At 38.6% G+C, this 144,179-nt stretch overlaps 3 protein-coding genes and 2 long non-coding RNA genes across 5 annotated transcripts; 3 read left to right on the forward strand and 2 right to left on the reverse strand.

The window, feature by feature from the left end:
* Positions 1-38,818: 38,818 nt before the first annotated feature.
* Positions 38,819-42,178, forward strand: LOC104099299 (uncharacterized). Its single transcript, XR_011414010.1, has 3 exons — positions 38,819-39,070; positions 41,380-41,625; positions 41,746-42,178. It is a non-coding gene; the product is annotated as an uncharacterized lncRNA (long non-coding RNA).
* A 14,417-nt stretch (positions 42,179-56,595) lies between these two features.
* LOC138905225 (uncharacterized) lies at positions 56,596-57,357 on the reverse strand. The gene has a single exon (XM_070193732.1). It carries the CDS (start codon positions 57,355-57,357, stop codon positions 56,596-56,598), a length of 762 nt encoding a protein of 253 aa, XP_070049833.1.
* An 18,388-nt stretch (positions 57,358-75,745) lies between these two features.
* LOC104116788 (REF/SRPP-like protein At3g05500) lies at positions 75,746-78,114 on the forward strand. Its single transcript, XM_009627725.4, has 3 exons — positions 75,746-76,011; positions 76,147-76,371; positions 77,541-78,114. The coding sequence occupies exons 1-3, from the start codon at positions 75,973-75,975 to the stop codon at positions 77,955-77,957; spliced, it is 681 nt and encodes a 226-aa protein (XP_009626020.1). The 5' UTR covers positions 75,746-75,972; the 3' UTR covers positions 77,958-78,114.
* Positions 78,115-98,083: 19,969 nt separating this feature from the next.
* LOC108948612 (uncharacterized) lies at positions 98,084-99,288 on the reverse strand. The gene is made up of 3 exons (XR_011414015.1): positions 98,851-99,288; positions 98,549-98,752; positions 98,084-98,267 (listed from the first exon to the last, which is right to left on the reverse strand). It is a non-coding gene; the product is annotated as an uncharacterized lncRNA (long non-coding RNA).
* Positions 99,289-129,171: 29,883 nt separating this feature from the next.
* LOC138905230 (uncharacterized) lies at positions 129,172-129,720 on the forward strand. The gene has a single exon (XM_070193737.1). The coding sequence runs from the start codon at positions 129,172-129,174 to the stop codon at positions 129,718-129,720; it is 549 nt and encodes a 182-aa protein (XP_070049838.1).
* The last annotated feature ends 14,459 nt before the right edge of the window (positions 129,721-144,179 follow it).

A 144,179-nucleotide genomic window follows, 5' to 3' on the forward strand; every position in this document is an offset into this window, starting at 1 on the left:
TCCACCCCAAAGTCTCTGTCTCTTTCACCTTAGCCTCCTCGCGAAGCTGCTCAATCTTTTCGACCTTCTGTTGAACTTGCAGGATCTAAGTGTTAATCACCAATATCAAATTAATGTGTCACGCTCCCTGAAAATTTACGTTACTTGCTTGATGAGATCGGTCTGCTCTTTATGAGCTCTTGCCAATTCGGCTCGGAGGTCCCTGATCTCATCTTCTTTTTGCACATAGAGGAGTTTGAGGGCATCTCTCTCCTCCGTAAACCTTTTGAGATCAGCCTCACACCGGTTCAGCTCAGCTCGAGATTTGGAAAATGATTCCCGGTGGAGCATCACAGCCTAGAGAGAAAGGAAGTAAATCAGACAAAAGGAAATAAAAGCAAACGCAAACATAATAACGGGGATTGAAATTTACCTGTCTCAGGAGTCGTTGAGCCTCATCAAAAATGATCGTTGCATCCAGGTCGGAAACATCATCGACCCCCTGAAGCAACCACGAAATATGTTATCCCCTTTGTGGGCCATTCCCATATCGGGGGTCTCAATAGACTGAGCCTCCCGAAATTTCCCTTCAGAAAATGTGGAGCCGGTCGGTGAATCATCAATATTGATTGCCCCAAGCAAGTCACTTGGGGCACTCTCTCCTTTTCGAAGGGCCTCGGAACCGGACCCTTCAAGCACGCCCGCCGATTGTTCTTCACAATGAGAGATGTCATCAGCCCCCAATGATTCGGGGACTTTGCTAGGACCATCTTCCAATACCTTCTCGACCTTCACCGACTCAGCTGGTTTCGAAGCTTCGACGCTTCCCCTCTTTTGATACACCAGCACACTGTCGGCATCTTCTCCCTCATCTTCTTCACCTCATAGTTTTTGGGCTGCAGAGTCATTATTCGACTTACGAGCCTTGCTCTTCTTAGGCTTTGAAATATCAGAACGCGAGGCCCTTATCCTCTTCTTATGCTCAGTCGCTTTCGGGACCTCCCCTTCCCCAGATGAAGGTGGCCTCATGACGGCTTTGTCCCCAAGATCTGTATGGGGGGAAATCAAGTGAAAACAAAGCATTTCACAGGAAGGCATCGAACACAGATAGATAAGCTTACCGTGATTTTTTGCCTCCCATCGATCCTCGGCCAAATCGCACCACGAGCGCTCAGCGTACGAGGAAGTCGAGGCCAATTTTTGAACCCAACCTGCAAGGTTCGGGATCGCACCGGGCACCCAAAAGACCGCTGCACCATAAGGAAGGATATAGATGAGAAAAGATAAAGGAAGCAAAACAATCAACAGAAGCTATTGGTGGGTTTGTACTTACGCTTCATGTTCCATTCCTCGGGGAATGGCATCTTCTCGATCGGGATTATGTCTGAAGTCCGGACTCAGACAAACCAGCCCATCCATCCTCGATATTTGTCCTCGTCTATGATCGAGAACAACACCTTTGTGGCTCGGCGCTGAAGCCTTACTAATCCACCTCGATAGAGACGGGGACTATATAGTCTAATGAGATGATCGAGGGTGAAAGGCATCCCTTCGACCTTGCTCACGAAGAATCAGAGCAAAATAACGATGCGCCAAAGAGGGATGGATTTGGCCTAGGGTTATGTGGTATTGTCGGCAGAAGTTGATTATAATGGGATCGATGGGACCAAGCATGAAAGGGTAAGTGTAAACACTTAAAAACCCTTTCACATGAGTGGTGATATCCTCATCGGGGGGTAGGAACTACCACCTCTTTATTTTCCCAATGGCAATCTTTTTTTACCTGCTCGAGATCGCCTTCAGTTATCGAGCATATATATCTCGACATGGGCTCAAATAGGCCAGGAACCGAAGAGGGTTTTTCAACTTTAAAATCGGATGTAAGGTCGCATGACCCGGGAATGCACTCTTCGATGCGTGGCTCCACCGGCATTTTATCACCGGCTGACCGCGATGAGGAAGCTTTTTCCTTCTGAGGAACGGCTTTTGATATTTTCGCCATTTTTATATGAGGAAAAAGAAAGAAGAAGGCGAAACTTATTGTTTTAAAAGATTGGCCAACGGGGTTTGAAGAACCGGCAGAATTGATAAGCTTGAAGGGAGTAAAAGAGTTTTTGAAGATTAGGGAAAATTTTGAAAGTAAAGTTTGTGAAAGTTATGAAGATGGTCTATTTATAATATCTGCTATGACGGTTTGAAAACACTGATGGCCGACCGCCAACTGGTACTAATTAATGATCTTGAGAACTGTGTAGACGCTACGCTTCAGTCGCCTTCGTCGCTTACGTCACGAGTGTGATGTCATACTTTGTCGAGGTACTAAATCGAAGGCTCAGTTCGTTCTTCTCGTTACACTCCAAGAAACGAGGAGACTATATGTATACGGTCAAAATCGGGCCCACCTCATTTTGTTGTTTGATCAAGACAAGGGAGTTGCATCGGGGGTAGCCTCATAATAAATCAGACCCGAGCTCGAAGATGAGACATCAAGCCTAAAGAACGAAGTGTACGTTGAGACCGAGCCCAGCAAAAATCGAGACCAAGTATGACCGACTTCGAGGGGAGCATAATAACATAATGGCGAGATATCCGTAACCGGTCGAAGATCACGGCGGAAATCCCGGAACAGATCAAATCAAGAGCGGTTATTGGTACCAATTATGAGATTTATTTTTTGTAATTAGAATTATACCATAATTAGGAATCCTCTAGTATATAAAGGGGAGTCCCCATCATTTGTAAGCATCTGACATTCACAAATATCAAGGCAATATAATATTTCTTGCTTCGGTTCATCAACTTACTCTTCTTTAAAATGTTCTTACTTCATTATTCTCGAGGGTTCATCATCTTGAGAGCATTTTTCAAGCATTGGTTTGTTTTACATTCTTGTCAATTCGCATCGTTTATCTCTAAGTTAATCAACTAGTATTAAGCAAAATCGCGTATCCTTAAAATCACGTTACAAGTTTAATTGTTACTCGAATTTTAGGAAAAAATACACATATATCCTAATTACAATAATATTTGTTTATTCATTCATGATATAGTTACACAAAACTTGAGGTGTTCATTGTTCAATTTGATTCAATTTTAACCTAAAAAGCAATTAAATCAACTACGTCAATTTTTTGTTAATTTTTTATTTGGTCTTTTAATTTCCTCTATTTCACATGATATTCTAATTTAATCAATTCAAGTTATTATAGTAAAGAAATAAATTTATTTGTGAGCAGATATTTTTCGTAGAAAATAAACTATCTACAATTTTTTTACAACTAAAAATAATGCAATAGTGTTAAAGTTAATATGAGAAAAAGTTAACCATACTTAATTTTCAGATAAATAAAAAATAATAATTTCTTAAAAATTATTATCAAACTACACATTTTACCTCTCTAAACATAAAATAATTAATAAGCTTCGTCAATACTGAAATTTAAATTAGTATTCCTTCAAGATTAAATACATAATTACTTTCAAATTTGACATAGAACTTAAGACATGAAGACTAGGGGCTAGCATCCGGGCAGTTCGGATTGGATATGAAAATTTTGGTTTGGTTTTCGGATTGTAGAAATAATATTCCAAATTCATTCCAAATAAACTCGGATTGGATCAGATTTTTTAAGTTCAACTTCGGATTAATAGATTTGGATATTTTAGATTTTCGGTTTTAAACTTATAAGTTAAGATGTTTCTTCTTCTTAAAAAAATTCATATCCAAATGAAATACTCATGTTAAATTGTGAGAAAAGTTCCTCATCTTCACCGTAATAATCCAAATAAATTATTCAATTAATGAAATCATTATCAACGAAATAAACAGAGATGTGTATCGGTCAGTTCAGTTCGGCTGTGAATGTTATCGGTTCGATATATCGGTTATCGATTTATAAATATGCTAAATTGATAATCGAACCGAGAAGTTATTGGTTGTCGGGTATCGATTAATCGGTTATCGATCATTATCGGTTTGGTTATTTGTTTACCCGATAAGATAACTTAATGTAAAGGAAAAAGTATAGTATACAACGTTAATTAATCTTATAACCTTGATTCCTTCACTTATGTTCTAAAGAGTGAACAAAAGTTTTATGGACACATGTCTACCCTTGTTGTATGCAATTTTGTTCAATTGCATACAACAACAAAATTAGCTCAAATGCATTTCATATACTCACCACAATGAACATCAAAGAGATTATGAAATGAAAGAGGATAAATTCACCATAATAACTTGCATCCTACCAAGGCAATAACTGAAGAATTTATTAATTTTTCATCAAATGCAACAATGTTCTATTGTTTAAGAGAGGAATATTAAATATACAAATATCATGAAATGCACTTATCCAACAGTTGTAGCAAGAGCAACAACATATTCTCGAAAAGTGGCACGCATACTCTATTGTCACGGCCCAAAATTTCCCACCGACGGGACCGTGATGGCGCCTAACATTTCACTTGCTAGGCAAGCCAACGTTAGAGAATCATTAAATTAATTTCTTAGTCCCATTCAGTAATTAATAATAATTAACTAAGATAAAATATAATAAGTACGGAATATCATAAAACTGTATTAATTACTACCACCCAGATCTGGAGTCACAATTCACGAGCATTCAAGAATTTACTACAAGTAATAGTCTGAAAGAAATATAACTGTCTGAATGATTGAAACAGTAGAACAGAAAAGATAGACGGGGACTTCAAGGTCTGTGAACACCGATAGATCTACCTCGAGTCTCCGGACAGCGGACCAATAGCAAAATCTCAATCAACCCGAGCCGGTATCAAAATCTGCACAAAAAGTGCAGAGTGCAGTATCAGTACAACCGACCCCATGTACTTGTAAGTATCGAGCCTAACCTCGACGAAGTAGTGACGAGGCTAAGGCAAGGCACCTACGAATCAATATGTATAATTTAACAGTGTATATACAAATAACAGAAATGAGGGGAACATACTGAGGGGAATACGAGATAAAGTACTACAACAGAATGATAACCGGAGCAGTCAATATACAATGAATCAACAGGAATAGTGAATACAGCAAAGGAAAAATGTACGACATCACCCTTCGTACTTTTACTCTCAATCTCACCATAAAATCAACAAAAATGGCACGGCATAACCCTTCGTGCATTAACTCTCATATCATAACACGACATCACCCTTCGTGCTTTTACACTCACAATATAGCACGGCATCACGCTTCGTGCATTAACACTCACAATATGGCACGACATCACCCTTCGTGCATTAACACTCACAATATGGCACGACATCACCCTTCATGTATTAACACTCATAATATGGCACGACATCACCCTTCATGCATTAAACTCACAATATGGCACGGCATCACCCTTCGTACATTAACACTCACAATATGACACGGCATCACCCTTCGTGCATTAACACTCTCCCTCACCATAATGCAATGTATAAATAACAACAGGGAGATAGAATAACAAGTACAAACCTTACTTCAACATTTAGTTCCATAATATCAATCTCAACTTTGAAATAAAAACTCAATTATTACCAGAAAATCCGTAAACATGATAAGAACGATAAATTGAATAACACTAGTATAACACGTAGCAATTAGGCATAGGAATGAGACAAAATAAAAAAAAATAGAGGAACATGGAAAATAGGTAAATTGGCGGCGCATAAGTACTCGTCACCTCACATATACGCCGCTCACATGAATTTCACTTAGCAAGTAATCTGAGGTTCCGATTTCCCACAAGTCAGGGTTAGACACAACACATACCTCGCTCTGAAGGCCACTTAATTCTCAATCACAGCTTTTCCTTTGGAATTCACCTCCAAACTACTCGTATCTATTCAAAAATGACTCAATAATATCAAATATTGCTAAAGGAATCAATTATATTGCGTAAATTAAATTTCCTAAATTTTCCTCCAAAAAGTCGAAAAATCGACACCGGGCCCGCTTGGTCAAAACCCGAGGTTCGGACCAAAATTCATTTACCCATTCACCCCCGAGCCCGAATATATAATTGGTTTTGGAATCCGACCTCAAATTGAGGTCTAAATCCCTAAATTTCCGAAATTTCTAGTTTCCACCCTAACCCCTAATTCTACCATGAAAACTCTAGATATTAGGTTGATAATTCAAGAAATGTAATGGGTAATTGAAAGAAAATGGTTTAGAATCACTTACCAACACTTTGGGAAAGAAAATGACTCTTGAAAATCGCATCTACCCATTTGGTTCTTGAAAAATGTTGAAGAAATGACTTAAATCCGTGTTTGATTCTGTTTTATGCACTGGGCGACAATGTGCATCGTGTTCGCGAGGCCACTGTCGCGTTCGCGAAGGGTACTTGCTGCCAAGCCTTCGCGTTCGCGAGACCCTGCTCGCGTTCGCGATAGTTACTCCCAACAAACCTTCACATTCTCGAGGCATTGCTCGCGTTCGCGATGAAGGAACGACCAACCCTCCCCCAGGTGTGCCTAACACTACGCGTTCGCGAGGAGCTAGTCGCGTTCGCGAAGGGTTACGCCCCCATCGCTTTGCGTTCGCTACTAAGCCTTCGCGTTCACGAAGAAGAAAACTTCAGCTGCCTAGTTTACTCTTTGTGTTCGCGAGAGTACCTTCGCGAACGCGAAGAAGGACATGCCAGAACACATGTTGCAGCAAAATACCAGATTTTCAAAGTCCAAAATATCCCATGGCCTATCCGAAACTCACCCGAAGCCCTCGGGGCTCCAAACCAAACATGAACACAAGTCTAAAACATCATACGGACCTGCTCACGCGATCAAATCGCCAAAATAATACCTAGAACTCCGAATTTAGCACCAAATCAAATGCAATTCTCAAGAACACTTTAAAATTTCTATTTTCTCAACTAGACGTCCGAATCACGTCAAATCAACTCCGTTTCTCACCAAATTTCACAGACAAGTCTTAAATATCATAATGAACATGTACTGGGTTCCGAAACCAAAATACAGACCCGGTAATCACAATGCCAAATATCAATCAATTCTTAAAAATAATTAATTTTCAGACTTTTAATTATTTTTTCAAAAATTCATAACTCAAGTTAGGGACCTCCGAATTCGATTCCGGACATACGCCCAAGTCCCATAATTCAATACGGACCCACCGGGACCGTCAAAATACAGATCCGGGCTAATTTACCAAAAATATTAACCGAAGTCAACTAAAATTAACTTTTAAGGCATACATTCTTATTTTTATCAATTTTCAACATAAAAGCTTTCCGAAAACATGCTCGGACTGCGCATACAAATTGAGGAGGGTAAAAATAAGATTTGTAAGGCTTAAGAGCACAGATTCAAGTTCTAAAACATAAAATGACCTTTTGGGTCATCACATCTATGTTATTCGGAGGATCCATTGGAGGATTAATCAGCAAAATATACTGAACACTAGGAATATTAGAGGACCATAATTACAAAAGTTGCTTTCCTACCAAGAACTAAGAGGTTTTCTCAAGTCCTATAACCCGATACCGATAATTCAATAAGCTTTATTTGGTTCGGGCTATCGGTTTTACCCGATATATGCCCATCCCTAATTCTAATAGTAACTTAGTAATTAATATTGAGTATATTAAAATCTAATGGGTGGGGTATTGGACATAGTACTATTGGCATATGGATAATGGACTAAATATAATATATAAAAAAATTAATTTTCGAATATCCAAAAATTCGAAGTACCAAATTCAATATCTACTCCGAAATCCAAAAAAAATAAAAAATAAAATTCAAAATCTAATTTGTAATCCGAAAATCAAAACCAAAATATTAGGATTTCGGTTTGGATGTCGGGTTTTCCCAAACTATGCCCACCCCTAATGAAGACCAATGGCAAATGAAGATACAAATTCGGGCTATCTATTTTCTAAAATAATGTTCAAATAAAATTCATTGTTACGATGCCCAATTAAATAATATGCAATACTATGGCTCGTTATTTGAGTTACTCTCAATTTTACGAATGAATAGAGCATTTATCATTCATTTGTTATAGAATTATGAGCGTCAACAAAGCTTATTAGGGAACTCAACACATTATTTGCGTAAGAGCTGTTGGGCGAGCCTTGAGCGTTAAACGTTAGGCATGTTCAACATGCGCAGTCGGACGCTTGGGACATAAGCCTCGTGAAACTATGTCACGTATGTAAGTGCCAGGGTGTTTTGATGGTGCCCCGCCCAAGGGCGAGCCCTGGACGAATTCCACAAAAAGCCTTTTAAAATAGAGATGTGACGGTATTTTATTGGATACGAAATTTAAATGGAAGAAGGACTTACTAAATTGTGGTTTAAAAAGGTCATAGAAATTTATGTGCCTATTCATTTCATTAGGGTATAATAAGAAGTTTAAAATTAAATTATTTTCTCACTACGTAAGTATGACATTCACATACTAAAAAGAAAAATATGACACATTAATTGGGATAGAGGAAGAACTAACAAGGAAAGTATGTCACATAAAACAAGACAAAGATATTATGTAATAGTTGTAATGGCTAAAAATAACGTTGTGTCAAGGCGGTCAACTTTTATCGTCGGAACCCAATTGATCAAGCCCAAGTCGCCCTTTTAACCTAATTGGTGGATTTTCAGATCTACAATAGTTATATTAGAATCAAACCAAATCGGTTTATTATTGGTTCGATTTTATCGATTGTTTTGATTTTTCTATCAGTTTCTTAAAAAAGGACGTGACAAATTATATTAAACACATATTACAGCAATTATCACTACTAGAAAAATACAAATTTCCCAGGAAAATTTCCCACAGATATATTATCAGTGGCAATTCCCACTAAAATATAAAACAATTCAGTGGGAAATGAAAAAGTTTTCTTTTACCTTTTTTTAAAAACGTTCCCACAGACTATAGGTGGGAACTAGTTGGCGCAAAAAAGCGCGTAATTTGTTTCCCGCCGAATTAGTAGGAATGTCATTAAAAATAAAATTATTAAAATCTACCCAGTGAAACGGTGAAAATCTAAGATAAAAAATTATTTTAATATTCCCACTGATGCAGTGGGAAGATCAAAATTTCGAATTCTTATATTTGGTCCAAAAACCCGCGAGCTTAAAAATTGTTTCACCAAAAAAATTGAATTTATATAAGACAATTCCCACAAATTTAACCAGTGAATCAATGGGAAAGATTTCCTATTACATTAGGTATACCCCTTATTTTTCTTCTCTTTTTTACTCTCATTTTTCTCTTTCTCTCTCATTCTCTTCGCAGACCGGACCTTTCCGCCATTTTCAGGAATCAGTGAGCTTTCGGTAACTCTCTCTCTCACTCGCTCCCTCCCCCTTTCTTTCTCCCTTTTCTGATTTTATCCTAAATGCCTAAAAACCTAGGGATCCAGTTTAAATTGGTCCTTCTGCTAGTGCTAGCGGTGCAGGTCCCAAGATTGATGAAGTTGATTAAAGTAGAGAATACTCGGTTTAAGTTGAAATCTAGTTGTAGTAGTCAATACGAGATGTAGTTTTAGATGTCTTTAATTGTCTGTCTATATTTTGTTGTTGTATCTGTGAAGGTTCAGTCTTTTGTCCTGTCGTTTGGGGTTGTGGTTACATGATAGTATCCTGTGCATTTGCCCCAACCGATAATGCGTTTTGCTTGAGTGATTCTTTAATTTTGTCAAATTTAGCGGATTTGTACTGTCTTTATTTTTCCTACTAGTAAGGAGGCAATGAAGACGAACTATATGATCTCAACTTGTGAAACACAGAATATACTGAGATAATAATTGTGATCCAAAGTTTAAAGTCTTAAAACATCTAGGCATTACCAATAGACTATATAATTGTAATCAATAGTTCTTAGTCAAAACTGATGTTTTATAAGTCAATACCACACAAGAGGGGGTGATTTGTGTGGTGTTCAATTTTTCGCATGCACAGATTATAGAAGGACCTGGTTTTTCTATGTGTTCTAACTACTACTGTTGCGGAATAATAAGTACAGAAAATAAAGAACACGGAGATTTTTACGTGGAAAACACCTGGCTCAAAAGGTGAAAAAACCATGACCTACTTCCCAGTAGGTCGCATCCTTATCCTCTCTTGTGAGTTCCTTCCACTTGTTTGGAAGCGAAAGAAAGCTGCGAGCAATAATTCCGAACTCATTTGATAGCTTTGCTGATGGAATTGCCTCAACTGGCCTTCATTTACCAACTGGGATGTCTATAACCATCTTTCTTCCTATAAACTTCTTCATTTTCTCAAGACCTTTTCCCATTGTCCTTCCACGACCTTTCCTGATTTAGTTGAATCATCTGATTTTAAAAAGTAAAAGTCAGTTCAAAATACTTGCTAAAATTCAGAAATGGTAACCATGTATGTATATTAGTAATTAATTGCTATGCTACAAATGAAAACTCTATTGTTACAAGTTTAACACAAATGAATGTTTCAAATGTTAATATATTTGGTTCCAACTTGAACACAAAAGAATCCTACATGCTGGAATATAAATGTAATGACCCGGCCGGTCGTTTTGCGTATTACAACCCCACTTCTCCCTTTACTGCTCAAATTGCACTTTATAATTGTTGTGTGAATTTCTGGGGTAATTGGTTCGGGTCCGGTGAGGTTTTGGAATGAATTGGAACACTTAGTTCCAAGGTTTAAAGCTTAAGTTAAAATAGTGACCGAATGTCGACGTTTATACTTATGTGTAAACGACCTTGGAATTTAATTTTGTTGATTCCAATAGCTCCGTATGATGATTTTGGACTTAGGAGCGTGTCTGGAAAATTATTTGGAGGTCCGTAGTGGAATTAGACTTGAAATACCGAAAGTTAAATTTTTGGAAAGTTTGACCGGGGAGTTGACTTTTTGATATCGAGGTCGGAATCCAATTCTGGAAATTGAAATAGCTCCGTTATGTCGTTTATGACTTGTGTGCAAAATTTGAGGTCAATCAGACGTGATTTGATGTATTTTCGGTGCAAGTTATAGAAACTAGAAATTTCAAAGTTCATTAGGCTTGAATTGGGGTGTAATTCATGGTTTTAGCATTGTTTGAGGTGATTTGAGGGTTTGACTAAGTCCGTATGATATTTTAGTACTTGTTGGTATATTTGGTTGAGGTCTAGAGGGGCTCGGGTGAGTTTTGGATGGTTAACGGATCATTTTTGGCCTTGGTGAGATTGCTGATATTTGTTGCTGCATTTTTCGAATTTTCTCTTTTGCGTTCGCGAGTGGGCCCTCACGTTCGCGAAGATAAATTTGTGGCAGGCAGGATTTACTCTCCGCGTTCGCGAAGAGAAGCTGGGTTGTGCATCGCGTTTGTGTATGGGGTATCACGTTCGCGAAGGAAAACATAGTGGGCATGGACTTTTGCCTTCGCGTTCGCGAAGGGGGAGCTCACGTTCGCGAAGAAGGGCTTCGTAAAGCATCGCATTCGCGAAGAGAAAATGTTGGGAAGCACATTTTTGCTTCGCGAACACGAGGGACCTGCCGCATTCGCGAAGAAGAGAGGTTTGGACATAAAGTTTAAGTTCAGAAAATGGGACTTCGTCCCATTTTTCATTTTTAACGATTTGGAACTCGGATTGAGGCGATGTTTGGGAGATTTTTAGAGGAAACAACGGGGTAAGTATTCTTAACTCAATATTGATTAAATTACCTGAATCCATAGTTGTTCTTAGCATTTAATTGGTGAATTAAGTTGGAAATATTTGTGAAAACCCTCTTGGTTTTATTTGGAGATTTGAGGGTCGAGTTGATGTCGGAGTTGAGTAAAATTTATATGGTTTGACTCGTGGTTGAATGGGTGTTAATATTTTATAACTTTCGTCGGATTCCGAGACGTAGGCCCCACGGGTGATTTTTGGGGCATAATTTCGGATTTATTGAAAATATTAGTATTTTGATATGGAATTAATTCCTATAAAATTTGTGGGCTGAATCAAATTAATTGTGACTAGATTCGAGCCGTTTGGAAGTTGATACACGCAGAGTGGAATTGCTAGAGCATTGCTTAACTTGCTTGACATTGAATTTGGCTTGTTTGAGGTAAGTAACTCTTCTAATCTTGGAGCTGAGGGTATGAACCCTCAATATATGTATTTTGTGAATTGTTGGTAGGTGACGCACATGCTAGGGGACGGGCGTGTGGGCGTGCACTATAAAAATTATGACGTAATTGTTTATGTGAAATTTTATAGTTAAATAATCTTGACATTTTCCATGCAGTTTTATGTGTTAAAGAAATTGAGCTGAAAGGCATATTAGAAATCATGTTGAGGCCATATGCCAGTATTATTGGGACCCTCCGAGGTCATATTGCTGTGAATTATTGTGTTAAATTGAAAATTCATACTCAGTCATATTCATTTCATTGCATATCATAATTTTTCCAAAACTCTTCACTAAATCACTGAGCCAAAAACTGCATTTACAAAACACTTTTGTAAACCTAGGATTAACTCTAATCCCTTTGTAGCAAACTAACTTCTAGCTATTTGCGACAAACTTCAAGTTAACTCTAACTTGAAAACATAAAGTACCTATTACAGACGCTTCTAGATAAAGCAAAAAGGTACAAGTTAAAACCACCTACTACAAATAACTAGACTAAAAGACAACAGTTGGGACTGGTTCTTCTAGCCCGGTTCAAGTAGCGTCAGATTCACGCACTCAAATATCACTCGAACTGCTTGCAAAATTGCCTCTCTATTTTGCTCTCAATTCTTTCTTAACTTCTGCTTTTGTGCGTCTAATGTAGAATAAGAACTTCCTGCGATTTATAGAGTCAGTAGAGTAGAAAACAACTAGAGTTCTAATGCTACTCTTCCTTGGTGGAAGAGTTTTAGTTGATCTCAACCCTAACTCCTTCCTTATCTTGGATAATGTTCTCGTTGAGTAAGAAGTCCTTCTCCTTATTAATTATGCAATCTTTTCGATCAGGAGATATCTATTATTATGTCAGATTTTGTTTATCTCCTGCATGTTCATCTCACGTGCTTTGAATCTGCCCGTGTCTATGCCTACCAGTCATGGACCTGGTTCATCCCCGAGTTCCTTTGTCAATCTTCAAAACTATTCTTTACTTAGGCCAACAAATTTTCCCTTTTTGATGATGACAAACTCTGTGCTTCCATAAGCTTAGGCCATGTTTCAACTTAGCTCAACATCAACACAATGTTAGAAACATCACTGTTCAAAATGTAAAGCACAACCTTTTCCCCCTTTTGGCATCCTCGAAAAGTTGCATAAAAAATGTGAGGTAACCGGATTTTAAAACTTACTCATGGCCACTGGGGATACTTCAAATGCAATCATGGATTAATCATCATAGATCAAGCTAAGAATTTTAACTATCAAAGAAATATAAACAAACAGTTAGAGTAAAAACAGTGAATTTCATTGATGATTGATACGATTCTTCCACAAAGCATAAAAAAAAAAAAAATACCGAAAACATGAGCAAACAAAAACATCCTGAACTGTGTCACTGGTTGATCTACACTAGGCTAGGATTCTTAAGGCTGGGAAGAACTGGGTGCTTGGTTTTTTGGTTTGGAGGAGTTTCAGCATATCCTGAAGAATGCCATTATTCTTCTCCTTTTCTCTTGCCAGCTCAATTCTGAGAGCATCTCTCTCAGTCTCCACCTCAGCCAACCTTTTCTTCATCCTCTCAATGTCAGCACCCCTTGCCCCACTTTCTTGCACCAAGGCTCTCACCTTGCTATTTACTGGTACCTTCTTAGATGAACCAAGTTCTTTAGGAGTGATATGGACTTCATAATCACAAGCAAGCAACGTATTTGCCCCAAAATAATCCTAGCTTGTACCAACCTCCCTTTTTTTTGGATTATAACTTTCAGTCACTCTCTTCAGTAGGTCTGCGAGGGTTTCCTGTTCAGATGAAATAGGTTCATCTATATTTTTCCCAAGTTGAACCAGCCCTTCAGCGGCCTCGCCAGACCCACTTCCCCCTGTTTTCTTTACACTCTCCTCTACTTCAGCAGATGTTTCTCCCCAAACAACCATTGCACATGTGTCTTTGGTTAAACTCACAGGAGTGAGTGAAGAATCAACCACCCTTTTACCCTTTCCCTCACAGCACTTCGAACACCTTTGCTCTTTTTTTTTACCACCAATTCTTCTAGACTCTGTAGTTTCAACACCTGCTTTAGACCCTACTAGTACAAACCTATTCTCCAAATGTGTTCTCTCCCCGCAACAACCTTGTGAGCAAGCATCTTTACTCTTTTCATAGAGGTTGGGGTGGTGGAAGGGATGATAGTGGGTGTGGAAGTCTAATCAAACTGAATTTCAGTTTTAAAAAGACTTTGGAGTGTATCCCTAGAATCTAGGTACTTCAATTCGGTTGGGACTCTTTTGAACAGAACTGATTCACTTATAATGGATAAGTCCAGAAGGAATTTGGAATTAAGTAGGACTCTGCTCATGATCCAAATATTATTATTTTAAATTATGCAGAGTGTAAAAAATATACCGTGTTATCTTGATGAACCAGGTTCTTCACTGAGAATACTCTTGTATAAGTCTAAATTTGCCAAAATAGAGAAAATATCATTAGAGATTAATGAGTCATTTTAACACATGGCACAAGAGTATACTATTGAAAGTATGAGACTGAGCAAAAAATAATCTAATTATGTACACAATTTTCAGATTTTCTAACCAAAAATAATTTTTTTTTCAATTTTTTTTCGGTTGTGAATTCTGAACTGGTCTTGTTAGGTGATCTTAATCATCCCTAATTCTAACATGTTCCTTTCAAAGTGATCTATACTTAGGGATTTTGTGAAGATGTCGGCTATTTGCTTGTCAGTAGTACAAAATTTCACAGTGATCAACCCCTTTTCATAGTTATCCCTCAAAAAGTGATGCCTAACATCTATGTGCTTAGTTCTCTTGTGGTGAACCGGGTTCTTGGTCATACTGATAGCACTAGTGTTATCACAAAAAATGGGAATACAACCAACATCAATTCCAAAGTCCTTTAATTGCTGTTTGATCCACAACAATTGAGCACAACATGAAGCAGCGACAACATACTCAGCTTCAGCAGTAGATAAGGCCACTGAATTTTACTTTTTTGTGGCCCAAGACACAAGACATGAGCCAAGAAAGTGTGCCATACCTGAGGTGCTCTTTCTATCCACAAGAAAACCTACATAATCTGTATTAGCATATCCCACAAGATTGAAATTACTACCTTTTGGATACCAAAGACAAAGATCAGTGGTGCCTTTTAGATATCTCAAAATTCTTTTGACAGAAGTCAAGTGAGACTCCTTCGGATTTGCCTGAAATCTTGCACAAAAGCCTACACTGAAAACAATGTCAGGTATACTAGCAGTGAGATATAACAATGAGCCAATCATTCCCCAATACAACTTCTAATCGACAGATGAACCAGGTTCATCCATATCCAACTTTGTAGTTATTGCAATAAGATTGTCAATTTCTTTGGAATCTTCCATTTTAAACTTTTTAAGAAACTCTTTTACATACTTCTGCTGATGGATCATAGTTCCATTAAAATTTTGTTTAATTTGTAATCCTAAAAAGAAATTAAGCTCACCCATCATACTCATTTCAAATTCTCTCCCCATTAGTTTAGAAAAATCTTTACTTAACTTATCAGTAGTTGCTCCAAAGATTATATCATCAACATATATCTGAACTACCTAGAGATATTTACCTTTTTCTTTCAAGAACAAAGTATTGTCAATTTTACCTCTCTTGTAGTCATGCTCAAGCAAAAACTTTGATAATCTTTCATACTATGCTCTTGGCGCCTGCTTGAGCCCATAAAGTGCTTTGTCAAGTTTGTACACATGATCAGGACTCTCCTTGCTTTCAAACCCTGGAGGTTGCTTGACAAACACTTCTTCCTTTAGATAGCCATTGAGGTAGGCACTCTTGACATCCATCTGGTGGAGGGTGAATTCCATGTAAGCAGCAAAGGCTAAAAGGAGTTTTATTGCTTCCAACCTTGCACTTGTAGCAAAGGTTTTATCATAGTCTATGCCCTCCTCTTGGCTATATCCTTGAACCACCAATCTTGCCTTGTTCCTTGTAATAGTTCCATCTTCATCAAGTTTGTTTCTGAAGACCCATTTTGTGCTAATTACTGATCTGTCCAAGGGTCTTGGCACCAGATGCCAAACTTGACTCCTTTCAAATTGGTTGAGTTCATCTTGCATTGCATTTACCCAGTCTGCATCCTGCAAATCCTCAGCAATATTTTTAGGTTTAATAAGAGATAAGAAGGCATCAAAAGCACAAAGATTCTTTAATGAAGATCGGGTTTTGATTCCAGAGGTTGGATCAGTAATTATGTTCTCAATGGGATGAGAACTTTGATACTTATAAGGTTTCACAACCAACTGGTTTCCCCTTGATGTTCCTTCAATGCTTTGTTGTTGTGGAACAGGTTCATGGACAGGTTCCCTTGAGGTTTAAGAATCATTTCCTCTTTGTTTTATTTCCCCTGTCAGGTTGCCCTGGGTAGAAGGACCTGTTCCATCACCTGTTCCTTCTTCCAGTGCAGCTTAAGTCTGGGCAGTGGTTTCATTTAAGTTTCTTACCAGTCCAATTGCTTCATTATCATGTTTCTATCTCTCAGAAAGAATGTTAGTTTCATTAAAAATCACATGAACACTTTCTTCAACACACATAGTTCTTTTGTTATAAACTTTATAAGCTTTACTATGTGAAGAATATCCCAAGAATACTCCCTCATTACTTTTGGGATCAAACTTACCTAGGGAGTCCTTACCATTGTTGTGCACAAAGCACTTGTATCCAAATTCCCTAAGATGGGAAATATTTGATTTTCTCCCTTTAAGTAACTCATAGGGAGTATTCTCTACTAGAGGTCTTGTCATGCACCTATTTATGATATAGCATGAAGTATTTACAGCTTCTGCCCAGAACCTATGGGGAAGCTTACTAGAAAGAAGCATAGTCCTAGCCATATCTTCAAGGGTCCTATTCTTTCTTTCAACTACTCCATTTTGTTGTGGAGTTCTAGGGGCAGAAAAATTATGATCTATGCCATGCACATTACAAAATTCAGCAAATTTAGCATTTTCAAATTTAGTACCATGATCAGACCTAATTGATGCAAGTTTATTTCCTAATTGTTTCTGAGTTTTTCTAACAAAGGAAGTGAACATGTCAAATGCTTCATCTTTAGATGTTAAAAACAGTGTCCAGGTAAACCTAGAATAATCATCAACAAGCACCATCACATATCTCTTACCACTTTTACTTAATGTTCTCATTGGACCACAGAGATCCATATGAACCAGTTCCATCGTTCTGGTGGTACTTACCACTTTCTTGCATTTAAAAGAGGATCTTACCTGCTTCCCCTTGCACAAGCCTCACAAACTTTGTCTTCCTTGAACTTAATGTTAGGCAGTCCTATCACCAAGTCCTTGGAGACTAATTTGTTGAGTTGACTTAGACTTGCATGTCTAAGCCTCTTATGCCAAAGGAGGGGATCACTATCCAGCACACTTAAGCAAGTTAGTTCATTCTCTGAGAGTGTGGACAGATCTATAATATATATATTATTCACTTTTTTACCCTGCAAAATAATCTTGTCAGTGATAAGATTTATCACAAAACATTTAGTAGAGGTGAATGCTACCAAGTTACCTTTATCACATAATTGTGACACACTGATTAGGCTATACTTCAAGCCATCTATCAAGTAGACATTCTCAATGGAATAAGAGTCATCCTTACCTACCTTACCAACCCTAATGATTTCACCTTTCTTTCCATTTCCAAAGGAGACATTTCCTCCTTTGAGGTCCTCAAGTGAAAGGAACTGGTCTTTGCTTCCTGTCATATGCTTTGAGCAGCCACTGTCCATGTGCCATATTTGGCTGCTCCCCTTCACTTGAACCTACAAAAGAAAATTAGGGGTTAGTTTTAGGAATACAAACTAGTTTGGGTCCCTTTCTATAAGCAAAAGGATGAATTAAATTCCTTTTAGCCCAACTTGGTAACCAATTCTTCCCTTGAACAAAATGTTTGTTCTTTTGACTGGCCTTTTCTTTTGTGTTACATTCACTTTTATAGTGACCAGTCTTGCCACAGTGAGTTCAAATCTTGTTCTCAGGAAGAATGAGGTATTGTTTTTTGGATCCTACTTAGGTAGCTGATTCCCAAAGCCAAGTCCTCTTCTATTGCTATTGTGATGTTCCTGTAGCCATGACAAAGCATCAGAGGACCTGTTCCATTTCTAGTTCTATCTAGTTCATGCTTGACCTTGCCTAGATCCTCTTTTAGCACTCTTACCTGCTCATCCTTTCTATACAACTCATCTTTCAGTTTGCCTACATTTTCTTCTAAAGTGAGTTGTGTGCAATCAGCTGTCTTCTTACTGGTTCCTAGTTTCAGTTTTAGATTTTCAGATTTTAACTCAAGAACATTTGCTTCAAATGTATGAACCCGGTTCTTCAGAGCAGTATTTTTACTCACAGTCTCACTAACTCTGAGTTCTAGGTTCTTACACTTTGCTTTTAAAATCACACAATCCTTAGACAACTGTTCTTTTTTCTTTATTTATTACCTCAGATTCATCAATTAACTCTAGCAATAATTCAGAGAGTTTTTCTTTAGACAAAAACTTAATCTTGTCTTTGAGATGAATTATACTTACCTCAGATTCCTCATCTGATTCTCTAATTGACATAAATGCTTGTTCATCTCCATCTTCATCATCTGATTCCTCATCTGAACTTTCTCCCCAAGCAGCAACTATGGCCTTTGTTGATCCTTTGTTTTTCTTGGGATGAACTTGTTCCTTCTTCCTATTCCTTCGTTCAAATCTTTCCTTCATCCATTCAATTTCCCATTGAGGGCAGTTCTTGATGTGATGATTAGTCTTCACACACTTGTAGCAGCCCTCATTGGTCATTTTTTCAGGAACCCTTGCTTTGTTGTAATTTCCACCTCTTGAAGAACCTTTTTCTCTCATAAGGTATTTCTTGAAATCCTTGGTGATCATAGCCATTTCATCTTCCTCCAGATCAGCACCTTCAGTAATTCTGAGTGCCAGGCTCCTTTGTTTCTTGGGTACATCTATCTTCATGATTTGCCTTCTAAGTTCATAAGCAGTGAGATTTTCAATTAACTCATCCAACCTAAGAGTGGCAATTTTTTTGATTCCTGAATAGCAGTGATTTTGCTCTCCCATGAGACTGGCAGAATCCTTGTCAAAATCTTCTCAACTTTGTCTTCTTCAAGAATAACCCTTCCAAGAGACTTAAGTTTATTTGTTAGTGTAGTGAACCTTGTATATATCTCTTGGATGGTGTCTCCTTCCTTCATAGCAAAATTCTCATATTGAGAATATAGTAACATTCCTCTGGACCTCTTTACCTGAGGTGTTCCTTCATGAGCCACTTGCAAAGTGTCCCAAATTTCCTTAGCAGTAGTACAACTTTGAATTCTGTTGTACTCGTCTGGACCGAGTCCACAAACAAGCCATTTATTGGCCTTAGCATTCTTCTCCCATTTCCTCAAGTCGTCAGCAGTGCAGTCAGCTCTTGTTTTTGGTACCTCTTCTCCTTTATCATTTATTTTCATGGTATCCAATGGACCATCTGTGACAATGTCCCATAGTTCATAGTCTTCTCCTATGATGTGGTCTCTCATTCTGTTTTTCCACCAGGAGTAGTACTGGCCATTGAAGAGTGGTGGCCTAGCATTGGATTGCCCTTCCCAGTTTCCAGGTGGTGCACTCATCTTGATCTTCTCCTAAGGTGTTTGTCTTTTCAAGGATAACCTGCTCTGATACCAATTGATGTTTTATACGTCAATATCACACGGGGGAGGGGGGTGATTTGTGTGGTGTCTAATTTTTCGCGTGCACAAATTATAAAAGGACCTGGTTCTTCTATGTGTTCCAACTACTACTGTTGCGGAATAATAAGTACAGAAAATAAAGAACACATAGATTTTTACGTGAAAAACACCTGGCCCAAAGGTGAAAAAACTACGACCTACTTCCCAGTGAGATTTTTTCAAAACTCTTCACTAAATCACTGAGCCAAAAACTGCATTTACAAAATACTTTTGTAAACCTTGGAATAACTCTAATCCCTTTGTAGCAAACTAGCCTCTAGCTATTTGCAACAAACTTCAAGTTAACTCTAACTTGAAAACACAAAGTACCTATTACAGACACTTCTAAATAAAGCAAAAAGGTACAAGTTAAAACCACCTACTACAAATAACTAGACTAAAAGACAACAGTTGGGACTGGTTCTTCTAGCTAGTTCAAGTAGCGTCAGATTCGCACACTCAAATATCACTCGAACTGCTTGCAAAATTGCCTCGCTATTTTGCTCTCAATTCTTGCTTAACTTCTGCTTTTGTACGTCTAATGTAGAATAAGAACTTCCTGCGATTTATAGAGTTAGTAGAGTAGAAAACAACTAGAGTTCTAATGCTACTCTTCCTTGGTGGAAGAGTTCTAGTAAATCTCAACCCTAACTCCTTCCTTATCTTCGATAATGTTCTCGTTGAGTAAGGAGTCCTTCTATTTATTAATTATGATATCTTTTTGATCAGGAGATATCTATTATTATGTCAGATTTCGTTTATCTCCTGCATGTGCATCTCACGTGCTTTGAATCTGCCCGTGTCTATGCCTACCAGTGATGGACCTGGTTCATCCCTGAGTTTCTTTGTCAATCTTCAAAACTATTCTTTACTTGGGCCAACAAAAACTGCAAAACCAAAAATGCCAAATACATTATCACAATGCGAAGAATTTTTCACCGGTATCTAAACTGATACAGGAGAGTTCAACAGAAGTTGGTATGGCTTGAATGCATACTAAAGCAGATTGAAGATAACATTCCAAATCTCCTAAATCTACCTTTTGTGTGTGTGTTCATGTGTGTAGTTGGGGTGTGACAATATTTATGTGCTGATTATGGTGTTAGTTCCGTCCAATTTTAAGGTTTTTTGTCTAGCAAATTTAAGCTTTTAGGTTTCAAGACGTTTGCAGATTCTTGAATTTAGTTCTCTTTGTTTTCCCGTCATTTAATTCGAACTATGGGGTTTGGTTAAACAGGATATTAAGGACCAATGTAGTGAACTTTAATTTACATAAGTGTCATGCGGTATTTGATATTTTAGCAGATTTCTATTGATTTTAGATTAAAACTCCATAGTTTTTGTTAATCTTGATGTATTGAAAATTTTGCATTATGTGTAATAGTTTTAAACACTAGCTTTATTTCATTATTCTCTTACGTTCAAGTAAATCAATAAAAATTTCTGATGTTACCTCTCAATCTTGACTGTGTTTGACCTATTTACTTTTGATGACACAAAATACTCTGTTATTTAAGCATCATCAATCAGAAAAGGCACAACGGAAGGGAAAACCTAGAATGGCAATACCCTCTATTCAAGCTAGATAGCAAGAGAAGAGCACACTCTTTCTCAAAGCTATAATCTCTTTATCCTTCATCTTCTAGTTTTCGATACTCTTCCATTATTTCCTATGATAGTGGAAAAGTTGCTTTTCTATCCTTGTGCATTAATAGCCATTTCTCCAAACAGTTTTTATGGAATATATGCTTATAAGTTTCCAACTTTTTTAAGTGACCAAGAAGTGAAGATACAAAAGTATGAAAGAAGACAAAATTATGTGTCACTGGTGATGTTGAAAGCCTCAAGGCCCAGCTAAACTCCCTCTTAGCATCTGGTGCATTTCCTCTACCACGCTCCCCATCGCGCTCTAACAAGACTAAGGAGTAGTTTCTTTTATTAATCTGATTTTGGGTGGGACTATGATGTTGGATATTATGTATCAATTAGATAAGATTGAATGCTGAATTTCTTATTTGAATGTTTAGTTGCATTATTGGTTTCTAGTATTTTCAGTTTTGGTTGGTTGTTAATTAATGAAATGGATCGGAATATACTGAATTTTGTGTGTGAATGTTTAATTGTATTTAGGTTGTTGGTGGTTGTATATTTTGTTTGGCAGGTGGTGCAGTATAAAAAGCAGCATTGTGCACAAAAATAATTTCCAGATTTCCCACGACATTCCCACTAAATCCGTGGGAAGGTTCGTCACTTTAGTTACAGAACTTGCATATTTTCTACTGATATCGGTGGAAAAGTTCATAATTATTTTTCAGAATTTGCATTTATAGCACTGATATCGAAGGGAAAGTTCATACTTTTATTTTCATAATTTACATGTTTCACACGGATATCGGTGGAAAAGTTCATACTTTATTTTTCAGAATTTGTATATTTCCCACGGTTGTCAGTGGGCAAGTTCATACTTTATTTTCATATCCCCATGCATTTTTCCTATCACTTCCCTGGCTAATGTATTAAAATTAATAAAAATTATTAATAATATTTTCCACTGATTGTTGGTGGGAAACTTCATTATTTTTCCTATAAAATATTCGCTGGAAAAACCGTGGGAAATTTTTCACCTCTTATCTGGGAAGATATTTCTGACCAAGCGTTTTCCTGGTGATCCGTTTCAGTGGTAGTGCGGTGTGAAAACTCGATTTTTCCACCAATTTTTCACTGATTTCGCCGTGGGAAAACCATGTGTTAATTGGGAAAACCATGTGTTTCCTCGTAATTTAATATATATATATATATATATATATATATATATATATATATATATATATATATATATATATATATATATATATATATATATATATTGAATTACTTATTAAGAAAAGTTGTTAATTCTCAAGATATTTTGATGATGATTGAATAATGATAAATAATGTAAGCACCCAATTAAATTTAAAAAATTATTTTTAACGTGGAATAAATTCTACAAACCAAAATAGAATATAAACTATACTATAAGTGCAAAAATTAGGCTACGAACCAAGAGCGCAAAAATCAATGTGTAATATAAAATTTTATGTAGTTATAATTTTTAAATAGGTATTTATAAAATTAATCTGGTTCGCCTTTTTCGATTAAGTTTTGCTTAAAATCAAATAATTAAATTTTATATGTTCTTAAAACTAAAAAATCAAAATCAAATCAAATAAAGAATGTCGATTTTTTTCTCCGATTTGATCCGTTTTCCGTTTAGTTCAATTTCTCGTGAACACCCTTTGTTTAACTTTTTATTTTATGCCAAGATAGTTAAATCAAATTTTGAAATAATTCTATTGTATTATTATAGTATATATTTCATATAATTTATTTATAACATAAAATCATCCAAAATTGGGATAAGTTCTAAAATAAAGTTTCATTTTAGTATTATTTTCACAGGTTAAAATTTCTTTTTACTATTTTTTCCCATAAGTTGGTTGTAGATTTGTAGTATCATATCGGCTGATATTTTAGAGTTAGTGGGAGAGAGAGATAAAGATTAGGGTTAGAAGAAAATTTGGATAAAGCTACTTCTCCAGGCGGATCCACGTGTAACGGTGAGGGGTCACCGGACCCCGTAAACTTCGGCCGCAATTCTGTATATATATACGTATATACCTTGAAAATGGTTAATTTAAAGCAGTTGGAACCCTTAAGCAGAATAATGTACTCCGTCGCTGTCACGACCCAAAATCCAACTAGTCGTGATGGCACTTAACCCAACGCGCTAGGTAAGCCAACTTTCAACTATCCAATTCTAATAATAATTACTTAAAGTAATTTAAGTGAATAAACATCTTAATCTTATACATCCCCCAAGAACTGGTAGTATAAATCATGAGCTTCTAAGAATAGAGTATACAAAACGGATATGAAAGAAATACATAGTCTGTTTGAATAATACATAAACAGAGCTTTTATAAATCTAAGGCTACCCTGAACAAAAGGCAGCTACAACAGGAACGCAGGTACATCTTCAAGTCCCGCAACCATCGAGCACAGCAACAACAACAGCCAACATCTGCACGCAATGTGCAGAAGTGTAGTATCAGTACAACCGACCCCATGTACTGAGTAAGTAACAAACCTAGCCGTAGGTTGAAAGTAGTGACGAGCTTCAACCAAGTCGGGTCCAAAACCAATAGTCCAAAATAATCCATAACAACATAAAGTAAATAATACCAGAAATAACTCAGGGATAAAATACTCAGCCAAATAATGATTTAAAAAATTATAGTTCTTCCTTTCAAATATCTCAGTGAAAACCCAAATCATTTGCCGAAGTTTCCAATAATATAAATAGTTTGAAAATAATAAATTTCTCCCAAAATCATGTTAATAATAAATAAGATGTTTTATTTTCCTTCCGGATACCCCGTGTAAAAACAAATGCATCACTATGCCCATCTGTCAAAAATATGTGAGAAATCATGAATGATGTGATGTTGTACAGCATGAGGAAAAATACATCTCTATGCGTGTATGACATGTGTGCATGCCAATGCGATGCAATTCAGTGATAAAATCATAAATAGCCCCTCGGACAGAACATCACTCATATACAGCCCCTCGGGTAACCTCACAGTCACTCGTGCCACTCGGGTATACCTCACAATCACTCTTGCCACTCGGGCATACCTCACAATCACTCTTGCCACTCGGGCATACCTCACAATCACTCATGCCTCCTAGTCAATCAGCACTCGGCACTCGCACTCAGTAGGTACCTGCGCTCACTGGGGGTGCGTACAGACTCCGGAAGGGCTCCTTCAGCCCAAGTGCTATAATCTGCACGGACAACTCACGCGCGATAATAATAAAGAATGTTGCAGGCGGGCAGCCCCGATCCACACTCATCCTTACAAATTAGGCCCTCGGCCTCACTCAGTCATAAAGTATGCTGCAGGCGGGTAGCCCCGATCCATACTCATCCTCACAAATCAAGCCACTCGGGCATTTTAGTAAAACAGGGCATTCGGCCCAAAATATTTATATGCATCAAAATAGAGTTATAAAACTAAGTTATGATATGCAATGAAATGAATATGACTGAGTATGAATTTTCAATTTAACACAATAATTCACAGCAAAATGACCTCTGTGGGTCCCAATAATACTGGCACATAGCCTCAATATGATTATTAATATACTTTTCAGCTCAATTTCTTTAACACATAAAACCGCATGGAAAATGCCAAGATTATTTAACTATAAAATTTCACTAAAATAATTATGTGACAATTTCTATAGTGCACGCCCACACGCCCATCACCTAGCATGTGCGTCACCTCCCAACAATTCACAAAAATACATATATTCAGGGTTCATACCCTCAACTCCAAGATTAGAAGAGTTACTTACCTCGAAAAAGTTGAATCCAATATCGAGCAAGCTAAACAATGTTTCAGAAATCCCATTATGTGCGTATCAACTTCCAAACGGCTCGAATCTAGTCACAATTAATTTGATTCAGCCCACAAAATTTATAGGAATATATTCTATATCAAAATACTAATATTTTCACAAAAATTCGAAATTACACCCCAAAAATTACCCGTAGGGATTATGTCTCGAAATCCGACGAAACTCACAAAATACAACCCATCCAATTACAAGTTCAACCATACTAATTTCACTCAAATCCGACTCCAAATCGGTATTCAAACTTGAAAAGTTCGTTTTGTGACATTATAGAAATTTTCTTCCATTTCTCTTGAAGATTCAAAAATCTTGTACCAAAAATGAAGATGAATTCATGGAATATAATCACAAGGGAGTTAAGAACACTTACCCCAAGTTGTGTGGAAACTTTTCTCTCCAAAATCGCCTAAACCGAGCTCCAAAATGTCCAAAATGAAAAATCTTTTCGGAACCCTCGTTTTTAATCACTGCCAAGGCATCAGGCACCTGCGCATTCGCATTTGCGGAGAAGAATGCGCGCCTGCAGAAAACAACCGGCCCTCTAAAAACTCGCATCTGCGGCGATATTCTCGCATCTGCGGGCTTCGCAGATGCGCATTCCCCTTCGCACATGCGGCCTCGCAGATGCGGCAAATTCCTCGCACCTGCGAGCACTGCCCAGTCCCACTCTTGGCCGCTTCTGCGGCTTATGTCACGCACATGCGGCTTTGCACCTACGATCAAAATCTTCGTAGGTGTGATCACACCAGTAGGCAGCAGTTCCAGCATTTCCTTAAGTCCAAATTTGATCCGTTAACCGTCCGAAACTCACTCGAGGCCCCCGGGACCTCAACCAATTGTATCAACAAGTCCCATAACATAACACGGACCTACTCGAGGCCTCAAATCACACCTAACGACATCGAAACGATGAATTACTCCTCAATCCGAAATCATTGAACCTTGAAACTTTAAATTCTATAACTTACGTCGAAACACATCAAATCACGTCCGATTGACCTCAAATTTTGTACACAAGTCACATTTCACATTATAGACCTATTCAAATTTTCAGAATTGGATTCCGACCCCGATATCAAAAAGTCAACTCCCCGGTCAAACTTTCCAAAAATTTAACTTTCGGCAATTCACGCCAAATTCCACTACGGACCTCCAAAAATATTTTTCGGACACGCTCTTAAGTCCAAAATCACCATATGGAGCTATTGGAATCATCAGAATTAAATTCCGAGGTCGTTTACACATAAGTCGACATCCGATCACTATTTTAACTTAAGCTTTAACCCTTGAAACTAAGTGTTCCAATTTATTCCAAAACCTTACCGGACCCGAACCAATTACCTCGGCAATTCACACAACAGCTGTAAAGTATAATTTGAGCAGTAAATGGGGAAGCAAGGTTGTAATACTCAAAACGACCGGTCGGGTCGTTACATTCTCCCCCACTTAAACATACGTTCGTCCTCGAACGTGCCAAGAGTTATTTCCAAGCCATCAAATCACTGTTCCATCTTACCACACACGTACCCGGGGGTGAACCCACGTCACCTTATCCCACATAGGCTTGACTACATAATGCAACTGAAAATCATTAATTTAACCTTAGTCCATAAACCTTGGAGTTTAATTTCCAACCTTTAAAATTTCTTTCAAGACATGAATCTTACATTTACATACTGTATAAGTCCGAATAAGCTGCATCGAGCTATACCTATAATCACGGATATAATCACCCAACATACTACACAACTCGCATGCTCGTAGCACTATTCCCGATTGCAGTGACTACTCCAAAATCAACTGCATACTAGTATTAAACCCATATCGAACCAAACCTCATCCCAAAACCTTCGTACACTGTTGATAATAAAAGAAACACGCAGAATCTCGTAACCCTTTATCAGACCAACAAGTCATGGAGGTCTCTCGCCCCAACCGGAACCATAATCACTTTCTGAGCCGACTTTCAATATTATACTCCTGAATATATCGAAATTAAACCTGATAGTACCCATTCCAGGTCCAATAACCTTATATTACTAAACATAACTGCTCCACAGACATACCGCACCAATATAACTTGGAGCCACAACTCGTGCCATCCGTGTACTAATACGCAACAATTCAAATGTACCCAGTCATGGAAAATGACTCAAATGAGAGAATTGCCCCTCTAGATTAACAAGTACTTCCACAACGAAACGCTGAAAATTCATCATACACCGTAGAACCATCACCCGATTCTAACACAAGGTTCATATTATATACTCCGAGCCACCCTGCTCCAACTTAATAACGACGGAGAGGTAAATGACAAAAATACCACACAAAAACCTTAAAGGACATAACCATTACACTATTGATCATGCAATACCCAATTACTCATTACACTCAAATTCTGCTATAAAGCTCAAATAGAATTGCACCATCTGTGCACATAACCAATGAATCACAACTCCTCGTAGCATAAAGGAATAACTCACAGATCACTTGAGAACACGAATAAGTTCAACATCAACCAAATGACACATCCCTCAATAATAGCAGTATGGAGCCAACCATTCCGGCTCGGTGTAGAATACACATCTTAATTGGGCCTACCTATGGACCCCCAAATCAACTCGGGTTACCCACAAATAGATAAAATTTCTTCCGAAAATCCATAATGACTGAATCATAACACATTCCATCATATGGCTAGCTCCGGCCATAACTTCATAGTCCACAACCATGAAACAATCTGCTCCTGGGAACTCCCAATCTCTGAATCCATAGAATATGCGAATCACCATATTTGATTCTATCTCCACCGCCCGAATTCCTAACACCTCTCTTATACATGATCATCCCACGAGAAATACTTTAAAAGTTCTTTCGTGCCACTTGACAAAAGTTTGAATATCAACAGTCTATCAACCATGTGAGTACCGCAATACTATTTATACATCCGTAAGTAAAAACACAATGCGCCTTCTGAAGTCCGCCCCTTTCTCATACAACACCAAGTAGTAATAGTATTCATCTAGTTATTTGAAATCGTCCATGTTGTTCAACATTCGTTACCTTCTCTTCAAGATTGTACTGCCACCTTGTACATAAAAATCTAGCTTTCGTACAACACATAACATCTATATTTCCATCATGTGAAGAGCACAAGAATCTTATTATCAACTTTGAGTCACCAATAATTTACATACCATTTTAGTTAGAAACCTTTCTCTTGTTTCTTTCCAGGAGAAAATCACAATACACAAACGTTCTCCACACCGGTAGAAACCATCAAGAATACTTTGGAATCCATTTGCACATAATCTAGTCCTTAAAACTAAATTCCTCTAACTCGACCAAGCCACACAGGTTGCCAAGTTCAGGTGTATTGCCACAAAGCACCTGTAGAAAACCTTCACCTCATAAGCACCCAAAGAACTGATCTTATCCATTACCATACTGATCCAACCTACTACCCAGTTGTCCCATTTCTCCAAGTCCCTTCCGAATTTGTCTTCAGATTGATACTTCTTCTTGCAAAAATACCATGATCTTTAACCACAACTTACCCTACAAACCTTAGCATAGAACCACAATGCCCTACGGCCCATAAGCAATTGTATTCTTCTTAAGAACCTTCAAAAATACCACAACTGTAACACTCACTCTGATAATACATTATGTGAATTTGAAATTTCTCTTCTTACCTTCCTTACACAAAAAAAAAATGTAGAATCCATAGTCATATAGAATTTCCGCAAGTTCAGGCACCATCAAACGCAAATCTCGGATTTACATAAGTCCGGAAACATTCTCAATTGCTATATATAATTCTCAAACCTACTAAAATTTTCTCTGGAGTCACCTACTTTGCTCAAATCTAATTGCACCGCCCAAATGGGTCAAAAGACACGTGCCCCATTAGCACCACAATACTCAAAGAAGTAACTCTACTTTAACACCACATATCAAATTCATACTCCGTGCGCACTACATCATTCACCAATAACAACTCACTCATCCCGCGAATTTCATTTACTCATACGTGAAATATAATCCTTAACCAGGAATTTTCTTATTCGAGTCATCCTCGATCTCAACTTCTGCAAGTCATAGCTAACCCACAAATATGCCTCCGACCAAAATTAAAATTTAACACCTAACCATGAAATCAAATGGTCAATAGCAGACGCCCCCACTTGGCTCAAAGCCATAGATTAAAACATTCCATAACTCACAATACCAATACTCTCTTATTGCCATAATGCCACAGTCAGTCCAACGAAACTTCTTCCCAAGTTCGTACAATGCCAACCATAAAAATACCTCAATCATCCGCTTAGCTCGTATTCATCCTCTTAACACATAAGTCAACTTTCTCAACCAGATTCAGATTCAAATCTCCACCCATACACCCCGTCGGCAGAAAAGAAACTCTCCACTCACATCATAAGAAATACTCCTACATAGATTATTCCGCAGGGGATAATCCACCTGCTTAGCCTCAATCTGGTATCTTGTTATATCTTTTCGCAGTCACAATTACTATGCAATCACTTAGTCAATCTTAATACACCTCTTGAACCTCGTTCAAAAAATCACAAGCCGGCGATGCACAGCTGATACCGAGCGCTCATATGCGTATACGAATACGTGAAAGGAATTCAAAGAGTTATGTCTTAAGCTGAATCAATGTCGCATGAAAAGGAAAGAAAGATGGGAAATATATATCCTAGATTCCATGTAGCCTCTCGAAGATAAGTATGGACGTCATCATACCGATCCGTAAGACTCTACTAGACACTTGCTCATGATTTGTAGAACCTATGAACCTAGTACTCTGATACCACCTTATCGCGATCCAAAATCCAACTAGTCGTGATGGCACCTAACCCAACCCACTAGGTAAGCCAACTTTCAACTATCCAATTCCAAAAACAATTATTTAAAATAATTTAAGTGAATAAACATCTTAATCTTATACATCTCCCAAGAACTGGTAGTACAAATCATGAGCTTCTAAGAATAGAGTATACAAAGCGGAAATGAAATAAATACATAGTCTATTTGAATAATACATAAACAGAGCTTTTATAAATCTAAGGCTACCCTGAACAAAAGGCAGCTACAACAGGAACGCATGTACATCTTCAAGTCCCGCAACCATCGAGCACATCAACAACAACAGCCAACATCTGCACGCAATGTGCAGAAGTGTAGTATCAGTACAACAGACCCCATGTGCTGAGTAAGTAACAAACCTAACCATAGGTTGAAAGTAGTGACGAGCTTCCACCAAGTCAGGTCCAAAACTAATAGTCCACAACAATCCATAACAACATAAAGCAAATAATACCAGAAATAACTCAGGGATAAAATACTCAGCCAAATTATGATTTCAAAAATTATAGTTCTTCCTTTCAAATATCTCAGTGAAAACCCAAATCGTTTGCCGAAGTTTTCAATAATATAAATAGTTTGAAAACAATAAATTTCTCCCAAAATCTTGTCAATGATAAATAAGATGTTTCATTTTTCTTCAGGATAACCCGTGTAAAAATAAATGCATCACTATGCCCATCTGTCAAAAATATGTGAGAAATCATGAATGATGTGATGTTGTACAGCATGAGAAAAAATACATCTCTATGCCTGTATGTCATGTGTTCATGCCAATGCGATGCAATTCAGTGATAAAATCATAAATAGCCCCTCGGGTAGAACATCACTCATATACAGCCCATCGGGAAACCTCACAGTCACTCGTGCCACTCGGGCATACCTCACAATCACTCTTGCCTCTCGGTCATACCTCACAATCACTCTTCCCACTCGGGCATACCTCACAATCACTCATGCCTCCCAGTCACTCAGCACTCGGCACTCGGCACTCGCACTCAGTAGGTACCTGCGCTCACTGGGGGTGTGTACAGACTCCGGAGGGGCTCCTTCAGCCCAAGCGCTATAATCTGCACTGACAACTCACGTGCGATAATAATAAAGTATGTTGCAGGCGGGCAGCCCCGATCCACACTCATCCTCACAAATCAGGCCCTCGGCCTCACTCAGTCATAAAGTATGCTGCAGGCAGACAGCCCCAATCCACACTCATCCTCACAAATCAAGCCACTCCGGCATTTCAGTAAAACAGGGCATTCAGCCCAAAATATTTATATGCATCAAAATAGAGTCATAAAACTGAGTTATGATATGCAATGAAATGAATATGACTGAGTATGAATTTTTAATTTAACACAATAATTCACAGCAATATGACCTCTGTGGGTCCCAATAATACTGACACATAGCCTCAATATGATTATTAATATGCTTTTCAGCTCAATTTCTTTAACACATAAAACCGCATAGAAGATGCCAAGATTATTTAACTATAAAATTCTACAGAAATAATTATGTCACAATTTCTATAGTGCACGCCCATCACCTAGCATGTGTGTCACCTCCCAACAATTCACAAAAATACATATATTCAGGGTTCATACCCTCAACTCCAAGATTAGAAGAGTTACTTGCCTTGAACAAGCTGAATCCAATATCGAGCAAGCTAAACAATGCTCCAGAAATCCCATTATGTGCGTATCAACTTCCAAACAGCTCGAATCTAGTTACAATTAATTTGATTCAGCCCACAAAATTTATAGGAATAAATTCCATATCAAAATACTAATATTTTTATAAAAATCTGAAATTATGCCCCAAAAATCACTCGTGGGGCCCACATCTCGAAATCCAACAAAACTTATAAAATACGACAACCCATCAAATTACAAGTTCAACCATACTAAATTTACTCAAATCCGACTCCAAATCGGTATTCAAACTTGAAAAGTTTGTTTTGTGACATTATAGAAATTTCCTTCTATTTCTCTTGAAGATTCAAAAATCTTGCACCAAAAATAAAGATGAATTCATGGAATATAATCACAAGGGAGTTAAGAACACTTACACCAAGTTGTGTAGAAAATTTCCTCTCCAAAATCGCCCAAACCGAGCTCCAAAATGTCCAAAATGAGAAAACTTCTCGGAACCATCATTTTTAAACACTGCCCAGGCATTTTCGCACTTGCGGTGCCTGGGCTCGCACCTGCGCATCATCATTTGCAGACTAGAATGCGCGCCTGCGGAAAATAGCCGGCCCTCTAAAAACTCGCATCTGTGGCGATATTCTCGCATCTGCGGGCTTCGCAGATGCGCATTCCCCTTCGCACCTGCGGCCTCGCAGATGCGGCAAATTCCTCGCACCTGCGAGCACTGCCCAGTCCCACTCTTGGCCACTTCTGCGGCTTATGTCACGCACATGTAGCTTCGCACCTGCGATCAAAATCTTCGCAGGTGCGATCACACCAGTAAGCAGCAGTTCCAGCATTTCCTTAAGTCCAAATTCAGATGAACTGAACCAAAGTGTTTTAAGGTGAACATTATGTAGGGTAATTTATATTTTTGTTGAAACCAGTAAACATTTCTTCACTAGGCTCAATCTTTGTTAGACACACAACTTCTTTTAACTTTGCTGCATGTATAAGTTTTTGAAAACATAGTTTACGTGCCTTCAAATTTGAAAATTTCCTGCATAAATAGATCTTTGGTATGTTATACTAATTACTTAAGTCGGCTAGTGATGCTTCAATAGTTCAATAAATATTAGGAGAAGAAATAATGGGAATCAGGCTTTCCAGATTGATGATTTATGTTCTTTTTGAATTTTTCTTTAGTTATTTCTAACTTTTTGTTTGTTAAACTAACAGATTTTACATCTAATGAATATACTAAAATTATATAGTATGTTTGGTAGAATTCTACAAATCAATGGCACCAGGCGGACGTGTCTCTAGACAAACCACAATTACAGGTGCTTCTACTCAAGCAAGCTGATCATCTGATCCATCAAATAGTAATAATCCTATTACTAATACAGATAATACGTAACTTTTATTATATTGACTAGGAGTGTATCTATTAGTTATTGTTTGTTCTCCTTTTTTCTGATGCTTATTGGTCATTGTTGTCAGAATACTCCTATTTTTTGTTGTTTACTCTTATGGATCCTGTTTTTTGGCTTGTTCAGTGCATTCCATATTGTTTTTCTATATGCATCAAGTATATCCTGCACTTTCTTATTTAGACTTTTGGTAGTATTATTTTTACTGAAACCTTTGCTGTAAAATTGAAGTAATTTCTTATGGTTGGGTCAATTCCATTGCAATTCGAAGGTATATTGGGGATTTTTATTTCTGTGGAAGTCATTATCTGATAAATTACATTGCACCCATTCTTTCTTATTGGTTTTAGTAGATACTAAGGGTGGCCAAGAACTTCACACCTACTGCAATATTATTCTTGAGTTTATCTTTATAAAACAAACGGATTGTCTTTAAAAGAGGGGATATAAACAAAGTTTCTGATTGTCGCCCAATAAGAAGTTGCAACAAATTCTTACTTTCCTCGATTGGAAAGAAGTAGTTATCTTTATATTCCAGCATCTAGGATTCTTTTGTGTTCAAGTTAGAACTAAATATATTAACATTTGAAACATTCATTTGTGTTAAACTTGTAACAATAGAGTTTTCATTTGTAGCATAGCAATTAATTACTAATATATATATATATGGTTACCATTTTTGAATTTTAGCAAGTATTTTTAACTGACTTTTACTTTTTAAAATCAGATGATTCAACTAGAATCAGGAAAGGTCGTGGAAGGACAATGGGAAAAGGTCTTGAGAAAATGAAGAAGTCTATAGGAAGAAAGTTGGTTATAGACATCCCGGTTGGTAAAGGAAGGCCAGTTGAGGCAATTCCATCAGCAAAGCTATCAAATGAGTTAGGAATTATTGCTCCCAACTTTCTTTCGCTTCCAAACAAGTGGAAGGAACTCACAAGAGAGGATAAGGATGCAACATTAATTAGATGCCATGTAAGGATTCTATATTTTGGTACATTTTATTACATTGCAAATATGTTAGTTTTCAATCTTTTACAAGCAAAGGGAATTTTGATTGTTTTGTGAGTGTCTTCAAAACTTCTCATTTTGCCGGAGAAGTTTGAAATTAACTTGGACGAGCATTACACCAAAGATAGCTGTGAGGATATTCTGAAAAATAGAAGCCGACAATGGCGCTACAAATTAAAAAAGCTATTTGAATGTGCAAGCTCCGAGGAAGAGGCTCGTAAAATTGAAGTGCCAGAATTGACCCCGAAAAATTAAAATAGTGTAATCACCCGGCCGGTCGTTTTGAGAATTTAAGTCATGTCCGGTGGCATAAGCCCCTGAACAGTTTCGTGTTATGTGTATTGACTTGCGTGCGTGGTTGAATTCAATTACCGGAGAATTTGGAGTGATTTGGGATACTTGATCCCTAAAACGAAAGCTTAAGTCTTAGGATTTTGATCGTAGTCAAAACTGTGTGGAGACGACTCCGGAATGGAGTTCCGTTAGCTCTGTTGGGTGATTTTGGACTTAGGAGCATGTCCGAATTGTGAATTTGAAGTCTGTAGCTGATTTAGGTTTGAAATGTAAAAGTCAAATTTTTGGAAATTTGGACCGGAAATGGACTTCTTGATATCAGGGTCAGAATATGATTCTAGGAGTTGGAACAGCTCAGTTATGTTATTTGGTACTTGCCTGCAAAATTTGACGTTATTCTGGGTTGGTTTGATAGGTTTCGGCGCGAGTTCTAGAAGTTGCAAGTTTTGAAAGTTCATAAGTTTGATTCGTGGTGCGATTTATATTTTCAGCATTGTTTGATGTGATTTCAGACCTCGAGCGAGTCCGTGTTAGGTTATGGAACTTGTTGGTATGTTTAGACGGGGTCCCGGAGGCCTCGGGTGAGTTTCGAATGGGCTACGGGTCATTTTTCCCTATTTTTGAACTGTTGGTTCTGGTGTCTGATGTCCTTCTTCGCGATCGCGAAGCTCCTTTCGCGTTCGCGAAGTGTCTCTTCTGACCGCCTCAATTTCCTTCTTCGTGTTCACGTAGTACTCCTCGTGATCGTGTAGCCCTGCACATTTCCTTCATCGCGTTCGCGTCCTCCATTCCGCGTTCGCGTAGTAGAAACCAGGCTCTAAGCACTGGAGGTCGTTACTCTTCGCATTCGCGTGTTTCCCTACGCGTTTGCATAGGTTTCTGTCTCTTCTTCTCCGTGTCCGCGAGCATGTCTTCGCATTCGCGAAGCACTTCCTGGCAGCCTTAATTTTTTTTCTTCACGAACGCGTCCCTTTCTCCACGTTCGCGATGCTTTCAGATCTGGGCAGAGTATAAGATTTCCAAATCGAGGGTTAGGCTATTTTTATCACATTTTGACTTGTAGATCTCGGTTTTGAGCTATTCTTTGTGGCGTTTTCAAGCAAATCGATTGGATAAGTGTTCCTTACCTAGAATTTTATATATTTCATGATTTTATCTTTATTTTTATCATTTAATTTGTGTTTTGAGTTGAGGAAAATGGTGATTTTTGAAGTAAATTTTCAAAATGAAAAATTATGATTTGAGGGACGAAATGGTATCGAAATTTGATAATTTTAGTATGCTTGAACTCATATTGGAATGAGTATTCGGGTTTTATAAAATTTGTCGGGTTTCAAGGTGCGGGCCCGAGGATCGACTTTTGGGCCGACTTTTAGATTTTGTTAAAGATTGAGGCTTTATGATCCTGAATAGTTTCTTATGAGTTTTATTTGTGCTTTGAAGTTATTTTGATTAGATTTTAGCCGTCTGAAGATCATTTTACCCGAGAAGTTTATTTTTGAGTATCAGTATGTCTTTTTTGAGGTAAATATCCTGCCTAACTTCGTGTGGGGGAACTACCCCTTAGGATTTGAGTCTTCTATGCTAATTGTAGTCCGTGTACGCGAGGTGACGAGTACGTGCCCAGACTTAATTATGGAAAATTGGCCTTTTAGGGATTCTTAGGTCCTTATATTCATTGAATATGCAGTTGTTCTCATTACGATTACATTTCTTAATTTCCAGTTTCACTTCTACCTGTTTTGATTAGAATTAATTACTTTGATTGCAGAATTGTCATGTAGTATTGATATTTTAGTAGATTTCTATTGATTTTAGGTTACAACTCCATAGTTTTTATTAATCTTGATGTATTGAAAATTCTACACTACGTGTAATAGTTTTAAACACTAGCTTTATTTCATTATTCTCTTCTATTCAAGTAAATCAACAAAAATTCCTGGTGTTACCTCTCAATCTTGACTGTGTTTGACCTATTTAGTTTTGATGACACAAAATACTCTGTTATTTAAGCATCATCAATTGGAAAATCTACAACGGAAGGGAAAACCTAGAATGATAATACCCTCTATTCAAGCTAGATAGCAAGAGAAAAACACACTCTTTCTCAAAGCTATAATCTCTTTTTCCTTCATCTTCTAGTTTTCGTTACTCTTCCATTATTTTCTATGATAGTGGAAAAGTTGCTTTTCTATCCTTGTGCATTAATAGCCATTTCTCCAAACAGTTTTCATGGAATATATGCTTACAAGTTTCCAGCTTTTTTAAGTGACCAGGAAGTGAAGATACAAAAGTGTGAAAGAAAATAAAATCAGGTGTCACTGGTGATGTTGAAAGCCTCAAGGCCCAGCTAAACTCCCTCTTAGCATCTGGTGCATTTCCTCTACCATGTTCTCCATCGCGCTCTAACAAGACTAAGTAGTAGTTTCTTTTATTAATCTGATTTTGGCTGGGACTATGATGTTGGATATTATGTATCAATTGGATAAGATTGAATGCTAAATTTCTTATTTGAATATTTAGTTGCATTATTGATTTCTAGTATTTTCAATTTTGGTTGGTTGTTAATTAATGAAATGGATCGGAATATGCTAAATTTTGTGTGTGAATGTTTAATTGTATTTAGGTTGTTGGTGGTTGTATTTTTTGTTTGGCATGTGGTGCAGTATAAAAAGCAGCATTGTGCACAAAAATAATTTCCAGATTTCCCACGGCATTCCCACTGAATCCGTGGGAAGGTTCGTCACTTTAGTTACAGAAGTTGCATATTTTCCACTGATATCGGTGGGAAAGTTCATATTTGTTTTTCAAAATTTGTATTTACACCACTGATATCGAAGAGAAAGTTCATACTTTTATTTTCAGAATTTACATGTTTCACACGGATATCGGTGGGAAAGTTCATACTTTATTTTTCAGAATTTGCATATTTCCCACGGTTGTCAGTGGGCAAGTTCATACTTTATTTTCAGATCCCCATGCATTTTTCCCATCACTTCCCTGGCTAATGTATTAAAATTAATAAAAATTACTAAAAATATTTCCCACTGATTGTTGGTAGGAAACTTCATTATTTTTCCTATTAAATATTCGCTGAAAAAATCGTGGAAAATTTTTTACCTCCTCTCTGGGAAGATATTTCCGACCAAGCGTTTTCCTGGTGATCCGTTTCAGTGGTAGTGCAATGTGAAAACTCGATTTTCCCACCAGTTTTTTACTGATTTCGCCGTGAGAAAACCATGTGTTAATTGGGAAAACCATGTGTTTCCTGGTAATTTAATATATATATATATATATATATATATATATATATATATATATATATATATATTGAATTACTTATTAAGAAAAGTAGTTAATTCTCAAGATATTTTGATGATGATTGAATAATGATGAATAATGTAAGCACTCAATTAAATTTCAAAAGTTATTTTTAACGTGGAATTAATTCTACAAACCAAAATAGAATATAAACTATACTATAAGTGCAAAACTTAGGCTACGAACCAAGAGCGCAAAAATCAATGTGTAATGTAAAATTTTATGTAATTATAATTTTTAAATAGGTATTTATATAATTAATCTGGTTCGCATTTTTCGATTAAGTTTTGCTTAAAATCAAATAATTAAATTTTATATGTTCTTAAAACTAAAAAATCAAAATCAAATCAAAAAAAGAATGTCGATTGTTTTCTCCGATTTGATCCGTTTTCCGTTTAGTTCAATTTCTCTTGAATACCCTTTGTTTAACTTTTTATTTTATGCCAAGATAGTTAAATCAATTTTTGAAATAATTCTTTTGAATATTGTATTATTGTAGTATATATTTCATATAATTTATTTATAACATAAAATCATCCAAAATTGGGATAAGTTCTAAAATAAAGTTTCATTTTAGTATTATTTTCACAAGTTAAAATTTCTTTTTACTATTTTTCCCATAAGTTGGTTGTAGATTTGTAGTATTATATCGGCTGATATTTTAGAATTAGTGGGAGAGAGAGAGAGAGATAAAGGTTAGGGTTAGAAGAAAATTTGGATAAAGTCACTTCTCCAGGCGGATCCATGTGTAACGGTGAGGGGTAACCGGACCCCGTAAACTTCGGCTGAAATTCTGTATATATATATATACACGTATATACCTTGAAAATAGTTAATTTAAAACAGTTGGCACCCTTAAGCAGAATAATGTACCCCGTCGCATAAAAATTTTGGGTCCGCCTCCAATTCCTAATTTTTTGGGATAATCTTCTTCCTTGGCATGATAACTCTCAAACCTCGTCCATACCCACCAAACTCGTCGATACCCACCAAATAGAATTCCACAAGACAGTAAAATGGAGAAAGAAACCATCTTTTGGCGCTAGATTTTGGGATTTTTGGCTCCAAACGAATTTCAGGATAACTACTATATATATATATATATATGAGAAAAATGACTGGAAAAAATACATTGCAAAGTGAAGCAAAATTTCTGAACAGGTATGTATCATTCCACCTACTCTATGTTTGAATAAGATTCAATAGATTGTAATTTACCACAATCATATATCGAATTATTAATTCATTAATTATTTGTGGCATAGACATTGATATGCCTTTATTTTATCTCATATGATCAATCTAGACGAGAATAAATCAATTGGAAGATTTTGAAACAGAAACTCTCTAATTTACTGTATATATTTATAGTTTTTAATTTACTGTGTATATTTATATTTTGCATGGTGTGTATTTTTATAGTTTGTGTGTGGCATACAACTAGTGAAGCATGTCTCTACTGAAGGAAAAATATTAGGAATTATCAGAGTAGGCATCTATTTTGTATATATATATATATATATATATATATATATATATATATATATATATATATATATATATATATATTGACTTTTTCTGGCTGATTTTGAGGGAAGAGTGGATGGATTGTGGAAATATAGTATTAAAGCTTCTGTTTGAGTCAAATCATGCTTCTTGGTGTCCCTTAGGAATTTGTTTGATCGGATAATGGCACTTTAAATTCAGTTGAACTGAACCAAAGTGTTTTAAGGTGAACATTATGTAGGGTAATATATATATATATATATATATATATATATATATATAGAGAGAGAGAGAGAGAGAGACTTTTCTGGCTGGTTTTGAGGGAAGAGTGGATGGATTGTGGAAATATAGTATTAAAGCTTCTGTTTGAGTTAAATCATGCTTCTTGGTGTCCCTTAGGAATTTGTTTGATCGGATAATGGCACTTTAAATTCAGTTGAACTGAACCAAAGTGTTTTAAGGTGAACATTATGTAGGGTATATATATATATATATATATATATATATATATATATATATATATATATATATATATATATATATATATATAGACTTTTCTGGCTGGTTTTGAGGGAAGAGTGGATGGATTGTGGAAATATAGTATTAAAGCTTCTGTTTGAGTTAAATCATGCTTCTTGGTGTCCCTTAGGAATTTGTTTGATCGGATAATGGCACTTTAAATTCAGATAAACTGAACCAAAGTGTTTTAAGGTGAACATTATATAGGGTAATTTATATTTTTGTTGAAATCAGTAAACATTTCTTCACTAGGCTCAATCTTTGTTAGACACACAACTTCTTTTAACTTTGCTGCATGTATAAGTTTTTGAAAACATAGTTTATGTGCCTTCAAATTTGAAAATTTCCTGCATAAATAGATCTTTGGTATGTTATACTAATTACTTAAGTCGGCTAGTGATGCTTCAATAGTTCAATAAATATTAGGAGAAGAAATAATGGGCATCAGGCTTTCCAGATTGATGATTTATGTTCTTTTTGAATTTTTCTTTAGTTATTTCTAACTTTTGGTTTGTTAAACTAATAGATTTTACATCTAATGAATATACTAAAATTATATAGTATGTTTGGTAGAATTCTACTAATCAATGGCACCAGGCGGACATGTCTCTAGACAAATCACAATTACAGGTGCTTCTACTCGAGCAAGCTGATCTTCTGATCCATCAAATAGTAATAATCCTATTACTAATACAGATAATACGTACCTTTTATTATATTGACTAGGAGTGTATCTATTTGTTATTGTTTGTTCTCCTTTTTTGTGATGCTTATTGCTCATTGTTGTCAGAATACTCCTATTTTTTGTTGTTTACTCTTATGGATCCTGTTTTTTGGCTTGTTCAGTGCATTCCATATTATTTTTCTATATGCATCAAGTATATCCTGCACTTTCTTATTTAGACTTTTGGTAGTATTATTTTTACTGAAACCTTTGCTGTAAAATTGAAGTAATTTCTTATGGTTGGGTCAATTCCATTGCAATTCGAAGGTATATTGGGGATTTTTATTTCTGTGGAAGTCATTATCTGATAAATTACATTGCATCCATTCTTTCTTATTGGTTTTAGTAGATACTAAGGGTGGCCAAGAACTTCACACCTACTGCAATATTATTCTTGAGTTTATCTTTATAAAACAAACGGATTGTCTTTAAAAGAGGGGATATAAATAAAGTTTCTGATTGTCGCCCAATAAGAAGTTGCAAAAAATTCTTACTTTCCTCGATTGGAAAGAAGTAATTATCTTTATATTCCAGCATCTAGGATTCTTTTGTGTTCAAGTTAGAACCAAATATATTAACATTTGAAACATTCATTTGTGTTAAACTTGTAACAATAGAGTTTTCATTTGTAGCATAGCAATTAATTACTAATATATATACATGGTTACCATTTTTGAATTTTAGCAAGTATTTTTAACTGACTTTTACTTTTTAAAATCAGATGATTCAACTAGAATCAGGAAAGGTTGGAAGGACAATGGGAAAAGGTCTTGAGAAAATGAAGAAGTCTATAGGAAGAAAGATGGTTATAGACATCCCAGTTGGTAAAGGAAGGCCAGTTGAGGCAATTCCATCAGCAAAGCTATCAAATGAGTTAGGAATTATTGCTCCCAACTTTCTTTCGCTTCCAAACAAGTGGAAGGAACTCACAAGAGAGGATAAGGATGCAACATTAATTAGATGCCATGTAAGGATTCTATATTTTGGTACATTTTATTACATTGTAAATATGTTAGTTTTCAATCTTTTACAAGCAAAGGGAATTTTGATTGTTTTGTGAGTGTCTTCAAAACTTCTCATTTTGCAGGAGAAGTTTGAAATTAACTTGGACGAGCATTACACCAAAGATAGCTGTGAGGATATTCTGAAAAATAGAAGCCGACAATGGCGCTACAAATTAAAAAACTATTTGAATGTGCAAGCTCCGAGGAAGAGGCTCGTAAAATTGAAGTGCCAGAGTTGACCCCGAAAAATTAGAATAGTGTAACCACCCGGCCGGTCATTTTAAGAATTTAAGTCATGTCCGACGGCATAAGCCCCTGATAAGCTTCATGTTATGTGTATTGACTTGCGTGCGTGGTTGAATTCAATTACCGGATGATTTGGAGTGATTTGGGACACTTGGTCCCTAAAACGAAAGCTTAAGTCTTAGGATTTTGATCGTAGTTAAAACTGTGTGGAGACGACTCCGGAATGGAGTTCCCTTAGCTCCGTTGGGAGATTTTGGACTTAGGAGCATGTCTGAATTGTGAATTTGAAGTCTGTAGCTGATTTAGGCTTGAAATGTAAAAGTCAAATTTTTTGAAATTTGGACCAGACGTGGACTTCTTGATATCAGGGTCAGAATGCGATTCTGAGAGTTGAAATAGCTCAGTTATATTATTTGGGACTTGCCTGCAAAATTTGACGTTATTCTGGGTTGGTTTGATAGGTTTCGGCGCGAGTTCTAGAAGTTGCAAGTTTTGAAAGTTCATAAGTTTGATTCGTGGTGCGATTTATATTTTCAGCATTGTTTGATGTGATTTCAGACCTCGAGCGAGTCCGTGTTAGGTTATGGAACTTGTTGGTATATTTAGACGGGGTCCCGGAGGCCTCGGGTGAGTTTCGAATGGGCTACGGGTCATTTTTTCCTATTTTTGAACTGTTGGTTCTGGTGTCTGATGTCCTTCTTCGTGATCGCGAAGCTCCTTTCGCGTTCGCGAAGTGTCTCTTCTGACCGCCTCAATTTCCTTCTTCGTGTTCACGTAGTACTCCTCGTGATCGTGTAGCCCTGCACATTTCCTTCATCGCGTTCGCGTCCTCTATTCCGCGTTCGCGTAGTAGAAACCAGGCTCTGAGCACTGGAGGTCATTACTCTTCGCATTCGCGTGTTTCCCTACGCGTTTGCATAGGTTTCTGTCTCTTCTTCTTCGTGTTCGCGAGCGTGTCTTCGCATTCGCGAAGCACTTCCTGGCAGCCTTAATTTTTCTTCTTCGCGAACGCGCCCCTTTCTCCGCGTTCGCGATGCTTTCAGATCTGGGCAGAGTATAAGATTTCCAAATCGAGGGTTAGGCCATTTTTATCACATTTTGACTTGTAGATCTCGGTTTTGAGCGATTCTTTGTGGCGTTTTCAAGCAAATCGATTGGATAAGTATTACTCACCTAGAATTTTATATATTTCATGATTTTATCTTTATTTTTATCATTTAATTTATGTTTTGAGTTGAGAAAAATGGTAATTTTTGAAGAAAATTTTCAAAATGAAAAATCATGATTTGAGGGACGAAATGGTATCGAAATTTGATAATTTTAGTATGGTTGAACTCATATTGGAATGAGTATTCGGGTTTTATAAAATTTATCGGGTTCCGAGGTGCGGGCCCTAGGATCGACTTTTGGACCGATTTTTAGATTTTGTTAAAGATTGAGGCTTTATGATCCTGAATAGTTTCTTATGAGTTTTATTTGTGCTTTGAAGTTATTTTGATTAGATTTTAGCCGTCCGAAGGTCATTTCACCCGAGAAGTTTATTTTTGAGTATCAGTATATCTTCTTTGAGGTAAGTATCCTGCCTAACTTCGTGTGGGGGAACTACCCCTTAGGATTTGAGTCTTCTATGCTAATTGTAGTCCGTGTACGCGAGGTGACGAGTACGTGCCCAGACTTAATTATGGAAAATTGGCCTTTTAGGGATTCTTAGGTCCTTATATTCATTGAATATGCAGTTGTTCTCATTACGATTACATTTCTTAATTTCCAGTTTCACTTCTACCTGCTTTGATTAGAATTAATTGCTTTGATTGCAGAATTGTCACGTAGTATTGATATTTTAGTAGATTTCTATTGATTTTAGGTTACAACTCCATAGTTTTTATTAATCTTGATGTATTGAAAATTCTGCATTACGTGTAATAGTTTTAAACACTAGCTTTATTTCATTATTCTCTTCTGTTCAAGTAAATCAACAAAAATTCCTGGTGTTACCTCTCAATCTTGACTGTGTTTGACCTATTTAGTTTTGATGACACAAAATACTCTATTATTTAAGCATCATCAATTGGAAAATCTACAACGGAAGGAAAAACCTAGAATGACAATACCCTCTATTCAAGCTAGATAGCAAGAGAAGAACACACTCTTTCTCAAAGCTATAATCTCTTTTTCCTTCATCTTCTAGTTTTCGATACTCTTCCATTATTTTCTATGATAGTGGAAAAGTTGCTTTTCTATCCTTGTGCATTAATAGCCATTTCTCCAAACAGTTTTCATGGAATATATGCTTACAAGTTTCCAGCTTTTTTAAGTGATCAGGAAGTAAAGATACAAAAGTGTGAAAGAAGATAAAATCATGTGTCACTGGTGATGTTGAAAGCCTCAAGGCCCAGCTAAACTCCCTCTTAGCATCTGGTGTATTTCCTCTACCACGTTCTCCATCGCGCTCTAACAAGACTAAGTAGTAGTTTCTTTTATTAATCTGATTTTGGCTGGAACTATGATGTTGGATATTATGTATCAATTGGATAAGATTGAATGCTGAATTTCTTATTTGAATGTTTAGTTGCATTATTGATTTCTAGTATTTTCAATTTTGGTTGGTTGTTAATTAATGAAATTGATCGGAATATGCTAAATTTTGTGTGTGAATGTTTAATTGTATTTAGGTTGTTGGTGGTTGTATTTTTTGTTTGGCATGTGGTGCAGTATAAAAAGCAGCATTGTGCACAAAAATAATTTCCAGATTTCCCACGGCATTCCCACTGAATCCGTGGGAAGGTTCGTCACTTTAGTTACAGAACTTGCATATTTCCCACTGATATCAGTGGGAAAGTTTATATTTGTTTTTCAAAATTTGCATTTACGCCACTGATATCGAAGGAAAAGTTCATACTTTTATTTTCAGAATTTACATGTTTCACACGGATATCGGTGGGAAAGTTCATACTTTATTTTTCAGAATTTGCATATTTCCCACGGTTGTCAGTGGGCAAGTTTATACTTTATTTTCAGATCCCCATGCATTTTTTCCATCACTTCCCTGGCTAATGTATTAAAATTAATAAAAATTACTAATAATATTTCTCACTAATTGTTGGTAGAAAACTTCATTATTTTTCTTATTAAATATTCGCTGAAAAAATCGTGGGAAATTTTTTACCTCCTCTCTGGGAAGATATTTCCGACCAAGCGTTTTCCTGGTGATCCGTTTCAGTGGTAGTGCGGTGTGAAAACTCGATTTTTCCACCAGTTTTTTACTGATTTCGCTGTGAGAAAACCTTGTGTTAATTGGGAAAACCATGTGTTTCCTGGTAATTTAATATATATATATATATATATATATATATATATATATATATATATATATATATATATATATATATATATATATATATATATATATATATATATTGAATAACTTATTAAGAAAAGTTGTTAATTCTCAAGATATTTTGATGATGATTGAATAATGATGAATAATGTAAGCACTCAATTAAATTTAAAAAGTTATTTTTAACGTGGAATTAATTCTACAAACCAAAATAGAATATAAACTATACCATAAGTGCAAAACTTAGGCTACGAACCAAGAGCGCAAAAATCAATGTGTAATGTAAAATTTTATGTAATTATAATTTTTAAATAGGTATTTATATAATTAATCTGGTTCGCATTTTTCGATTAAGTTATGCTTAAAATCAAATAATTAAATTTTATATGTTCTTAAAACTAAAAAATCAAAATCAAATCAAAAAAAGAATGTCGATTTTTTTCTCCGATTTGATCCGTTTAGTTCAATTTCTCGTGAACACCCTTTGTTTAACTTTTTATTTTATGCCAAGATAGTTAAATCAATTTTTGAAATAATTCTTCTGAATATTGTATTATTGTAGTATATATTTCATATAATTTATTTATAACATAAAATCATCCAAAATTGGGATAAGTTCTAAAATAAAGTTTCATTTTAGTATTATTTTCACAAGTTAAAATTTCTTTTTACTATTTTTCCCATAAGTTGGTTGTAGATTTGTAGTATTATATCGGCTGATATTTTAGAATTAGTGGGAGAGAGAGAGAGAGATAAAGGTTAGGGTTAGAAGAAAATTTGGATAAAGTCACTTCTCCAGGCGGATCCATGTGTAACGGTGAGGGGTAACCGGACCCCGTAAACTTCGGCTGAAATTCTGTATATATATATATACACGTATATACCTTGAAAATAGTTAATTTAAAACAGTTGGCACCCTTAAGCAGAATAATGTACCCCGTCGCATAAAAATTTTGGGTCCGCCTCCAATTCCTAATTTTTTGGGATAATCTTCTTCCTTGGCATGATAACTCTCAAACCTCGTCCATACCCACCAAACTCGTCGATACCCACCAAATAGAATTCCACAAGACAGTAAAATGGAGAAAGAAACCATCTTTTGGCGCTAGATTTTGGGATTTTTGGCTCCAAACGAATTTCAGGATAACTACTATATATATATATATATGAGAAAAATGACTGGAAAAAATACATTGCAAAGTGAAGCAAAATTTCTGAACAGGTATGTATCATTCCACCTACTCTATGTTTGAATAAGATTCAATAGATTGTAATTTACCACAATCATATATCGAATTATTAATTCATTAATTATTTGTGGCATAGACATTGATATGCCTTTATTTTATCTCATATGATCAATCTAGACGAGAATAAATCAATTGGAAGATTTTGAAACAGAAACTCTCTAATTTACTGTATATATTTATAGTTTTTAATTTACTGTGTATATTTATATTTTGCATGGTGTGTATTTTTACAGTTTGTGTGTGGCATACAACTAGTGAAGCATGTCTCTACTGAAGGGAAAATATTAGGGATTATCAGAGTAGGCATCTATTTTGTGTGTGTGTATATATATATATAGCATGATTTGACTCAAACAGAAGCTTTAATACTATATTTCTACAATCCATCCACTCTTCCCTCAAAACCAGCCAGAAAAAGTCTATATATATATATATATATATATATATATATATATATATATATATATATATATATATATAGACTTTTTCTGGCTGGTTTTGAGGGAAGAGTGGATGGATTGTAGAAATATAGTATTAAAGCTTCTGTTTGAGTCAAATCATGCTTCTTGGTGTCCCTTAGGAATTTGTTTGATCGGATAATGGCACTTTAAATTCAGATAAACTGAACCAAAGTGTTTTAAGGTGAACATTATATAGGGTAATTTATATTTTTGTTGAAATCAGTAAACATTTCTTCACTAGGCTCAATCTTTGTTAGACACACAACTTCTTTTAACTTTGCTGCATGTATAAGTTTTTGAAAACATAGTTTATGTGCCTTCAAATTTGATCTTTGGTATGTTATACTAATTATTTAAGTCGGCTAGAGATGCTTCAATAGTTCAATAAATATTAGGAGAAGAAATAATGGGCATCAGGCTTTCCAGATTGATGATTTATGTTCTTTTTGAATTTTTCTTTAGTTATTTCTAACTTTTGGTTTGTTAAACTAATAGATTTTACATCTAATGAATATATTAAAATTATATAGTATGTTTGGTAGAATTCTACTAATCAATGGCACCAGGCGGACATGTCTCTAGACAAATCACAATTACAGGTGCTTCTACTCGAGCAAGCTGATCTTCTGATCCATCAAATAGTAATAATCCTATTCCTAATACAGATAGTACGTACCTTTTATTATACTGACTAGGAGTGTATCTATTAGTCATTGTTTGTTCTCCTTTTTTCTGATGCTTATTTCTCATTGTTGTCAGAAATACTCCTATTTTTTGTTGTCTACTCTTACGGATTCTGTTTTTTGGCTTGTTCAGTGCATTCCATATTGTTTTTCTATATGCATCAAGTATATCCTGCACTTTCTTATTCAGACTTTTGGTAGTATTATTTTTACTGAAACCTTTGCTGTAAAATTGAAGTAATTTCTTATGGTTGGGTCAATTCCATTGCAATTCGAAGGTATATTGGGGATTTTTATTTCTGTGGAAGTCATTATCTGATAAATTACATTGCACCCATTCTTTCTTATTGCTTTTAGTAGATACTAAGGGTGGCCAAGAACTTCACACCTACGACAATATTATTCTTGAGTTTATCTTTATAAAACAAACGGATTGTCTTTAAAAGAGGGGATATAAACAAAGTTTCTGATTGTCGCCCAATAAGAAGTTGCAACAAATTCTTACTTTCCTCGACTGGAAAGAAGTAGCTATATTTATTGTCACGACCCAAAATCCAACTAGTCGTGATGACACCTAACCCAACCCGCTAGGTAAGTCAACTTTCAACTATCCAATTCCAATAACAATTATTAAAGAAATTTAAGTAAATAATTATCTTAACCTTATACATTCCCCAAGAACTGGTAGTACAAATCATGAGCTTCTAAGAATAGAATATACAAAGCGGAAATGAAATAATACATAGTCGGTTTGAATAATACATAAACAGAGCTTTTATAAATCTAAGGCTACCCTGAACAAAAAGCAACTATAACAGGAATGCAGGTACATCTTCAAGTCCCGCAACCATTGAGCACAGCAACAACATCAGCCAACATCTGCACGCAATGTGCAGAAGTGTAGTATCAGTACAACTGACCCCATGTACTGAGTAAGTAACAAACCTAGCCGTAGGTTGAAAGTAATGACGAGCTTCCACCAAGGTCGGGTCCAAAACTAATAGTCCACAATAATCCATTACAACATAAAGCAAATAATGCCAGAAGTAACTCAGGGATAAAATACCCAGCCAAATCATGATTTCAAAATAGTAGTTCTTTCTTTCAAATACATCAGTGAAAAAAAAAAACAAATCGTTTGCTAGAGTTGCCAAAAATATGAATAGTTTGAAAACAATAAATTTCTTCCAAAATCTTGTCAATAATAAATAAGATGTTTCATTTTCATTCCGGATAACCCGTGTAAAAATAAATGCATCACTATGCCCATCTGTCAACAATGTGTGAAAAATCATGAATGATGGGATGCAGTACAGCACGAGAAAATACATATCTATGCATGTATGTCATGTGTGCATGCCAATACAATGCAACTCAATGATAAGATTATAAACAGCCCCTCGGGCAGAACATCACTCATATACAGCCCCTCGGGCAAAACCTCACAGTCACTCGTGCCACTCGAGCATACCTCCCAATCACTCTTGCCAGTCGGACATACCTCAGAATCACTCATGCCTCCCAGTCACTCAGCACTCGGCACTCGCACTCAGTAGGTACCTATGCTCACTGGGGATGTGTACAGACTCCGGAGGGGCTCCTTCAGCCCAAGCACTATAATCTGCACGGACAACTCCCGTGCTATAATAATAAAGTATGCTGCAGGCGGGCAACCCCGATCCACACTCATCCTCACAAATCAGGCCCTTGGCCTCACTCAGTCATAAATATGCTGCAGGCGGGTAGCCCCGATCCACACTCATCCTCACAAATCAGGCCCTCGGCCTCACTCAGTTATAAATATGCTGCAGGCGGGCAGCCCCGATCACAACTCATCCTCACAAATCAGGCGCTCGGCCTCACTCAGTCATAAACCTCTCAAGCCACTCGGGTATCTCAGTAAAACAGGGCATTCAGCCCAAAACATTTATATGCATCAAAATAGAGTCATAAAACTGAGTTATGATATGCAATGAAATAAATATGACTGAGTATGAATTTTCAATTTAACACAATAATTCACAGCAATATAACCTCTGAGGGTCCCAATAATACTGGCACATGGCCTCAACATGATTTCTAATATGCCTTTCAGCTCAATTTCTTTAACACATAAAACTGCAGGGAAAATGTCAAGATTATTTAACTATAAAATTTCACATTAACAATTACGTCACAATTTCTTTACTGCATGCCCACATGCCTGTCACCTAGCATGTGCGTCACCTACCAATAATTCACAAAATACATATATTGAGGGTTCATACCCTTAACTCCAAGATTAGAAGAGTTACTTACCTCGAACAAACCAAATCCAATGTCGAGCAAGTTATGCAATGCTCCAGCAATTCCACTCTGCGTGTATCAACTTCCAAACGGCTCGAATCTAGTCACAATTAATTTGATTCAGCCCACAAATTTTATAGGAATTAATTCCATATCAAAATACTAATATTTCCAATAAATCCAAAATTACGCCCCATCACCCGTGGGGCCCACATCTCGGAATCTGACGAAAGTTACAAAATATTAACACCCATTCAACCACGAGTCCAACCATATAAATTTTACTCAAATCCGACATCAACTCGACCCTCAAATCTCCAAATTAAACCAAGAGGGTTTTCACAAATGGTATACTCCGTTATTTCCTCTGAAAATCTCTCAAACATCGCCTCAATCCGAGCTCCAAATAAAAATGGGACGAAGTCCCATTTTCTGAACTTAAACTTTCTGTCCAGACCTCTCTTCTTCGCGAACGCGACAGGTCCCTCGCGTTCGCGAAGCACAAAATGTGCTACCCAACATTTGCTCTTCGCGAACGCGAGACACTGTTCGCGAACGCAATGCTTTACGGAGCCCTTCTTTGCGAACGCGAGCTCTCCCTTCGCGAATGCAAAGGCAAAAGTCCATGCCCACTATGTTTCCCTTCGCGAACGCGATACCCTATATGCGAACGCGATGCGTAACCCAGCTTCTCTTCGCGAACGCAAAACCTCCTCGCGAATGCGGAGAGTAAATCCTGCCTGCCACAAATTCCTCTTCGCGAACGCGAGGGCTCACTCGCGAACGCGTAAGAGAAAATCCGAAAAATGCATCAACAGATATCATCAATCTCACCAAGGCCAAAAATGATCCGTTAACCATCCAAAACTCACCCGAGCCCCTCGGGACCTCAACCAAATATACCAACAAGTCCTAAAACATCATACGGACTTAGTCGAACCCTCAAATCACCTCAAACAATGCTAAAACCATGAATTACACCCCAATTCAAGCCTAATGAACTTTGAAATTTCTAGTTTCTACAACTTGCGTCGAAACACATCAAATCACGTCTGATTGACCTCAAATTTTGCACAAAAGTCATAAAAGACATAACAGAGCTATTACAATTTCCAGAATCGGATTCCGACCTCGATATCAAAAAGTCAACTCCCCGGTCAAACTTTCCAAAAATTCAACTTTTGGCATTTCAAGCCTTATTCTACTACGGACCTCCAAATAATTTTTCGGACACGCTCCTCAGTCCAAAATCACCATACAGAGCTATTGGAATCATCATAATTAAATTCCGAGGTCGTTTATACATAAGTCGACATCCGGTTACTATTTTAACTTAAGCTTTAAACCTTGGAACTAAGTGTTCCAATTCATTCCAAAACCTCACCAGACCCGAACCAATTACCCCATCAATTCACACAACAACTATAAAGTACAATTTGAGAAGTAAAGGGGGAAGCGGGGTTGTAATACTCAAAACGACCAGCCGGGTCGTTACATTCTCCCCCACTTAAACATACGTTCGTCCTCGAACGTGCCAAGATTTGTTTCCAAGCCATCAAATCACTGTTCCATCTTACCACACACGTACCCGGGGGTGAACCCACGTCACCCTATCCCACATAGGCTTGACTATACAATGCAACTGAAAATCATTAATTTAACCTCAGCCCATAAACCTTGGAGTTTAATTTCCAACCTTTAAAATTTCTTTCAAGACACGAATCTTACATTTATACACTGTATAAGTCCGAATAAGCTGCATCGAGCTATAACTATAACCACGGATATAATCACCCAGCATATTACACAACTCGCATGCTCGTAGCACCATTCCTGATCACAGTGACTACTCCAAAACCAACCGCATACTGGTATTAAATCCATATCGAACCAAACCTCATCCCAAATCCTTCGTACACTGTTGATAATAAAAGAAACACGCAGAATCATATAACCCTTTATCAGACCAACAAGTCATGGAGGTCTCTTACCCCAACCGGAACCATAATCACTTTCTAAGCCGACTTTTAATATTATACTCGTGAATATACCGAAATTAAACCTGATAGTACCCATTCCAGGTCCAATGACCTTATATTACTAAACATAACTACTCCACAGACATACCGCACCAATATAACTCGGAGCCACAACTCGTGCCATCCGTACACTAATAACAACAATTCAAATGTACCCAGTCATGAAAAATGACTCAAATAAGAGAACTGTCCCGCCAGATTAACAAGTACTTCCACAACGAAACGCTGAAAATACATCATACACCGTAGAACCATCACCCAATTCTAACACGAGGTTCATATTATATACTCTGAGCCACCCTGCTCCAATTTAATAATGACGGAGAGGCAAATGACAAAAATACCACACAAAAACCTTAAAGGACATAACCATTATGCTATCGATCATGCAATACCCAATTACTCATCACACTCAAATTTTGCTATAAAGCTCAAATAGAACCGCACCATCTGTGCGCATAACCAATGAATCACAAATCCTCGTAGCATAAAGGAATAACTCACAGATCACTTGAGAACACGAATAAGTTCATAATCAACCAAATGATACATCCCTCAATAATAGCAGTATGGAGCCAACTATTCCGGCTCGGTGTAGAATACACATCTTAATTGGGCCTACCTATGGACCCCCAAATCAACTCGGGTTACCCACAAATAGATAAAAATTCTTCCGAAAATCCATAATGACTGAATCATAACACATTCTATCATATGGCTAGCTCCGGCCACAACTTCATAGTCCACAACCATGAAACAATCCGCTCCTGAGAACTCCCAATCTCCAAATCCATAGAACACGCGAATCACCATATTTGATTCCATCTCCACCGCCCGAATGCCTAATAACTCTCTCATACACGATCATCCCACGAGAAATACTTTAAAAGTTCTTCCGTGCCAATTGATAAAATTTGAATATCAGCAGTCTATCAACCATGTGAGTACCGCAATACTAATTTATACCTCCGTAAGTAAAAAATACAATGCGCCTTCTGAAATCCGCACTTTTCTCATACAACACCAAGTAGTAATAGTATTTATCTAGTTATTTGAAACCGTCCATGTTGTCCAACATTCGTTACCTTCTCTTCAAGACTGTACTTCCACCTTGTACATGAAAATCTAGCTTTTGTACAACACGTAACATCTATATTGCCATTATGTGAAAAGCACAAGAATCTTATTATCAACTTTGAGTCACCAATAATTTACATACCATTTTAGTTAGAAACCTTTCTCTTGCTTCTTTTCAGGAGGAAATCACAATACATAACACGTTCTTTACGCTGGTAGAAACCATCAAGAATACTTTGGAATCCATTTGCACATAATCAAGCCATTAAAACTAAATTCCTCTAACTCGACCAAGCCACGTAGGTCGCCAAGTCCAGGTGTATTGCCACAAAGCACCTGTAGAAAACCTCAACATCATAAGCACTCAAAGAACCGATCATATCCATTACCATACTGATCCAACCTACTACCAAGCTGTCCTATTTCTCCAAGTTCCTTCCGAATTTGTCTTCAGATTGATACTTCTTTTTGCTAAAATACCATGATCTTTAACCACAACTTAACCCACAAATATTAGCATAGAACCACAACGCTCTACGGCCCATAAGCAACTGTATTCTTCTTAAGCACCTTCAAAAATACCACAACTACAACACTCACTCTGAGAATATATTATGTGAATTTGAAATTGTTCTTCTTACCTTCCTTACACAAAAATGTAGAATCCTTACACAAGTACGGAAACATTCTCAATTTCTATATATAATTCTCAAACCCACTGAAATCTCCTCGGGAGTCACCCACTTTGCTCAAATCTAATTGCACCGCCAAAATAGGCCAAAAGACGCGTGCCCCATTAGCACCACAACACTCAAAGAAGTAACTCTACTTTAACACCACATATCAAATTCATACTCTGTGCGCACTACATCATTCACCAATAACAACTCACTCATCCCGCGAATTTTATTTACTCATACGTGAAATTTAATCCTTAACCAAAAATTTCCTTATTCGAGTCATCCTCGATCTCAACTTCTGCAAGTCATAGCTAACCCACAAGTATGCCTCAGACCAAAATTAAAATTTAACACCTAACCTTGAAATCGAATTGTCAATAGCAGACTCCCCCACTTGGCTCAAAGCCATAAATTTAAACACTAGATAACTCGCAATGTCCATACTCTATTACTGTCATAATACCGCAGTCGGTTCAACGAAAAATCATTCTCAAGCTCATACAACGCCAACCATAAAATACCTCAATCATCCACTAAGCTCGCATTTATTCTCTTAACACTCGAGTCAACTTTATCAGCCAAATTCAAATTCAAATCTCCACCCATACACCCCGTCGGCAAAAAAAAAAACTCCTCACTCACATCATAAGAAATACTCCTACATAGATTACTCCGCAGGGGATAATCCACCTGCTTAGCCTCAATCTAGTATCTTGTTATATCTTTTCGCAGTCACAATTACTATGCAATCACTTAGTCAATCTGCATCCAAACTCATTACCCAGACATAAGAATTTAATTTACCCCAAAATTTAACAATATAAAAGATCCTTCAAAACATTCATACTCGAGACTGTGCGTCACATTAAAACGAAAATCAAGCATCCCATGGCCATTTCTTTACATTTCAAGGAAACACTTCTCGTTACATTCAAATCGTCTTAACACATCCCGCGGTCACATCATACCCATCATACTGCCATTCCACTGCTCATCGAGCCACAAATTCTACTGTAGGGTCATTATCGGACATATGAATCCAAATGTACCGATTATAACTGAAGCTACCAAGCCTAAGCTGTGGTCTAAACCTGGCCTCAAGTCCTCCAGACTAGCCCATCACCAAAACAGAGAATACTCACCTCGAACCTCGTTCATAGAATCACAATCCGGCAATTCACAGCTGATACTGAGCACTCATATGTGCATACGAATACGTGGAAGGGATTCAAGAGTTTATATCTCAAGCTGAATCAATCTCGCACGATAAGGAAAGAAAAATGGGAAGTATATATCCTAAATGCCCTGTATCCTCTCGAAGATAAGTATGGACGTCATTGTACCGATCCGTAAGACTCTACTAGACACTTGCTCATAACTTGTAGAACCTATGAACCTAGAGCTCTGATACCACCTTGTCACGACCCAAAATCCAACTAGTCGTGATGGCACCTAATCCAACCCGCTAGGTAAGCCAACTTTCAACTATCCAATTACAATAACAATTATTAAAGAAATTTAAGTAAATAATTATCTTAACCTTATACATTTTTCAAGAACTGGTAGTACAAATTATGAGCCTCTAAGAATAGAATATACAAACCGGAAATGAAATAATACATAGTCTGTTTGAATAATATATAAACAGAGCTTTTATAAATCTAAGGCTACCCTGAACAAATGGCAGCTACAACAGGAACGCAGGTACAACTTCAAGTCCTGCAACCATTGAGCACAGCAACAACATCAGCCAACATCTGCACGCAATGTGCAGAAGTGTAGTATCAGTACAACTGACCCCATGTACTGAGTAAGTAACAAACCTAGCTGTAGGTTGAAAGTAGTGACGAGCTTCTACCAAAGTCGGGTCCAAAACCAATAGTCCACAACAATCCATTACAACATAAAGCAAATAATGCCAAAAGTAACTCAGGAATAAAATACCTAGCCAAATCATGATTTCAAAAATAGTAGTTCTTTCTTTCAAATACATCAGTGAAAAAAAAAACAAATCATTTGCTGGAGTTGCCAAAAATATGAATAGTTTGAAAACAATAAATTTCTCCCAAAATCTTATCAATAATAAATAAGATGTTTCATTTTCCTTCCGGATAACCCGTGTAAAAACAAATGCATCACTATGCCCATCTGTCAACAATGTGTGAAAAATCATGAATGAGGGGATGCAGTACAGCACAAGGAAATACATCTCTATGCATGTATGTCATGTGTGTATGCCAATACAATGCAACTCAATGATAAGATCATAAACAGCCCCTCGGGCAGAACATCACTCATATACAGCCCCTCGGGCAAAACCTCACAGTCACTCATGCCACTCGGGCATACCTCACAATCACTCTTGCCAATCGGGCATACCTCCCAATCACTCTTGCCACTCGGGCATACCTCACAATCACTCATGCCTCCTAGTCACTCAGCACTCGGCACTCGGCACTCGCACTCAGTAGGTACCTGCGCTCACTGGGGGTGTGTACAGACTCCGGAGGGGCTCCTTCAGCCCAAGCGCTATAATCTGCACGGGCAACTCACGTGCTATAATAATAAAGTATGCTACAGGCGGGCAACCCCGATCCACACTCATCCTCACAAATCAGGCCCTCGGCCTCACTCAGTCATAAATATGCTGCAGGCGGGCAGCCCCGATCCACACTCATCCTCACAAATCAGGCCATCGGCCTCACTCAGTTATAAATATGCTGCAGGCGGGCAGCCCCGATCCACACTCATCCTCACAAATCAGGCCCTCGGCCTCACTCAGTCATAAACCTCTCAAGTCACTCAGGCATCTCAGTAAAACAGGGCATTCGGCCCAAAACATTTATATGCATCAAAATAGAGTCATAAAACTTTCTATGCCACATGTCCCTTTCCTTTGCTACTGGAGACCGAAATTGCATTCATCTCCCTTACCGCCGGCTGGTCACCCCTTATCTGCTTAACTCCCTCGGGCGTTGGAAATTCCACCAATTGATGGTATGCTGATGGTACAACTTTCATCTCGTGCAACCATAGCCTTCCCAGAATGATGTTGTATCCCATATCACCATCTACCACTTCGAAAATAGTTATTTTCATTACTTCTTCAACATTTGTGAGTAGTAAAATTTCTCCCCGAGTTGTCACACTTGCGAGGTTGAATCCGGCCAAGAGCTTTGTGGCCAGTATAATTCTTCCGGTGAGTTTAGCTTTCTCCGGTACTCTCCATTGTATGATATAAGCCAAACTCCTTTGATCCACTAGAACACGTTTAATTTTAAAATCTAGCACATTTAAAGAAATTACCAGTGCGTCATTATGTGGTAGCAGCAATCTGTATGTGTCCTCCTCCGTAAAAGTGATATCATCTTCCCGAAATCTTTTGCTATGCGTTATTGATACTTTCATCTTCTTTGCTGCTGAAAAGGTGACCTCGTTAATCTTGTTCCCTCCGAAGATCGTGTTGATTATTTGACGCAGGGGATATTCTCCTACTTTCAAGGGTTCCGCGTTGTCTCGGTTATGACCATAATTGTTCTTAGCCCGGTCACTCAAGAATTCTCTAAGGTGACCATTCTTCAGTAAATGTTTCCACTTCTTCCCCGAGATGTCGATAGTCCCCTGTCCGGCGTCCATTCATCCCATGGTATTCACACTACAAGTTGGGATCCCTCTGGTTAGAATCATATCTCACCGGTCTTGGGAACCGTGCTTCTTTGATATTTCTCATGGCTGATACCAATTCCAATATACCGACGTTAAAGTTGTATTATGATAATTTAGGGTAGGAAGGATCCCGCGATCCTACCACTTCTATATCATGCAGTGATCGATTGTTCCGATCGCGATCAGTCCTCTTGTCAATCGTGAATTTGTCTGCTGTCCGGAAGCCTCTGCAGTGGCCTTCGGTTCGTTCATAAGGCAAAACCGACCCCTCAAAGTCCGCCTGTCTGAGTCATAATCATCCTTTGATTTTTCCTTGTTCTTTTCTCGTCATTTGGTTGACGATGGAAAACCAACCTGATCATCTTCAATCTTTATTTATGATTCATACCGGTTGTGGACGTCCACCTAGGTCGTTGCTTGAAACTCGAGTAGGCTTTCCTTCAATTTTTGGGAAGCATCTGAACTCCTCGGATTCAATCCTTTGGTGAACGCCTCGATCGCCCATTCATCCGGGACAGTCGGGAGCAACATTCTCTCCTTCTGGAATCGGGTAACAAACTCTCGTAGCAGCTCAGATTCTCCTTGCGCTATCCTGAATCTGTCGGCCTTTAGGACATGTACTTTTCTTACCCCGGCATGAGCCTTGATGAAAGAATCCACAAGCATTTCAAAGGAATCTATGGATGCTCGAGTAATAGCAAATGCCATGTCAAGGCCCCCCTCGTGAGGGTTTCTCCAAATTTCTTCAGCAGAATAGATTCAATTTCGTGAGGAGCTAAATCATTCCCCTTTATCGTTGTTGTGTAGGTGGTAATATGCTCCTGGGGTTCTGAAGTTCCGTCATACTTTGGCATTTTAGGAATTTTAAACTGTTTCGGGATTAACTCTAGTGCCGCACTTGGCTTGTACGACAATTGAGTATATTTTTTCGAGTCCGGGCCTGTCAGCACTGGTGGCGCGCCCGGGATCTGGTCCATGCGGGCATTTACTTCGCTCATGAACTGTGAAATTTAATTCTTAAAAGAATCATTCTCGTTATTGATACCAGATCTGTTCCCCCTGCCCCATCGGAGCCAATTTCACTCCTGGAGTGTTGTTGTCGATCCTCCGCGTCGTTTGATTCGTAGAAACCCCGGGAGGAATCAGATCTCGTCTATTTGCATTATTTGAAGCTCCCGACATCGCTTGCTTCAGCTCCGTCGTAACTTTATCATGTCGCATGAGGTGGACTAGAATGATCGCTTGTTACTCTTGTAAGACCCTTACCGCGTCGACGACATGCTCCTCATCAGCATCATGGAGAGTGGCCTCCCGACATGTCGAGGATATTTTCTGTCATGCACTGGTGTAGCATCACTCCCTTCATTATGGGTGTAGCTGATTGAGTCCTCAGAATGAGGTTGATCCCCTCGAATCTCGGGGTTGTGCATGTTGTTAACAGTGTTATCTGCCATTTCTTATGATTTTTTCTAAGACAAAAATAATCAAAACACGTTAGTAAAAAAGGCAAGGATCTATTTAATTACATGGCTATCTAGGCCCCATGGTGGGCGCCAAATTATTTACCCGTAAAATGATACAATTGAGTTTATGCATGGTTTTTAGATAAGTGAATTAATTTGATCATGGAATAAATAAATAATGGAAGAGTTGCGCAATACTTAGCCTTAGGATATGGACGAAACAACAGAAGCAACAATTTCGGGAACAGAGTTTTCGGACACAACAACAAAGAAATCAAGAAATAAGAAGATAAGATTGGATTGAGCTTTTTATATAATATAGTGTAAGTTTGCCAGAAAATTTGTGTCCTTTACAATGACAACTGAGCTCACTATTTATAGCTATGACAACTAAGCTCAATTATGAGGGGCATTGATGAAGATATAACGGTGAACATAAATATCAAATTCCTTGTAACGTGTAACTGCTCTTAATGCTATGAATATTCTTTATTAAATGCTACCGGGAGAGGAGCATTTATCACATCTTTATGAGCATTATTCTTCCGGTGACAAACGAAATAGTTATTTTCAGTCTTCAACCATGTCTTGGATTCCATGTGTCCCTTTCTCGGATGGCCACGTGTCATAACATATTTTACCCTATACATTGAGATAAATTAAATTTATAAAAGTCCCGGTGTGGAGCTATGATCGGTGTTAAGGAGGCTTTGCGAATGCTGCAACTTTTATGAACCGTCAAAACACCAAACAAAAAACCCTTCATTTCCTAAAATTTTGATTGGCTAAGCACTTTGAATCAACATATTCAAAATCCTTTGATCGCCAATTTTACCAAAGTTATCGTTATTCACCGATTCCATATCCCAAGTAAATTTAGTACTGGAATAACAAAGGAAATTTATGAACTTCCCCACACCTGCTGCTAAACCAACTTTTCTAACTTTGTTGAAGTCGTCTCTAACCTTTTATGAACAATCCTAGATGAAAAACTGCTAAAATTTTCAAGATCTTCAAAAACCTATAGATGATGGAGTTTTTGAGTTGTGACGAGGGAATGGAAACAAAAAAGATGTAGAGAATGTCGACTTTAGTATTGGTGGAGATAAAACGAAGGTGATATTGTTCAAGTGTGAATTTTAGTGAATTAGACGTGGTATTATAATGGAATGAGTATGACTATGAGGTGAGTGGGGTGAATATAAATATGAAAATAATGACAGTTATGTTGTGAGTGGAAGAAGTTGTGCAGATTTGTACAAAGTCAAGCTGAAAGTGAGATTTCATGTAGTGTGACAATACTACTATACTATTGAGAAATATTGAATTATGAGAGGGAATTTGTAAATGAATGTTAGTAACAGTGAAGATGGCTAGTGGAAGACGGGTCCCCTGGCCGAAGACTAGTGGTGTGCATGGAGTATATAGTGTAGCGGCGTGGGCGGCTTAACGGATCTCGTGGCCTAAGTCGAAATTATATTGAAAGACTCTTAAATTTATTTTATCAAATATTTACACTAACAACAAAATTTATTTTTTAATCATTTAAGACATAAAAGCAAATTTCAAAAAAATAAAAAAAGGAGGAAGAGCACAAAAAATAAAGTGGTGGACTTTCGGATGTCGAGGTCCAGAACTCAAAGTAAAAATTTTAATTTGGCTATTATCAAAACAAGAAAAAGAAATAAATGTACATAACGTAATAGCTTAAGTTTTGAGCATTGACGGTGTCAAAAATATTTACTCCTTATCATCAATTTAAACGATAATTGTAGTTCATTCTACTGAGTAGCACTTATTGGTGAATGTCTAGAATAAATTATAAATAACCTAATATAATATGTTTAATTACACTAAAGAAAACCGGTGCATGAATGCTCTTGTGCTCATGCAATTTCAGAGTACATTGTAAAAGAAATTCATTATGTTGTTAATGTATATAACTTAATTCCTATATAAAAAGAAAAAAATCAAAATTAAAGAGTGAAGCAAATATACTAATTAATGAGGGGAAAATTACCATAATTTATATGTTAATTGGTATAAAATAATCTTAATCACGTAACAAAAAATTATATTGTAACACTTTTTATACTAATTATTTATATGAATTATATAGTATATAGTAATAATAATAATACTAATAATAATAATAATAATAATAATAATAATAATAATAATAACAATTTAAAATAAATTTGGGGCCTTCAAATTTTGGGGGCCTAAGGCAACGACATCACCGCTGTAAGGCCCCGTGAAATTTTTCCTAAAAACCGGGGTTCCGTGATGCCGGGGTAGGCGTAGAGGTTAATAATAGTAGAAATTCTTCGCGGCTCATAAGTGTTACATCCCGCATTTTCGTATGTTAAAGTTTCGTCGTAAGTTAATCGACGTAAAGTTCGGGAATGAGATTATTTTGAGATTATTTCGTGAAGGAGATAGGGTAAGCAAATCGAAGAAAATAAATTTCGTCGAAGTTTGACATTTTGGGATAAAATACGGCCCGAGCTAAATTATTCGGTATTTATGGACTAATACCATACAAGGTACCACATGACCATGATAGTGAGGTGTATAAAAATATGTTAAAAGTGAGTAGTATTTTAAGTAAATTGAGATAATTCTTAATTATGTGGATTATTGGTTAAAGGGAGAATTAGCAAGTTAATTAAAACTTTGTGGGTAATTAATTACAGTTTTTTGGATAAGCTAAACCCCCAAAATGTGGCCGCCCTTGTATTAAGAGATGGTGACTCTTAAAGTCACATAAAAGGTGGCAAGAATGTGGAGGTGTCTTTGGCCAACTAAGCCACATGAAGTGGGGCCCACACCCACTAATATAAAAGCCTCTTTAAAGCACAAAATTGATATGCTTAATCTCATCTATAATGTAACGGATCTGCCAAGCAACTTTCATACGAAATCATACAAGACATCCCTATCAAGTAGGGCCCACAAAAATCCAACAATTTTAAGAAATTTACCTTATTAAGTTATGATTCTATAAGTATGGCAAGAGACGGATTAAGCTTCAATTCGGATTCGCAACTCTAAGAGATTTGCAACGAAGCTATTCGGTGTAATCGCAACGAGATTTGCAATTCTAAGAAAGTACGGTACAATCTTTATCAAGAACATCATACGAATATTTTCCTACTTCGATCCGCCGTTACGTGTTGTCGTAATCAACGGGTGTTAAAGGGATTGTCAAGAGAATCGGCTCAGGTATGTTAAGGCTAAGCTCTTCCTTCATGTTGGCATGATTTCATAATTACATGTGTTTGATAACGAGGCACAAAGAGAAGTTCATACTCCCGAATTTATATACATTATCTTAGTCTCATAAATTACAGTATTCTCCTTATCGGGACTTCATATTTAATTGAGTATTATCTTATTCCAGTCAAGAGAGAAGAGAGCATATATATATATATATATACAATATTACAGTATTTTCACCACCATCGAGCTATAATCGATGGGCAGGCCCCTATTGGGCAACCTCTGAGCAGATGGTAAGTTATATACCAAGCCTACTGTGGCGGAGCGCCTATGAGCGAGCCCAGTTGGCCGAGATACAGAGCCTAGTATGGCCGAGCGCCTATGAGCGAGCCTACTACAGCAGAGCAATTTATATATATATATATATATATATATATATATATATATATATATATATATATATATATATATATATACCGAGCCTTATAGGGCAGGACATCTATTTTACTTACTATATTGAGAGAATTGAGTCAGTATCAGCAGGTAAGCATATCTTTAGATTATCTTTGACTCCTAGTTACTTTCAGTTATTATATTATCAGTTCAGTTTTAGCTTTCAGTATATTGCCTTACATACTCGGTACATTATTTATACTGACGTCCCTTTTGTCTGTGGACGCTGCGTTTCATGCCCGCAGGTCTCGATAAACAGGTCGAGAGTCCTCCAAGTAGGCGATCAGCTCGGCGAAAGATGTTGATGCACTTCATTTGCTTCGGAGTTGCTTGTTTGGTTAGTATGATTTAGATATGTATTGTTTGGTATGGCGGGGCTCTGTCCTACCTTTATGATAATTATGTATTCTTAGAGGCTTGTAGACAGATGTCATGTACGTAAAAGATTGTATGGCCTTGTCGGCCTATGCTCAGTGTACGAGTGGTTATTTTGGTCTTATAGGCCCATATGTCTTATGTATAAGTTGGTGTTACATGTTGTATTTTACCTATGTCACGGCAGCCTCTCCGGCTCAGTTATCTATGATAGTATGATACGAAAAGATACGTTATGTTGGTACTCGGTTGAGTAAGGTATCGAGTGCCCGTGGCGGTCCATCGGTTTGGGTCGTGACAGCAAGCTCGCCGCGGTTCGAACTTTTTGAATTGAATAGTGCGTTGGGAAGTTGAAGGAAAATATTTTGCAGGGTTGGGCATTTCTGCGGCCCATTATGCGGCCGCATAATCACTTTGCGGGCTGCAGAATGACCGCAGAGTGAAGCAACTATTTGGGCTATTTTTTATGTCAATTTCGCGGCCAGTTATGTGACCGCACAACCATTTCGTGGGTCGTACTTTGATCGCATAATCAGCCTTGAGAATTTTGCGGAGGGAGGTTCTGCGACGCATTATATGACCGCAGAACAGGTATGCGGGCCGCATAACGGCCGCAGAGTGAAGCTGGCTAGCCTAGTTCCGGAGGCCATTTTTCGTGGCCATTTCGCGGACCGCATAAGCATTATGCGGTCTCATATGCGACCGCAGATCCTGCCCCGAGGCTTCATTTTTGGATTTTTATAATCCGACCCTACTTAATTAAAACATATGCCAAAGTCCATTTTGAGCAAAATTTCTGATACTTTTAGAGTGAGGAAGAGTGCTTAGAGTGGGGGAGTAACCTTCAACCTATTATCCATCAATTCTTGCTCAACCATTGAAGACTAACAAGGAAAGTCTTCATCCTAAAGGTAAGAGTCTATGTCATAGCTCTTAATTTCGAAAATTTACTAAAAAGGGAGTAATTAGCAAGACTATTTTTGGGTGTGGGAGTTTTTATCTTACATGCATGTATTATCAAATAATGTAGGAAGGTTGTGAACTAAAAATGGTAGAGAATGGGTTGAGGGATGATGGAATCTTTCGTAAAAGGGCCTTAAAAACTTTAATGCACACCTAGTGCTTGATAATATGCTCAAGTGAGCCAGAATCATGATCATCTTCCTAATTTTAGTTCAACTTGTTATATTTCTAAAATAGATTGAAGCTGCTAAGAATTCTGGAATATTTTAAAAGTTTAAGGAAGCTCAATTGAGGTATGATGGCTAAACCCCTCTCTTAGAATCAAATTTCACGGTGTTCATGTAAGTTATGTAAGACCCTAGTTGATCATTATGAAATCGGTTATCCCGAGTAATCTTGTGTTGAGAGATACATGTTCAATATGTGTTTCAAATGCATTTATTCATGCTATGTTATCTTTTGAGTATATATTCAAAGTATGGTTGTGTGTGTTATAATTGTTACGATTTTAAGTTATGCTTGAGTGAAGGTTATCATGCCAAATGATGTGAACAAAATCTCTATATATCTAAGACTCTTAATTGCTTTCATGTGTACCTAAAAGCCTTGAATTGAAGAGTCTTATTGTCGATAATGGTAATGGTGTGTGAAAATGAAAAGGGGAGCATGAAATATGAAATTCGGCCAAGTGCCAAGAACGATATTATAATTGTGGCCATAAGTGCCAATGAATTGAATAGATATGATGAAAGTATGACGTGAGATGATTGATAGAAAATGTAATGTCTCGGGTGAGACGGCCTAGCCGATCGGGCCGTGATCGGACGCCATGCCGCACTCATGGTGGTGATTGTGCTGGAAATTGTGATTGTGGTTAATGTCTCAAATGAGGCAGCCTAGCCGATGGGGCCGTGATCGGATTCCGTGTAAAAGTACGGTGGTATTGTGAATAATAGTATACTGGAATTAAAGACCTCCCCACCTAAAAACATGGAAAATGACTTGAAAACTTATGTGGTTCTTAACTTGATATTTTGGTATTGTTTGAGGCTTCTATTGATATCATGGTTTTCGTCCGTGTATTATTGTTCATTCTATTGAAATGGTGTTTGGTTATACATACTAGTACTATTCGACAGTACTAATGTCCCTTTTGCCAGGGGCGCTGCATATTTAATGGATGCAGGTGGTTCCACATCAGGTAGCATTGACCGGCAATAGCAGCTGCAATACACCTTCCTCATAGCAGACTTGGTGAGCCCCACCTCATTCCGGGGTCATGTATATTTTGTACATTTTGTTATCATGTTTGGAGGTATAGCCGGAGTCTTGTTGCCAGCACTATCATTGTACTCCTTTGTATCTTTTAGAGGCTCCGTAGACATTGTATGGGTTGTATGCCCGTGTTGGGGAAAGTCAAACAATTCATATTTATGTTTGAATGAATCACTTGTTCCACTTTAGCCTATAAAAAGGTGTGTATTTTGAGATATTAAAGATAAAGAAACTAATAGAAAGGTTTTGGTATTATATTTGTAACGACCTGACTTGTTGTTTTAAGAATTTACGCCCCGTTCAGTGGCTTAAGGTCTCGAGAAGTTTCGTAATATGTATTATGACCCGTGGGTGTGGTCGAGTTTGATTTTCGGAATTTAATTAAAAGAACAATTCTTATTTAGAAGCTTAAATGGAAATAGTTGACCGGAGAGTTGACTTTTGAGCAAACGACCCCAGAATGGAATTTCAATAATGGCAATAGCTTCGTATGATGATTTAGGACTTAGGCGTATGTTCGGATTTGGATTTGGAAGTCCGTAGGACAATTCGACATATTCTGGCGAAAGTTGAAAAATATAAGATTTTGAAAAAGTCCGACCGAAGGGTGAATTTTTGGTAACGAGGTCGGATTTTGATTCCTGAAATGGGAATAGCTCCCTTATATCAAATATGACTTGTGTGAAAAATTTGAAGTCATTCCGGATTGATTTGATACGTTTCGGTGCAAAATATAGAAGTTGAAAGATTTAAAAACTTATAATTCGATTCAATGTGCGATTCATAATTTCGGCGTTGTTTGATGTGGTTTGAAGCCTCGACTAAGTTCGTATTGTATTTCGGGATATGTTGGTATAAATGGTTGAGGTCCCGGGGGCCTCGGGTGGATTTCGGAAGGTTAACGGAGCAATTCGGACTTGGAAGAAGCTGCTGGAAAATGGCAGCAGCTATTGGGATCGCACTTGCGGAATTTTGGGCGTAGGTGCGACCTCGCTGAAGCGAGCTGCGCAGAGCTGGAGGAAGGTCGCAGATGCGGACAGCCTTCTGCACCTGCGCAATCGCAGGTACGATATTTGCTACTCAGAAGCGACGAGGCAGCGCAGTAGCGGAAATGCTGCGCACCTGCGATCAGCGCAGAAGCAAAAATGGTTCCGCAGGTGCAAGCTTTGTGGCTGGGCAATGACTTCGCAGAAGCGAGATTTCGCTCGCAAAAGCGAGCACGCAGGTGCGAAAATTAGTCCGCATATGCGAAACTGGGCAGAATCATAAGGATAAAAAAAAGGTCATTTTTGGCATTTCGTTTTGGAATTTTTGGAGCTCGGATTTGGGCGATTCTGGAGGGATTTTTCACAAGCTTGGTTGGGGCAAGTGTTCTATATCCTAAAATGATTATATTTCATGAATCTATGATTATATTCATCATTTAGTTCAAATTTAAATGGAAGAAATCAATTTTTTACAAAATCTTCCAAAAACGAAAATTTAAGATTTGATGGTCGAGTTGTTATTGGAATTCAATAAAATTTGTATAGTTGAACTCGTATCGGAATGAGAGTTCGAATTTCATGAAAATTAGGTCGGGTTCCGAGAGGCGGGTCCCGCGTTGACTTTTGTTGATATTTTGGAATAAAATTTTTAAGTCGACGTATTATTATCCGGAATTATTTTCGATGAATTTTAATGAAGTTATACAATTAATTTGGATAGATTTGAGCTGTCCGGAGGTCAATTCAAGTACGAAGGCGATTTTGGAATATCGACATAACTTCAAAGAGGTAGGTGTCTTACTTAACCTCGAGTGGAGGAAGTACCCCTTAGGCATTGAGTCTTATGTGCCATTTGTAAAATGTGAAAAAGCTGTGTATGCGAGGTGACGAGTACGTACTCAGACTTGTGCAATTGGTATTGTTGATAGTAAATTGATAACGATCTGTTTTATGTTTAAATTGAGAACCTGTGGCTATTACCAGGCGGATTATAAATTGAAATGTGGGCACGAGATGCCGTGGGTAAATAATGATGATATTTGGCACGTGAATTGTCCATGCCGTTGTGAGATGAAATGAGGGCTCGAGGTGCCGGGAAAATATGATAATTTAATTATGGGCACTAGGTGCAGTGGAATTATGAAAATGGGCTGAGACCCGTATTTTTATGATTATGAAATGAGGTGTCACATGGTGACTTTTTAATTGAAAGAATTGTATTCAAAATATTTAATTGGAAGGATTTTTACTTAGAAAGTATTATATGAAAGAATTGTATTTGAAAGATATTTATTTGAGGAAATTATATTTGAAAAGATTTATTGAAAGAATTAAATTTAAAATATTTATTTGGAAGGATTTTTACTTAGAAAGTATTATATGAAAGAATTGTATTTGAAAGATATTTATTTGAGGAATTATATTTGAAAAATAATTATTTGAGAATATTATATTTGAAAGAGAGTTATCTGGAAGAATTATATGTGAAAGACATTTATTTGAAGGACTTGATTTAATTCTGTGTAATTGTACATATTAATTATTGAGCGATATTAGTGGTATTCTTTGTCTGCTGTGCATATCACTGGTTGTTTCATGTTGCCCTATTGTTATTTGTTTTCTATTATTTTGTATATTATATTGTACATATTATTAGACTAGTGAGTGTCTTGAATGTACCTCGTCTCTACTCCATTGAGTTAGTCTTGATACTTACTGGGTACCGGCCGTGGCGTACTCATACTACACTTCTGCACATTTTTGTGCAGAGCCATGTATTAAAGATAACGGACTTGAGCAGAGTTAAAGCGGGATCGTAAGGATTCAAGGTAGAGTTGCTTGGTCGTCGCAGTCCCTTGGAGTTATTTTATTTTATTGTACTGTTAATTTGTAATCAAACAGTATTGTATATTTGGTCCTCGTGATCATTCCATTTATTCAGTTAGAGTTCGTGACTCGGTACTACCATTCTTGGGAGGTTGTGTATTGTAATTATTTCCGCCATTAGATTTTAATTTTTTTAAAAAAGGCTTCAAAATGTAAATGAAATCGGCTTACCTAGTCTTAGAGACTAGGTGCCATCACGACGCCTGTAGTGGAATTTTGGGTCGTAAAAAGTTGGTATCAGAGCTCTAGGTTCATAGGTTCTACGAGTCACGAACGAGTCTTGCGGATCGGTATGGAGACGTCTGTACTTATCTTCGAGAGGCTACAGAACTGTTAGAAAATTTCCATTTCTTTCATTCATATCATGCGAAATTTGTTGAATTTGGAATTTGAACCTTTGTATCTCCATTCCCTCACAGATGGTGAGGACACGTGCTACTGGGTTATCTGAGCAGGCATCCGCACATACTGCTAGGGCTGCAAGAGGCCGGGGCCGAGGTAGAGGTCGAGGAACGGCACGTGTTGCGACTAGAGCACCTGTCAGAACAACAGTTGAGGAGCCACTAGTAGCTCCAGTTGGGGGACAGGTACCAGAAGCACCTGTTGTTACCCCCGGACTTCAGGAAACCTTAGCACAGTTCCTGAGTATGTTTGGTACCTTAACTCGGGCGGGATTGATCTCTGGTGTATCAAATATTTCGCAGATTGGGGGAGTAGCTCAGACTCCTACCACAATTCCAGAGCAGCAGGTTCACGTTGGTCAGGTTCCGGGTGTAGTACCGGTACAACCTATTATTCCGGTTCGGCCTGAGGTCAGGCCCGAGGCATCAGAAGAAGAACAAAAGAGACTTGAAAGGTTTAAGAAATATGATCCACCAACTTTCAGTGGCACAACTACAGAGGATGCCTAAGGATTTCTGGAAAATTATCACTGTATTCTCCGTACCATAGATATTGAGAAAGTGAGCGGAGTTGCCTTTACCACATTTCAACTGTCAGGCGCAGCGTATCGGTGGTGGCAAATCTATGAAGAAGGTAGACCATCCGATGCAACACCACCAACTTGGACTCAATTTTCGGAAATGTTCTTGAAAGCGTTTGTTCCCCAGACTATCCGAGATGCGTGGTACATGGAGTTTGAACGGTTGTGTCAGGGCACTATGACAGTGTCAGAATATGCTATCAGGTTCAGTGACTTAGCCCGTCATGCACCTATCTTGGTTCCTACAATCAGAGAACGGGTTCGTAGATTCATTGAGGGGCTCGATTATGATATTAAAATATGCATGGCTAGAGAGTTGCAAACTGATGCTCCATTTCAACAAGTAGTGGAGATTGCAAGGAAGATTGAGGGTGTTTTAGGCGAGGAAAGGGAGTCTAAGGAGGCCAAAAGGTCTCGAAGATCTGGAGGATTCAGTGGATTTTACTCTTCAGCTAGAACCCATTATAGCAGAGGCTTGAGCAGTCGGTCAGCTCAGTCCGCACATCAGATTACTCGGGGTGCTCCAGTTTATAGTGCACTACCGACACGAGATTCTTACAATGGTTATTCCAGTTATCCGGTACAGACTCAGTACGAGGAGTCGCGACCTTAGAGGGGTTGTTATGAGTGTAGTGATACTAGGCATATCATGAGAGATTGTCCCAGACTTGGGAGGGGTGGATTTTATCAGAACACTCCAGCTACAAGCTTTATTCCAGCTGATACTCCACGTGCACAGTTAGCTAGAGGTGGAGGACAGGCGTGTAGTGGGCGCCTAAGAGGTGAAGTCCCGACCCGTTGATATAATCACTATGATTTGGCTGGGGCCAATACACCATATGATGTCGTTACAGGTACGATCCTGATTTTTATTATAAAGGATAATTTCCCTTAATTTGATTCGGTTCTGAATATTGAGGTGAGTCCTCCTATTATGCTCCACTTATGGGTGAGCTTCGTAAATTTGTGTCCCACTTATATGTTTATCCCTGTTAGGAGATTTAAAGATGTGAACCCGTGTCTGCCATTTTATTTTTGGTACACCATTGAGGGCTATAAGCCCAAAAGTAATTTTTATTATTCATTACATCGGGTTTAATGTGTTTCAGAATAATTGATTCCAATTTTTATGAATTATATGCCCTACCGGTAGGAGGGTTCATTATATGTTGTGAAAAATGTTTATGAAATATATTGAAAAGAAGAAAGAAAAGAAACTGAAAATTTCAGTTGGCACAATGTGCAACATACTTGTGATTCGGAGTTGAGGACGGGATCCTCACATTTTTACATGATGTAAAATATTTAACCCGGGCTGCAAGCCGCGATGGAAGTTATGTAAGGACAAGGTCCTTGTGGTGAAATATTTATGAGTTTAAAATTTTCACTTTGTGAAATTTAATTGTACAATAGTATTAATAGGGAGTCATGCCTGTTAGGCTTATTTGATAATTCTTGTATATTTTTCTGTGCATATTCAGTCATTTTGGTGCTGTAAATATTGAGTTTTAACTTATGAGATGAGTGCCTAGGTGGCATTAAATGTGACTCATTAATCCGAGTAAGCAATCATGAGGTCTTCATGCCTCACATTCTGTTGTAAATGTTGTGAAAAATTTGAAATGAGGTGATGGTTAGTATGCGATTAATTGATGATTCTAGAATTAATTATGAACAACTTTTAAGACCAGAGATGTGGTGACGAGCATGCATATGATGTGCTTCATGTCCTGATATCATTATGATAATGCAGTATTTGTAACGCTGAGATTGTGTTATTGATATATACATTGTGGATGTGTTGTTAGGAGTTGTTTTGGTGTTACTCTGGCAGGTGGTTAGGCCTAATTACAGGGGAGACTCTGCCGAAATTTCTAAAAAAATAAAAAATAAAAAATTTGGGAGTTAGTAAAATTTGGAGGATTGAGATTTGCAAAGGAAGAGATAAGTTATGTTATGTGTTTGAGGGCGAATGACCCTAAGAAGGGAAGAATGAAACACCTCAAAAAAAATTAAAGTACTTCAACACTATCAAGAAAATTGATGTGTGTGTAGGCACGAGTTGCTATAACTAGTTGAGACTAATACCGTGTGTTGTTGTAAAAAATCAGACCTTTTGAAATGTTGGAGTGTAAGAAATTGATCTTAAAGTTTACAAATATGGGTAAAAGAAATAAACTCAAATGAGATGATATTGTCACGCTTATCTCAAATGCGGTAGTGTGGAATCAACCGTGAGTATATGTGTAAAAGTAAAATCATCAATTTGGTAACCCCAAAATAATTCTTAGAATGTTCGAGGACGAACGTTTGTTTAAGAGGTGGAGAATGTAATGACCCGACTTGTCATTTTAAGAATTTACGCCCCATTCAGTGGCTTAAGGTCTCGAGAAGTTTCGTAATATGTATTATGACCCGTGAGTGTGGTCGAGTTTGATTTTCGGAATTTAATTAAAAGAACAATTCTTATTTAGAAGCTTAAATGGAAAGAGTTGACCGGAGAGTTGACTTTTGAGAAAACGACCCAGGAATGGAATTTTGATGATGGAAATAGCTTCGTATGATGATTTCGAACTTAGGCGTATGTTCAGATTTGGATTTGGAAGTCCGTAGGACAATTCGACATATTTTGGCGAAAGTTAGAAAATATAAGATTTTGAAAAAGTCCGACCGAAGGGTGAAATTTTGGTAACGAGGTCGGATTTTGATTCCGAAAATGGGAATATCTCCATTACATCAATTATGACTTGTGTGCAAAATTTGAAGTCATTCCGGATTGATTTGATACGTTTCGGTACAAAATAAATAAGTTGAAAGATTTGAAAACTTATAATTCGATTCGATGCGCGATTCATAATTCCGGCGTTGTTTGATGTGGTTTGAAGTCTCGACTAAGTTCGTATTATATTTTGGGACATGTTGGTATAATTGGTTGAGTTGGGCAGAGCTGAAAGAAGGTCGCAGATGCGGACAGCCTTCCGCACCTGCGCAATCGCAGGTGCAATATTTGCTACGCAGAAGCGACGAGGCACCGCAGAAGCGGAAATGCTACGCACCTGCGATCAGCGCAGAAGCGGAAATGGTTCCGCAGGTGCGAGCTTTATGGCTGGGCAGTAACTTCACAGAAGCGAAATTTCGCTGGGCAGAGCTGGAGGAAGGTCGCAGATGCGGACAGCCTTCGGCACCTGCGCAATCGCAGGTGCGATATTTGCTACGCAGAAGCAACGAGGCAGCGCAGTAGCGGAAATATTGCGCACCTGCGATCAGCACAGAAGCTGAAATGGTTCCGCAGGTGCGAGCTTTGTGGCTGGGCAGTGACTTCGCAGAAGCGAGATTTCGCTCGCAAAAGCGAGCACGCAGGTGCGAAAATTAGTCCGCATGTGCGAAACTGGGCAGAATCATAAGGACAAAAATGGTCATTTTTGGCATTTCGTTTTGGAATTTTTGGAGCTCGGATTTGGGCGATTATGGAGGAATTTTTCACGAGCTTGGTTGGGGTAAGTATTTTATATCCTAAAGTGATTATATTTCATGAATCTATGATTATATTCTTCATTTAGTTCGAATTTAAATGGAAGAAATCAAGATTTTTACAAAATCTTCCATAAAAAAAATTTAAGATTTGGAGGTCGAGTTGTTATTGGAATTCAATAAAATTGGTATGGTTGAACTCGTATCGGAATGGGTATTCGGATTTCATGAAAATTATGTCGGGTCCCGAGAGGCGAGTTCCGTGTTGACTTTTTGGAATAAAATTTTTAAGTTGACGTATTATTATCCAGAATTATTTCCGATGAATTTTAATGAAGTTATACAATTAATTTGGATAGATTTGAGCTGTCCGGAGGTTAATTCAAGCAAGAAGGCGATTTTGAAATATCGGCATAACTTCAAAGAGGTAAGTGTCTTGCTTAACCTCGAGTGGGAAAATTACCCCTTAGGCATTAAGTTTTATGTGCCATTTGTGAAATGTGAAAAAAGCTGTGTATGCGAGGTGACGAGTACGTACTCAGACTTATACATGCAAAATTCATTGAATTAAAGTCTTAGGCATTATTGTGTAGTAAATTGGGAAATTATGAAAAATTATTAAATCATCTGTTTGCCATGCCTAAATACTTATTGTTGAATTTGTTTTTATATGACAATTTGATGTGATTGTTACTTGATTATTTATGTAATTCCGTGAATTTGCTGGTTTGATAATTATTTGAATTTAATTTTATTTTGGATTTTTCACTCTGCAAATAATTAATTAAATGAGCTTAAGAAGAGGTGTTTATATAATTATTGAAAATTTAATTTTTATGAAGACTTTGCTTTATGTTGAGAAATTTCTATCTCTATTGATTATTTTTGGGTGTTGGACGCATTGTGTGGAGTTTTTGGCTATTTGTTGTAAAATTAATTGACTTGGTTATAGCTTTGGAATTTGGTTGTGGTCATTGGGCAAATTTTGATATGAATTGATTTTTGTTATATTGCTGTAGTAATTTTTCGTGTAAATTATTGTGTTGTGTGAGTTGTTATTTTGGAGAGATAAGGGTGGCATTTCACCGTTGATATTATGTGGTTATAAGGGTGGCATTTCACTATTGTTGTGTTGTTGGAATATTGTCTGGGCGGAGCGATAAGGGTGGCTATAGGAGCGATAAGGGTGGCAGTAAGAGCGATAAGGGTGGCTATTGATAATGTATGGGCGGAGCGATAATGGTGGCTATAGGAGTGATAAGGGTGGCAATAGGAGCGATAATGGTGGCTATTGTCAGGGACGATATGTGATGATGTGGGGTTGTGGTGTTGATGATTTTTATGTGATGTTGTGATTTTTCTTGTGTTTATTTTTATGCCTTGTGCAATTGGTCTTGTTGATAGTAAATTGATAACAATTTGTTTTATGTTGAAATTGAGAACCTGTGGCTATTGCCAGGCGGATTATAAATTAAAATGTGGGCACGAGATGCCGTGAGTAAATAATGATGATATTTGGCACGTGAATTGTCCGTGCAGTTGTGAGATGAAATGAGGGCACGAGGTGCCGGAAAAATATGATTATTTAATTATGGGCACTAGGTGCCGTGGAAATATGAAAATGGGCTGAGACCCGCATTTATGAAAAATATGAAAATGGGTTGAGACCCGTATTTTTATGATTATGAAATGAGGTGTCACATGGTGACTTTTTAATTGAAAGAATTATATTCAAAATATTTAATTGGAAGGATTTTTACTTAGAAAGTATTATATGAAAGAATTGTATTTGAAAGATATTTATTTGAGGAAATTATATTTGAAAAGATTTATTGAAAGAATTATATTCAAAATATTTATTTGGAAGGATTTTTACTTAGAAAGTATTATATGAAAGAATTGTATTTGAAAGATATTTATTTGAGGAATTATATTTGAAAAATAATTATTTGAGAATATTATATTTGAAAGAGAGTTATCTGGAAGAATTATATGTGAAAGATATTTATTTGAAGGACTTTATTTAATTGGGTGTAATTGTACATATTAATTATTGAGCGATATTAATTGTATTCTTTGTCTGCTGTGCATATCACTGGTTGTTTCATGTTGCCCTACTGTTATTTGTTTCCTATTATTTTGTATATTATATTGTACATGTTATTAGACTAGTGAGTGTCTTGAATGTACCTCGTATCTACTCCATTGAGTTAGTCTTGATATTTACTGGGTACCGACCGTGGCGTACTCATACTACACTTCTGCACATTTTTGTGCAGAGTCAGGTATTGAAGATAACGGACTTGAGCAGAGTTAAAGCGGGATCGTAAGGATTCAAGGTAGAGTTGCTTGGTCGTCGCAGTCCCTTGGAGTCTTTTCATTTCATTGTACTGTTGATTTGTAATCAAACAGTATTGTATATTCGGTCCTCGTGATCATTCCATGTATTAAGTTAGAGTTCGTGACTCAGTACTACCAGTCTTGGGAGGTTGTATATTGTAATTATTTTCATCGTTAGATTTTAATTCAAAAAAAAAAATGGCTTCAAAATGTAAAAGAAATCGGCTTACCTAGTCTTAGAGACTAGGTGCCATCACGACGCATGTGGTGGGATTTTGGGTCGTGACAGTATTCATGATCTCCCTATTGTCTAATCAATGAATATATGTCACCTCTTTTTATTCCATGAGTGAGTTTGTGGTAGAAAGTATCTAGCAGGCTTGCTCGAACGAGTTCACTCTGTTGAGCGTTGGTCGCGCTCCCCGGGTTTGGAGCGTGACAACCACCCAAAGCCTTAGAACCGCCCCTGTATAGCGGCAATGGAACTTTTCATCATTAGGTAGCATTGGTAGATTTAATAATATAATATAATAAATTTAAGTAATAATCAAAATAAACATTATATTTATAGTAACAATAGCATACAAGCATATAATAACCATCCAAATAAGTTGTAAGAGTTTGGAAAATGTTCAAATACGTAAAGTCAAATTTGCCCTAAACTGTGGTGTGCGTTAAATCTGAACCAATATAATTCAATAACAATTTAAATTTTGGCCCTTAATAAATCAAAAAACATATTTTGCAACAATAGTTATTAATTGTTAAATAAATATTATGAAAGTAAATATTTGAGGTCATTACTCAAGATACTAGTGCATTTCTTTAGCTAGAAATCTAGAAGACGGTGAAATAGGACAAAATTAAATACAAAAAACTTAGCCCGGAAGTAGTCAGCGAAGTCCACTCTCTTCTGCCCACAATAACGTCGAAAATAAAATGCTAACATATAAAAAGTCGGTTTCTCATTGGCCACGCGGTTAAGTTACCTTCCCCGTCCACTCTCCTTGACATGCGTGCCGCTGTATGACCCCCCCCCCCCCCCCCTATATATATATATAGTCCCTCGCACCAAACCTAAACGCATAAACGTTTCATACTTTTCTCGTTTGCATTCATTCCCAATTCCCGACTCTTCGCTCATACCGAATCACTTTGATCTTATATCATGGCCGAATCAAACCCTAAGCCTCAACTACCCGAGATGGTAATTTCAATTTCATGCCTCCGTATTGGTTTTTTAATTCATTTGTTTCCTTGTTTATATCGATATTTGATGAAATTTTGCTTTTTTGGTCTAATTTGTTTTTTTTTTGTTTTTGGTTTGATTTTGTGATTGAAGGCTCAAACTGAGGAAGAGAAATTGAAGTATTTGGAATTTTTGCAAGTGGCGATGATTCATGCGGCGCTCTATGTAACGAAGGTGTATGGTTACGCCAAAGAGAATTCTGGTCCCCTGAAGCCCGGTGTTCAGACCGTCGAAGGCACCGTTAAGACCGTGGTTGGCCCTGTCTATGATAAATTTCATGATGTCCCTGTCGAGGTCCTCAAGTTTGTTGACCGTAAGGTATATTTCCTTGCACAATTGACTTGAATTTTATTTTTATCATTTTACCTATCATGGATTTGGATTAATTACTGTATTCCACTTTATGAGATAGAAATTCTACTTTTGTATTATTATGATATCACAATTGGGATTATACATTATTTGGATTGATTAATTAGCTTCATGATGTCGCTATGCATTGACTGTTTTTTCAAATGGGATCGATTGCTTGCTCTATACTAGATTCGCATTTTAGAAATATAAATTCAAAATTTATCTGTTTTGCAGTTATTGAATCAGTTTTCCTCAATAAATTTATAAGTTGTTTTTTATTCCATGAAGGTTATGAAATGCAACAATAATCATGCTGGGTATGCTTTGATAGGTTAAACACAATTAAATGTTTTCTTTGTTTGATGTGTGCATATGGAAGAACTGAACTAGCATATTTTCTTTTTTTTTTAATGTTTTTAAATGAAAATTGGAAGTTTTTCACATGTTGATGCACTGTGTTTGTGGTGGTGAGATTTATTGGGGGCTTTTTTCACTTTTAGCCCGCGGTAGCCGAAAAAGTGTATAATATTTGTATATAACATACAAAATTATATATATATATATACAAAAAATATATATTTTTCGGCTATTATTTTGAAAGCGTGTCATTTTCCCATTTTTCTACTAGGTACAAAGTTAGTTTATACATGAACTGTTTGGGATATCTTATTAGTTGCATAGGATTGATTATGGGATTTCATAGTGGGGATGATCTCCTTATTTGGTGAACTGATGTAGAATCCAGGGCTGTTGGGTGCATATTGCTTCTCCTTTTATCATTCTTGTGGCTATTGTGTGTATCTAATTCAATGTTGGTCAGCCAATGAAGAGATAATAATTTTAGGCTGATGAATAAAATATGTAACAGCTGAACCTTTTGTGAAAATAGTATGTGATTGAAACACAGTGCCAACTGGCACTATAAAATTTGGTAGTCATATTTCTTGTAGTTAAATTTTATTTGTCAATTGATCCTACAGTTCTTTAAAACGTTCTAGTTTGTTAATACAATCATATTGATTTGCTCTACCTCTTTCATCGGATATTGCTTACTATTTGATTGGATTGTAGCTTTGATAATTCGTACCTTGTTGATATATGTGATTCACATGAATTTGACAAACATTTTGCAGGTTGATGAGTCTGTTCGTAAGATTGAGACTCGTGTTCCCCCTATGGTCAAGCAGGCTCCTGCAGCAGCTCGCTCCGTGGCAGCCGATGTCAAAAGTGCTGGTGTGATAGGAGCTGCATCAGGACTTGCAAAAACAGTCTATGCCAAGTACGAGCCTGCTGCCAAGGGACTTTACACCAAGTACGAACCAATGGCCGAGCAATATGCAGCTTCAGCTTGGCTCTCTCTTAACCGACTTCCCGTCGTTCCTAAAGTTACTCAAGCAGTTGCTCCAACAGCTGCTTACTATTCTGGGAAGTACAATGAGATTGTCCAGCAATCTGCAGAGAAAGGGTACAAGGTTGCATCATATCTTCCATTGGTACCTACTGGCAAGATTTCTAAGGTGTTCAGCACTCAGCATGTGGCTTCCAACTAAGGAACCTTCTGATTTTACCTTTATGGTTCATAACTAGCTGTTTAGTTCTGTGAGGAGCTCCAGGATATGATCTGGAGTTCTTTGAAACAGTTTTTATCTGTTTACTGTGTTGTGGATTGTTTGTTGTGTGTTTGAAGTAAATAATTGTGTTTGTCTATTCGGTTTTCATTGTTGAAAGTGTTGATAAGCTCTTATTGCTCGGGTATCCCATTTTGTCTTTTTGGGATGTCTCTTATATACACAGTAACATTTTGTTCTTTTCTTTCAAAATATCTCGTTTGTTCATGAGTGTAGTGCCTTTAGGGAAAAAAGCGAAAGAAAAACTTCCTATAAACTAAATAGAAAATTTGGTTGCTATTTTGATCGAAACATGATTTTCCATCAGTCCCATTGATCTAACAGCAGTAATGCGGCATTGCTTCATCCTTAACAGATTTGCTGCTACCATGTATTCGTAGCTTTTATCACCAGCCATTTACCAATAAGAAATATGTAAAATATTCATCGTAAGTAGAGTATTCTTTTTATTTATAAAAATAGTCTAAATTGTATCAAATGGGAACTACGGTGGCGCGCTTTTGTGATTTTGGCTAATAGTTTAGAAATACCAAGTCTTGTTTTTCGGAAACAATTTGCTTTTCACATAATTAACTTGATCGTGATAGGATCCCGGAACAAAATATCTCATTGTGCTGATGTAGTTCCGTCGAGCAAATTTCTTTCTAACTATACCTTTTTATTTCTCGTTTCTCTTTGGCCATTGTCACCTTCAAATGCTTTCTATTAAGTTTCAAAGATGCTGAATATATTTTATACACTAATGGTGTAAAACCTATTGCTCAATAAAATTAAATTTATTAATTCTTGGGTACGTTTTTGCGCGTCTATCCCATATAATTAGTAAAAAATTATATCGTTTTGTACATGGATGGTAAAATGTTTTGAATCATGATTTGTATTTATAAGAAAAAGATTGCACTTAGAAATCATAATAATCTGAATATTTAAGCTAAGAAAAATAAAAGGAGAAGATAAAATATAAGAACTGTAAATGTTAGCTCAAAAAATTTATTATACGCCGAAGTTAAAGAGCTTAGCTTTGTAAAATGAAGAATTCTGGTACATCTACCTTACTAAATTCTTTGATAATTCCCAAGTCAAATTTAATGTTACAAAACTAACTTTTGTTATTAATATTGAAGGTATTATTAAAATTACTTTTAAGGGCATAAAAATCCAATAATAGTATAGGGTTATTTTGGTATTTCACATTCAACTTTTGATCTAATGTTTATAATATAGTACTGAAGTATGATGATGACACATAAGTCTCTATAATAAGAAGTAAAGAATAATTTGGTATTTTATTAAAAAATAATTATCAGTATAATACACCAATTTATTAAATCCTATGAATGAAAATCAGCTAACTTGGTATTTTTTTAAAAATAAAAGTAATCAGTATAATACACCAATTTATTAAATCCTATGTACAAAAATCAGTTAACTTGGTAAATACATCTTCCCTGTAATTAGTATTACCCATAGATTATAGACTTTTTCATATATATACAAAAATTTAAACTTATTTACTCGGTTTATGTATTCCTATTTATAGAATGTAACTAAAGTTGTATAAAATATATACAAATTCGGTCAAAATCTATGATTTATCTACTACTTACATATAATTTTTTTGTACTGAATCCGGTAAAAACTATAATTTATATACAATTTAGATATAACTTTTATACAATTATGTTAGTTGCACATGTTTTGTAAGCCGTTTCTATACCCAACATTTAAAATATATACAATTTATTTACGTCTACTTATTCGAGTTTCAATTTGAAATTTCAACCAAAACCACCTCGAATCTTCACCAAATTATCTAAAAAACGAGATGTAAACTTCAAAGGATATTCCCAATCATTTTCAACAACACCCAGTCCAAACAAACAACAATTTGACAAAATTTAATTTTTGAATTTATAGTTACGAAATTTTTTAATGGCTGTCAATAGAGTTTAGACTCATGTCTTCACGTTTTGTTGGCCTTTAAACTAAATCGGCATCCAAATTAGCAAATATTGGAGACGGTTTTGAAGGTCTTTACTGGAAATGAAAATTCAAAGGGTGCATTGAATTGTTTAAATGGATACCGCTATTAATTTTATATTAGTTTGGAAAAATTAGTGCTTTATATTTTATAACTACTTTGGAATATCCAATCTATTTTTTTGTGGAAAGATTTTAATTTGAAGCGGCAACAAAGTGATGAAGCAATAGAAATTTGAAAACAAATAGCAAAGACAAGAAAATGGGGAAGGTTGAGGTCTAATATATTACTTTTTTATATAAATGATAAATTATATATTAACTTGTAATTAAATTTAATATTATGGGTAAATAAGGACCCGTGTGTCATAGACTTTTTTTCTTTTTTCAGAGTTTTTTTAAAACGTGTTTGTCCATGAAAAACTGTATTATTGGAGATTTTTCAAACTTTTTCAATTTTTTTGGAATGTTTTTTTCACTCACAAAAGTGCAATATTTTTTAAAGTGAAATGCATATCCAAACATTATTTTAAATTTTAAATAGTATTATTTTTTTAACTTAACTCCGAATACTACTATTTTCAAAAATTATAATTTTTATGTCCAAACACCTTTTATTTGTCAAAGGGAAATTATATATATTAACAACTACGTTACAGAGTACTGGTTAGATGGGGGTACTGTAATCCCCCTAAAACGGACAAGTTTTGGTCTAGTGTATCAATATTACATACCAAAAAGTGTCTAATTACTTCAATTCCTAGGATGTTTGCCCAGAATACATCATTTGCAAACACCGGAGGAATTACTAGCATGGTAGCTCTTCCCAATTTTTTTGATTTTGCTGCTTCCTTTGCGAGTGCATTAGCCACTCTATTCTGCTCCGTATAATTGTGCCTCACCACTACACTGCCCATCCTTTGGATCAACAACTTGCATTCACATATAATAGGATCATAAATTATATTGCATGTGAGTCGCATTCTTATTACCTTTGCCGAGTCTGTAACTATTTCTAGAGGTAATCATCTATTTTGTTCGGCAATTTGGAGGCCCTTTAGCAAATCTTTTAAATTTGCCATTATGTTGGTGGTGTGTGGCATGTTTTCCATATACCCAGAATCCAATCCCCATTATGAGTCCGAAAGGCCCCACCAATTCCCCTAATGCCTGGGTTGCCCTTAGTTGTCCCATCAATGTTGAGTTTATAGTGCCCCTTCACGGGGGGCTCCCATTTGACTATGGTAGGAAAGAGCTTCCTAATCATCTCTTTGGGCCAATGTATAGTACTCAATTGATTTGGCAATGGTGTTGTTAGCAGAGATTGTATCTTTCTTTTTATTAAAAAGATTATGGTTTCTAGCTAGCCAAATATGCTAGAAGCAGAACAGAAGGATGATTTCCCAAGAGGTAATGTTGTTAAAGGACAGTTTCCTTAGCTTGTTCCAAGTGATAGGCCATAACTGGGCTGTAAAGTTATGATTCAATTGCTGGATTTCAGTAGTTCCTTTGGATATTAGGTCATGCCAGAACTGGGTTGCATTGGGGCATTCAAAAAAGATGCGGTCGTTAGTTTCAGGGATGGTTGGGCAAAAACAGCATGCAAGGTTGCAATTGAATCCAATTCTGTGTAGGAAAGCTCCAGTAGGGAGCATGTCCTGTATAAGCAGCCAGATGAAAGTTTTTATTTTGTTTGGGACTTTTAACTTCCATATCCAACTGAAGTTACCCTCTTCCTCATTCATCAGAATATTATTGGTGTTGCTAAGGAAGGTATATGCTGATTTGGTGGTAAAGGACCCACTTGGAGTGAGACCCCAAATTAGCATGTCTTATTTGGTAGAATTAGTAGGGATGAATGTTAATTTGATTAGATTAGTGATGTCCTCATGAAGGTTCATGGAGATGGGTGAGATATCCCAATTTTTTGAACTGTAGATAATGTCCACTTTGGTAGAAATGTCATTTGGGGTGAGTGGACCCTCAATCATGTCCCTAATGGTTAGGTGATTTGGAATCCAGGCATCACTAATGAAGCTTATCATGTTCCCTTTGTGGACAATTCATCTACGAGCCTTATTGTAAGTATCCCTACCTTTGAGGATACATTGCCAAATTGGGGATTTGGGCTTCTTGAGGGTATAGTTCCAGTTATAATGTTTTGAGATTAGGACTCTAGCCCACATACTAGAGGTGTTATGGTAAATCCTCCAGGCCAGCCTAGCATGGGAGGCTTTATTCTTGCATTCAGTTTTCTGTAATCCTAACCCACCATGAGAGTTTTGACTAGTGACTTTGTCCCAGTTAACCAGGTGCATTTTCTTCTTATTTGGTGTAGTACCCCAGATAAAATTCCTTTGGATTCTATCAATTTGGTTGGTAGTCTTGGTGGACAGCTTGATGTATTGCATGACATGGCTTGGGATGCTGTTAAAAGAGGCTTTGGCCAGAATGATTTTTCCAGTCATATTTAGGCAATTTGTTTTCCATCCAGATAGCTTGGATTGCATATTGTCTAGTATGAACTGGAAGTCATTATTTGAGGGTCTCTCATAGAATATTAGAAAACTAAGGTACCTACTAAAAGATGTAGTAGCTTGAATGCAAATGGTATGAGTAAGGTTCTTCATTATGTCGGGCTTTATGTTAGAGGGGAAGTGCACCTTAGACTTAGGAAGATTGAGTTTTTGACCAGAGGTTTCATTAAAAGACTGCAGGATAGAGTATATTGTGTTGCAGTTTCTGGTATTTGCCTTTGCAAACAGGGTAAGGCCATCAACAAATAATAGGCAGGATATCTTTGGACCAGACCTCCTAATACTGATTGGGATCCATTGCTTATCCTGAACAGTCCTATCAATGATCCTGGAGAGCCTTTCCATATACATAATGAATAGGTAAGAAGGATGGGTTCCCCTTACCTAATTCCCCTATAAGGCTGGAAAGTGTCAGTCTTTCCACCATTAACTAGGATGGAGATGTTTGATGAGCTAATGCAAGATATGATTAACTTAGTTAGCCTATGTGCGAAGTTGATGGCATGTAGAGTGTCTCTAACGAAAGACCACTCCAGTCCGCCAAAGACTTTTTCTAAGTCAATTTTGAGGATCATGTGGGCCTCATTCCCTTTCATTTTCCCAAAGTGAATGATGTATTCTTAGACAATAATGGAATTGTTTGAGGCCCTTTTGTTGGATAAGAATTTTTCTGGCTAGGGCTAATTATGGCATGGATGAGAGGCTTGATTCTGTTAACAATGACCTTTGTGGTGGTATTGTATATGGTATTACAAAGCCCTATTGGTCTAAAGTTCTTGAGCATTGTGGCTTGGGGTAACTTGGGGATGAGGCAAAGTAGGGTTTGGTTTATGGTTTCATCCATGGAGTGTGTGTCAAAACATGACTTACAAAAGTTAATCACTGACTTCCCCACAATGCCCCAGTATCTTTGGTAAAAGAAAGGGTGAAGCCCGTTAGGACTAGGAGCCTTAAAAAGTTTAAAGAAGAAAATAGCCAGTTTGATTTCACTATCCTCTAGGGCCCTATCCAAGCTATCTCTTTAGCAGTTTGAGAGAGTGTGGGTCATATCCAAATGACTAGTAGTGGGAATGTGGGCTTGTATGGGGGAGAAAGTATAAAGGCTCCTAAAGAAATGCATTATGGAGATCTTGATGTCTCCTTGGTCATAGAACTAGTTACCAATGTCATCTTTGAGGGACAAGATCATGTCCATCCTTCTCATATTGGGGGTGGAGGTATGAAAAAACCTGGTGTTGGCATCACCTTCAATTAGCCATCTGACCCTTCATTTGAGTTTCCAAAAGTCTTCCTCGTTCTTGAGGATATAGTCCAGTTCTCTATTCATGCTACTTTCTAGATTCAGCAGGAAGTTGCTAAATTGGTAGTTGAGAGATTTTTGGATTCCAGCAATCTTGGCTAGGATCCTTCTCTTTTTGTGAAAGATATTACCAAAGGTATGCCTGTTCCACTAGGTCCCTAGTTTTTTGAAGGTGTTGGTTAATTGGATTAAAGGGGAGTTTGGGGTAAAGGCCTCATTGATGATACTAGGAAAGGATGAGTGGCTAGTCCACATTGATTCAAACCTGAATGGCCTATTAGTATTATTGGTAGTAGCTCTCCCTTTAGCATTATTTGGACAGGGTAGTGGTCTGAGTGGGTCCTAAAGAGATGGTTTACACTAGACTCAGGGTACTGAGAAATCCAAGAGTCATTAGCAAAACATCTATTTATCTTTTCTAAAATTAGACTGTTCCTATTTTTGTATCTTTTGTTGGCCAAAATGTATTTATTGCCTTTGTATCCTAAGTCAACTAACTTGCCTTCATTAAGGCAGTTCCAAAAAAGGTTGCTATGTTTTCGGTTAATGGGGTTGCCCCCAAACTTATCCCTAGCCTTTAAGACTTCATTGAAGTCTCCAAATACAAACCAATTTCCAGTATTGCTTTTAGAGATAGTAACTAAATTATCCCATAACAATTTCCTATCAGCTAATATGGTGCTGGCATAAATGGCTAAAATTAATTAGGGAGTATGTGATGGAAATACCTTCACTATGGCATGGATGCCTTGAGGGGTAGTGGATACCTCATCAACTTGCATACAATCTGCCTTCCACATCATAACAATCCCACTGCCGGAGACTGGATGAGCATGTCAAAATGCAAATCCTCATTCAGCTTCTTATGTTCAGCCATCTTTGTTTCTAACAGTACCAATAATGCTGGTTTGTGTAGCTGGACCATGTCAAGGCAGTGTCTCCTTAACTCTGTATTATTTCTACCCCTAATATTCCATATGATGTAATTCATTAGAGGTGGTTGGCAGGTGGGGGACTGGTTTCTATGGGCCTTCTCCATCCCCCGGGGAGGCGTCATTTGTTTCTTTTGGTTCATGTTTCTTATACTCAGTACTAGGGTTAGATTCAGAAGCAGGTTGGTCACACATTGACTGTGGTGGAAGACCAGACTCAGTCCATATTTGGTCAGGGTCCTGGGACATAAGAGTACAAGTATTTTGTTGTTCTCCACACTGAACTCCATCGCCCTGACTGAGTCCAGTAGGAGGGAGTCCATGCGTAGAGGTTCATAACTTGCTGTCTCCATTTCCAAAGGATTTTCCCTTTCAAGAGCTCCATGGCTCTGTTGATCTTCCTTGTGATGTTCTCTAAAGGCGGCGACTGACTCTTCTCGACTAGAGCAGAACATGATGGAGTTTGTTGGGATTGGGGCTCAATAATCACAAAGATTGGAGACCTTGTTGGGTCCTCTGCTACTGGGTTTAGGAAGAAGGGGACTGATTGGAAAGCTTAGGAGATGAAGTTGTTGATCAGCGGTGGGTCTAGATTGGGTTGCATATTGCCGTTGAGAGTCATCGCCCGCCAGAGGCTTGGGCCAAAGGCTGCCAATCCCCTATTTAGGGCCTCCTCCGTTACCCTCGCCAGGTGCGCATAGTTTTGGATGATTAGGGTGACCGGTTAGTTTCCCACGATGAAATTGTAGGCTAGTCCTTGCCCTTGTAGCTGTCACGACCCAAAATTTGTATGTCGTGATGACGCCTATCTCGATACTAGGCAAGCCGACAACCACAATAAACCATAATTTCTTTTAAGATTGAAAACATAATATTTAAATTTAATAGAAAAACCCACACATACTAATATAAATACACTCCTAAAACCCGGTGTCACTGAGTATATGAGCATCTAAATGATAACAAAGTATGACTGATAAAAATACTATCTAAAAATATAAAACAGTACAAAAACTGAAAGGAAAGAGAGTCAAGGTCTGCGGATGTCAAGCAGCTACCTCGATAATCTCCAACAGATAAAGCTCTGAGAAACTAACAACCACCGTGCACGGAAGTACATAAATCTGCACACGAGGTGCAGGGTGTAGTATGAGTACAACTAACTCAGCAAGTAACAATCCTAAATAAAGAACTGAAAGTAGTGATGAGCTTCTCATGTAAGTCCAATTATAGTAAATTCCAACATAAGAAAGTAGGCATGCTTGCAAGTTCAACAATTAAGGTCCAGACAGTAATTTCATATCAAGTTCAGCTGAAACAGAAGATAATATCTCTCAGAAATTTCCAAAACAGTGATATATGCCAACTAAAGTATATAATAATGAAATCAATGTATCCTCTCAGTGCAATAGTCACTCCAACCTCACAATCACTTTACACTCGGCACTCGCACCCAGTAGGTACCTGCGCTCACTAGGGTGTGTACGGACTCCGGAGGGGCTCCTTCAGCCCAAGAGCTATAATTCGCATGGACAACTCACGTGCCAATAGTATCAATATATGTATCCGCACGAATAACTCACATGCTATAGTATAATCTCTGGATCCGCACGGACAACTCACGTGCCATAGTATAAATATCTGGATCCGCACGGACAACTCACGTGCCATAGTATAAATATCTGGATCCGCACGGATAACTCACATGCTGTACGGACAACTCACATGCCATAGTATAAATATCTCACAATCAGGCCCTCTGCCCTACTCAGTCATCAATCTCTCCAGTCTCTCGGGCTCTCATTAATCATGAAAATCAGCCCAAACAGAAATAATGCAATGTATCAACAAGGAACAATAAAGACTAGGATATGATATGCAAATAAACTATGACTGAGTAAAAAACAGTAATTTAGCAGATAAGTCAACATGTACATGATTTTTGTGGGTCCCTACAGTGCCAACACATAGCCTAAACATGATTTCTAACATGATTTATGGTTCAGTTTCTCTAATACTTGGAGAATGTACAGATAACAACAGATTATTCAACTACACAGTTCCATAGAATTTGACCAAGTCAAAATTCCTACGGTGTACGCCCACACGCCCGTCACCTAGCATACGCGCCACCTCAAACCCAATCACATGACACATAATCTGGGGTTTCATACCCTATGGACTAAATTTAGAATGGTTACTTACCTCAAACCGTGAAATTCTTTATTCTGCTATGCCTTTGCCTCGCGAATCGGCCTCCGAACCTCGAATCTAATCACAATTAATTTGATTCAGTCAATACAAATTATATTAATTAATTCTATATAAAAATACTAAGTTTCCAACAAAATCCGAAATTGCACTCAAAAAACGCCTAGGAACCCGATGAAAGTTACAAAATATGAATGCCCATTCAACCACGAGTCCAACCATACCAAATTTACCAATTTCCGACGTCAACTCGACCTTCAAATCCTCAACTCTCATTTTCAAATCACTAGACCCAAATCCTCTAATTTCACATAAAAAAACATGTAATCTAGTCGAAATATTCAATAATAATTAAATATTATTGACTAACAATGATCACAAGTGACTTATCTCAAGTTTTACCGTGAATTCTCTCTGAAAATCGCCCCAAAACCGTGTTTGGAATGTCCAAAATGACAAAAATGTCAGACCCTTCTGTTTTTGTAGCCTGCCCAGCGTTTCTGCTTCTGCGGAGTATTTAACCGCATCTGCGATCTCGCAGATGTGAGGTCCTCCCCGCTTCTGCGGTTTCATTCACTTTTGTGGTTAAGAGGTCCGCTTCTGCGGCCTTGCATTTGCGGAACCCAAACCGCTAATGCGATGAGGCCCCTCTCCTCTCACTTCCGCTTCTGCGATCAACTCGTCGCAGGTGCGAGTCCGCTTATGCGATCTTGCATGCACACCTATGACCTCTACCCTTGCCAAGCTAATTCTGCTTCTGCGCAACCAAGCTCGCTTCTGCGAGCTCGCACATTCAAGCCAATTTTCGCAAGTGTGATTGCATCAGTAGGCAGCAACAAGTTTCAATTGTTCTAAGTCCAAATTTGATCCGTTAACCATCCGAAACTCACCCAAGGCCCCCGAGACCTCAACCAAATACACCAACAAGTCCTAAATATCATACGAACTTAGTCGTGTTCACATCAAATAATGCTAAAATCATGAATCATACCCCAATTCAAGCTTAATGAAACTAAATAGTTCCAACTTCTACATTTGATGCCGAAACTTATCAAATCAAGTCTAATTGACCTCAAATTTTGCACACAAGTCATAAATAAATAACAGACCTATTCCAAATTTCCAGAATTGGATTCCGACCCTGATATAAAAAAGTCAACTCCCCAGTCAAATTTCTAAACTTAAAATTTTTATTTTAGCCATTTCAAGCATAATTTAACTACGGACTTTCAAATAATTTTTCGGGCACGCTCCTAAGTACAAAATCACCATACGCAGCTATTGAAATCATCAAAATTCTATTGTGAGGTCGTTTACACATAGTCAACATCTGGTTAACTATTTTAACTTATGCTTTAACCCTTGGAACTAAGTGTTCCAATTCATTCCAAAACCTTACCGGAGCCGAACCCATTACTCCGACAAGCACATAGCAATTGTAAAGCATACATTGAGTAGTAAATGGGGGAACGAGGCCGTAATACTCAAAATGACCGGCTGAATCATTACATTCTCCCCCTCTTAAACAAACGTTCATCCTCGAACAAGTTTAGAATTATACTTGGAGTCTCAAATAAGTGTGGATATTTGCTCCGCATCTTTCGCTCAGTCTCCCAAGTAACTTCTCTGACTGGCTGTCCTATCCACTGCACTTTCACTGAAGCTATGTTCTTTAATCTAAACTTTCGAACTTGCCGGTCCAAAATGGCCACCTGCTCTACATCATAAGTCAAATTACCATCTAACTGAACCGTACTGAAATCCAAAACATGAGACGGATCTCCGACATACTTCTAGAGCATAGATACATGAAACACTGGATGAACACCCGATAGACTAGGCGACAATGCAAGTCCATAAGCCATATCTCCAATCTTCTTAAGTATTTCTAAAGGCCCAATATACCTAGGACTCAACTTGCCCTACTTTCCGAATCTCATAACGCCCTTCATAGGCGAAACTCGGAGTAGTACCTTCTCTCCTACCATGTAAGCAACATCGCGAACCTTCCAGTTAGCATAACTCTTATGTCTAGACTACGCCGTACGAAGTCGATCCTGAATCACTTAAACCTTCTCCAAAGCATCCTGAACTAAATTAGTACCTAATAGCCTAGCCTCACCCGGTTCAAACCAACCCAGCGGAGACCGATACCGTCTCCCATATAAAGCCTCATACAGAACAATCTGAATGCTCGACTAGTAGCTGTTGTTGTAGGCAAACTCTGCTAGTGGCAGAAATTGATCTCAAGAACCCCCAAAATCTATAACAGAAACGCGTAGCATATCTTCCAATATGTGAATAGTGCACTCAGACTGTCCGTCCATCTGAGGGTGAAATGTTGTACTCAACTGAACCTGTGTGCCTAATTCTCGCTGCACTGCTCTCCAAAACTATGATGTAAATTGTTTGCCCCGATCTGAAATGATGGACACTGGCACACCGTGTAAGCGAACAATCTCGCGAATATAAATCTCAGCCAACCGCTCCGAAGAATAAGTAGTACCGACTGGAATAAAATGTGCGGACTTGGTCAGCCGATCTACTATCACCCAAACAACATCAAACTTCCTCAAAGTTCGTGGGAGTCCAACTACGAAGTCCATGGTAATACGCTCCCATTTCCACTCCGTAATTTCAAGCTTCTACAGCAATCCGCCCGGTCTCTGATGCTCGTGCTTCACCTGCTGACAATTTAAACACCAAGCTACAAACCCCACTATATCTTTCTTCATTCTTCTCTACCAATAGTGCTGCCTCAAGTCCTCGTACATCTAAGCGGCATCCATATGAATGGAATACCGCGAATTGTGGGCTTCTTTAAGAATCAATTCACGCAGCCTATCTATATTTGGCACACAAATACGATCCTGCATCCTAAATATCCCATCATCTCTAATAGTAACATCTTTGGCATCACCGTGCTGAACTGTGTCCTTCAGGACAAGCAAATGGGGATCATCATGCTGGCGCTCTCTGATGCGGTCATATAAGGAAGACCGAGAAGCCACACAAGCTAGAACCCTGCTGGGCTCCGAAACATCTAATCTTACGAATTGATTGGCCAAGGTCTGAGCATCAACTACAAAAGTCCTTTCACCAACAGGAATGAATGCAAGGCTATCCACACTCATTGACTTTCTACTCAAGGCTTCGACCACCACATTGGCCTTTCATGGATGATACAGAATAGTGATATCATAGTCCTTTAGCAGCTCCAACCATCTTCACTGCCTCAGATTTAGATCTTTCTATTTGAATAAGTGTTGGAGACTCTGATGATCTGTAAATACCTCGCAAGACACACCATAGAGATAATGTCTCCAAATCTTCAATGCATGAACAATGACTGTCAATTCAAAATCATGAACATGGTAGTTCCTTTCATGGGCTTCAACTACCGCGAAGCATAATCAATCACTCTACCCTCCTATATCAAGACACACCCAATACCAATCCGAGAAACATCACAATACACTGTATAAGAGCTTGAAGCTGAAGGAAAAACTAGAACTGGATTTGTGGTCAAGGCAGTCTTGATCTTCTAAAATCTCTCTTCATATTCATCCGACCACCTGAATGGAGCACCTTTCTGAGTCAATTTAGTAAAAGGAGATGCAATAGACGAGAAACCCTCCACAAAGTGACGATAATACCCGGCCAAGCCGAGAAAACTCTAAATCTCAGTAGCTGAAGATGGACTGGGCCAACTCTGAACTGCCTCTATCTTCTTCGGATCCACCTTAATTCCTTCACTGGACACTATGTGCCCCAAGAATGCCACCGAACTATGCAGAACTCACACTTAGAGAGAATTTAGCGTACAATCTCTCCTCTCTCAGCCTATGTAATACAATACCCCAAGTGTTGTGAATGCTCCTCCTGGCTGCGTGAGTACACCGGAATATCATCAATAAATACTATGACAAATGAATCAAGATATGGCTGGAATACACTATTCATAAAGTGCATAAATGCTGCTGGGGCGTTGGTCAGCCCAAAAGACATCACGATAAATTCATAGTGACCATAACGGGTCCTGAATGTCGTCTTTAGAATATCCGAATCCCGAATTTTCAACTGGTGATACCCGGATCTCAAATCAATTTTGGAGAATACCCTCGCTCCCTGAAGCTGGTCAAATAAATCATCAATACGCGGCAAATATGTCACGACTAAAACTCCATGCGTATAACGTCGTGACGGCACCTAGTTTCTACGACTAGGTAAGCCTAACAAATTGCGTAAAATAACAAACGAAAGTAAAACTTGGCAACTAACAATAGTGGATAATTGAATAACTAGTAACAATGCCTCTCGACATGTACAATAACCAATACTCTATAAATATACAGTCTTCCCAACACCCGAAACATCATAAGTCACAAGTTACAGAAGGAAACTAGTATCTCTATACACCAGAGTCTAACAAAAGAAGTACGGAAGGTAAATGACATAGGAGAGAATAGAGGGGGACTCTGAGGTCTGCGAACGCGGCAAATGTACCTTGAAGTCTCCGTACAACAGCAAGCACTCTTAGCTAATAGCGAGGGTGATAAGAAATACCTGGATATGCACACAAAACATGTCCATAAGAGTAGCATGAGTACGCCACAACGGTACCTAGTAAGTGCCAAGCCTAACCTCGATAGAGGAGTGACGAGTTCAGGTCCGGGCCCTACTGGGATATAATAACAAGACAGATGATATAATAAAATGAAGTAAAATAGAGAATTTAACAGAAAGAATTCACAGAGAAATAACAACACACAAGTAATGTGATAACAACAGGGGCGCTCCCGAGATACCGTCTCATAGTCCCAAAAGTAAATACTCGATAGGGGTTCTCCCGAGATACCGTCTCGTAGTCCCAAAAGTAAATATGCAGGGAGAACACCCGAGAAACCATTTCGTAGTCTCAAAAGTAAATGTGCAGGGAGAACTCCCGAGGAACCTCCTCGTAGTCTTAAAAGTAAATGTACAGGGAGAACTCCCGAGGAACCGTCTCGTAGTCTCAAAAGTAAATGTGCAGGGAGAACTCCCGAGGAACAGCCTCGTAGTCTCAAAGTAAATATGCAGGGAGAACTCCCGAGGAACCGCCTCGTAGTCTCAAAGTAAACACACAGCTCAAACCGATAAATACCATAGTTAACATCAAGATTTCTACAGTTATACTGGTAAAGAATAAGGAAAAATAGGAAATCAACTAGGCATGCTTCACGTAGTTCGAATAAGCTATTAAAGCATGTAGACATGCGATATTAGACTAAACAGGATAACTATACACATTGGAATAGCTCAATTAAGAATGAAAACAGACTAATACTCATTTAAACGGTATAACTCAAATTAAAGAAAAAACAGATTACTACTCAGTAAAATAAATCAGGTTTTACAACAAATAGCCCATGTACGTACTCGTCACCTCACATACACGACTCTCGCATATCACAACAGTACCAAATCCTAAGAGGATTTCCCCCACACAAGGTTAGGCAAGCCACTTACCTCAAACCAAGCTCAATCAATTAGTAAGAATGCCCTTTCCTTGATTATCCGACTCCGAATGGCCCAAATCTAGCCAAAAATAATTACATATCATAAATACAACTATAATAGACTAATCTAATTAATGAAATCAAGACTTTAACAAAATTTCCGAAATCCGTCCTAAAAAGTCGACCCAGGACCACGTCTCGGAATTGGGCAAAAATTATAAAATACGAAAGCCCATTCACTCACGAGTACAACCATACCAAATTTATTAAAATCCGACCTCAAATGACCACTCAAAACCCAAAATCAAACTCTTCAAATCCCTAGCCTCAAACTCCCAAATTCCACCTTAAATACATACTAAGTAGGTGGAAAAATAAACGGGGAAGCAAGATTATTGATCAAAAATAAGCACAAGGGACTTACCTCGTGAAATCCCTCGAAAATGCTCTCAAGAAATCGCAAAGCCCGAGCTCAAAATGATGAAAATGGCCAAAATCTCGAAGTCTCGCTTAAGTAGGTTCTGCTCACGTATTTCCGTACCTGCGGAGCCTAGGCTCGCACCTGCGCGTCTGTTTGTGCGAAAAAATGAGCGCTTCTGCGCAAACCACTTACACCCCTCTGCCTACGCACCTGCGATGAAGGGGCCGCACCTGCGAGCGTGCGCCTGCAGAATCTTGTCCGCTTCTGCGGTCTCTCTTCACACTTGCGGTTCCTCTAGTGCATCTGCGGACATTGCATATGCGACATTTTCCACGCACCTGCAACCCCTGACCAAACCTCCCAACTCCGCTTCTGCGGTCTCCCCACCACAGGTGTGAAAATACCAAAAACCAGAAGCTTGAGCCATTTGCCTAAGTCCAAATTCAATCCGTTAAGCATCCGAAACACACCCGAGGCCCCGGGACCTCAACCAAATATACCAACAAGTTCTAAAACACCATACGAACTTAGTCGAGCCCTCAAAATACGTCAAACAACAACAAAAACATGAATCACCCTCCAATCCAAACTTAATGAACTTGAAACTTCAAATTTCTACAACCAATGCCGAAACCTATCAAACTAAGTCCGATTGACCTCAAATTTTGCACACAAGTCGTATTCAACATTACGGATCTACTCCAACTTCCGAAATCGAAATCCGACCCCTATATCAAAAGTTCACTACCGGTCAAAATCTCCAAAAATTTAACTTTCGCCAATTCGAGCCTAAATGAGCAACATACCTCAAATTCACAGTCCGGAGCTAACGAAACCAACAAAACTCTATTCAGGAGTCGTCTTCATACAATTCCGACTACGGTCACAATCCTAAGACTTAAGCTTCCATTTTTAGAGACTACGTGTCCCAAATCACTCTAAAACCAAAAACAAGACCTCCCGGCAAGTCACATAAGCAGAAACAGATACGAGGAAAGCAAAAAATAGGGGATCGGGGCTATTTCTCTTAAAAAGACCGGCCGTATCGTTACATCCACCCCCTCTTAAAATAATCGTTCGTCTTCGAACGAGCATAAAGGCATACCTGAAGTGGTAAAAAGATCAGGATAACAGCTGCGCATATCCTGCTTGGTCTCCCAAGTCGCCTCCTTGAACCTTCATGGAAGCAATGTTCTTTGACCTCAACTTTCGCACCTGCCTGTCCAAAATGGCCACCGACTCCTCAACATAAGATAAATTCTTGTCCAACTGGACTGAGCTGAAATCCAACACATGGGCCGGGCCACCGTGATACTTCCGGAGAATAAAAATATGGAATACGGGATGAACTCCTGCTAGACTGGGAGGTAAGGCAACCTCATAAGCAACCTCCCCAACTAGCCGCAACACCTCAAAAGGACCAATGAAACTTGGGCTCAACTTGCCCTTCTTTCCGAACCTCATAACGCCCTTCATAGGCGAAACTCGAAGCAAGACCCGCTCTCCAACCATGAATGCAACATCGCGAACCTTCCGATTTGCATAACTCTTCTGTCTAGACTGGGTTGTACGAAGTCGATCCTGAATTACCTTCACCTTATCCAGGGAATCCTGAACCAAGTCTGTACCCAATAATCTAGTCTCACCCGGCTCGAACCAACCCACTGGAGACCGACACCGCCTACCATACAAAGCCTCATACAGTGTCATCTGAATGCTCGACTAATAACTGTTATTGTAAGCAAACTCCTCAAGTGGAAAGAACTGCTCCCAAGCACCCCTAACATCTATCATACAAGCGCGAAGCATATCCTCCAGTATCTAGATAGTGCGCTCGGACTGTCCATCCGTCTGAGGGTGGAATATTGTGCTCAACTCAACCCGAGTACCCAACTCCTGTTGTACAACCCTCCAGAATCGTGATGTAAAATCCGTACCTCAGTCAGAGATGATAGATACCGGTACGCCATGAAGCCTGACAATCTCGCAGATATAAATTCGAGCCAACTGCTCGGAAGAATAGGTAGTCATCACAGGAACGAAATGAGCTGACTTGGTCAGCCTCTCCACAATCACCCAAACTGCATCAAACTTATGCTGAGTCCGTGGGAGTCCAACAACGAAATCCATAGTGATCCGCTCCCATTTTCACTATGGAATCTCTCACTTCTGAAGCAACTCACCTGGCCGCTAATGCCCATACTTCATCTACTATCAATTTAGACAACGAACCACATAATCCACTATGTCTTTCTTCCTCCTCCTACACAAGTAATGTTGCCTCAAGTCCCGATACATCTTCGCGGCACTCGAATGAATGGAGTACCGCAAACTGTGAGCCTCCTGAAGAATCAACTCTTGCAAACAATCTACATTGGGCACACATAACCTGCCATGCATCCTCAATGCACCATCATCCCCAATAGTGACCTCCTTAGCATCACCGTGCTGGACTGTATCCTTAAGGACAAGCATATGGGGGTTATCATATTGACGCTCCCTGATACGATCATAAAGAGAAGACCGAGAGACCACACAAGCCAATACTCGACTTGGCTCAGAAATATCTAATCTAACAAACTGGCTGGCTAAGGCCTGAACAGCCTGCGCCAATGGCCTCTCTGCTGCTAGTAGATATACTAAGCTCCCCAAACTCTCCGCCCGGCGAGTCAAAGCATCGGCCACCACATTGGCCTTCCCGGGGTGGTATAAAATGGTGATATCATAATCCTTAAGAAATTCCAACCACCTCCGCTGACGCAAGTTAAGATCCTTCTGTTTGAACAGATACTGCAAACTCTGGTGATCGATGTAAATCTCACAAGGGACACTGTACAAATAGTGCCGCTAAAACTTTAAGACATGAACAATAGCTACTAACTCAAGGTCGTGGGCAGGATAGTTTTTTTCATGCACCTTCAGTTATCTAGACGCGTAGGCAATCACCCTACCGTCCTGCATCAACATCGCGCCAAGACCAATCCGCGACGTATCACAATATACAGTATAAGACCCCGAACCTGTAGGCAATACCAATACTAAGGCTGTAGTCAAAGCTGTCTTGAGCTTCTGAAAGCTCTCCTCACATTCCTCTGTCCATCTGAACGGAGCACCCTTCTGGGTCAGCCTAGTCATAGGTGCTGCAATGGATGAGACCTCTACAAAACGATGGTAATACCCCGCCAAACCAAGAAAACTCTGAATTTCCGTAGTTGATGACGGTCTAGGCCAACTCTGTACTGCTTTCACCTTCTTCAGATCCACCTGGATCCCATCACTCGATACTACATCACTACAACAAAAAAGGTCTTTAGTGGCAATGAAAAAAGGCTTTAGCGGCAATAGAAATAGCCGCTAAAGGATTTACCGGCTATTGATATTTGGCCGATGTACATGGCGTCGGCAAAGCCTTTAGCGGCCATTTCGGGATTTGCCGGTAAAGGTATTATTTATTGCCGGTAAAACGTATATGTTGTAACGGCATTTGCTTAGCGGTAATTATTATGGCTGCTAAATCCTTCCAAAAAATGGCCTAGCTAGCCCTTTTGGCATCCATTGTTATTGCCAGTAAATCAAATTTAAGTGTCGTTAAAAATCACAGGATTTAATGACAATTATAATAGCGGCTAAATCCATCTAAAACATGAGTCAATTTGCGTTGTTGGCCTCTGTTTTTATTGCCAGTAAAGTAAATCAAATTGCCGCAGAAAGTCATAAGCTTTAACTGTCGATAATTCTAGTTAAATTGGCTATAAAAAACAGCTATTTAATGCAATATCAAGGGTACAAATTATTTCAAATAAGCTTTCTTCGAATTGGCAAATGCTAATAAACACACTACTTTTAATTTATAAAAACATAATATATCTCATTAAATATAGATTAACAAAAGCAAGTGATGATCCATAATCTAATGTAGTTGCGACAAAAAACAAGACTAAAATTGCATCGTTTGAACAAAATAGTTAGGAGCAATTTTGTACATGACTTGTCTCATCCATGATACCTATTGTTTCATCAAACACATTTCTTCATTTTGTTTCCCATTTAACTCCTTTAACTCTGTTATCTCTTTTTCTAAATTTTTTATAACCTCATTAGATGAATTCTCTACAACAATAATTTCTAAGGAAGACTTACTACCCCACAGTACAGAAGGAGTTGGACCAAGTCCTAAACTACGAATATACCAACTTTTATCGTTTCCCAATACTTGAGAATACACATCCCCTTCCCACGCAACACCACGAGGAGACTGGTCATTCGATCTCTCATTGTTGCTCAATCTTTCATTCAGCATATCCTGATCATATGTCGTTCGAACCAAACATAAGTTAATAATATAAAAAAATTAAATATACATAGAGTCCAATATGCAATTCACATAGAACCCGCAGGCAAATTCTCTGATGGCCGTTATATTATAAACTTTTTTGGTAATGCTATTAACCTTCCATTCTCAAACTTCACTTATAAAAAGAAGCTAGTTTTAGCTATGGTATAAACTTTAGGGTAGCAAAATTTACAGCATTAAGAAACTCTTTTATGAAACTTGAAATATTAGCATGCCTACGTTTATTACAATAATAACAACAAATTCAGTGTAATCTCACAAGTGAGTTCTGAAGTAGATAATGCGTATTCAGACCTTACCCCTACGTTGTGAAGGTAGAGAGGCTACTTCCAATAGACCCTCGGCTTAAAGAGCAATGAAAATAAAATAACAAATAGTAGCAACATGTTCAACCTCTAAGGTTCTTTAACACTAAGCTCATCTTACTTTTGAGAGCCAGCTTTCTGCTGATGGTCAAGAAAGTAACAAAATTATAAAACACAAATATTTATCTTCGTAACAATATTTCATTCTATATTTCTTTTCTTTTCTTTTGGTAAAGAAGCAAGCTCACAATTTTCTTCATTGAGGAGCCGACAACAATATAATTAAAGTACTAAAAATCAAAGGCAATGATCAAAGATGCAGTTAGTTCATTCAAATGGAAACTAAGATGTTAACAGGGCAAAGAAAATACAAGGAATTAAATAGTGTACCAAGTTGAACAGCATGTGGAGAAGCCATTGTTAGAGGGATGCCTCTAATAAGAAAATAGCTGGTGGCACTTTCATTTTTTTTTTATAAAGTAAAATAGTTGCTGGAACTTTATTTGGTATCAGAAAAGCCAAATAAAGTTCTCATAATCCCAATTCCGGAAAGACAAATGAAATTCAGAAAATGAAAAAGAAGAAATCTTACAATTGTCCTTGCAGACTCTGCATCCAATGATCTACCATCCTTACGTTGTTTATTAGTTAATATAAAAACTTGTGCCCGTATAGGCTCTATCCCATTTTCAGCCTAATACTATAAAACGATGTCAAATACGCGCAACAAAGAGAGTTTAGATTAGATTTCATAATATACACAAGAATACCTTCTCATCCATCAAGGCGGCAATAGTTTTGGACCCTCCTATGTGAGGCATCTTTTGATTTGCTCTATTATTTCTATTTTCTTGTGTATGCTTCTGCCATTATAACATAAAAGTAATATCTTATAATTTATACATAAAAACTCACGAAAACAATCAGAATACTATAAAAACTAAGTGTGTGATTTTAAGAGTATAAAATTGATACCTTAACTTTATCAGAAAGCCAATAAGAGACCCGACCGATCCATTGATCCCGTGGTATACGACTTGGTTTATTTCTTAGCAAAGCATATTTGGTCTTATATTTTGCCGTATACGTATTTTTTAAGTCACATTTGTAATCTTTCCATTTCTTTTCTATTGACTTTATGACATATGCTTCTCCACGAGATGGGATAGAGAACTTCTTCTAAGAAATAAAAGAAAATGATTGAAAGATAAGATCACATATAATAAAATAATATAGTATTAGATTCACACATCATAAGGATAATAATAACTCCATACCTTCACAAACTCCATAAGTTTCTTCTTTTCTTCTTTGAAAAAATTTCTCCAATCATCTATGTTTAGAGGTGTTAGTTCTGGAATTGTAGCGATTATGCCTAGAAAGCTAGCGAGCTTTCGACCCTCTTTTCTGATGGGTTGGTTACGGTCATTCAATTGTACAACAATTATTTTCCCGGAAGGCAGTTTCCAAATATCTTTTAATATTGTGGGTCCACGAGCCTTTCTTTTCCTCTTAACTACCTGATTTGAAAAAGATTCAAAGGTCATCAAATCCATACAGAGAATGCAGCAATTGCTTTCCAAATTAGCGCAACATCTTCTATTTTCTTTTAATCTCTACAAGATGTTATCACCAGAAGGTCTCAAGGATAGCAGATTATACTACAAAATACAAATTTTAAGTGGTATATAGTTCTGTAGTAAGAGCATAGGAGTGCAGGAGCATAAGAGTGCAGGACACAACCAACATAAAAATATTTATAGAAGATATCAGGGAACAATAGAAAGAAGAACATTCTACCATTCAGTAAATGAACTAACATGTCCAGTAGATATCCAGTAGATAAAAATAAGTGTTACCTGATGCATCATTTTGTTGAACCTAGTGTCAGTAGAATTATTCAACTCATTAGATTGAAGGTCATGTGTTTGAACTTGAGAGAAGTTCTGACCATTCATCAATTGTTCAATATAAGGTTGCGCATCTGTATCATCATGTTGTTCAACAATAATTTTGTTTCCACCTTTAGTTCTCATAGTTACCTAAAGTAATTAACAAGCTGCAAGTACGTACGTGTGAAAGTCAAACTCCACTCTTCGGTAATCAATATGACTAAACCACCAGTTTTCTAGTTTAAGCTTCAATGTACAATAACCAAAAAGTTGGACTTGATTTCAGACTACCCAAGATCAAGAGCAGAATCTAACAAGTCCAAGAAATCATCTGTTCTAGCTTCTAGCAAATGGTTCGATATTCTGAATAAAAAACATACTAGATCTCTAGAAATACTTTAATAACACTTGCAAAAATTAAATATTTTATAACTACCACCTATTTTAATCAAAATCACTTTCATTTTCAACGTCATTTCCTCCGTCAAAATTAGCTTTGTATGCAGTCGAAATAGATTTCAGCCTTGGCATGTTAGGTACGGTTCGAAGGGTGGTGTATCGAAGTAAGATCCCGAAGGGGGGCACGAACTAACCTAGAACCTGGGGAGGCCGGTCCGTGATGAGATCGATAGCATAATCAAACTCGAACAAGAATCGAACCGTGACACGGGTAGATCTATCATGTTGATAATCCAAAAACCAACCTACATCGACCTGGAATCAATTCAAGGGCTCGAACCAGGGTCGGGCTCGAACCAAGGTCACAAGTTCGAGCCGAAATCAAGCTCGAACCAAAATCGAGGATTCTAAGCAAGATCAAGCTCGCAGACAAAAGCCGTTGTAATCCCACTAGAGGGAATCTTGGCAGAAATTATGAAAAAGCTGATTTATCATGGGTCTCCCACTGGATGTTTATTTTATTTTGCTTGGAGCCAAATCCCTCCACTATAAAAGGGTTTGGTTATCATTTCTGTAGGGAGATCTTTTTTCTAAGATTTACACTATAACAAACTGTATTATTTCCTCTACAAGAAAGAATGATCACTCTAGTTTCTTAGATTGATTCTATTTTGTTAAATCCTAAGATTCACTGTTCGTGATTGCCTTGTCTAGATTACATTTTCTCCAATCTATATTCACACTTTTATTTATCCTTGCATTCTGTATTAAGTTGTACCACATATCTTCGGAACTGCATATAAATTCAACTCTATCTATTTTTTGGGGGCGCCCACCGTGGGGCCGAGGATAACAGTGGTCACTTATTTCCGAAAACACCTTCAATTTAGGTTCGGCTACGAATAAGCCACCGACCGAATGGCTTCACCAACCGATTACGAAGCTGGCCTTCAAGATAAAACCAACAACTTGGCACTACCCGAGATTCGAGCCGAAATACCACTGGATGTCAATTCACAAATTGCTTTGGAAGCGAACCAGCGTTCCGAACCGGAAAGAAGCATTCAGGCCGGTGCTCGATCCGTAGCCCAAGACACCCAAAACCCAGAGAAAATCGGGGCCAACTTACGCATGATATTCGAGATGTTGCAAGCCCAGCAATTAGCGATAGCTCAGCTACAGAGCCAAACGCGCGCACAAAGCAGACCGGTTTCCAATCCACTTCGAGAGGTCACCCCCAGAACAGAGCCTACCATAGTAAAATCTAACGAGCAGGAATCGGGGACTACTCCCGGAATTACTAAATTGCTCGAGGAACTCACAAAACGAGTCGAAGCCAACGATAAAAGGGTGGAAACATATAATGCCAAGGTCGATCAAATCCCGGGGGCTCCACTAATGATAAAAGGGCTTGATTCAAAAAAATTCATACAAAAGCCTTTTCCATCGAGTGCGGCACCGAAGCCAATTCCCAAAAAATTCCGTATGCCCGAAATTCCCAAATATAACGGTACGGCCGATCCTAACGAACATGTCACCGCTTACACATGTACCATAAAAGGCAACGATTTGGAAGATGATGAGATCGAATCTGTGCAATTGAAAAAGTTCGGGGAGACCCTCTCGAAAGGAGCTATGATTTGGTACCACAATTTGCCACCAAATTCTATCGATTCTTTTGCCATGTTAGTAGATTCGTTCATAAAAGCGCATGCTGGTGCCATAAAGGTTGCAACAAGAAAATCAGACCTCTTCAAAGTAAAGCAAAGGCAGGGAGAAATGCTGAGGGAATTCGTATCCCGATTTCAAATGGAACGCATGGAATTACCCCAGGTCACCGACGACTGGGCCGTACAAGCTTTCACCCAAGGGTTGAACGAGCTAAGTTCGATAGCATCACATCGGCTAAAACAAAATTTGATCGAGTATCTAGCGGTAACTTGGGCAGATGTGCACAACCGATATCAATCGAAAATTAGGGTCGAGGATGATCAGTCGGGGGCCCCGTACGGACCTGTTCATCAGAACAGGACAATTATTAATCAAAAGCAGATCGACAGAGAGCAAAGGTCGAACAGAGACCGATATCGACCGTACGTCACCGATCGAGTAAACAATGGTTCAACACGCAACGCAGTTTGGAACAGTCAAAGAATTGATCGGGGACAAAATTCTCGGGGGCTTATGAGTAAGAGCGGCTTCACAAATATGCCGAGCCTATAGAAGCACCTCGATTATTAGAATATAACTTCAGCGTTGGTGCATCCGCTCTCGTTTCGGCCATCGGACGCATCGAAGACACTAAATGGCCTCGACCAATGCAGACCAATCCTGCCCGAAGAAATCCCAATCAAACGTGCGAATATCATGGTACCCATGGCCACATAACGGAAGATTGCAAGCAACTAAGAGAGGAAATAGCTCGCCTATTTAACAAAGGGCATCTTCGGGAGTTTCTGAGTGATAGGGCAAAGAGCCATTTTAGAAGTAGGGATTTCAGCAAGCAGAACGAGCAAGAAGAACCACAGCACGTTATCCACATGATCATCGGCGGCACTGATACCCCCTGGGGACCGATGCTTAAATGCACTAAAACATCGATGGTGAGGGACAAGTAGTCTCGGACTCAAGATTACGCACCCATGGGGACTTTGTCCTTTGGTGATGAAGATGCAGAGGGGGTCATCCAACCTCACAACGACGCGCTAGTAATATCCGTACTCGTAAATAAAACTAAAATTAAGTGTGTGTTGATCGATCCAGGTAGCTCGGCCAATATCATCCGATTGAAGGTAGTGGAGCAGCTCGGCCTGCACGATCAGATCGTACCTACAACTCTGGTCTTAAACGGGTTCAATATGGCATGCGAAACCACCAAAAGGGAGATAGCCTTACCAATAAACGTGGCCGGAACTGTCCAGGAAACAAAGTTTCACGTGATCGAAGGCGATATGAGGTATAACGCCCTTTTCGGAAGGCCATGGATCCACAACATGAGAGCCGTGCCTTCGACCCTACACCAGGTCCTCAAATTTTCGACGTCGGGAGATGTCAAAACGGTGTACGGAGGGCAACCAGCCGTAAAAGAAATGTTCGCCGTCGACGAATCCAAACCAATGTTCTCACTTTCGCCGATAAAAGGATCGGGCCCGGAAGGAGAACGGGACACCAAATAGCAATCACAGACAGCGACTTCAACCTAGCCAGACAACCAGAAAATCGAGGAGGATGGAGACCAAATGGTCCTTCGATCTTTCGTAATTCTCGATGACTCCGATGCCACAAAATCGACGATCGAGGAGCTAGAGCAAGTCATATTGATCGAGCGCCGGCCCGAGCAAAAGGTATACTTGGGAACGGGGTTGAGCCCTGAACTCAGGAAGAAACTCGTTCAATTTTTTATCAATAACATCGATTATTTTGCCTGGTCCCATTTAGATATAACAGGGATCCCGCCGGACATAACGACGCATCAGCTAAGTTTGGACCATAGGTTCAGACCAGTGAAGCAAAAAAGAAGACCCCAGTCCGATAGAAAGAACGCCTTCATAAAGGACGAGGTAACCAAACTTCTCAAAATAGGGTCCATTCGGGAGGTAAAATATCCCGAATGGTTAGCCAACGTAGTTGTAGTCCCTAAAAAAGGGGACAAACTTAGAATGTGCGTGGACTATAAGGATTTGAACAAAGCATGCCCCAAAGATTCTTTTCCGTTGCCCAACATCGATCGCATGATCGATGCCACGGCCGGCCACGAGATCCTCACTTTTCTTGATGCCTATTCCGGGTATAATCAAATACAGATGAACCCGGAGGACCAGGAAAAAACCTCATTTGTCACCAAATATGGAATGTATTGTTATAATGGGATGCCCTTCGGGCTAAAAAATGCAGGGGCCACTTACCAACGCCTAGTGAATAAAATGTTTGAAGAACAAATAGAAAAATCAATGGAGGTTTATATTGATGACATGTTAGTCAAATCCCTGCGCGCAGAGGACCATTTAATTCATTTGCAGGAAACGTTCGAGATTCTGAGGAAATACAAAATGAAGCTCAACCCCGAAAAATGTGCCTTCGGGGTCGGTTCGGGCAAGTTCCTCGGCTTCATGGTATCACATCGGGGAATAGAGATTAACCCCGATAAAATCAAGGCTGTTGAAGACATCACCGTCGTAGACAGCATGAAGGCCATACAAAGACTAACGAGTCGGATCGCCGCCTTAAGCCGATTCATATCGAGATCATCCGATCGAAGTCATAAATTTTTTTCTCTACTCAAAAAGAAGAACGATTTTTCTTGGACCCCGGAGTGCCAACAAGCATTAGAAGGACTAAAACGATATCTATCAAGCGCACCACTGCTTCACACTCCAAAAACTGACGAGAAACTTTATTTGTACTTGGTAGTATCGGAAGTCGCCGTAAGCGGTGTCCTAGTTCGAGAAGATCAAGGTACGCAATTCCCCATTTATTATACAAGTCGAACCTTAGGAGAGGCGGAAACTAGATATCCGCTCCTAGAAAGGTTGGCGCTTGCACTGATAAGCGCCTCAAGGAAGTTAAGGCCATACTTCCAATGTCATCCCATATGCGTATTGTCCACTTACCCGCTTCGTAATATTTTGCACAAACCCGAGTTATCAGGCCGACTGGCCAAATGGGCCGTCGAACTCAGTGGGTACGATATCGAATATCAACCCCGCACGACCATCAAGTCTCAAGTCCTAGCAGACTTCGTGGCCGATTTCACACCAGCCCTCGTACCCGAAGCCGAAAAAGAACTGTTGAAATCAGGTACATCATCGGGGGTATGGATCCTTTTTACGGATGGGGCTTCGAACGTAAAGGGGTCCGGGCTCGGCATAGTTTTGAAACCGCCCACGGGTGGCATTATTAGACAATCTATTAAAACTATCAGGTTGACTAACAACGAGGCCGAGTATGAAGCCATGATTGCAGGTCTCGAGCTAGCTAGAAATTTGGGAGCAGAAATCATTGAAGCCAACTGCGATTCCTTGCTGGTGGTGAGTCAAGTAAACAAAACTTTCAAAGTTCGAGAAGGTAGAATGCAGAGGTATTTAGATAAAGTGCTTATCACTTTGAACCATTTCAAACAATGGACTTTATGGTATGTGCCACGGGAACAGAATAATGAGGCCGACGCACTGGCGAATTTGGGATCATCGGTCGAGGTAGATGATACAGGCTCGGGGAATGTTGTTCAACTTTCAAGATCGGTAATCGAAGAAGGACAAGCCGAAATAAATTCTACAAGCTTAACCTGGGATTGGAAAAACAAGTATATCGAATATTTGAAAAACGGCAAACTCCCATTGGACCCTAAAGATTCTAGAACCCTACGGACCAAGGCTGCTCGATTCACTCTGGCTTCAGATGGAACACTGTACCGAAGAACGTTCAATGGACCATTGGCGGTATGCTTGGGTCCGGGGGATGTCGATTATGTCCTACGGGAAGTACATGAGGGTACTTGCGGGAATCACTCTGGAGACGACACATTAGTCCAAAAAATAATCAGAGCAGGGTATTATTGGATCGATATGGGCAAAGATACGAAGGAATTTGTTCGTAAATATGATAAATGTCAAAGGTTCGCACCAATGATCCACCAGCCCGGAGAACAACTCCACTCGGTCCTATCCCTGTGGCCTTTCATGAAATGGGGAATGGATATCGTCGTCCCCCTGCCATCGACCCCAGGTAAAGCCAAATTCATTTTGTTTATGACTTACTATATTTCTAAATGGGTTGAAGCGCAGGCGTTCGAGAAAATAAGAGAGAAAGAAGTTATAGACTTTATTTGGGATCATATCATATGCCAGTTCGGGATACCCGCCGAAATAGTATGTGACAATGGAAAGCAGTTCATTGGCGGCAAAGTAACAAGATTTCTCGAAGACCACAAGATAAGAAGGATACTGTCGACGCCATACCACCCCAGTGGGAATGGGCAGGACGAATCAACAAATAAAACTGTCATTCAAAACTTAAAGAAGAGGTTGAACGATGCTAAAGGGAGATGGAGAGAAATCCTACCCGAAGTCCTTTGGGCATATCGGACAACATAAAAATCCAGTACGGGGGCGACCCCGTTCTCTTTAGTATATGGATCCGAAGCATTGATACTAGTCGAGGTTGGTGAACCCAGTGCCAGATTTCGATTCTCGATGGAAGAATCAAATAACGAGGCTATGAACACAAGCCTCGAACTATCGGACGAAAGGCAAGATGCTGGCCTCGTCCGAATGGCCGCCCAAAAGCAGCGAATCAAAAGGTATTATAATCGAAGAACCAAGCTCCGCCATTTCAAGCCTGGGGACTTAGTGTTGAGAAAAATTACCATCAATACCCGGAATCCGAATGAAGGGAAGCTAGGACCGAATTGGGAAGGACCATATCAGGTACTCGAGGACATCGGAAAGGGGTCGTACAGGATCGGCGTTATAAACGGCAAACAGTTATCAAGCAACTGGAATGTATCACATCTAAAATGGTACTACTGTTAAGGTACAACCTTTCCATATTCGTTTATATCTCGAAACTGACCCTGCAGAAGTCCGAACAAGGGACGGATCTCTCGTCAGAAAGCACGCGTTGCACTCTTTTTCCCTTAGACCGGTTTTATCCCAAATGGGTTTTTCGGCAAGGTTTTTAATGAGGCAACCACTGGTCGTGCAACATTTATAATAATATCCGAGGCCCCGTAAGAGAATTACTTCACAGCAACAGGGTCCCGATAGGAAAACTGTAAAGAGCCAAATGGTCGAAGTGAGCCATGCTCGTATAGGTTGGCCCGAATCTAGGCGTGTAATAACATGCGAAGAATTAAGATATAATGCGACCATTAAGCCTACGGGCTATTTTTATTTATTTATTTCAAGTTCGAGCAAACATTCACTCGACCAAGCCTACGGGCTACATTATTTCGAGTTCGAGCAAACATTCACTCGACCAAATAGCCTACGGGCTACATTAATTCGAGTTCGAACCATTCACTCGACCAAGCCTACGGGCTATTTTTTATTTTGAGTTCGAGCAAACACTCACTCGGCTATTAAGCCTACGGGCTACATTAATTTTGAGTTCGAATCATTCACTCGACCAAGCCTACGGGCTACATTAATTCGAGTACAAGCAAACACTCGCTCGACCGTCACGCCCACGGGCTATATTCTCTTCAAGATCGAATCGTTGACAACTAATAAGTCTAAAGGGCTACATTGACCCAAGTTTGAATAAACGCTCGCTCGGTTGCAGAGACTACGAAGTCCAAGTTTGATTAAGTGGTTTAAAACATTATGAAAATATTCATAAGGCAAATTCTCGCAACACAGGAAACATAAACAAAAGCGAGTCGGCGAAAGAAGAGATATGCCTATACACAAAATTTATCTACATGGGTGGCTACAGCGTAAAAAAAAAAAATTCCAACGGGAGCGGTCTCTTGTTTATCAGGTTCCCCCCTGTTCTCAGATCCGCTCTTGCTCCCATCATCGTCGTCATCATCATCGGAAACCAGAGCTTCAGCATCAGCTTTGAGTTCTTTTGCCCTTTTTATCTCTTCCGTGAGATCGAAGCCGCGAGCATGAATCTCCTCGAGAGTTTCTCTCCTAGATCGGTACTTAGCAAGTTCGGCGACCCAATACGCTCGACTATCGGCGGATTTGGCTGCCTCTCTTGCCTGAACTTGGAGGCAGCTTCAGCATCAGCTCGATAGACGACCACGAGCGCATCCGCATAAGTCTTTGCCATTTCAACATCAGATTGGGCCTTAGCGAGTACTGAGGCCAACCGAGCCTCAAGCTCCTCAATTCTTCTTGCTTGAACCAGGCCTTTTTCCTTCATTTTATGAAGTTGGGTTTCAGACGACGATAACTGGGCTTGAGCAGTCTCTTTTTCTGCAGCAAAGCGGTCCATACTTTCTTTCCACCGCAAGGATTCCATCCTTATCACATCGACCTCCACACGTAGCTTCCCTATCATCTCGATTTTTTGTTGCAGTTGTGAGACCAAAATGTTAGCTATCGTTCCGGTATCGAACCCATAGGTTTTCAAAAGCATCATTACATGCTCAGACAAATCATTCTGGTCTCGATAAGCCTTGGCCTGCTCGGCACGGAGATCTTTTATTTCCTTCTCTCTCTGCCCTAAGGAAAGTTTGAGAGAGTTCCTCTCGTCGGTAGCGCGGTTCAGGTCGGTCGCGTATCGATGCAGCTCATTCTAGGAATGAGAACATTGTTCTCGATGGACTGCCGCATCCTACGAAGAAACAAGAAGTGAAGTTAACGAAAAACGAACATAAAGGCAATACCAATAAAAAGATTTTTAAAGACTCACCTGGTTCAAAGCCTACCGCAAACCGTGAAAAAGATCTGATTCATCACCGGCACTGGCAACGTCTTCGATACCAGTAAACAGGTCACGAAACAGATCCTCTTCATCATGAGGCCTGCCTAGATCGAGGGCCCCCACAGTTTGAGCTTTCCGAATCACCCCTACGGAAAAAGCGGGAAAGGTAGGCGAATCATCGATCGCTGCTGCCCCAAGTGACTCGCTCAGAGCATTCCCCTCAGCTCGGAGGGGTTCGAAGGGCTCTTCGATTGTAACCCTTGCCGGTTGATTTCGATGAGAGGCGTCTTCGACATTCGATAGTTCGGGGACTCTACTTGAACCTCTCTCCGGTATATTTTCAGTTCGAGACGGAGCCCCATAGGGCATCATCGATCCAGCCGGCATTGAAGCATCGGTGGCTCTCTTCGTCCGGACCGCCAGCGTGGACTCATTATCCTCTTCTTCTTCTTCTTCTTCTTCCTCTTCATCCCTTAGGCGCAAAACGGATTCTACGGTCAAAGGAATAACATTCTTGTTCGGCTTACGAGCCGTCCTCTTCTTCGATTTTGGATATTCGGGCAACGAAGCTCTCTTCCTTTTTTCCTTCACCGGCTTTGGAACAAAGGTCGAAACATCCTCCTCATTAGACAGAGGTCTCAAGACCGCGTCTTTACCCAAACCTGCATATGGGAAACCTTATAAATTTTTTTTTGAGAAATGCCTCGTCAGAGTCCGAGAAATGAGCTTACCGTGATTTTTGGCCTCCCACCGACCCTTAGACAAATCACGCCATGAGCGCTCGGCGTATGTGGAAGTCAAAACAAGAGCCCGTACCCAATTCTTGAGGTCGGGAATCACTCCGGGCATCCAGGGAACTGCTACATCACGAAAAGAGGAGTGTCGATAAGAGAATAAATGAAAGAACAAAATAGAAGCAACAGTAAAATCACACTTACATTTCATATTCCACTCCTCGGGAAAGGGCATCTTTTCAGTCGGGATCAGGTCCGAAGTCCTTACTCGAACGAACCTGCTCATCCAACCCCGGCCCCTGTCCTCGTCAATACTCGAGAACAAAGCCTTGGTAGCCCGACACTGGAGTTTTATTAACCCTCCCCGAAAAAGTCGGGGACGGTACAACCGGATAAGATGATCGAGGGTGAACGATATCCCTTCTATTTTGCTCACGAAATATCGGATCAGAATAACGATCCGCCACAAAGAAGGATGGACCTGGCCTAAGGTTACCTGATACTGTCGACAGAAGTCGATAATGACGGAATCGAGGGGACCCAAAGTGAAAGGGTAAGTATATACGTTCAAAAACCCTTTTACGTAAGAAGTGATGTCTTCATCAGGGGTAGGTATTATCACTTCTTTTTCACCCCAATTGCAGTCCTTCTTTAACAGATCGAGGTGCTTCTCAGTAATCAAACACATGTAATTCGATACCGGCTCACACCGGCCCAGGACCGATGAACCTTTATCAACTTTAAAATCTGAAGTAAGGATGCACGCCCCGGGGACACACTCCTCTGGCCGTGGTTCCGCCGGTGTCTCATCAGTGACACACTGTGAAGATGAAGCTTTCTCTTTCTGAGGAACGGTTTGCGATATTTTCGCCATTTTTTAGTTCAAAAATAAGGAGTAGAAGAAAGTGATAGAGATTTGGTAGAATTGAGGGGTCCTTTCGGAAAGAAATCACAGCATTTTTGGTAAGCTGGAGAGTATAAAGAAAAAACTGAGAAATTTTAGAAGATAAAAGATATAAAAATGGTAAAAGATAAAGGCGAGAGTTATTTATAGGTTCAAAGCGACGGCGGTTCCTTATCAGCAGTGGCCGACCACCGCCTGACATGCATTAAATGCCTTGAAAGTCTAAACCGATAGGACAGCTACCATATGCGTCATGGTCGAACCTGAGGGAAGCGACAAGATATAATCCGATCGAGCTGTTGAAAATCATATCGTTTCTCGCCATATTTCTTTCTGAGAAACGAGGGGACTATCTGTATACGGTCGAAATAGATTTCAGCCTTGGCATGTTCGGTACGGTTCGAAGGGTGGTGTATCGAAGTAAGATCCCGAAGGGGGGCACGAACTAACCTAGAACCAGGGGAGGCCGGTCCGTGATGAGATCGATATCATAATCGAACTCGAACAAGAATCGAACCGTGACACGGGTAGATCTATCGTGTTGATAATCCAAAAACCAACCTACATCGACCTGGAATCAATTCAAGGGCTCGAACCAGGGTCGGGCTCGAACCAAGGTCAGAAGTTCGAGCCGAAATCAAGCTCGAACCAAAATCGAGGATTCTAAGCAAGATCGAGCTCGCAGACAAAAGCCGTTGTAATCCTACTAGAGGGAATCTTGGCAGAAATTATGGAAAAGTTGATTTATCATGGGTCTCCCACTGGATGTTTATTTTATTTTGCTTGGAACCAAATCCCTCCACTATAAAAGGGCTTGGTTATCATTTCTGTAGGGAGATCTTTTTTCTGAGATTTACACTACAATAAACTGTATTATTTTCTCTACAAGAAAGAATGATCACTCTAGTTTCTTAGATTGATTCTATTTTGTTAAATCCTAAGATTCACTGTTCGTGATTGCCTTGTCTAGATTACGTTTTCTCCAATCTATATTCACACTTTTATTTATCCTTGCATTCTGTATTAAGTTGTACCACATATCTTCAGAACTGCATATAAATTCAACTCTATCCATTTTTCAGGTAAACAAGCTTCACTTTCAAGTGTTGTAGCAAGTTGTCGTGATTCATTAGGACTTAATGCAAGAACCAAGAAATAGGAAAATAAAAGGAATATAATCTGGAAAAAACTGATTCATTTACGGTATTTTGGTCTTTTTTATCTTGTATTTTAGTATTTTTGCTTAACAACTACATTTACATGTGCACGTTCAGTTAGTAGAAGTATCAACTTTCAAAGAAAACCTATGTAACGGGGAGTCAAATATCAGACATATCTTCTTCTTCTTAAGTTCCTCGGTGCTTGAATACTTGAGGTACAAAACTGATACCCAGCTAATAAAGCTAAATTTATATGTTAGCAATCTTCTTAACAGTTAATTAAGTAATCTCCAGAGCAAAATACTTACCTAACCAAACACTAAATAAATCGTCTTCTCAAAAGACAAAATTATGCTAACAAATTTCCTATATAAATTATCTTCTTCATGCATAAATCTATAGCAAAAAGTTAAAGTATTATCAATCAGAAATTACCCCATCCCACTTCTCAAAAATAAAATTACATCAACATTACTTTCGAACCAAAGAAGAATGAATACTACAGAAGATTATGAGAGTATAACTCAATTAGAAGAATGATTGTTGCAAATTAAACAAGAAAATTTAAATAGAGTTGGCACATAGACATGTGTTCTAGTGATGCCATGTAAACCTTTAAAACCCTTTTTTTCTCAAATTGAGTGAACTGTGTATGCGAGGATCTACTGCAGCACATACTTTAATACTAAGGTTCTAGTATATTTTCAACACATAATCTAAATAATAAGAAACCCCCCCAAAAGTAAAGATCTTGCTACAATATTTCACTCAATTCTAAAGCAGGTTCAATTCTCCTACGTGATATATGTAGGTTCAATTCTCATTTTCTCCTTTTCCCTTTCCCTAATCCCCCAATACAGTAGAAAAAATTAGAGAAATTTTATCATTACACTAAATAGTACAATATTTTATGTGTTTTAGGGAAAAGAAAGATAAACCATCAAAAATTTAAAAAGACGATAAATGTGAAGTGCAGTTCACGGCATAATAGATATTTGCTAATCATATTAAAGATGGTAATATACAACAGGCATTAGAATGGCAATACGCATCAGCCTATATTAATAAAGAATAGAAAGCTAGACAATAAACATCTTTACTTGTATATACTTCAATCTTGTTAGTCCCGCCAATATTGTTGTATTTGTAAATAATAATTCTGTAAAATATAAGTTATCGTAATGAAACAGTAATTAATTCGAGCCCACTGAATTCACAGTGTTTCCTTAAGGAATTTAATCCCCTCCTAGTACCCAAGGTTATGGATTATTTCCTCCCAGGATAGAACGAATCATACACTGGTGTAGCGGTACTTCAAACCCCAATGTTTCAGCGAACACAAAGTTCGGTAGCAAATCACACTTACAGTTACTTTGTTTGAAGTTAAAACAATGCAGAACAAAGGAGTAGAAACTCAGAAACTCGTATGGAAATGCTGAGAGGAAGGAGTGCAATGTATAGCCAAATTTGAGCGTTTTCAGTTTGGTGTTTGTGTGTCTTTCTTCAACAGCTGCTGCACATATTTATAGCAGTCAGCTTTGAAGATGAACGACCCTCCACCCTCCATTGTGGAGCATGCACTAGCTTGTTTGTGGAGCAAGCACTTGGCCATGGTGGGAAGAGCATTAGGCGGCTGCTATTGCAGGTGGTGGTCAATACACGGATTGGAACATATCCGTTACAAATGCGGATAATCTTACGTTAATATTTACTATTAACAAATAAATTTGGTCTAAAAAATTAATCAATCAATCGATCATTTGACCAAATCCGAAGCCGAAGCCGAAGCCGAAGCCGAAGCCGTAGCCGTAGCCGAGCGAGCGACGACGACGACGGCGCGAGGCTTGCTTTCTTCTTAACTTTTTAAGAGCTACAAGAAGAGCAATTATATATATACCCACCAAAAATCTTTTCCTCTTCCAATATGGGACAATGTCTCATTGTCAAGAGGGGAAAACTTAAAATTTTACTCAAAAATTTCATTTTCCCTCCATTTCCCATTCACCCTCATTTTAAGACTATTTCATCTTAAATAAAAAAAAAACCTCAACAATACCTCACATGAATGGGGAATGGCTATATCACGGAAGTATACATGGAAAAACTGTGTGATTTGCAAGCAATGATTAATCGCTTCTGGATAAGTAGGTTTCCCTTTGAACTTTCCGTAGTGAACTTCTGTCGGATATACTCGGTCAATCGGTAGATTTGATATCTTTGAACCGTCGATCTTTGGTGTATACCTAGACAACCATAAGTCACACAATCAACCCTTAACCGTCTTTGGTTCTTATTGTTGTGTTCGTTTTAGCCATGAACACTGCCTGGTTTCATAAGTGCGTAGAGAACTGGCCTTATAGAGTTCTCCTTGAAGCGACTAACACTTCACACTTACATAGGTGATTCCTAAACGTGTCATCCTGTAGATACACTATTTGATATACCCCGTATTAAATTTAGAAATCATTAAAAAGCCTTAATGTTTTATCCTTGATACTGAACATTGTCTCATCACGAGAACGGACTAAAATTTTATTTGACAATGTTGAACCATCATTAATGACTTTGTTTGATCTCCTTGAACCTAGATCTTGGGATCTCCAGTCTTCTAGGTAGAGTTACCGCCACAATGATTTGTTCTCGGCCATAGCCCCATTCCCTTGATGATTTCTCAACTACCTCTCTAGTTAGGCCTTTTGTAAGTGGATCCGACACATTATCACTTGACTTTACATAGTCAATCGTGATAATTCCTCTAGAGAGTAATTGCCTAACGGTTTTATGTCTTCATCTTATATGACGAGATTTACCGTTATACATAACGCTCCCAGCCCTTCCAATTGCCGCTTGACTATCACAATGTATGCATATTGGTGCCAACGATTTAGGCCAAAATGGAATGTCTTCCAAGAAATTCCGGAGCCATTCAGCTTCTTCACCGGCTTTATCTAAGGCTATGAATTCAGCCTCCATTGTAGAGCAGGAAATACATGTTTGTTTGGACGACTTCCAAGATACCACTCCTCCACCAATAGTGAATACATATCCACTCGTGGACTTAGAATCAATTGAACCGGTGATCCAATTTACATCACAGTATCCCTCAATCACCGCATGGAATTTACTATAGTGCAAGTCAAAGTTCTGGGTATGCTCTAAATATCCCAAAACTCGTTTCATTGTCATCCAATGAGATTGGCCTGGATTGCTCATATATCGACTCAGTTTACTTATAGCACAAACTATATCTGGTTGTGTACAATTCATGATATACATTAAGCATTCCAACACACGAGCATAATCCAATTGTGATATGCTTTGGCCTTTATTCTTTGCTAATGCAAGATTCACGTCAATTGGAGTCTTTGTAACTTTAAAGCCCAAGTGCTTGAATTTTTCAAGTACTGTCTTAATATAATGAGATTGTGACAATGCCAGACCTTGAGGAGTCTTATGGATCTTAATTCCCAGAATTAAATCAGCAACTCCCAAGTCTTTCATATCAAACTTGCTATTGAGCATACGCTTAGTAGCATTTATGTTGGCAATGTCATTACTCATTATCAGCATATCATCCACATATAGGCAAACAATGACTATATGATTTGGAACATTTTTAATGTACACACATTTATCACATTCATTTATCTTAAAACCATTTGACAACATTGTTTGGTCAAATTTCGCATGCCATTGTTTGGGTGCTTGTTTTAGTCCGTAAAGAGACTTAACAAGTCTACATACCTTCTTTTCTTTACCTGGAACCACAAACCCTTCAGGTTGTTCCATGTAAATTTTTTCCTCCAACTCTCCATTTAACAAGGCCGTCTTAACATCCATTTGATGAATTTCAAGACCATAAACTGCAGCTAATGCTACTAACATCCGTATGGACGTAATTCTTGTAACTGGAGAGTATGTATCAAAGTAGTCTAGACCTTCTCATTGTCTATACCCTTTGACTACGAGTCTTGCCTTGAATTTATCAATAGTGCCATCATCTTTGATTTTTCTCTTAAAAATCCATTTAGAACCCAAAGGTTTATTTCCAGGAGGAAGATCAACCAATTCCCATGTATGGTTGTTCAATATGGATTCTATTTCACTATTGACTGCCTCTTTCCAAAACAATGATTCGGAAGAAGTCATAGCTTCTTTAAATGTTTGAGGCTCATTCTCTAATAAGAAAGTCACAAAATCTGGTCCAAATGAAGTAGACGTTCTTTGACGTTTACTACGTCTTGGATCCTCCTGATTACATATACTTTCTTTTGTTTCTTCCCGAGGTCGTTTAGATCCTTCACCAAACGACTCACATTCCTTTTATACGGATATATATTTTCAAAGAACTCAGCATTATCTGATTCTATAACCGTATTATTATGAATGTCGGGATTTTCTGATTTATGAACCAGAAATCGATATGCTTTACTATTTGTCGCATATCCTATGAAAACACAATCAACGGTTTTCGGTCCTATCTTTACCCTTTTGGGTTTAGGAACTTGCACTTTTGCCAAACACCCCCACACTTTAAAATAATTCAAGTTGGGCTTCCTTCCTTTCCATTTTTCATATGGAATGGATTGTGTTTTGCTATGGGGCACTCGATTTAATATTCGATTAGCCGTAAGAATGGCTTCCCCCCACAAGTTCTGTGGCAAACCAGAACTTATCAACAACGCGTTCATCATCTCTTTTAATGTGCGATTCTTTCTTTCCGCAATCCCATTAGATTGGGGCATGTAAGGGGCTGTTGTTTGATGAATAATTCCATATTCTAAATATATTTCTTCAAAAGGAGATTCATATTCACCACCCCTATCACTTCTTATCATTTTTACTTTCTTGTTAAGTTGCGTTTCAACTTCATTTTTGTATTGCCTGAATGCGTCTATTGCTTCATCTTTACTATTCAGTAAGTAAACATAGCAATATCGAGTACCATCGTCAATAAAAGTTATGAAATACTTCTTTCCACCGCGAGATGGTATTGACTTCATGTCACAAATATCTGTGTGAATTAAGTCTAAAGGATTTGAATTCCTTTCAACTGACTTATAAGGATGTTTAACATACTTAGATTCCACACATGTTTGACATTTTGATTTTTCGCATTCAAACTTAGGCAGTACTTCCAAGTTAATCATTTTTCGCAAGGTTTTATAATTGACATGACCCAAACGTACATGCCATAAATCATTTGACTCAAGTAAGTAAGAAGAAGCTGAAATATTATTATTGTTTTCCACAACCATTACATTTAGATTGAAAAGGCCCTCGGTGAGGTAACCTTTTCCTACAAATATTTTATTCTTACTTATGACAACCTTGTTGGACACAAAAACGCACTTAAAACCGTGCTTAACAAGAAGTCCAGTAGAGACTAAATTCTTTCTCATTTCGGGAACATGAAGGACATTGTTCAAAGTCATGACCTTGCCAGAAGTCATTTTCAGAAATATCTTCCCATATCCTTCAACTTTTGCTGTTGAAGCATTTCCCATATAAACTGTCTCTCCGGGTCCAGCAGTAGCATAAGTAGCAAATGCTTCTCTAACTACACAAACATGGCGAGTGGCTCCTGAATCAAACCACCACAGTTTAGGATTTCCCACCAAGTTACATTCAGAAAGCATGGCACACAAGTTATCAACATCATCATGCTTTACTACCATGTTTGCTTGACCCCTTTTCTTGTCTTTTTCCGGAGCACGACACTCCATAGATTTGTGTCCAATTTTCCCACAGTTGTAGCAGTTTCTACTGAACCGCTTCTTGCTTGGGTTTTATTTCGGACCAGAAGCCTTCTTCCTCTTTTTGTTATCTTTAACAATATTTGCTCCCATTATTGTTGAATTTCCACGGCCTCTCCTTTCAGCAGCTTTATTGTCCTCTTCGATTCTCAATCGAACAATGAGATCTTTAAGAGACATTTCCTTTTGTTTGTGTTTCAAATAATTTTTGAAGTCCTTCCACAACGGAGGCAACTTCTCAATCATTGCTGCTACTCGGAATGCTTCATTGATGACAAGACCTTCAGCAAGTAGATCATGAATAATCACTTGCAATTTCTGGACTTGGGTAATAACAAACTTGCTATCTACCATTTTGTAGTCCAAAAATTTTGCGGCAATGAATTTCTTCATCTCGGCATCTTCAGTTTTATATTTCTTTTCAAGCGCATTCCACAATTCTTTTGACGTCTCCACGCCATTGTATACATTATACAGATTATCATCCAGTCCGCTAAGAATATAATTCTTGCATAAAAAATTAGAATGCTTCCACGCTTCAAGCACGATAAAGCGTTCATTCTCTGGAGTTTTATCTGGCAGATCAGGAACATCTTCCTTGATGAACTTTTGTAGACATAACGTAGTTAAGCAGAAGAATATCTTCTGCTGCCAAATTTTCTGGGTTTTTCTGCCGGTGCCAACGCCGGTGTTCGGCTTGTCGATGCGTTGGCAGTCACCGTCGGAACAGCTTGGTTTTCGCTTTCAGTCATCATTTTTTCTATAAAAGAATGACACAAACAAACGTTTTCAAATTAGAGTAAAAATCACGTAGATTTTAATCTCCAACAAAACACCACGAAGGCTTTACTCTCCAAAACGGGAGTGCACAAAATCACAAAGGTTTTAGTTTGTAGAATAAAAAGAATAACACAAATACAAAAATAAATAATTAAATATCTTAAGATTGTTAGTCCCGCCAATATTGCTGTATTTGTAAATAATAATTGTGTAAAATATAAGTTATCGTAATGAAACAGTAATTAATTCGAGCCCACTGAATTCACAGTGTTTCCTTAAGAAATTTAATCCCCTCCTAGTACCCAAGGTTATGTATTATTTCCTCCCAGAATAGAACGAATCACACACTGGTGTAGCGGTACTTCAAACCCCAGTGTTTCAGCGAACAAAAAGTTCGGTAGCAAATCACACTTACAGTTGCTTTGTTTGAAGTTAAAACAATGCTGAACAAAGGAGTAGAAACTCAGAAACTCGTATGAAAATGCTGAGAGGAAGGAGTGCAATGTATAGCCAAAGTTGAGCGTTTTCAGTTTGGTGTTTGTGTGTCTTTCTTCAACAGCTGCTGCACATATTTATAGCAGTCAGCTTTGAAGATGAACGACCCTCCACCCTCCATTGTGGAGTATGCACTAGCTTGTTTGTGGACCAAGCACTTGGCCATGGTGGGAAGAGCATTAGGCGGCTGCTATTGCAGGTGGTGGTCAATAATTGGAACATATCCATTATAAATGCGGATAATCTTACGTTAATATTTACTATTAACAAATAAATTTGGTCCAAAATATTAATCAATCAATCGATCATTTGACCAAATCCAAATCCGAATCCGAATCCGAAGCCGAATCCGAAGCCGAAGCCGTAGCCGTAGCCGAAGCCGAGCCGAGCGAGCGACGACGATGACGGCGTGAGGCTTGCTTTCTTCTTAACTCTTTAAGAGCTACAAGAAGAGCAATTATATATATACCTACCAAAAATCTTTTCCTCTTCCAATATGGGACAATATCTCATTGTCAAGAGGGGAAAACTTAAAATTTTACTCAAAAATTTCATTTTTCCCTCCATTTCCCATTCACCCTCATTTTAAGACTATTTCATCTTAAATAAAATAAACCTCAACAAATCTTGCAAAAGGAGTGCAACTCCAACGAAAGCTATACATATGATATGACCTGAATGAGAGCTTGCACAGACGGGAGGAGTACCTTAAGCTTTAGAAGTAGTAAAGGAATAAAGAGTAGTTATGTTAGATATTTAGTTTTAGAAGTTACAGTTTGGTCCTTGTCTTATGTTTCACTTAGGTCCATTAGTTATTTACTTTACATTTTAGTCCTAGCTATGAGAGTATTTGTAAGAGGTAATGGATGTACACTGGTTTTACGATATGAAATACTCTTAGCTCATCTTCTTAGTTTCAATTCTGTAATTTTTTTTTGTTTCTCTTTCAAAACCACATCAGTGGTATCAGATCACTTTTCGCTCTGTGGGATAACGTGATGTCGGGAGAAATTAAGGAGGTACTTAATCGACTAGATCGAGTGGCCATTGAAGTCGCTAATGTCAATTTGAGATAGAATCAGCTGGAATCCGCCAACGAGAAGGCATTTCGCGAGCTCAAAGAAACTCTTACGGCTGGAAGCAGCTCGAATCGAGGAAAAGAAGCGAGTTTTGTTGTGTCCAATCGAGAAGAGCAGTATTCCCCTACCGATGGACCTTTTGGAATTCTAGGTATTGATGATCCGTTCTCTTTTCCTCCATTGAATTCCAACTCTAGAGGGGAGTAGACCCATGGCTCTGCAATTACCCATTAATCGGAACCCTAGCTCTAGTCAAATTCCCCCATCCCCAACCTTACATACCCCTATTTCAGTTCATTTACCCATTACACAACCATTAAACTCATCTTCCCCAGCTGCACCTTTCACTTCGACTCGGCCTATAAACTCCACCTTTCAATTCCAGCTAATTTCTGCCCCAAACTCTCAACATCATACCTAAACAATGGGAGCCAATGGCCAGATTTCCTGCTCCATTCCCTGTTCCATCACTAACCCAGTACATATACCCATGTCCCTGCACTAATTGCCCTTAACCCAGCTGCCTACACCTCATATATCACATCAGTTCTCCCTGTATTCTGAATATTACAATACCTGCTAGAACAATCAACAACCACGCTCCATTTTGAGGCAGTACAGAATTGGATTCCCAAGGTTTGGGGAAAGGGGATTCCAGGATTAGTGGTATCAAATAGAGCAATGTTTTTCAATGGATGAGGTCCATCATCAGGAAAAGGTAAGGGTGACCTCCATGCACTTAGAAGACTTAGCACTGCAATGGCATAGAGCCTACATGAGGGGAAGGGCTCATTTGTAACTTTTTTTTCCAAGTTGGGAGGAGTATATTTGGGCCTTGTCAGATAGGTTTGGTGTCGGGTTTGATGACCCTATGAGTGAACTGGTCAAGTTTAAGCAAACATGAGGGGTGGTGGAGTTCCAAGAGTCTTTTGATCGAGCCATGACTAGGCTCAATTTCGAACCTAGTTATGTTGTTAGCATATTTTTGGAAGGGCTTAAGCCTGAATTGGGAGATGCAGTGAGAATCCTTAAGCCATATTCCTTGCCCCAAGCTTATCATCTGGCTAGACTCCAGGAGTCTATATTTCTTAAACAGTCCAAAGCTATGAAACAAGCCATTCTATAGTCTAATCCCATATCAAACTAATTCTTGCAGTTTTATAGACCCTCAACTTCACCTGTTAACCATCTACCCAAACCAACCCAACCAGTGGAGGCCGGTAAGTTTAAAAGGAGAAGGTTAACACCAGCAAAATTAAATGAAAAAGAGGCTAAAGGGTTGTGCTTCCTATTTAATGAAAAGTTTCACCCAGGGCATGTTTGCAAGAATAAAGCACATGTGTACATGCTGGAATTAGTAGAAGAGGTCGATCTTATGAAGAACTAGGGGATGACTCACCTAAGGTAGACGAGGTTGCTGAAACTTGTGAAATCCTCATCTATGTTTTGCAGGGTTCCCAAGGGTATCAAACTATCAGACTTATGGGGTACTCTCACAGGAAAACTCTCAATATTTTGATTGATAGTGGGTCGACACACAACTTCATGGACAATGGATTAGTAGCCAAGATGGGTTGGATAGTGGATCCTTGTAAAGTGTTAGATGCTAAGTTAGTTGATGGAAATTCAGTGCCTATATCTGGGATGTGTAAAGGGCTGGAATGGCTGTTTCATAACACAGTCTTCAGGGTTGATTTCCTATTACTTCCACTAGGTACTTGTGACATGGTTTTGGGGGTTCAATGGCTTAGCACCTTGGGTGACATTATCTTCAATTTCAAATAATTAACTATGCAGTTTGACTACGAAAGAAAAATATTTGCCCTACAGGGGATTACACCTAAGCTGAAAATGGTGGAATCCTCTTCACTCCACAAATCTACAGGAGACAATGTCCGACTCTTTATGATCAGAGTTTCTTCTCCCGAAGAGGTGGAGGAGAAATAGTTTGGTGAAGAACCCCTCGAGATTTAGCAAGTGTTACAGGACTATGAAGTAGTCTTTCAAGAACCTAAGGAACTGCCACCACTTAGAAAGTGTTTCAATCATCATATTCCCTTGAAAGATGGTGCTGAACTAATCAACTCAAGACCTTACAGGTACTCTCCAGTTCAGAAGGATGTGATTGAGCTAATGGTTCAAGAATTGAAGTCTCAAGGGTTGATACAAAATAATTGCAGCCCATTTTCCTCTCATGTGGTCCTAGTGGGAAAGAAAGATGGCAACTGGAGGCTTTGTGTGGACTACAAGGAACTCAATCAGATCACCATCAAGGATAAATACCCCATTCCCATCATTGAAGAGCTACTGGATGAATTGGGGGGTTCACAGGTTTATTCTAAGATAGATCTTCGATCAGGCTATCATCAAATAAGAATGGCACCTGAGGACATCCATAAGATTGCTTTTAGAACACACTCGGGCTACTATGAGTGATTAGTCATGCCCTTTGGGTTAACTAATGCTCCTTCTAGTTTCCAAGGACTGATGAATCATGTATTTTAAGAGCATCTCAGAAAGTTTATTCTAGTATTTTTAACAACATCCTCATCTTCAGTAAGAACATAGAGGATCATTCTAAGCACTTGAAAATTACCTTCAGACTTCTGATGCAGCACCAACTTTATGCTAGAAGGACTAAGTGTCAATTTGTTGTGGCTAGTGTTGAATACTTGGGCCAATTCATCTCTGCTAAGGGTGTGGCCACTGATCCTAAGAAAATCCAAGCAGTCCAACAGTGGCCAACACCTGCCACTGTCAAACAATTGAGGAGGTTTCTTGGTTTAGCATGCTACTATAGGAGATTTATTAGAGGCTATAGGCGCATAAGCAAGCCATTAATAGATTTACTGAAAAAGGATCACTTCAAGTGGAATGATCAAGCAACTGCAGCATTTGAGGATCTTAAAGGTGCTTTAACTTCTGCACCTGTCATAGCCTTACCTGATTTCAGCTTATCTTTTGTGGTAGAAACAGATACATGTGACATAGGAATTAGAGCTGTCATTATGCAATCAGGGCAACCCATTGCCTACCTGAGTAAGGGGTTGTCTCCACAACACCAAGCTATGTCTGTGTATGACAAGGAATTACTAGCTTTGGTCATGGCTGTCACTAAGTGGGGACAGTATTTGATAGGCAGGCACTTTGTGGTTAAAACTGATCAGAAGGCCCTTAAGTTTTTGTTGGATCAAAAACTGCATACTGGAGCTCAACTTAAATGGATTATTAAATTGATACAATTTGATTTCGAGATACAATACAAGAAGGGAAAGAGAACAAGGTTGCTGATGCTCTATCTAGACTTCCAACAATTGAGATAGCAGCTCTGACCTTGTCTTCTGTGAGGACTGATTTTTTACAAACTATCAAGGATAGTTGGAATGCTGATCCTGAGTTGTCAGCTTTAATTCAACAATTGCTGGCTCACAAAGAGGAGGTGAAAGGGTAGTCCTACATTAATCAACAACTAAGGAGGAATGGGAGGCTGATGATTGGGAGTGATCAGACTCTAAGGCAAAAAATCCTGTATTTGTGGCACAACTCTGTAGGTGGAGGGTATTCAGGGATAGACCACACATACAGAAGAGTGGCCTCACTCTTCTATTGGAAAGGAATGAAAACAGATGTTGAGGAGTATGTTAAGAAATGTGATGTTTGTCAGAAGAGTAAGTATGATCATTTTGCTTACCCTGGGTTGTTACAGCCACTTCAAATTCCATCAGTGGCTTGGAGTAGCATCAGTATAGACTTCGTTGAAGGATTGCCCAAATCCAAAGGCAAAGAGGTCATTCAGGTGGTTTTTGATAGGATAACTAAGTATGCTCACTTCATAGCCCTATCCCACCCATACTCTGCTTTGGATATTGCTCACTTATTCATGGAACACATTTTTAAATTGCATGGTATGCCGGTAGACATTGTGAGTGATAGGGACCCTGTGTTTACTAGTAAACTGTGGCAAGAGATCTTTGCAATATAGGGAGTTACTCTGAACACCTCTACTATTTACCACAATCTAACGACCAAACTGAGGTTATCAATATGTGTTTAGAGACCTATCTAAGGTGCTATTGCTCTGATTCTCCCAAGGACTGGGTACAATACTTAGCTTTTGCCGAATGGTGGTACAACATAATATTTCACACATCCATTCAAACCACTCCCTATGAGGCTTTATATGGCCAACCTTCACCCTTGCATCTACCCTATGTGTCAGGGGATTCAAACATGGAAGAAGTGCATAGGAGCTTAGTTACTAGGGAGCTGAAGTTTCTGCTTCTGAAATTTCATTTGGCTAGATCTCAACAAAGAATGGTGGAGCAGGCCAACAAGCACAGGTCTGACAGGCAATTTCAAGTAGGAGATTGGGTCTAATTTAAAGGTGCAACTCTATAGGCAGTTAACTCTATCCACAAGGCACTTCACCAAAACTCTCTTCCAAATACTATGGCCCATATCAGATTTTGGAAAAGGTTGGGACTGTGGCCTATAAACTTGCTTTACCCCCAGTTACTCCTACATCCAACCTCCATGTCTCACTCCTCAAGCCCTGCTATGAAGTCCCAGCAACAGTGAATCATCCTCCCATTTTGGATTTGTCCAGTCCCTACTGCCCTTATCCATCCAAGGTGTTAGATAGAAGGATGATACATAAGAGGAATAAAGCTGTGGTCCAATTCTTAATTCAATGGGAGCAGTTGCCTGAAGACCAAGCAACATGGGAAGATTCTAATGCCATCAAAGTCAGATTCCCTACCTTCATTCCTTGAGGTCAAGGAATTTTTTTAGGGGGGGAGTACTGATATGACCTGAATGAGAGCTTGCACAGATGGGAGGTGTACCTTAAGCTTTAGAAGTAGTAAAGGAATAAAGAGTAGTTATGTTAGTTATTTAGTTTGAGAAGTTACAGTTTGGTCCTTGTCTTATATTTCACTTAGGTCCATTAGTAATTTACTTTACATTTTAGTCCTAGCTATGAGAGTATTTGTAAGAGGTAATGGTTGTACACTAGTTTTATGATATGAAATACTCTTAGCTCATCTTCTTAGTTTCAATTCTGCAATTTCTTTCTGTTTCTCTTTCAAAACCACATCACCATATTGTTAAAATTTCCCACATACTAAGTTGAGAATCTTTCAAATTGAAGGATTTAGACCCAACCAATTAACCTATGATAATGCTTCAATTTACATGCATTTTTTCATTAATTCGTAGACTCATCCAACTAATAACCTAAAGATAGAGATGGAAGTATATAGAAAGGCAAACTTACTGGTGATTGTGATGGTGACCAGCAATTTTGGTTGCAGAGGATTGAAGAATCGAGAGGGTACTTTCTCTGAAAGAAGGTTTCTTTCTTTGAGCGAATTTTTTTTTCTTTTTTGCAGTCTTTAGGGTAAATACGATAGTAAAGTTTAGGCGCGAGAAGATTTAGAGGGAAAAGAAAAAATTAGAGGGAATATTTAGGTGCTAAAAGATACTAATTAGTAGCCAATATTCATTAGCCAGTAATATTTGGCTTTCGGGAACAAATTAACGTCAAATGTCTTATTGTCGCTAAAGATTTTTTTTGTAGTAGTGCATGACCCAAGAATGCCACTGAGTCTAGTCAAAACTCACACTTTGAAAATTTTGCATATAACTTCTTTTCTCTCAAGGTCTGAAGCGCAGTCCTTAGGTGCTGCTCATAATCCTCCAGAGTTTGGGAGTACACCAGAATGTCGTCAATAAACACAATGATAAATGAGTCAAGATAAGGCCGGAACACACTGTGCATCAAGTGCATAAAAGTTGTTGGGGAATTGGTCAGCCCAAATGACATCACAAGAAACTCGTAGTGACCATACCTAGTCCTAAAACACTCTTCGGGATATCTGGCTCCCGAATCTTTAACTGATGATAGCCTGAACATAAGTCAATCTTGGAAAACACTCTAGCACCCTGTAACTGATCAAATAGATCATCAATACGAGGCAATGGATACCTGTTCTTCACTGTGACTTTGTTCAACTGGCGGTAATCAATATACATCCGCATAGAACCATCCTTCTTCTTCATAAATAAGACAGGAGCACCCCAAGGTGACACACTGGGCCGAATGAAGCCCTTATCAAGTAGCTCCTGTAACTGCTTCTTCAGCTCCTTTAATTCAGGATGAGCCATGCGATGTGGAGGAATAGAGATGGGCTGAGTGCCCGACAATAAATTAATGCCAAAATCAATATCTCTATCAGGCGGCATACCCGAAAGATCAGCTGAAAACACATCTGGAAAGTCCCTCACTATTGGAACTGACTCAACTGTAGGGGTATCAATACTGACATCTCTCACATAAGCTAGATACGCGTCACACCCCTTCTCAACCATTCGTTGAGCTTTAAGAAATAAAATAACTATGTTGGGAGTATACTCTAAGGTACCTCTCCACTCTAATCGCGATAAACCTGGCATAGCCAGCGTCACAGTCTTAGCGTGACAATCAAGAATAGCATAATGGAGCGACAACTAGTCCATGCCCAAGATAACATCAAAGTCTACCATGCTGAGTAATAATGAATTGGCTCTGGTCTCAAAACCACTAAGAGTAATCAAACACAGCCGATACACGTAGTCCACAACAAGAGAATCTCCCACAGGAATAGACACATAAACTGGGGAACTCAAAGAATCCCGAGATACGCCCAAATATGGAGCAAAATAAGAGAACACATAGGAATATGTAGAGCCTGGGTCAAATAATACCAATGCATCTCTATGACAGGCCGAAACAATACCTATAATGATAGAGTCAGAAGCAACTGCCTCTGTACGAGCCGGAAGAGCATAATATCTGGTCTGGCCTCCCCCTCTAGGGCGACCTCGACCTCCGTGACCTCCACCTCGAGTTGGCTGAGCAGGTGGGGTGGTAACTGGTGCTAGAATCATAGCCTGAGGACCCGGTGGAGCATGCTATGCCTGAGAAGTCTGTGGAGGTACACCCCTTCTAAATCTGGGGCAATCCCTCACCATATGGCGAGCGTCGCCACACTCAAAACAAGCTCTCGGAGGGCGTGACTGTTGTGACTGGCTCAGGCCAGGTCTGCTGGACTGGCCGCTAAAAGCACCCCGAGCAGGAGGCACACTAGATACTGGTGGTGTATAATAAGGCTCCTGGTGCCTAGCAGGGGCTGGAACACCACTGGCAGCTGGAAGAGCTGAATGAACGGGGCGACTCTCATAACCCCTAGCATGTCGAACTGCAACTGGGGAACGAGTACCGCTGTAAGTGCCAGACTCTCGAGACCTCTTGGCCTCCTTCTCCTCTCTATATCGGGCAAGCATGCCCTCCAATCTCATGGCAATACTCATAACCTACTGATAAGAAATATCCATCCAACTTCCTGGCCATACTAATCCGGATACTGGGGTGGAGTCCCTCAATAAATCGTCGAACCCTCTCTCGAACTGTGGCAACCAAGGCTGGTGCATGTCGGGCCAAATCACTGAAGCGGACTGCATACTCTGACACAGTCATAGCACCCTGGCGCAGCTGCTCAAACTCCGCGTGCCATGAGTCCTTGAGGCTCTGAGGGGCATACTCTCTCAAAAACATGTACGAGAACTGAGTCCATTTAAGTGAAGCTACCTCATCCGGACTACTCAACTCATAAGCACGCCACCACTGATAGGCTGCTCCTCTAAGCTGGAATGTGGTAAAAGAAATCCCACTCGTCTCCGCTATGCCCATAGTACGGAGAATACGACAATACTTCTCCAGAAAACCCTAAGCATCATCTGTAGCCAATCCGCTGAAGGTAGGTGGGTGGTACTTCTTGTACTTCTCAAGTTTGAGCTGCTCCACCTCATAAGCGGTTGTCCTAGTCTCGTGCTGAATTGGAGCTACCGGCTGCATCGGTATAATCTCTGGAACTTGGTCGGCCTAAGACTGCTTCTCTAGAGTATCGATGACGGGAGTTTGTGCTCTTTCCCCGGCCTAAGATGTGGAAGGAGCAAGTGGAATCAATCCAGCCTGAGCTAAGCTAATAAACATGCTCGAAAACTGGGCTAGGGTCTCCTGGAGAGCTGGTGCAGCAACATGTGTTTCAGGTGTCTGCCTCCAGTCGGAGCTACTGGGGGCTCCTATGTAGCAGCTCGTGCGGGTGCTCTGGCTGCATCGCGTGAATGTCATAGGCCTCTACCCCGGTCCCGGCCTCTCACAGCTCTAGTAGGGGGCGCGGGTGCCTATTCATCAGATCCATATGTACGTGTCCTCACCATCTGTGAGAGAATAGAATACAAAAGTTTAGAATTTCAAAGTCAACAATTTCGCACGACAAGGAATCAAAGAAGTGAAATTATTTTCCTAACAGTTCCATAGCCTCCCGAAGATAAATACAGACGTCTATGTACCGATCCGCGAGGCTCTACTAAACTTGCTTGTGACTCACGACACCTATGAACCTAGAGCTTTGATACCAAATTGTCACGACCCAAACTCCCTCCGTATAACGTCGTGACGGCACCTAGTCTCTACGACTAGGTAAGCCTGATAAATTATGGAAAATAACAAACAAAAATAAAACTTGGCAACTAACAGCAGTGGATAACTGAATAACTAGTAACAATACCGCTTGGAATATACGATAACCATTGCCTAGTACTGAGATAGGCGCCATCACAACAGGTTAGGATTTTGGGTCGTGACAGAATACCGTACCAAAATACCGCAATTTATGTACTGAAGTATACCGAAATACCGAAAACATCTATATCGAAATACCAAATTAATTCGGTTCGGTTCGATTTTTTGGATTTATGCCCACCCCTAACCATAACCCTATTAATAGGTGCACAAGTTTATGTATTTCTAATATAGCCTATCATCAAATTAGAAAATACATCCGAGTATCTACACATAAGACCCCGTACTTTACAAGGTATCTAATAGACTCATTTAACTTTAAAATCTTAGCAGATCACTTTTAATTTGGGTCAACCTTTTAATGATAGCAACCGACATATGATTATTCTTAATACGATATATGTGTAAGTCCAGAAAAAGTTCCAGTCTAGTTGAGACTAACTGTGGAGCAATTTAACATTCACCCCACCCCCTCCCTAAAACGACACACATATCTATATGTATATGTTATTTCTAAACACTTGTTTTGCCATATAGAAAATGTAAAATATTTTTACACAACCAGTCTCTCACGACCCAAAATCCAAACCGTCGTAATGACACCTAACCCAACCCGCAAGGTAAGCCAATTAATAAAATAACATAATATAATAATACTGAAGTGAATCAAAGATGAGATAACTGAATTTTATACAACTCCCCAAGGACTAGTAGTACAAGTCTGAGCTTCTAAGTTTTTGGGTTTACAAAGCTAGTATGAAATAAATACATCATCTGTCCGAATGTACATAAACAGATTTTCATAAGTCTAAAGCTACCATGAACAAGAGGCAATTGTAACTGGAACACCGGTACAACTTCAAATCCAGCTCCCGCCGTGCACAACAACATCAACATCCAACATTTGCATGCAAAGTGCAGAAGTGTAGTACGTGTACAACTGACCCCATGTACTCATATGTAACAAATCTAACCTTAGGTGGAAAGTAGTGACGAGCTGAGACAAAGGTCAGAGTCCAACACCAATAGCCAACAACAGTTCATAATAATATAATAAAAGTGGTACAGGAAATAACTCAGAGATATAATATTCAGCTCGTTCACAATTCCGAAAAATAGGCATGTTTTTCAAGTATCACAATGAAAAACCCAAATATCTTACCAAAAATACCAAAATATGAGTAAGTTTGTAAAATTGTGATTTTCTTTCCAAAACCTTTCAACAAGTAAATGTTTCATCATCAAATGGCATGAGGAAAAATGCATCTCTGTGCCTACATGTCAATGTATATGAGAAGTCATGAATGGCATAATACCTGATCACATCCAAATGCACACCTCTAAACAAGGTATAAAATGGTCGATTGCAATTATAGTAACCCAACGGCGAGTCGGGGTCGAATATGGAGGAGATTAGCGATACTCTAACTATGAAAAGATGGTGGAGGTTCAGGACTCAACCTTCTTTATGGTCTTCCTTCCTACAAGCTATGTCCTGCTCTAGGAAACATCATGTTGCTCGAAAAAATTATGCTAATACCTCTCATGAATGGAAGAACCTTATGAGGATCAATAAGAAAGCAAAGCCTAATATGATCTGGAAACTACAAGCCGCTACTTGTAGTTTTTGGTGGGATAATTGGATAGAAAAAGGTTCGTTAACTAATCTCTGTCATAATGTTCGTACCCCTGCCAAAACTCCTGTTAAGAACTTCATTCAGAACAATCAGTGGAATATTGATAATCTTCAAAGAATTGTCCCTACTCACATGGTTCAACAGATATTGAAAATTGAGATTGGTCCTAGCTCCCAACCTGACTTCACCATTTGGAATCTTTCCCATAATAGACACTATTCTAACAATTCTGCGTGGCAAATTAATAGGAACAAAAGACAAACACTCATGGAGGCTATAACACCAATACGGGCAATGCTGGAATGGGTGGTGTAGTGCGAGATGAACATGGAGATATTAATTATCTTTGCTTTCTCAGTCCCTGTCCAGTGTAATTGTAACAATGAAGTTGAAGCATTAGTTGCTATGTATGGGATTAACTGGTGTATTATTAATGGATATACCAAACCCCAAATTCTATCATGCAAACTCTAGATTTTGGAATTAATCTAGAGTTTAGATCACAATCATAGTCACTCATGATGAAAATCATAGTCCAAATTCTCCCGAAAATTGCCTCTTCCCGAGCTCCAAATCGTCAAAGATGAAAAATGGGACGAAGTCCTTTTTTCAGAACTTAAATCTGCTGCCCAGTCATTTCCAATATGCGATCGCAGCCAAACTCCCATGATCGCGAAGTATAAAATGAATTACTCTATGCGATCACGGCCATTCTCCTGCGATCGCAAACAACAAATCTTTCCAACAACCTTCTCCAATTCTTCCGGACAGCCTCTAATATAATGGTCATAACGTTTTATATAAAATTCCAAATAATTAATGATTTATCTTTCTGAAAACTAGACATCAAGATCTACACTTTCATGTTTTGATCATTTCCCAATTCCTTACAGATTTTAAAATATAAGCTGCCAAAGTCAGCCTTGTGCAACACAAATTTCTTCTTCACAATTTCCAAACATCTTCCCGGACAGCATATAATGTTGCAATGTCTCCATCTTTCAATATTGCAGCTCTCACTGTCAACTGTATTCCCCTCTTTAAAATGTAGAGTCCATTATTTTATCTAGCAATCCCCGTTATCTTCCCACTGTAGAGTGCCTGAAATACACAGAAACTAGGGAAGAATGTGACTGAACATGGAAGCTCCCTAGTTAGTTTTGAAACTGATAACAAATTGAATTTAAAAAAATCTGGCACATGTAGCATATTTGTGATCTTGTATTTTCCTAGAACCTATGTACTCCCCGTGTTAGCTATATGTGATCTCCCTCCAGTTGGTACTTGCACTTTATTATTCTGTAGTTTATCTATGCGTCTCAGTTCTTGTAACAATTCTATGCAAGGTGTAATGTGATGAGAGGCACATGAATCCTCTATCCACTCACATGCATATGCATTGGACAATAATGAAACAATACCTTCCATGTTGCTATTGCATCCATCTTGTGAATATTTATTCAGCAATCCCATTAGTTGTGAATACTCTTATTTTGTAAAGAAATGTCCTTGTACTTTCCTCTCTCCTGTTGAATTGCTGGCATAGGATTTGAATCCATTGTTATTCTGCTCTGTAGCTCTAAATTATCCTTGCTTGAAATTGTTATTACTGTGCCATGTACCACTTGGTTGCCCTAACTTCTTTTTGCTTTAAAATTTTGCTGGGTACCAATGATTTTGTAGCAGTTTTCTTTTGATGCCCTTTATATCCACAATGCTCACACACCAGGAAATTTAGGTTTAAGCATTTGTGCCTTCCCTGCCAGTAGATTTAGGGGTTCTTTGTTCATATCAACTACACCTAATATTCTCTGTCTTTCTTCTTGTGTTGCAATAGCATAAGCCTCATTTACTGTAATAACCGGCCTTCTTGACAATATATTGCTCCTAATATTTCTATAACTTTCATTCAGTCCCATCAAAAATTGCAGCAATCGTTGGGATTTAATTTCGTTATATTACGGACTAACTTATGCGGGTACTAAGCCGTGGGCAAATGCGACTATTAGGTCTGAAAGCACGTGTTGTACTCTTTTTTCCTTGAATTGGTTTTTTCCCGAAGTGAATTTTTTGGCAAGGTTTTTAACGAGACAATAGTAAAACGTGCTACCTTAGTTTCGAAGGCCGACCTAAAATTGGAATTTCTGATCATTTGCACCGAACCAGCAGCATTCGAGCCCTCACACGTTCAGCCTCAGATAATGGGGGTTATTACCCCTAGGTAAAGATCTTTAGATTGTGCAATCACTTAATACTAAAAGCCAAGACTTGGTAGTTAGGACTCGTTTTAAGGGTCAAGCGATCAAACGAAATACACAGTCTTCCCAAAATTTGGAACATCATAAGTCACAAGCTACAGAAGGAAACTAGTATCTCTATATACCAGAATCTAATAAAAGAAGTACGGAAGGTAAATGACATAGGAGAGAATAGATGGGGACTTCGAGGTTTGTAGACACGGCAGATGTACCTTGAAGTCTCCGTACAACAGCAAGCACTCTCATCTAATAGCGGGGCTGATAAGAAGTACCTGAATCTGCACACAAAACATGTGCAGAAGAGTAGCATTAGTACACCATAACGGTACCTATTAAGTGCCAAGCCTAACCTCGGTAGAGGAGTGACAAGGTCAGGTCCGGGACCTACTGGGATATAATGACAAGACAGATGATATAATAAAATGAAGTAAAACAAAGAATTTAACAGAAGGAATTCACAGAGAAATAACAACACACAAGCAATGTGATAACAACTGGGGTGCTCCCGAGATACCGTCTCGTAGTCCCAAAAGTAAATACTCGACAGGGGATCTCTCGAGATACCGTCTCGTAGTCCCAAAAGTAAATATACAAGGAGAACTCCCGAGAAACCATTTTGTAGTCTCAAAAGTAAATGTGCAGGGAGAACTCCCAAGGAACTGCCTCGTAGTCTCAAAAGTAAATATACAGGGAGAACTCCCGAGGAACAGCCTCGTAGTCTCAAAAGTAAATGTGCAGGGAGAACTCCAGAGGAACAGCCTCGTAGTCTCAAAGTAAATATGCAGGGAGAACGTGCAGTGAGAACTCCCGAGGAACCGCCTTGTAGTCTCAAAAGTAAATGTACATGGAGAACTCCCGAGGAACCGCCTCGTAGTCTCAAAGTAAACACACAGCTCAATCCGATAAATACCATAGTTAACAGCAAGATTTCTACAGTTATACTAATAAAGAACAAGGAAAAATAGGAAATCAACTAGGCATGCTTCACGGAGTTCAAATAAGCTATTAGAGCACGTAGACATGCGATATTAGACTAAACAGTATAGCTACACGTGTTGGAATAGCTCATTTAAGAATGAAAACAGACTAATACTCATTTAAACGGTATAACTCAAATTAAAGGAAAAACATATTACTACTCAGTAAAATAAATCGGGTTTTACAACAAATAGCTTATGTACGTACTCGTCACCTCACATACACGGCACTCACATATCACAATAGTACCAAATCCTAAGGGGATTTCTCCCACACAAGGTTAGACAAGCCACTTACCTCAAACCAAACTCAATCAATTAGTAAGAATGCCCTTTCCTTGATTATCCGACTCTGGATGGCCCAAATCTAGCCAAAAATAATTATATATCATAAATACAACTATAATAGACTAATCTAATTAATGAAATCAAGACTTTAACAAAAATTCCAAAATCCATCCTAAAAAGTCGACCCGGGCCCACGTCTCGAAATCGGAGATTCACAAAATCCGAAAGCCCATTCACTCACGAGTCCAACCATACCAAATTTATCAAAATTCGACCTCAAATGGCCACTCAAAACCCAAAATCAAACTCTTCAAATCCCTAGCCTCAAACTCCCAAATTCCACCTTAAATACATACTAACTGGGTGGAAAAATAAACGGGGAAGCAAGATTATTGATAAAAAAATAAGCACAAGGGACTTACCTCACGAAATCCATCGAAAATGCTCTTAAGAAATTGCCAAACCCGAGCTCAAAATGATGAAAATGGCCAAAATCTCGAAGTCTCGCTTAAGTAGGTTTTGCCCAGGCATTTCCGCACTTGCGCGTCTGCTTGTGCGGAAAAATGAGCGTTTCTGTGCAAACCACTTACACCTCTCTGCCTCCGCACCTGCGATGAAGAGGCCGCACCTGCGAGTGCGCGCCTGCAGAATCTTGTCCGCTTCTGCGGTCTCTCTTCGCACCTGCGGTTCCTCTAGCGCATCTGCGGACATCGCAAATACGGTATTTTCCATGCACCTGCGACCCCTGACCAAACCTCCCAACTCTGCTTTTGCGATAAACCTTGCACATGTGCGATCCCGCACCTGCGGTCTCCCCACCGCAGGTGCGAAAATACCAAAAACCAGAAGCTTCAGCCATTTGCCTAAGTCCAAATTCAATCTTTTAAGCATCCGAAACACACCTGAGGCCCCCGGGACCTCAACCAAATATACCAACAAGTTCTAAAATACCATACGAACTTAGTCGAGCCCTCAAAATACGTCAAACAACAACAAAAATACGAATCACCCTCCAATCTAAACTTAATGAACTTGAAACTTCAAATTTCTACAACCGATGCCGAAACCTATCAAACCACGTCTGATTGACCTCAAATTTTGCACACAAGTCCTATTCTACATTACGGACCTACTCCAGCTTTTGGAATTGGAATCTGACCCCGATATCAAAAATTCCACTACTGGTCAAAATCTCCAAAAATTCGACTTTCGCCAATTCAAGCCTAAATCAGCTACATACCTCAAATTCACAGTCCGGACATGCTCCTAAGTCCAAAATCACCCAACGGAGCTAACAGAACCGACAAAACTCCATTCCGGAGTCGTCTTCACACAATTTTGACTACAGTCAAAATCCTAAGACTTAAGCTTCCGCTTTTAGGGACTACGTGTCCCAAAACACTTCGAAACTAAAAACAAGACCTCCCAGCAAGTCACATAAGCAGAAATAGATATGGGAAAGCAGAAAATAGGGGGTTGGGGCTATTACTCTCAAAACGACCGGCCGGGTCGTTACAAAATGATATTTAGTCTTGATTGTAACTTTGTTCAACTGCGTGTAGTCAATGCACATCCGCATAGTACCATCATTCTTTTTCACAAACAGAACTGGTGCACCCCAGGGCGACACACTAGGCCTAATAAACCCCTTATCAAGAAGTTCTTGAAGCTACTCTTTCAATTCTTTCAACTCTGCTAGTGTCATACGATATGGAGGAATAGAAATGGGTTGAGTTCTCGGCACCAAGTCAATACCGAAATCAATATCCTTGTCGGGTGGCATGCCCGAAAGGTCTGCAGGAAACACATCCAAAAAATCTCGCACTACCGGAATAGAATGAATAGTAGGAGTGTCTGCATCAACATCTCTCACAAAGGCCAAATATGATAAACACCCCTTAGCAACTATTCGTTGTTCCTTTAAATAAGAAATTACCCTACTAGGGACAAAATCTAGAGAACCTCTACTATCAATCCTTGGCAACCCTGGCATTGCTAATGTCACAATCTTAGCATGATAATCTAGAATAGCATGACATGGAGACAACCAATCCATACCCAAGATCATATCAAAATCGACCATACTGAGCAATAAAAGATCAACTCTGATTTCCAATACCCTAATGGTTACCCACACATGGCTGATACTCACGGTCCACAATAATAGTATCGCCCACCGGTGTAGATACATGAACAAGTGAGACTAAGGACCCACGGGGCAATTCCAAACAACGAGCAAAATATGACGAGACATATAAATATGTGGAATTAGGATCAAATAATAGAGAAGCATCCTGGTGGCATACTGAGACAATATATGTGATTACCTTGTCTAAGGCAACTGCATGTGGTCTGGCACCAATAGCATATAATCTAGCATGACCACCACCTGATCTGCCTCCTCCTCTAGGGCGACTACTAGCTATATATGACCCACCCTATGCTGGCTGGGCGGGTGGTGGAATAACTGGTGCGGGAGCCGCAGCCTAACTCGTTGCTCAACTGGACCTCAAGAAATGAGGGGACAATGTCTCTTCATATGAGCCTAACTCCACTAAATGATGGAGGATGGAGTCTCCCAAATCTCTCTAATCTCTTTTGCTTCTCGTTATTCATAATAAAACTCACATGAGCCTGAGCAGCTGCAACCGGCTAGACTGGTAGTACCCCTGGTATCTGGAGTCCCTCCACTACCTGCTTTGGTGTACGAGCGACGGGGGTATGAGTACCTTCCCCGACCTGAGAAGTGGCAGGTGTGGCCTTAGCCAAAACCACCTAAGCGAGGCAAGTGCGAATCTTCAATATCTAAGCCAACGCCTCTTGAATGCATGGAATCACAATAGGTATAGATAGTGCCTAAGCTCGTCCCACTGGCTCATCTATATCTGTAATCCGCTCTTGAGCTGGAGGAACTAGTGGATCTACAAGTGCTGCTCTAGCTACTGCGCTTGTTGCACCTCGGCCTCTACAATGGCCCTGGCCTCTACCACGGCCCCAGCCTCTCGTGGCCCAAACTGGTGGTACTGGTGGCTATTCACCCGATCCGGAAGCACGTGTCCTCACCATCTGTGAGAGAATAGAATAATAGAGATTTAGTTCCCGGAATCAATAAGTGTCATGACCAGAATACAAGAAAGTGAATTTTTTTCTAAGAGTTCTGCAGCCTCTCGAAGATAAGTACAGACGTCTCCGTACCGATTCGCAAGACGCTACTAAACCGGCTCATGACTCGTGAGACCTATGTAACCTAGGCTCTAATACCAACTTTTCATGACTCAAAATCTCACCTGTCGTGATGGCGCCTATCTCATTACTAGGCAAGCCGACAACCTCAATAAATCACAAATTCTTTTACGATTGAAAACATAATATTTTGATTTAATAGAAAATCCCACAAATACTGATACAAATACACTCCCAAAACGCGGAGTCATTGAGTACATGACCATCTAAATGATGACATAGTTTGACTGATAAAACACTATTTGGAAATATAGAACAATACATATAACTGAAAGAAATGAAAATCAAGGTCTGCGGATGCCTAGCAGCTACGTCAATAATCTGCAACAGATAATATCTGAAACCTAGCAGCCGCTGTATCCAAGAGTACTTGGATATGCACACGAAGTGCAGAGTGTAGTATGAGCACAAGTGCAACCAACTCAGCAAGTAACAATACTAAATATTGAACTGAAAGTAGTGACGAGCTTCTCAGCTAAGTCCAATTACAGTAAATTCCAACATAAGAAAGTAGGCATGCTTGCAAGTTCAACAATTAAGGCCCAAATAGTAATTTCATATCAAGCTCAGTTGAAACAGAAGATAATATCTCTCCGACATTCCAAAACAGTGAAATATGACAACTGAAGTACACAATAATGAAATCAATGCATCCTCTCAGAGCAACAGTTACTCCAACCTCACAATCACTCGACACTCGGCACTCGCACTCAGTAGGTACCTGCACTCACTGGGGGTGTGTACATACTCCGGAGGGGCTCCTTCAGCCCAAGCGCTATAATCCGCATGGACAACTCATATGCTGCACAAACAACCCACGTGCCAATAGTATCAATATGTGGATCCGTACGGACAACTCACCTGATATAGTATAATCTCTGGATCCGCACGAACAACTCATATGCCATAGTATAAATATTTGGATTCGCATGTACAACTCATGTGCTACACGGACAATTCACGTACCATAGTATAAATATCTCACAATCAGGCCCTCGACCCTACTCAATCATCAATCTCTATAGTCTCTCGGGCTCTCAGTAATCATAACAACCCAAAAAGAAATGATGCAATGTATCAAGAAGGAACAATAAAGACTGGATATGATATGCAAATAAACTATGACTGGGTACAAAACAGTAATTTAGCAAATAATTCAACATGTACACAACCTCCGTGGATCCCTACAGTGCCAACATATAACCTAAACATGATTTCTAACATGATTTGTGGTTTAATTTCTCCATGGAATTTGACTAAGTCAAAATTCCTACGGTGTACGCCCACACGCCCATCACCTAGCATGCACGTCACCTCAAAACCAATCACATGACACATAATCCGGGGTTTCAAACCCTAAGGAGCAAATTTAGAACTGTTACTTACCTCAAACTGTGAAATTCTTTATTCTGCTATGCCTTTGCCTCGCGAATCAGCCTCTGAACGCTTCGAATCTAGTCACAATTAATTTGATTTAGTCAATACAAATTATAGGAATTAATTCCATATGAAAATATTAAGTTTCCAACAAAACCCGAAATTGCACTCAAAAATCGCCCGTGGGGACCACGTCTTGGAACCCGACAAAAGTTATACAATATGAATGCCCATTCAACCACGAGTCCAACCATACCAAATTTACCAATTTCCGACATCAACTTGACCTTCAAATCCTCAAATCTCATTTTCAATCCCATAGGCCCAAATCCTCTAATTTCACCTCAAAAACACTTAATCTAGTCGAAATACTCAATGATAATCAAATATTATTGACTAACAATGATCACAAGTGACTTACCTCAAGTTTTCCCGTGAATTCTCTTTGAAAATCGCCTCAAAACCGTGTTTGGAATGTCCAAAATGACAAAAATTTATCAGACCCTTCTGTTTTTATAGCCTGCCCACCGTTTTCGCTTATGCAGAGTACTTAACCACATCTGCGGTCTCGCAGATGCGAGGTCCTCCCCTCTTCTACTGCTTCTTTCGCTTCTGCGGACAAGAGGTCCGCTTCTGCGGCCTCGCATTTGCAGAACCCAAGCCGCTTCTGCGATGAGGCCCCTCCCTTCTCACTTCCGCTTCTGCGATCAACACATCGCAGGTGCGAGTCCGCTTCTGCGGTCTTGCGTGCGCACCTGTGACCCCTGCCCTTGCCAAGACAATTCCTCTTATGCGCAACCAAGCTCGCTTCTGCAAACCAATTTTCGCATGTGCGATTGCATCAGTAGGCAACAGCTTGTTCTAAGTCTAAATTTGATCCATTAACCATCCGAAACTCACCCGAGGCCCCCGGGACCTCAACCAAATACACCAAAAAGTCCTAAAACATCATACGAACTTAGTCGAACATCTAAATTACATCAAACAACGCTAAAATCACGAATCATATCCCAATTAAAGCTTAATGAAACTAAGAAGTTCCAACTTCCACATTCGATGCCGAAACTTATCAAATCAAGTTCGATTGACCTCAAATTTTGCACACAAGTCATAAATGACATAACGGACCTATTTCAAATTTTCAGAATTGGATTCCAACCCCGATATCAAAAAGTCAACTCCCCGGTCAAACTTCCAAACTTAAATTTCTATTTTAGCCATTTCAAGCCTAATTTAACTACGGACTTCCAAATAATTTTCCGGACACGCTCCTAAGTCCAAAATTACCATACGGAGCTATTGGAATTATCAAAACTCTATTACGGGGTTGTTTACACATAGTCAATATTCGGTCAACTATTTCAACTTAAGCTTTAACCCTTGGAACTAAGTGTTCTAATTCATTCAAAAACCTCACCGGACCCGAACCAATCACCCCGGCAAGTCACATAACAACTTTAAAGCATAAATTGAGTAGTAAATGGGGGAATGGGACTGTAATACTCAAAATGACTGGCTGAGTCGTTATAGTAGCGTCACCTCCAGCCACGATGCTGACGAGTGGTTCGGCGGCAGTGGAAGGGACGCCACTATGATAGGTGGCTATTGGATTTTTTCCATTTTGTGTTTTTTTGCTTTTCCTATTTGGGTAAAGATGTGTTTATGTTTGTGGGCGGGTTCATAATGACATCGTTTGGTGTCAAATCTTGATCAGTGGAAAGGTCATCGGTAATTACATCTCGTAACTTGATTTTGGAATTAATAGAGTATCTGTTGGAGTTGACGGAGGGGTTTATGTCACCTAAGTTTGGGTGATTTCTCATGTGAGGCACTTGAGTGTCCATGGATTGTGGTTAGTTTTTCCCATTAGAGCACTCTGCTAGGAGGGGAGTAGGGAGAACATAGGTATTGTGGGAAGGATAATTATTTGGGCTGGGGAGATCTGATTTGGTATAGACACCATTGGCTGGATGGTTTGAGGGGTGGTGGCCCAAATCCGCATCGCTAGGCGTGTGTAGAACACAGATCCGGCTAATGATGGGGGCATGTTGTGATGCAACTTAAGCGGGCCCAGCTGATTTGTCCGTATCAGATCCATCAGGTCCCATCCCCGCCTTTCTTTTGGAATTGTACTTGGGATGGGGACTTGTGGGTTGGGCTACTGGGGAGTGGGGGTGGGAATGTGTTTATTCATTGGGCCACTAGGCCTGTTCTAATTATTTGTTTGCGCACTATTTATTTTTGAATTGTATTGAAAGGTTTTGGTTTCTAGAAACTTATCAGAATTTGCATAGAACATCTTTACCTGTATCTTTTGTGATATTTGTGCATGATGCTGTTCATTTTCATCTCCTGCTCCATTATTCCTTCCCTTCGTAGGTTGGTGGCTGGATTTCTTTCATCTAGGGAAGATTACTGTCTTCCATCCATCATCCTCATCCTTTTTGGTGTGCATTTCTGAACTTTCAGGGACTTCTTGTGATGGTGTTAGTGCAACTTTTTTGAATTTATAATTTTTTGTCGTGTGGCCAATCCTTCCACACGTTGGACACAAAGTCCCTTCACCTTCATAGATCACTGATTGTTTGCAATCACCTATGTTGACAATTGTTTCCATCGGGGTTTCAAGCGGCACTTGGATACATATGCGTGCATACTTTCCTCTTATTACGTAAGATGTGCATGAGTCGATTTTTAATAATTTGACAAGCTTTCTCCCAACTTTTTCCAGTATTTCTTTATCATAGAATTCAGTTGGTAGATTAGTAGATGAATCCAAATGGCCATGGAAGATAATGTAGCTTCCCGTGGGACGGATTTTGGTTCCCATTTGCGTACTCCCAGAAATGAACCATGGGCCTTGATGTAGTACCTTAGCCATATTTTCCTCTAGACCGAATTTGACAATGAAGAAATCTCATCCTAGGTCAATTAAGATTAACTGTTCGGATGATTTCCGTGGGTCAATCAGTTTAGATCGAAGATAATGGTGAGGCATTCTACGACCAAAGACCTTTATAATTACCGAATAACGCCATGGTTGGTATAAGCGTTTCTTGTCTTCCAGTGAGAGGGCAATTGAGCCTTAAATACCTTTTCCTTTATCATCTTTGATGATTGGGGAGGGTTCCTCTTCGTAGTACTCTGTTTCTCTTACTGTCTGTTTGTCGAGTAACATTTCCTTGTAGGATTGTGTCGGTGCTTCTTCCACATCCATTTGATTATTTTTGTCCGGTGATTCTGGTGGAATAATTGGTGGTGTAGTGGTTGTGTCCATGTAGGTATTTTAGAGGGAGGGGGACTTTCCCTTCCTAAAACTTCGTCGAGGAACCTATACCAATAACTTGTTCGTAATGTCCAAACACCTAGTAAGTATCACAATTCATAAGTAGTATTCGCAAGTTGTTATAAAATAAAGACTGTAAATTAAAGACAAATATAGAGAGAAACTGATATATTATTCAAACTTCAAACTTATGTACATAATGAACTGAAATCTCCTCTATTTATAGAAGAAAGCAAGCTGCTGTGTAAGCTGTTTCTACAAGCTGTTGTGTAAGATGCTACTGTACCAGATATAGATAATCTTCTATCGGGGACAATATTTATCCATAACGGAGTACCGAAATAATAAGCTCATTATACCAGATATAGATAATCTTCTACTGGGGGTAATATTTATCCATAATGGGATACCAAAAGAATAAGCTCATTGTACCAGATATAGATAATCTTCTATCGAGTATGATGTTTATCCATAACGGGGTAGCGAAAGGATAAGCTCATTATACCAGATATAGATAATCTTCTACCGGGGGGGGGGGTGATATTTTTCCATAACGGGTTACCGAAAGGATAAGCTTCTTCATGAGACTTATTTATAATAGAGTACTAAATAGATAAATATATTTATGGCGGAGTCTCATATAGATAAGTTTCTTCAGGAAGCTTATTTACAACGGAGTACTAAGTGAACATCCATAATATAATATATTTATAACACTCCTCATTGGATGTTCATTAAAAGATAATGTGCCTCATTAAAACCTTACTAGAAAAAACCCAGTGGGAAAAAATTCTAGTGAAGGAAAAAGAGTACACATATTTAGTAATACGCATAACTAGTTGTCTTATTAAAAACCTTATAAGAAAAACCCTGTGGGAAAAAAACTTACTAAAGGAAAAAGAGTATAGCGCGTATTTTACTCCCTGTGATAAAAACCGTATTTCTAATATTTGAGTATCCGCATTCCAATATTGTATACCATCTTCTCAAAAGTTGAAGTTGGCAAAGATTTAGTGAATAAATCTGCCGGATTATCACTTGAACAAATTTGTTGCACATCAACGTCACCATTTTTTTGAAGATCATGTGTGTAGAATAATTTTGGTGAAATGTGCTTCGTTCTATCTCCTTTTATAAATTTCCCCTTTAATTGGGCCATGCATGCAGCATTGTCTTCAAATAAAATTGTGGATCTTTTATCACATTCCAAAACATATTTTCCTTGAATAAAATGAATCACTGATCTCAACCACACGCATTCCCTACTTGCTTCACGAATAGCTATTATCTCAGCATGATTTGAAGAAGTAGAAATAATAGATTGCTTTGTGGAGCACAATGATATGACAGTACCTCCACATGTAAATACGTACCCGATTTGAAGTCGAGCTTTATGTGGATCAGATAAATAACTTGCATAACCAACAAGATCTGCACTAACTTTGTTAGAATAAAATAAACCCATATCAAGTGTTCCCTTTAAATATCGCGATATATGCTTAATCTCGTTCCAATGTCTCTGTATAGGAGAAGAGCTATATCTTGCTAGTAAATTAACAGAAAATGCTATGTCAGGCCTTATAGCATTAGCAAGATACATAAGTGCATCAATTGCACTAAGATAAGGTATTTCGGGACCAAGGAGTTCCTCATCCTCTTCTGGAGGTCGGAACAAATCCTTATTCACTTCAAGTGATCGAACAACCATTGATGTACTCAATGGGTGCGCTTTGTCCATGTAAAAGCGTTTTAAGACCCTTTCTGTATATGCAGATTGATGGATAAAGATCTCCTCTGTTAAATGTTCAATTTGCAGACCAAGACAAAGTTTTGTCTTTCCAAGATCTTTCATCTCAAATTCTTTCTTAAGATATTCCATTGCCTTTTGGAGCTCTTCTGGAGTTCCAACAAGATTTATGTCATCAACATAAACAACAAGTATAACAGATTCTGATGCCATTTTCTTTATAAAAATACATGGACAAATAACATCATTTATGTAACATTCTTTTATCAAATATGCACTGAGGCGATTATATCACATGCGCCCATATTGATTTAAACCGTACAAAGATATTTGTAATCTGATTGAGTACATTTCACGATACTTTGAACTATATGCTTCAGGCATTTTAAATCCTTCATGGATCTTCATATAGACTTAATCAAATGAGTCATATAGGTTATGACTTGCATTTAGATGGCGTGAAATCTTCAGGTGTCTGGGCTACAAGTCCGATCCTCACAATCTTTTACAATATTGTGAACTATATTGTATCAAATATATCGTCGACGATCATTTTGTATCGGTTCCTAAGCGACATAACTTGTTGAGATCTCATCACTTTCTTTATTTTCAGGTACCTGAACTTCTTCTAGAGTTTCATGAAATGTTATGTCGTGGGCTCTTCTAAAGCTCATTTCCTCCTCATTATGATCATTTCGATCATTTGCTCCTATCATTTTTCAAGGATTGTTACCTTTTGAACCGATCGGTTTACTACGCTTCATGCATGCAATAAACTTTATCCTTCAGGGACTTTAATTCTAATAGGAGCATTTGCAGCTGAAATATGATATTTAATTTTGAAAATGCTTCTGGCATTTGACTTGAATTATCTTCTAAGTGAGAATCATATTAATGATAATTCGATTCGTATAGCATATTTTTCAGTTGTTTATTCTATCCCCCAAATGTTAGAAAAACTAACACATATCCCCAATCTTCTTTGGGAAACCTATCTTTGTGTATCGTGGTAGAGAAATTAATCGTATACCACACATCAAAAATTATTAGATAGTAAAAATATTTAGTTTCTGATCCTAAACCAATTGTGAGGGGAGGACTTATCATATATTGTTAGTCTGATGCATACAAGTATTGTTGTATGCAATTTAGAAAATCTTAGACCAACATATGGGGGTTTGTTCTCATAAGCAATAGTTTAGCCATTAATAGGATGTATTCAATGCTAAACTAGCTTGGATATAAACCAGCATCATCAAGATGAATTATCTTTATTTCATAATCTGAAAATTATGCTCTTAATTGAGAAAAGAAATTTCAAATGCCAAACTGCAGGTTGACAATAAACACACATGTAAATATCTCATATATGCATCTATAAGTAGTTCACATGATAGGTAAATGGGCATATATTCACCTTTTATATATTCCAGAATTCAGTGGTCTTAGTCCCAACTTTAGCTGGTATAATCAATTTATTATGAGAGTAAGCAAAACAAGAGAATTCTTGAAGAATCTTCTAGTTCTTTAATATATGATTATCTGAATTCTCAAATAGCTCATTTAAAAATGACAAATAAAAACTTCAAGTTTATCAT

The sequence above is a fragment of the Nicotiana tomentosiformis genome, chromosome 1, assembly GCF_000390325.3.
Source record: "Nicotiana tomentosiformis chromosome 1, ASM39032v3, whole genome shotgun sequence".
Taxonomy (NCBI): Eukaryota; Viridiplantae; Streptophyta; class Magnoliopsida; order Solanales; family Solanaceae; genus Nicotiana; species Nicotiana tomentosiformis.

Coding starts and splice junctions, on each gene's coding strand:
- LOC138905225 (XM_070193732.1), bottom strand. CDS start 57,357: ATGGACGCCGGACAGGGGACTATCGACATCTCGGGGAAGAAGTGGAAA.
- LOC104116788 (XM_009627725.4), top strand. CDS start 75,973: ATGGCCGAATCAAACCCTAAGCCTCAACTACCCGAGATG. Junction 76,012..76,146: donor AGCCTCAACTACCCGAGATG/GTAATTTCAATT, acceptor TTGTGATTGAAG/GCTCAAACTGAGGAAGAGAA. Junction 76,372..77,540: donor TCAAGTTTGTTGACCGTAAG/GTATATTTCCTT, acceptor AACATTTTGCAG/GTTGATGAGTCTGTTCGTAA.
- LOC138905230 (XM_070193737.1), top strand. CDS start 129,172: ATGGAGGAGATTAGCGATACTCTAACTATGAAAAGATGGTGGAGGTTC.